The following is a 136,525-nucleotide window of genomic DNA, read 5'->3' on the forward strand; positions in this document are numbered from 1 at the left end:
AATACAATAAATATATATAAATACACAGTAGGAAGGAGGTCCCTGCCCCGTAGAGCTTACAATCTAAGGTATAATGTAATACCAGCTGGAGATCTGCGGATGTTATAAATAACGGGGCCTTACAAAGGATATTTTGCCTCAGTTCTGATAGTACTAAGTTTTGTTTGGCCTTCAGCTATAAAGGGCAACTGTTTGCACCTTGATGGCTTATCCATTGTGCTCTGTGTGTGAGTTTTCACGTGGGAGAGAAGTGGGCGGAAGAGATGGATTAGACTTCAGCTGACACTAGTCAATTCCTGTGTGTCAATTAAACTGCAAGTGAAATTGGCTGTAGGTGGGCGTTTCGTATATTGGTAGCTCTTAATCACCTTACAGTGCCAGGTACAGGTATATAAATGAGTCTGTCACATCTGCTTCACAGACAGTCATAGACTGGTCCCCTGCATATAAATGATTACCTTCTGGAGCTTATGCTAAATAGGAACGTAACTACAATACCCAGAGGGGCAATTCTCTAAGGAACCCTATCCGCTCTGTGTATTATTTGTGCCCCCACTCACTTAAAAACCAATTTATACCTATCAATATCATATTTGCTACTGTATTTCTGAATCAGAAGAAGTAGCTCACTATATAAGTTTATACAGATGCACCCATATATTAACATACAAGCAGACACCCCAACCTTACTCTTTAACCAGTTTGTCGCTCCTATTAAAGAGAAACATCAAGATCACAACCTCCGCCTGCCTCTCCATAGCTTCCTCTCAGCCTTCCTCATTCCTTCTTCTCCCTTCTCCCCTCGCCCTTCTTCTCCCCATATCCATTGTTTATTCCTCTAACACCAGTATACGCCAAATCCTCCCCCTCCCTCTGTCTGCCTCTTCAGCTATAACCTGAATGAATGAGTCTCTCCTCCATTTCTCTTCCTTGCATCCTCTCCACCCCTTTTTCTCTCCATCCATTCTCTCCCTCCCTCCTACCCTCCCTCTCCTCTGCACTGGCTCCCTTTCTAACCATCAGACCAAACACAGCCTGGACCCCCAACCCTGCACCAGCCATCAAACAGGTAACACTGCCTGAATAGCAATTGCTTTCTCGATATATGTTTCTGTATGTATGTATTTAATATATATTATTATAGTTATGCCAGTATTTCCATGTTATATTATATATACATATAGACTGTATATATAAATATATATACAAATCAATATGTTCTGTGTGTTGGCGCGTGCTGACTATACAATTATTGTGTGTGTGTTTGTGCTTTCTCTGTGTAATTACCAAACACCCACACACACAGTGTATTGCAGTATAGTTCTTATGCCATCCCCATATTAATGGGTTCAGGTATCATTTAACTCCTGTGTTTCCCTTATTGCAATAAGATGCTTGGAAAGTGAACCTTTGCATGAGGATTTACGGACATCCCTGCACTGTGCAGCGGGGTCTCTGCATGTAATGTTGTCACCGGGGCAGTAAAGCATTAAGCAGGGGAGCTGGGGTAATGCGAGGAGGTAGACTGGGCAGTAAAACAAGAGGAACTGTTTAGCAGTAAAGAAATTTTTTCCTGGAGGCAGGACTGATACAGTGCACATTTAGTGTTTATAGGCTATAACAGCAGCAATGAGATCAGAGCTGGGTTACGGCACAAGGGTATTGGTACAGCCAAGGGTTAAATATATAAACCGGCAAATAGTAGCTGGGGGGAATGATTAAAAAGGAAATGAAAGATTCACTAGGATATAAGATCTTATAGAATGAATAGGCCCACAGACACTGATTTATTAGGTTGAGATAATGTAGTAAAGGAGAAAGATTTGCATGGGAAGTGGGTTCTGAGCTGCTGCAGAAGTGCAAAAGACATGTTATATTGGCCATTATATACTAAGCATTTAGATTGGTGCAGTGACATATTACATGGATTAATGCAAGGACATGATACATAGGCCATAATGCACTAATAAGATGGATATATGCAAGGACATGCGTTTTAAACAATGAGCAGCTGGGAATGTGAGATATATAGACACTGGACATGATCCACTAAGCAGCTGGACATATGCAATGCCATGTACATAGGCAATAAGGCACATAGTGGCTGCTCAGGTGCGAGGGCTTGTACATGGGCAATAAGGCACTGAGTGGCTGCTCAGGTGCGAGGGCTTGTACATGGGCAATAAGGCACTGAGTGGCTGCTCAGGTGCGAGGGCTTGTACATGGGCAATAAGGCAATGAGTGGCTGCTCAGGTGCGAGGGCTTGTACATGGGCAATAAGGCAATGAGTGGCTGCTCAGGTGCGAGGGCTTGTACATGGGCAATAAGGCAATGAGTGGCCACTCAGGTGTAAGGGCTTGTACATGGGCAATAAGCCATTGACCAGCTGAAATGGTGCAACTGTATGTGATTGGAGTGGTGCAAAAATTGAACATGGGCAATAAGGCAAGGCCTTTACTGACTGATAAGAGTGGGGATTTGTACATGGCGATAAGGCACTGAGTGTTTGGATAATTGTATATAGTAAATAAGGCACTGGGTAGGTGGATTATTGTCAGTACTTGTACACAAGGCAATAAGCCACTGAGTGGCAGGACTGGTGAGTGGACTTGTACTGAGGCAGTAAAGCTATAAATGGCTGGATTGATGTAAGTTCTTGTACATAGGTAATAAGGCACTGATACTTGTACATAGTCAGTAAGCCACTGAGTGGTTGGATTATTGTGAGTATTTGGATATTGTCCATCATGGTGGTTGGATTAATATTGGAGTATTTATGCAGGGGCAATAACGCACTGTATAAGGCACACAGTGGCATGATTGGTGTCAGTAGAAGTTTAGAGATGTCAATAGACGATGTCAATAAGTGGCTGAAAATTGCCAATATTTGTACATAGCAATAAGTGGTTAGGCTGGAAGAAGGAGTTTTTATATGGGCTCATTTATGAAGACTGGGCAAATTTGCACCTGGGCAGTAACCTATAGCAACCAATGAAATAGTATTTGTTGTTGTATCTACATCTGGCTGAAAAAAGCTAATCACTGATTGGTTTGAGTGACTGCCCAGGTGTAGTGTTTATAAATGGCTGGGTATGTGCCAGGAGTTGATGATAATCAGATATTCACTACACAACCAGTTATAGTCTAAAGCATATCACACAGACTAAAAACCATTAATATATGACAAACCACACAGACATATAACAAATGCATTCCATCAGGGAACATCAGGAGAGGTGCCCAGGCATGTTACATAGGCAACAAGGATCTTAGGAGCCAGAATGCCTAGTGAGGAAGCAGAATTAGAAGATTAGAGAAGACAGAATCCAGATGACAGAAAGGACAATGGCAGTAAATAAAGTGTTTCCTCTCAGTTAAAAGAACTCGGTGGAAAAATGGATTAGAAATGGGAATATCACAGAGCATATATGTCACAGTGGACATGGCCTTCTGCAGGGAGCACAGGCAGATCAATAAGGCACTAGTGATGTAGGCTGCTGCTGTGAGACGTTACTGAGCGGGATTTCACATATACATTGTCGTTGGACTAGCAAATGATTTCTTCTGCACATGGTTGAATTTAGGGTTTAAGTGAACAAGGAATTTGCCGTGGCACCCTAGTATTAGATCAGATCAGAGCAGGGTGCAATGTAGATAAACATTACAAAAGGCATTTATTAGGGGAGTGATGGGAGTTGCTGGTGGGCAGTAGATATCATTGAATAATGAAAATGTTACCCACCTCGCCTATTGTCCCCCAGCCTTTATTCTAATTCCAAAACGGAATTGACATTTGTTGGGTTTTTAATCATTTTTAACCTGTGCCATCAACTGTTTCTATGCATAAGAACGGAACGTTCTGGTAATCCCTGACCCATTGTGCCTTCCATTTCCATAGTGCCTGCTGGGAGAGACCAACCCTGTTGCATTGCTGTTAATTATATAAATATATATCACAACCATTTATTTAACGTATATGTATTATCCTGTAGAACCTGTAGTAACACTTCCTGACGTGATGGTGCCTCTGTTGTACAACACTGTCTGCACCCGATGTTTATATTGCAGAATCATTATAATTCACTGTGAGTTTTAGCTGTACGTGTTGCTCGGTGCAAGCTGGGCACTCACTGGTGACATGTCTGTACGCCGCTTGTACCTCGCTGTAATTATGTGTTTGTTTAGCTCTGCTCACGTACACTTGTCTCCATAGATCGCATCTTCATGAGAGTGCTCTAGCTTATTCCCATGCTCATCTCTTTATCTAATCAATTTATATGAAATACAGCATCCGTCGCCTTCCTCAGAGCGCTGTGTGAGCATGCATATAGGCTAGTTATGGGCAAGCAAAGCAGTTTTAGTAAGTGTATGAAGAGGACTTTAAGGTTGTTATTTCATATGAGTCAAACTTCCTGACAGTGTTGGAACTGGTGCATAATTTGGGTGAAATAGCATTTTTTGCCTTTCACCCAAAAAGGGGCACTGACAAAATGTACTGTTCGCTGAGTTTAAAGAGGCAGTAACATAAAAATAAAAAGTGTTTTGTTTTTTTTTAGCAAGTAATGAAATACAGGCTTATGGGAGACAGCTCTTAGTACAAGTTGATCCAGAGACTGGTCTGATTGCTATCTGGAGTCAGGAAGGATTTTTTCCCCCTCTGAGGCAAATTAGAGAGGCTTCAGATGGGTTTTTTGCATTCCTCTGGATTAATACATGTAATGGGAAAAACTAGTGGTTGGGTGCACGATGAACAAAACAAGTGCAAACCACCATATTTTTTGTGCATTTGAACCCTGCCCTTGCAGCACGGATGCAGGTCTTTGCACTCCAGGATGGAATGCTTTTTACTTTTATATCACAAACCTGAAGCCTAGTTATTTAAATAATAAATAAAGTGATAAAGTCTGTCACCTTAATTCTAAAGTTCCACTGAGTAATTTTTAGCCTGGTGCATCTTGGAGTCTCCTATTGAAGAGCTGTGCAGGAGAGTCGGCGGCTTAGCTGTATCGTTACCTTTCCCTGCGTTAGTCTCAGTGATGGCAAGCAGGAAGCCATGGTCCCAGGCCAGGGCACATATTCCTTGCCTCTGGTCCTTAAGATCAAAGCTGGGAATGGAATTGACAAGTGCAAAGATAACCCCCACACTGCTGTACAGCTCTGCAATTAAAGGATACAGTTATGTTGGGGAAGTTGAAAGTAATGTGGTTGGGTAGGGGGAGTGGGGACTGTGCACTGAGGCTAGAACAAGAGCACTCCATTCACCTCCAAGATCCGCATAGACTGTAAATTTAATATAATTGACTCCCATGTTGCTGAAGTCTAATTGTTCATAGATTTATTGAGTTATTTCAGACGCCAAAGAGTAGAACCTAACACCTGAATGGGATGGATGTACCGTCACACCAGGTGGCAGTATGTAAGGGTATTTGTAATCAAAGGGGTCACTTACCAATTAGTACCAATTGAGAAACGGTGGGATAATCCTGAAAACATGAAACGCTGTGCTCTGGTTGTTTTCTAATAACATATTCTGATAAGATTTTTAAAATAACTCCCAGTAGAGATAACATGAATAAACTGGGTTAATATGCTAAAGCTGCCCATACACGGGCCGACTATAGCTGCCGATATCGGTCCCTTGGACTGATTCGGCAGCTAATCGGCCCGTGTATGGGCAGAACAGAGCTGCCTGGCCGAACGATATCTGGCCTGAAATTGGCCAGATCTCGATCGGCCAAGTTAGAAAATCTGGTCGGATCGGGGACCGCATCGGCTCATTGATGCGGTCCCCGAACCGACTGCCCCATAAGCTCAAATGTAATCCGATTGTTTGGCCCCAGGTTATTTTTTTTTTAAGTTTCTTGCTACCCGATATCGCCCACCCGTAGGTGGGGATATCGGGTGAAGATCCGCTCGCTTGGCGACATCGCCAAGCGAGCGGATCTTATAGTGTATGGGGACCTTAACTCTAGGCAATTCACTTGTTCAGCTTTGGTCAGACAGCTGCAAGAAGAACAAAGAAAGCAAATATTTGATCAGGTTTCATGGGCTGCTGCACTAATGCAAACTTGTCCATAGTTACTTAATGAGCGCATCTTCTGTGTCAGACTATATGACTTAATAGGAGCATTTGTTAATTAATAACTATTAGTGCACATCTTATCTATAGTGTGTAACTATTCTATTAAACCTATTAAACCAGTGATCCACAACTTGGGGACAACATGTTGCTCACCAACCCCTTGGATGTTGCTCTCAGTGCCCCCAAACCAGGTAGTTATTTTTGATTTCCTGACTTGGCTGCAAGTTTTAGTTGAACAACAACAGCAAGATTTACTAACAAATAAAGCCTCCTGTAAGCTGTGTTTAAGTGTAAAGGCTACCAAATAGCCAATTACAGTCCTTAATTGGCAACCCCATGATGTTATTTGTTGCTCCCCAAGACTTTTTACATTTGATTTTGGCTCATAAGTAATAAAGGTTGGGGATCCCTGTTTTAAATTATTTTTGTGCAATAAAGAACCGAGTGCCTTACATACAAACAAGGAGCTGAGAATTCGAATAAGTTTGCTCTGTGGTTGCCTCACATTCGAACCGTCTCCAATAGACCTATACAACCTGCCTTCCCTAGTCTAGGAACGGAGATATGCTAAGAGAAGTTGAATTAAAATTATATCATGTACAAGAGTGCTGTCCAACTGGCGGCCCGCCTGACCCCCCTCTGTGTGGCCCCCCACCTGTCTGGCTGCTTTGATGGTTTACCTTTGTGTAAATTTTAAATGGTATCAGTACTGAGATTAACTGCCCCCCCTGCATGGTTCTCACCTCAGATTCAGGCTGTAATCCCTCTGTATTGTTTAAACATGTAATCCCCTATGTTTTTCAAACCTTTTAATCTCTGCATTGTTCAACCCCTGCAGTGTTCACACCTCAGGCTCAGGCTGTAATCACCCCCATTGTTCACTTCTTCACACCTCAGACATAGGTACTGTAGGTACCTATGTAGGTACTGCCTGGACTATGCTGCCTGTGTGTATGGCACACACAGGGAGCATAAGGCAGGCAGAGTATGGCACACACAGGCAGCATAGGGCAGGCAGAGTATGGCACACACAGGCAGCATAGGGCAGGGAGGGTATGGTACACACAGGCAGGGTAGGGCAGGCAGAGTATGGCACACACAGGCAGCTAAGGGCAGGCAGAGTATGGCACACGCAGCCAGCATAGGGCAGGCAGAGTATGGCACACACAGGCAGCATAGGGCAGGGAAGGTATGGCACACACAGGAAGGGTAGGGCAGGCAGAGCACGGCACACACAGGCAGCTAAGGGCAGGTAGAGTATGGCACACACAGGCAGCATAGGGCAGGTAGAGTATGGCTCACACAGGTAGGGTAGGGCAGGCAGAGTATGGCACACACAGGCAGGGTAGGGCAGGCAGAGTGCTGCCTGTGTGTGCCATACTCTGCTTGCCCTATGCTGCTTGTGGGAGGTGAACCTGGCAGGGGTTTGTTGTGTGAGTTTGTTAGCAGTTGTAAATAGCCATTAAATGGTCCCTAAGGTGTGTAATTATGTAATGGGGGTTGCTGTGCTATCCACAGGGGAGGAGGAGGCATATGGAATTTAAGGGTATATCTTAATATGACATAATTCTTTCACATATTAATGACGGTTGATATCCCCACAGTAATGACCAAGCATTTGGGATTTTGCTGTGCTACTGTCATTGTGATAAAATAGGTGTGGTTTGAAGTGGGTGTGGTTTAAAAAGGGGGAGTGGCCAAAACTGGCTTCCATTAGCGGCCCTCCACCATGTATGCTAGAGAAATTCCGGCCCTTGGCACCGCAGAAGTTGGACAGCACTGATGTACAATAATACATAGCAATGACACTTTATTCTGATGGGCTTTGAACAAAACAGTATAGCAAATGTTCTTGGGCTCCAGATGAAGAGGTGTACGTGTAAAATGCATTGAGCTCAGCTCTTCTGGCCATGTCATGTTGCTTTAGATAAATCTGTTGTTGATCTTCTGACTACTGATGCATTTCAAAGATTTCATCCTGACAATGTGCAGGCCTCTCAGGTTTCTCCAGTCTTACAGTCTGTCAATTCTACCATGTCATATATAATTGGGACATTACACTCTACTTGTGAAGCTGCTGTACAGCTACTTATGGTAATTGCTTTATATTCATGTAGAACGCTCATCACATCTAACAAGTTGGACATATTCCTAGTTGAGACCAAAGTGGCAGCATGCCTTATCAATGTTACTCAGGTTCAAATATATGTTATAATATTTCAAACTAAAATTGTAATGAAGTCTGCAAAATTCATGGGGCCATAGGTTTATTAAGCCTACATTGTGTTACTGTAGTGCAAAGGGGTCCCAATACAATAGGCCATTAATCTTGTGAGACTATAGGGGTGATTAGCAATGACCGGGGATGTAAGTGCTTGAGCCCAAGGGGTGGCAGAGTAATTCCTGTTCTTATCATTATCCATTTCATTTTTTGAAATCACGTGTACAGCAGGAGCTTATTTATCCCCATATGGATGCCTATAGGAAATAGAATTGTACTCTGTTGTCAATAAATGGCCAATTATATATAGAAACCTATTCACAGAGCAAGTCTAGACTTAGTTGTTAGCCAAGAAGAACATAGAGATATAATTAGCACATCTGTATTATGGTAATAATAATAATAATAATATCGCTTTCATTTAATGAAATCATTTGAGCAGCAGGAGCAAATTCATCCCCATCAGTGCAGCCATAGGGAATAAGATTATACTCCTGACCAACCCTTGTGGTTAGCTATTATCTGCAATGTGACCACATTTACCTTAATATCTTATTTATATTCTACTCACTCAATAACAACCCCACTAGACGACCAGATTAATGATCTCCTCACCTATCCCTGTTTAATGTACTCTGAAATAAACTTCATCATTTTCCTATTCTTTTTATTTCCACTTTCCCACTTCCCTCTAAAGTCTTCCCCATTAATCCAAAATAACATTTAAACCACTATGGTCTTTCCATTTAATGGCACTGCAATGCTGCTTTGGATAATCAATGCTTTTTAGTCTTATAAGGACTTATTTATAGGAAGGGTGCATTTTGCATTACCATTTCCATAAAGGGATCATAATTACCGTATATACTCGAGTATAAACAGAGTTTTTCAGCACCAAAAATGTGCTGAAAAACGAACCCTCGGCTTATACTCGAGTATAAGGATTCGAGGATGGAACAAGTTTGCGCACAACAATATTTTGGGCGAGTACAAATAAAATGACAGGGAATGTGTGAGCAGAAAGGGTGTTGGGTGATAAGGAGAGAAACAAAGGAAGGGGGCACAGATAAGAAGGCAATCTGGGAACTACAACTCCCAGATTTATTAAATTATACATTACCCGATATCACTACCACCTGCTCTATGGCTGCTAGCTAAGTAAAGTCAAAAGGATAAATCACCATTGTGGTCATTTGGAGCATGTTGGGAATTGTAGATCTTTGTACAATAATATTAAGAGTGCATCACTGTATATACAGATTCTGTACATGAGCTGTTTAGATATCTGGATGTCAGCTGACCCCCTCGGATCACTGTTGTGCCCTACAGAGAGTGATCTGAATGGGCCCTGGCTGGTGTGCATTGCACTATGGGAGTGCATGGGAATTATGGGAAACAACCTTGTGCAGATATGGAAAGCTCACAGTCAGGGGGTCCCTAGTCAGGTATTCAATACCTGAAAGGCCCGGACTGGCAATCTGTGGGTTCTGGCAAATGCCAGAGGGGCTGCTGTAAGATGCCATAGACAGTCACTATTTATTGGGCTGGGGGGCTGTTTGGGCCCCTGTGTACTTGAAATGCCAGGGCCTATTTTGAATCCCAGTCCAGGCCTGCCTACCTACCTGCTACTGGTGGCCTATAATAGCTTGCTTGCCGGTGGCTAATGACAATACAATATAAGGAACAGACACGCCTTTTCCCTTTGCTAATGGAGTTCTTGAAGCTGGAAATTGAACCTTTATATTATACGCCATGGCGCAGGCTTCTCGGGGGCGGAACAAGATGGTGGAATGTATTGTTGACTTTTTAGCGGTAAATATCCAGGGTGCCTACCCCTGAGGTACTAGGGTTGGTTCACTAATGAGCATTATGTAAAGCAAAAGCAGAATCGGACTAGAGCGTTCAGGGTGTCCAGGGCCCACCTAGGCTTATACTCGAGTCAATAAGTTTTTCCAGTTTTCTTAGGTACCTCGGCTTATATTCGTATCAGCTTATACTCGAGTATATACGGTAACTGTATGTACAGAAAATTATTACTCTGGGTATCTGAATTTATCCCCAGTAGCAGGAACTGCCATATTGATTGCCTATGTAACTATGTGAGGAGTGTCCTATACACAAATATTTTTGTTCCCCTGATATTTTAACTCCATTTAGAACTTGTGTGTTTTAATTGTCAACACATCTTTTGTACAAGGCAGTCATGGTTAGGGCCACTGTGTAGAACTGATCACGGGACCCCCCATTAATTGACTGCCAAGGACAATTTCCATCAGCTTATTTCCACCATAGGGTTTCATAGCAGGATTTACAATAGGCACTGTCTATGTGTCTACGAGCTATGAGAATGGGCCCTCCATTCGGCTTCTCTGGTTAGCCCTAGTGAGGCCCAGTCTGACATTTGTGGGGGCATTTACAAACCTGCAACTCTTTCTGGAAAAAAAGTAGCGGCAAACAAAAGTCACAACGTCAAGATTTATTATGCATTTTTTTCCGCGACAATCCCGAATCCTACAATTCGCCAGTTAAAACTTATTGAGATCATCAAGCATTTCTGTTTTTGATGCTGGTTTTTGTGCGGCATTTCAAAAAAGTCATGGTTATCGTGCAACGAAAGTCGTGTGACTTTTTCCCGCACGTGCTTTTTCAGATATGGTTTCTTGATAAATGACTGACATTCGTGGAAACGAGTTTATTTGTGGTTTAGAAAATAAAATTTGATAAATTTAAACTTTAAACATGCAGGGTGGCCCCAACTGAAGCCAATGATATATTTATATTTTATTTCTCATTCAGAACCCTCTCATTAATGTGCTTTCTATTTCCTAAGAACCTAGATCTGGTATAAGGTATAAATAGTTGGCTACATAACCTGCCCTTTGACCTTAGACAAATTAAATTGCTTTTTTAAAGATTGCTAGGAGGCAAGTGGAAAAGGCTAAGTGCATCAGCTATCTCACTGGCCTCTCCTTTGTGCACCCAACGCAGAAAAAAAATCAGCTTTCTTATATCTGTGTGCTGTTAACTGTTTCTTGTATGATTTACTTAACTGAATAAACCCAAATAATGATGCGGGGACACAGGGGAATTATAGAGAGGTTTTTATTTAATATAATTGAACAAGGCATCATCTATTATTTCTAGAACTTGTGTCTTTGGGTTCCTTGCACTACTGTTTGGTTTGGCCTGCAACATTCTGTATTCCGCCAGATCTAGTGATTATAGGCAAATACATTTCCCAATTAAATACTGGATTTACCTGATATAAGGCAAATGAAAAAAAAAAAGTGCCACAAGGGTACGCAGCGCTGTACAATCAAAAACAAAACAAAATTACACACAGGGAGGACAAGTGATAATAAATAAATACAATAAATATAATGGAACAAACATGGCCTATGCTGTGACAACGGCAATCAAACTACATCATGGGAACCAAGAATTAGAAAGCTGGCAGAACTGATCCCATCATGATCAAATCCAGCTTGAAATACGTGCATGGGAGCTTGAAGGAATTCTGACTTTTGAAAACATTGTATTTTTTAATGCATCAGTAAAGAGCGCTGCTCCAGCAGAATTCTGCACTGAAATCTGAAATTTAATTTTTAAATTTGATATAGGGCTATATTCTTAGTTTCCCAGTTTTCCAAAGTCACACTTTACTGCTGCGCTGCAAATTGAAGTGATATCACCCCCCTCCCTTTCCCCCCCAGCAGCCGATCAGCAGAACAATGGGAAGGGAGCAAGATAGCAGCTCCCTGACACCTGTATTTCTAAAAATGTGCCCTAGCTAGTGGTAGATATAAAAATATCACTCAATAGTAAAAATCCAAGTCAGGCCTGGGACTCCTCCAGTTACATGGGAGTAGGAGAAACAATAGGTTACCTGAAAGCAGTTCTAATGTGTAGCAATGGCTCCTTCTGAAAGCTCAGACTCAGGCACAATGCACTGAGATGGCGCCTACACACCAATATTACAGCTAAAAAAATATATTTGTTGGTTTAAGAAAAAAATGTAAATATTTATGTAAAAAGTAAGCGATAGTAAGTGATAAGCAAATCTGTCCCATTTAATTTCGCTAACAAATTGGCAAAACTGCTGAAAAATGTGCAAAATGTGGATACTACACAATTGTTTTGACACAACTGTAGTGTTTTTATGCTACTATTTTGACACGAATGTGAGTTTTTCCTCACTCAGCAAATCAGAAAAAAAAATTATCTCAACACTAGTCTGTAGAGTGTAATTTAGAAATGAAAAATATGCCATAAAAATCATGATAAAATCCCTTTAATGTCTCTTTTCTCTTGTATGGGATTTCTAGAAGTGTATTTATCAAAGGGTAAACTCTCACTTTCATGCTCTGAGCAATATGCCCCTAAAGATCTCTTACTGTATAATTGAATACAGGGCAGTGGAATTTCCCTATGGTGATCTAGTAGTGAGCTATATTTTACCCTTTGATAAATATCCCCTTTAGGGTTAGTGTAGGACAGGGGTCTCAAACTCGCGGCCCTCGGTACAGTATTTTGTGGCCTGCACCAACGCCTTCTCAAAAGCAATGAATGGATCACAATTTTTATTGCAATTCAAGGGATAATGCAAGGCACGGCGGGCGGGAGCTGCTGATTGCGGAAATGACGTTATGCCATCATAACAGTTATTATGGGAAGACGTTCTGTGTGCACAATTAGCTGCTAAGGAGCTAATTGTGCAAACAGAACGTCTTCCCATAATAACTGTTATGATGGCATAACGTCATTTCCGCAATCAGCAGCTCCCGCCCGCTGTGCCTTGCATTATCTCTTGAAAGCCAATTTTTTGTGAAATCCCTTATGCGGCCCAGCCTCATCCTGACTTTGCCTCCTGCGGCCCCCAGGTAAATTGAGTTTGAGCCCCCTGGTGTAGGATGAATTCTTGAATCAGAATGGAGGAGGGGCAGTTGCAGTGGAAAACATTACAAATTTAGGATTCAATCCTAACCCCTGATAAATTATGGGTCTGGGCTGAGGAAGGGTGCCCAGCCTACAGGCTACTAAGAAATGACATTTGAGGGGGAAATTACTGATTTTGTGTGGAAGAAAAATGAAAAATTGACACGATTTATTATCCGACAAAACTGCACAATTCCAAATGCAAAAACATATCAGCTAAGTTATTAAGATCACGTAGAAGTCAATGACAGATGTCCTTATAACAACTGGAAGATGCTTGGACGCTGGCTTTTGTGACAATATGAAAAAAATCATGGTTTTTGTGCGACAAATTGAAAAAGTTGCTGTTTTCATGTTTTTTCCACAACTTTTTTTCATTTGTGCTTTTTGAGTTTGATTATTTTGATTCATGGGAATGAGTTTATTTGTGGTTTTAAAAAATTATAAAACCACGAAAATCCGATTTGGTCTGAATTTGTGTTCCTGTATATTCATGGAAATGCCACAGTGATAATATGTTCATACTTGAATATAAGTATATCTGCTACCTTATTAGAAGTTATTGATATTGGGAAAATATTGGATATCAAATAGATATTTAGCCCAAAACACATTTCAGGAGTACAGGTATGGGACCAGTTATCCAGAATGCTCGGGACCTGGGGTTTTCTGGATAAGGGATCTTTCTGTAATTTGGATCTCCATAACTTAAGTCTACTAAAAATAATTTAAATATTGAATAGACCCAATAGGATTGTTTTGCCTCCAGTAAGGATTAATTTTCTCAATTAGGATTAATTATCTTAGTTGGGATCAAGTACAAGGTACTGTTTTATTTGTACAGACAAAAAGGAAATCATTTAAAAAAATTACAATTATTTGCTTATAACGGGGTCTATGGGAGATGGCCTTTCCGTAATTCGGAAATTTCTGGATAATGGGTTTCCGGATAAGGGAAACCATACCTGTATATCATTTCCAGATCTAGCATCAGTCTGGATAATCCTTCATCCAATCCATGGTACAAAACATGGAGTAACATTCCAGGACAGATTGAAGTACAACCCGCACCATTGATTTAAATAAATTGCTAATTAACAGTACAGAGTTTGGTTTCTTTTAAAGGGATGAGCGAGCAGTCCACATTGCTGTAATTACTGGAATGATCTGGAGGAGTGATGTCCTACACTGACTCCTCTTATTGAGGCAAATGAACGGTTGCTTCTCTCCATGGGTTTCTATAGAATCTGCTTTGGAACAGCTGCATGACTGGCAGGAAGGAAATGAAATCGATCCTGCCCATTTCAACAAATCATAAGGGGGTGAGCGGATCCTGTGATATGTGAAAAATAACAGATAATAAAGGTATTGCCTTTAAATCAAATCTAACTGCACAGATAATGATTTCTATCCTTTATAACCCTAGGGCCTTTCTCTCTGTCAGAATCCAGTATTCTAATCAGCCAGATGAAGGGGCCCTGGGGTCCCAGCAGCAGCTTAGTTAGCCAATAAAGGAATTAATTGGAACCTCTTTTGTTATTCTTTAATATGCCATGAGAGTGTTATACCCTCACATATACAGTATGTGCCTGAGTTAGTAAATCATTGGCAAAGTAAACAAGGTTTCTATCATTGTTCTAAGTCTGCAGGTCTTGGCTTGTAATAGTAATGTCAATGTTAACATAGCGCCTTAAGGAGCTCTTTATCCCTTTTAGTGAGCTTCTCTTTGATTAGGCCTAGGATTGGCAGGAAACACAGAGAGATATAGATCTACTAAAAGAGAAACCCAGAACCAAAGAATCTACAGTGCTAGCACTATAGGACTTTATGATGGCACAGATGATGTGGCAGGGGGCCTTATAGAGTTTACACTTTTTGTAAACTCACTTAGGTTTAACCAATATTAAACCATTAGTACATGATGAGAAGGTTGGGTTTGGGTATTCCTCTGCTGGTGGTAGTCAAGTTTCAAGTTTTATTGTCATATACAAATAACAATGAAGCATCATTACTGTAATGAAATTCTTTTGACCCGTGCTCCCCCCAAGTGTGCAATATAGGTACAAGCATTTACAATAAAAATGCAATGAAGTATTTAAAATTGTGCAGTGATGATTTAAAGAATTTAAAGTGGCTTTGCTTAAAGTGACATTGTGAAGAGTCCAGTAGCTGTGGTGAGTGTGTGTTGGTGTGTGCAGAATGTCAGTAGTTTAGAAGCCTGATGGCTTGTGGGTAGAAACTGTCTCTGTATCTGCTGGTGCGGGTCTGGATGCTCCTGTACCGCCTGCCTGATGGTAGGAGCGTGAAAAGACTGTGGCTGGGGTCAGAGAGGATCCGCTGCATCTTCCTCCTACAGCGCTGTCTGTATAGGTCCTGCATGGCCGGCAGTTCAGTTCAGTTCAGTTCAGTCACCCTCTGCAGAGCTGTGCACTCCAAAGCATTACAGCTACCATACCAGGTGGTGATACAGCCGGACAGAATACTCTTGATGGTGCATCGATAGAAGTTTGTGAGTATTCTGGAGTCCATGCCGAACCTCCTCAGGCACCGCAGAAAGAAGAGCCACTGTCTTGCAACTTTTGTGATCGCACCAACGTGGTGAGACCAACTCAGATCCTCACTGATATTGATGCCAGTACCAAGTGTGCTATGAGCTTAAATCTTTTATTTGCTCAAAAGCAACTCATTTTTTAAAACTATAGTATGATTTGCATCTGCAAGTAGAACCACATGAAAAAGCAAAAACCCACACCATTCAGGGGATAATTCATGGTATTCTATCTGTGAATTTTGATCACTCACATCTAATTCTTCTGCCCTGAAACACATAGTTTTTTTTAACAATTGTTTAGTATCATTCGGAGGCTGCAGGTTGGACTGCCCTGGTATAAAGTGTTACTCACACCATCAATCCTTACAATTCTACCCTTCAGTTGCTTCCCCTCTCCCTGACACCCTCTTACACAATTCCACAACTGCAGGGCCTTCCCCTGACACCACAGGCATTATTTACAAACTGCAACATTTTTGTAAGGAGCCCCGACAACCGGCGCAGGTTCTTACATCTATGCGCGCTGAGAAAATCACCGGGGCAGCTACCTTCCCCGCAATATACTGCAAAGAATGTTATTCCATGAAAGAGATATAGAAAAATGGGAAACAAGAGCATTATTGGCAGTAGCATTCCCCATACACATTAGATGGGAGACTAATTAAAGTCTTAGCACAGTGAAGGCCACAGTTACAATTAATCACCGGCACTTACTAAGTACAATCCAGAGCAGCTGGGAATTCATTTCAAGAAAAGGAAATACTAGGAAAGAGATGTTTATGTTCCTTTGTATGAACTAGAGCAGTAACTTCAATTTGATATATATATGAGGAACGAATCAGCAGTATTGTGATTGGTAGCTGCGTATTTGACTTTGTCATTGATTGAAGGGTATTAAATAGCATTATATTATTCAGCAGTAGACGGTTAAAGTAAAAGTATGGTTTTGGATTGTTGGCCCAGGTTCCAGAGCCAACACAGACACAGAAAGGCTAAAGAGCAGGAAGACTGGGAACCCAGCAGAAAGACTTCAGTGAGCACTTAGTGTAACTAAATAAAACTAAATTATTCTGCTGTGTTCCAAGTCTCTCTGACTTTCCCTATCTTGTTGTACTGTACAACTTGGCACCCATTTGAGATTTTATTTTATATAGAAAATACCAGCTCCTTGCAGATGGTGTCCAATTTAGTAATGAACTCAGCACCCAAGAAAGCAATGCTAACCACTGAGCCAATATAGCGACTCAGAACAGTTACTGCACCTCCCCTTCAATAGCTTCTGCTTCATTTTGATGGATTGAATATCAGGTTTGAGCAACGTGCTGGAAATAGAAAACAATTAAAGCTGGCAACTCACTAATTTAATATCAAATATTCAATAAAATGAGTGAATTAATAATTAGTATTCAGCTTAGATGTATATTTCATGTCTACACAGCCTATAGCAAGCATGTAAATGAATTGCTGATACAGTCCTACACTACTGTAGTTTTAATATGTAAAAATAGTGGCTGATAAAATAGATAAGAGCATCACTTTAGCATTTCAGTAAAACAGGGAACAAATATATAACATTATTATTATTAGCCTTTATTCTGACCCCAGGGCTGGTCCAGTTAGGACCAGTCAGTTTCCAGTTTCTGGAGTCAGGAAGGGACAGGCTTGAGCACCAAAGGATCTCAGACCCTAGAAAGCCCCAGCCAAAGACTATTTTACCTAACCCTTTCTTCATTCTCCCCATACGCTTATATAAAATCCCTGTCCTACACTGAGAAGGGGGACACCTCTACTTATGAGCTAAATGTGTTGATACATTTAAAAATGTTATGAAGTTTGACAACTGTGAAACTGTTACAGCTATCCATCTGAAATAATGTTTGTCCAGTGTTTTATGAAACATGGATTTAGAACACAACTCTTTTCCACTTGGTCTCAGAAACAATGAGTTATTTCTTACTAAACATTATTATTTTATTTTTCAGTGGGCATCATCTTTAAAAAATCTAGAAGTGGAATATTTTTGCATTATCTTAGTATACGGTATGTGTCAGGCAGGACCTATAGGTCTCTTCTGCAGGATCGGACTGGGCCAGTGGGACATCAGTATAATCTGATGGCCCTGCCAACCCAGACCCTAAGTACTGTTGCTCCTCTGCTGTGTTCCCTCCCCCGATTATAGCAAAGTAAGTCTAGGTGTGGGGGGGGGGGAGTATGAGGGTGGCAGGGGCCCCTGAGCAGATGTGGGGACCCCTAAGCAGCAGTCCCAGTGGGCCTGGGACACCCAGCTCTTTTGCATCTGAAACAGCCAATTAACGTTCAAAGCTGTCTAGATACTGTGCCAGAAAATAAACTCTATTGCCCACAATTTGTCATGTAATTTACCCACAATGCAACATTTGTTTTTACTAGAATTTAAGCTTAATTGTGCCCATCAGGTTAAACATTTTGTGGGAAATACCATTTGAATCACAAGAACGGCTTGTGATATAAATGGCACAACATCAACCTAGAGACTCAACAAACAAAGTGAGTAGTTACTACCTGCTCAGGGCATTTATGTACAGTATGTACAGTACTCCTTGCACTTCACACTCTAAATAGGATGCTCTGCACAGCTCTAAATTAGCCTCCACAATCTTTTTACAGCCTTTAGAAAATGCCTTATTCAGGTTTCAGGGCAATCTCCACCCAAAAACTGTTTTTGTATTATAAATGTAAGAAAATGTACAGTACACAATACTCAAAGTATTCAAATGCCTTGCATTCTCTGTGATTGACTGACCAGTGTAGAACAGGAATAACAGCCTTGTGGCTGCTACATTAGTTCTATAGTCTGCGAGAAGCCAATAGCAAGTACATAGGAACTGTTTTCAATTACAATTCTGTCATGATTTTTATGGTATAGTTTTTATTACCATATTACACTGTTCACATAGCAAATAATTCATTCTACCATTTAACATTTTATTTTTTAACCAATAAATGTATTTATTTAGCTGTAATATTGCTGTGTAGGTGCCATCTCAGTGCATTGTGCCTGAGTCTGAGCTTTCAAAAGGAGCCAGCACTACACATTAGAACTGCTTTCAGGTAATGTATTGTTTCTCCTACTCCCATGTAGCCGGAGGAGTCCCAAGCTTGACTTGGATTTCTTACTATTGAGTGCTATTGTCATAACTACCAATAGGTGGGGCATGGAAGCATTTTAAGCAATGCAGGCGTCAGGGAGCTGCTATTTTGCTACCTTCCCATTGTTTTTGCTGATTGGGTGCTGGGGAGGAAGGAAGGGGGGTGATATCACTGTAAATTGCAGTGCAGCACTATACAGAGAAGTTTATGGGAGATAGCTCTTAGTACAAGTTGTTCCAGGGACTGGTCCGATTGCCATCTTGGAGTCAGGAAGGAATTTTTTCCCCTCTGCGGCAAATTAGAGAGGCTTCAGATGGGTTTTTTTGCCTTCCTCTGGATCAACTAGAAGTTAGGCAGGTTATATATAGGCATTATGGTTGAACGTGATGGACGTACGTCTTTTTTTCAACCCAACTTACTATGTTACTATGTTATCAAAGCACAAGTCTAGCCAATGGATTTCAGTGCAGGATTCTGTTGGAGAAACGTTTTACATTTTTTTTTCCTGTGACAGAATCCCTTTAAGTATCAGATAACTAACATCATTGCAAATCGTTAACTTGTATATATTGGGAAAACAGCTTAGATTGAATTGTTCTTCCATTATTAAAAGACAAAAAGACGGACATTTCTTTTAAACAAGCTGCAAGCACAGCAACAGAAATTGGCAGCAAGTAATAATGTTCAGGAGCATGCTGTTTGCCTGAAAAACAAACCAAAATAAGGAACACATTTTGCAGTACTCTGAATATGAACTCCCACGGCTCGCTGTTGAAATAAAGTACGCGGCATTGTTACACACCGGTTCGGTTTATATTTTGTCTCTGCCTTTATACCAAGGGTAACATTACCAGACTCTCTTTAATAATTCTGTTTGATAAATCAACTGTCTGGTGAGTTTGATGAGCTAAAGAGGACACGGAACAGTGTGAGACATGCAGTCGGGGAGATACCATAACACTGAGCTGTCACACTTGGCTTAGACACCTCACTGCATATGCAAACTGACTGTCTGTCTTGTTATAGCTATTAATAGCCATTCTGCTTCATTAGATCACAAGGAACTTCTCTTTCAGATTCTGCGTGTTAAAGCAACTTTACTTTTCCAACACAAAATAAAGACCATGGCTACAATTTAGCAAGCTGTGTGAAATCTATTCATGCCGCGCTCTCTCTCCACTTGTTCTGGTCACAAACTGTTCCTTGGCAATTTGCAGCGGTGAGAAGCAGGGACTTGCTAAGGGCTACTGTGACCTGATGTCTAACGGGCCGAGTCACTCTCTGGTTCAGGAAGGCGCTTCTGAAGCTTTTTTTTTTTTATTGGAAAACTTATAATTATATTTTATAATGTAACTTGAAAATGTGAATTAATCATTGTGACTACTGGGATTCAAAATAGGCCCTGGCATTTCAAGGACATTGAGGCCCAAACAACCGCTCACCAGCCAACTAAATATTAACTGTCTATGGCATCTTACAGCAGCCCCTCTGGCATTTGCCAGAATCCAGATTGCCAGTCCAGTCCTGTATCTGGGTCCTCTCAGAAGTATCGAAGGAAGGGTCTCCAAGATAACACATTTATTCTCACAGGGACTCATCAGGGGCTCTGCTACCATGTTGAGAAACTCGCCTCAGGAAGCAGCGCCCCCCAAAGTTACCAGGGGCTGCAAAAAGTCGCTCCTGGTAACTTTAAGAGCCGAATTTCCAGTTTTTAAAAGGGACATTTAGCGCTAGTGCAGAGAGCGCAATTGCACTCTCCACAGTAGTGATGAGGCCCCACTCTGGCGCTGTTAAGGTAAACACGGGGGCCGACACCAGAGGAGCCGCCTCAGAGACCACAAATGCCCCTGCCCCAATGTACCAGGATCTTCACAGTGTGTTCCAAGGGAGTTCACTCCACTCTGAACCCTACCAACCTGAGTCCCTACAATGTGGCGGGTATCACCAGGGGAACTACTCTACACTACAATCTCCTTGGTGGGGAACAAACTGCTCTACTATTTAGCCCAGTTTGTATTACACTTCTAGAGTGGTTTATTAAATGTTCCATACTACAGCTATCCTTACTTCATTCTTGGCGTCACTAATACCCAACTTTACTAAGGCTTGGGTTACCTACAAAGAAACATAACTATGTGCTCCCTCCCCTTATATAGACAAGGGAGCAGAAACTAATCACTACCCCTCGGCCCCTCCCCAGGGCATAGACACAATTCCTTACATTAGGGAAGGTAACACCGTCGCATGCCCAACAGTTCCAAATTAAGAGTTAAAATTGAGATAATAATTCACAATTCACTAAACATTTTTGGTCTCAGTATAGTTGTTGCAGTAATAAAACTAGTTACTTTTTTTCTTTACTTATCTTTAACAAGCATGAAAACAAAGCATTGCATGTGATAAGAAGAAGAATATGTAATACCAGGACAAACCGGGTTATATCTAGAAAATGCTGTATTAATATAGGAGACTTGTGACTTTTAAAAAATGATTTCCCACTAACCATTGAAATAATCAATTTATATGATGTTGATATCACAATTTTCATAAAATTAATTTTCAGTGTCATGTTCGTATGCAGCTACAAGCATGCTGAGGATTTAGAAGGCATTGTGGGTAGCACTAATTTGAAATTCCACCATATAAATTCCATTATAAATCTTAGCAAGCACAGAAGGGCCTGGAATCAAACTTCAACTAGTTTGTTAATACTCAGTAGAGGAAAAAATATAATTAAATTTCTCAATCACAATCTTTTTTTTATATGTGCTCATATGTGTGCTATAGCTTACAACTGCCTGTTATAATAAGACTTTAAAAAAAAATCATAGCAACAAACAGGCACATAGGACTTATAACGGGAAGAACTTACCATATTGGCTGGTTCTCGGTGTCGGTGGTCTCGTGGTTTATCAAATTCCCCCAAGCAGATCAATGCAAGTCAATATACAAATTACACACAAAAAGTATTTATTGCAGGCAAAAAGTATAACTTTGTGTAGTAAATATTGGTATGTCCACATCTGCCACCTCCAAAATGTTGTCCAGTTGCTAGGAAACAAGGCAGAATCTCACAGGGAGCAATGTTTTCTCTAAGATGTGCATTTATGTGCTTACTCATGCTATGGCACAACAGCAAACTGTGATAAAAACATATAAAAAGAACATATAATAGAAATTATGTTCCCATGGCCATATTAGAATAAAATAATTAACTGCTCTTAAACCAAGTGATTCATGGACCTAACTGAATTAACTCACCATGGTGCATCGACACATGCACACTGCACAACAAAATGTTTTTGCGTAGACCCCCCTCTCCCCACCCAATAATAATGGCAATTAGAGCAGAAGGATGCAAAACCAAATGGACATTCTGTGGCAGACAGTAAAGGCAGAAAAGGTGGGACATGAACCAGATTTCATACCAGGGCTGTTTAGAAGCTTTTAGTGAAAGTAGAAGGTAAAGTTTTTTTTACAACTTGGTAGTTAGCCCTTGTGTTGTTTTTGGTTTCCCCAGTATAATAGGGAATGTGGAACTTGTCAAGCTTGAAGCTAACTACTGAGAAAAGACAACACACTGCCATTACAGGTCAGTGTGGGGTACTTCACAGTATGTGGATACTTTAGCCTAGTGGGACCTACTGCATCATGTCAGGCTCCACAGCCTTGTATTATGACCACAATATAGGCTGGGACCTGAAGAAGCACTCTCATTTAGAATATAAGTGATAGTAATCCAAAGATCCATCTGCTAGGTGTACAGGAGACCCTCCAACCATCTCGAAGCACAAGGTGATGCTGGTGAAGCTGGTCAAATATAATTTCTTCCCAGCCCTAAATCTGCACTAGTTATAGATGTCTCTTTTGGCTATTTTTGTATGTTAATAAAAAATTCACCTTTCCCTTTGGGTGGGAACATAAACATTTAAGTTGAATGGTAGGTTTAAATTATTTACCTGACAAATAGGCCTGTCCCCCAAATGTAATTTTTGGCTTGACACTTAGAGGCAGATTTATTGAAACTTGTATAAACTTGAATAAAACATGATCATTCTTGCATTTATTAAATGTCATGATAATGTTGGTAGGATTGAACAAAAATATTGAGTTTATTGTTTGAAAATCACAATGTTTTTGAGCGAATAAGTAGTGAAATTTAAATGGCCATTCATTTCCAATGCCAAACAGGAAAAGCTTCAGCGGCCATTTTAGAAGCATTGGCGCTTATTCTTGAAAAACAATAATATGTTTAAGTTTTACTTTAAACTGGGTGAAACAGAAAACAATGATGGGATCAAACTTCCCCTTTAAACTGGGTGAAATAGAAAACAATGATGTGGTTAACTTCCCCTTGAAAACGTGTCAAGGCAGGTTGTCACTGACAACCTCTACTATTCTAAGCCTCCATAGCACTCAATAATACTCAACATATTAAATCTGCCGATTATTTTGCCAGAAAAAGTTATTTGAAAAACACACATTTTTCTGTAAAAAAATATCGGAAGAATCGCTTATTGCCAAAAAACCCATCTGAAAAATATCTACATATAAAAAAAAATTCTCCATTTGGCAATTCAGTAGGTGCGCTGGAGTTTATTTTCATTTATGATTGATGGGTCCTGTTATAATGATCTAGATGCCTATTGATCTGAGTGGAAACACCAGCACAGACTGTCAATGCTGGGGACACATTACAGGCAATCATGACTCCATTTGTGCACTGTTCAAGTATCAAACATCATCCACCTCTGGAGAGAGAAAGCTCACTTACTGCATCTGAGCTGCTACTGTACATTAGCACTGATCTGTCAAATGATCAAAATGTCTTTCTGAGTTCTTACGTGTGAAAAAGCCCCACTTTCCCCAAAGTCCCTATTCTGAAAAAAAGCAGGCATTTACCTGCAGTTAAGCAGAATTGCTGTACAGGTATAGGGCCCATTATCCAGAATGCTTGGGACTGTGGTTTTCCGGATAAGGGATCTTTCCATTATTTGGATCTCCTTCCTTAAGTCTGCTAAAAAAAATATTTAAAGTATTTAAGCCCAATAGGATTGTTTTGGCTCCAATAAGGATTCATTATATCTTAGTTGGGGTCAAGTACAAGGTTCTGTTTTATTATTACAGAGAATGTGAAATTGTGAATTATTTGATTAAAATGGAATCTATGGGAGACGGGCTTTCCGTAATTCGGAACTTTCTGGATAATGGGTTTCCGGATAAGGGGTCTGATATTTGTAATTTAATTTACTTGCAGCATTAACAATGTTAATGTTTTAATGTGGGTGACATATCTCCCTGTGTATCATTTCTCTAAATGAAGGTGCTTCTTCAGCTCACAGAACTGCTGGGAAATCACTAAATGGCGAAACAAGGTCCCACTCTAGGGTGTGAGAGTACCAGGGCCCATCTTTTCTAGTGTGGGAGAAGGCTACCTTCTCTTCAAAGTGCCTAGTTACACACCATTGGTATGAAAGGTGCTCATTTTGTATCGGACAGTCAATACAGAAACGTATGTAAAAGAATATTCCTTACAGTAAAACCAGCTGGTACTTTTTATGCAGATGCCCTATTGGTATTTGCTCATTTTTTTTTCTTAATGGCAGACATATGGCTAATTTTGCAGGATAGCCACAATATGTTTGTAAATTTTCACAGTTGGACAAACAAATTGTGGCCTCCTAGCCAGCTATTCTAGACAAACTGGTAGTACTCTAATTTGCTTAAAGAAGAAGGAAAGTTACAATCACTGGGGGGGTTGCCAAAAGGTATTGTATTGAGTATTGTATTTATATACCTGACACCCCGGCCAGTGCTCCTGTTAACAGAAAACTGCCCTGGCCCGGGGTTCTTCTCAGCAAACATCTCTGAGCTATCCTCTTCTTCCACTTCATGTACAGTGTAGTGTAGCAAAGAGCATTGTTCCATGGGGGGGGCCTAACTTTTAGTACCCCCGGGTGATTTCAGCCTTGGTGTTATATCTATACTAATTGTGTATTCTATCCCTCTGCAATTAGAAGTTGCTCTATGGAGTGTATATTGACTTTCTGATGTATTAAAATCCATTACCTTCTGCTGCCTATAGCAGCAAGGATCTTTATTGTTGCGCAGGTGAGGTTTATATTGTAATGTATGGCTATGGATATTCCTACTGTAAGTCTTCTTGTCCACTGGGGTTCATTAAGCTTAAAATATATGTGCCACTAATGACTGACAGATGTTTCTGCATGCCATAGTCTTCTGTTACAATACTATCCCCTCCTTAAATTCACCCACCATTTGATATCTTTAGTTCGCTTTCTGTGAGATGGTGTCTAAATGTCGTCCTTCCCTCAGCAGTATAAAGGAATAAGTGAAATGCTTGGAATTCATTGTTAGGGTTTATATGCAGTGTCAACCTAACAATTGTTAAAGGGACACTATCATTTTAATTTTTGTTATCACTTAATTTGCTTTATATTAATCTAGTTTCCATCTTTTTTCTATAAATATTAAGGCTACAGGGCTAATCTTGGCCTGTGGAAAAGCGCAAGCCAAGAACCAGCCTCAGTACTGACATTAGCTTTCCTTTTTGCCTGCACCCAGAATCATTGTGTTGGCCCGGATGCAGACACACACAGCAGTGGATATCCGCTCAAAGATGCCAACTTTTGCCATTTGAGCACCCATATCTGTGTGTGACTGCTCCCGGCCCAACAAAATGGTTCTGGGTGCAGGCAAAGAAAAAAGCCAATGTCTCTAGCTTAATAACTATTAAAAAGATTCTGTGATATGCCACTAGGTAGAGTATGCAGGGGCGGGCCAAGCTGACCGGGCACCCTAGGAAACCCGGTCGGCCACCCTGCCCCTGTTTGAAATGCGATGGACAAGTGGCATAATGACAAGTGGCGGGGGCAGTGACTAAAGAGAGCAGACTAGGGGTAGGCAGGAGAGGCTCCTGTTTGGCGCCCCGCAATCGTTGCGTTCTAGGCAGCTGCCTCTTCTGCCTACCCCTAGTTCCGGCCCTGAGAGTATGTATGGAAATCACTCCGCAGACAAAACTTTCTTGAACAATGGCCTTGCTGCAAGGGCTCCGGATAACTTGAATCCAGCCCTTTCATGTCATAAGTGGAGCTAAATTGCACCTTGTTTCTATTAGGCAGTGGTACATGTGGAGATAAACACCACAATAAATCTTCACTATTTCAGGCAACTAATCTACTTTAAATGCCATCCCACTGGCAAGAACGTAAATCACCGGTGGGATGGCATACAGCCAGTTTCCCGAACTCACCCGAAGTTTCCGAGGCAACTTCGGAAAAACCATTTGCCAAAACCATATGCCATTGCACTGGTGATTTAAATTGATTAAAGGATGGCCGTAACATGTACTTAAATAGCGAGATGCCCGGTGACTCTTACTGTATATAATTTTTGTACATAATTATACTGTCTCTAATACCAAAAACTTTTATTTGAGATAATAAAATTTTGATACCACTCTGCCAAAAAGATTGATGCATATAGTCAGGGCATTAGAACTGCGAAAAAGGCTACTTGGGAAGAGCGGTTGTTGAGTGACAGAAAGCTGAAGACTTTGTAACTGGAAAACATTTAATTTAGGCCCACGTGATGTAAATAGAATACCCAATGGTACAATTAAGCAAGAGGTAGTCCAGTGATTTAAGTAACACAGGGTCAAAAATAAATGTGCTTATGGTGGCATCCAGGTTTCTGTGTCTGCAGTTTGCTACTTCCAGCAGATGTTATAATGTTCAGGTCACAAAATCACATTATTAAAGGAGAAATAAAGCTGAACTAAACAAGTAGGGCAGAAATGTATATCAGTGAGTGACCCACAGGCTGTATCTGGCCCACGGCCCCCACCTGTCTGGCTGCTGTGACTGCTTAACTTTGTATAAGCTTAAAATGGTATCAGCACTGAGATTAACTGCCCCCTGCATTGTTCACTCCTCAAGCTCAGACTGTAAGCCCCACATTGTTAACACCTCAGACCGTAGGAGCATTGCCAGCATTTTGTATCACTGTATGTACTGCCTGCCCTATGCTGCCTTTGTGTGCCATACTCTGCCTGTTCTATGCTGCCTCTGTGTGCCATACTCTGCCTGCCTTTTGCTGCCTGTGCGTGCCATACTCTGCCTGCCCTATGCTGCCTGTGTGTGCCATACTTTGCCTGTCCTATGCTGCCTCTGTGTGCCATACTCTGCCTGCCCTATGCTGCCTGTGTATGCCATACTCTGCCTGCCCTATGCTGCCTGTGTGTGCCATACTCTGCCTGCCCTATGCTGCCTGTGTGTGCCATACTCTGCCTGCCCTATGCTGCCTGTGTGTGCCATACTCTGCCTGCCCTTTGCTGCCTGTGTGTGCCATACTCTGCCTGCCCTATGCTGCCTGTGTGTGCCATACTCTGCCTGCCCTATGCTGCCTGTGTGTGCCATACTCTGCCTGCCCTATGCTGCCTGTGTGTGCCATACTCTGCCTGCTCTATGCTGCCTGTATGTGCCATACTTTGCCTGCCCAATGTTTCCTGTTTGTGCCATACTTTGCCTGCCCTATGTTTCCTGTGTGTGCCACACTCTGCCTGCCCTATGCTGCCTGTGTGTGCCATACTATGCCTACCTTACACTGCCTGTGCATGCCAAACTCTGCCTGCTCTATGTTGCCTGTGGGAGATGAACCTGGCGGGGTTTGTTCTAGGAGTTTGTTAGCATTTAGAAATAGTTATTATGGGGTACCTAGGGTGTGTAATTATGTTCCGGGGGTGGCTGTGCTATCCACAGGGGAGGAGGCATATGGATTTAAGGGTATGGATTAATATGCTTAATAAACTGAATGAAGGGTGATATCCCTTCAGTGAGCACCAACCATTTGGGGTTTTGCTGCGCTACCACCATTAGTGTGAGTATGATCTTAAAAGCTCTCGTGATAACATGGGTGTCGTTTGAAGTGGGTGCAGTTTAAAAAAGTGGAGTGGTCAAAACTGGCTTCCATTAACGGCCCTTCACCATTTAGGCCAGAAAAATTCCAGCCCACTGTACCAACAGCACTGTTGTATATTATAGTTTTGGGCTTCTGTACCAGCCCAAGGCAAACACAGCCCTTTAGCAGGGAAGATCTGTGCCTCCAAAGATGCCCCAGTAGCTCCCCATCTTCTTCTTTACTGCACATATTCACTTAGTGAGCTAAGGGATCAGTTCACATTGAGCATTGAGCCTATTTTAAAAACAAAAAAAAACCAGAAGATTTGCAAAACGGTCAGAGAAAGGCACACATTCATTTTGGCATGGAGGGCTTGACAAAACTGAATTGTTAAGATTCAGAAATACGTGGCTTTTCATTTTATGAAAAGTACAGGTCACACAAGGAAAATAGCAACTGAAAATAGAAGAAAAGCAGTTTACAAGTAATTTTACAGCTGAGGAAAGTGGCAATGAGTGATTCATTGGTTCAGAAATATAAAGCAGAAAAATGATTCTCTGACAGCCTAATATGAGTGGTTACTATGAGTTACTGGATGGAGCAAATTTCCCCTTGGTAATACATAATTCCCTTAAATCCAAGCATAGTTATGGCTGTTGTTTATTTATCTAAATGTACAAGAAAAGGCAATCATTGGACTGATATAGGAATAGCTAAGTAACTGCAGAAGCAGCTAATGTGTTATGATCGCAGGAAGTCAGGACATGGACAAACCATGCAGTGCTCAGTCACGTCCCACAGCTGCGCCTTTCTGAGCGCTCTTCCCGCGAGCATGTGGAGCAATCTCCAGCTCGGTCCTTTTGACAGATGCACGGGGCAATAAAGCACATCTGCTCTCCCCAGGTCTGTCTCTAAGAGCGATAAAATGTGTATGTTACTTCAGCTGTCTGATCAGCTTGGCTAGCGAGGGCTCCAGTCTCTGCGGCACTGATCCTAAACCACTGGTGCTTTAGACTTTGTGCATGTTGTATATAAAAATGCATTTATCAGTATCTGGCTGCTATGAATATGAAAAAGCTCAGTAGGCAGTACCTACATCATCTGCATGGTCTGCAGAATACATGAATAAAGCTGTTTCCCTATTAAGTATATATTCACAGAAGACACTTCTTTTACTGAAATAAATTTTGCCTTAGTGCAGTTACCTGTGGTGACCAATTAGCTATTTTCTTCCATTATTCATAACTGCAGTAGTCTAGCCAAAGCTAAATTCTGATAACAGTGCAGTCCTGGCCATTAAATCAGATGAAAGAATAATACTGTTGTAGGAGGATAAGGAGCTTGAATTGCATATTCCTACCCCTCTTGTTACCTATAGCGCCACCCCGTGACCATGCACACTACTGCAGTTATACATAACTGTGAGTTTTTTACAGAGACTCTTTACATAAGAGTAGGCTTAATAAATTTGCCAGGGCAGCATTTTGCAGTACATGCAGTAAATGATATTAGAAGGCATATACAAGTATAGGATCCTTTATCCAGAAACCCATTATCTGGAAAGTTCCGAATTATGGAAAAGCCATCTCCCATAGACTCCATTATAAGAGAATAATTCTAATTTTTAAAATTGATTTCCTTTTTCTCTGTAACAATAAAACAGTACCTTGTACTTGATCCCAACTAAGATATAAATTATCCTTATTGGATGGGAAACAACCCCATTGGGTTTATTTAATGATTAATTGATTTTGTAGTAAACTCAAAGCATGGAGATCCAAACTACGGAAAGACCCCTTATCCAGAAGACCCCAGGTCCTGAGCATTCTGGATAACAGATCCCATACCTGTATTGGCTTTTAGTGAGTAAACAGGGGCAAGGCACGGACACAAACTGATCATCATTAGGGGGAAATCTGTCCACATTCACCAAGCTATACAGTCTCCAAGCAAAGAAAATCCTTTGTCTGGTCACTGGGTAGCAAGAATTGGATGATATAAAACTGATTTGCATTTACTGACAGGACAGCAGTGTCAGCCTGGCCAGTGCCCAGACAATAACCTTGGCAATCCCTCTTTGTCTTTGCAGTTGCTCATCTGGTGACATTTGCTATCAGCCACACTTACCTGAGGGACCTCATTAAACTCTATTTTATGTAGGATTAAATCCTCAGTGAATATACCTTATATAAGTGATGATACAACCCCTTAGTTAACAAGGGACCTATTTTAGGTCTCATCCCAGAGCTATATGGACCTAAGTCTATTTAACCTCAAAGACTTTTTAAAGAGCCCTAACTAAAGCCAATCTATAATCAACACAAAAATAAAAAGGCGTCTCTTTAAGTTAAGTAAGTACTGATTAAAGTCAGTACTGACCTACCAAGAAATAACCACCTGCTGCCATTTTCTTTCCTTACTGTATGAATAGATTTTAAAAAATCAGCATAGGTCATACAAAAATGCAACAAATGTGCAACCAGCACATATGCACCCAGCTATTAACTGTGCGGTGTAACAAAGGCCTCATGGAACTGGAATACTTTAAGCATAAAGGTGTTCCAAGGACAATGGTTGTTTTTCACCCTGGTGAGTAACTGCATAGGTTAGATGGGGTCTGTCATTCTTCTGTTTTCCTGCCTCTGTATTTCTTTGTTTTATAAATCACAGCCCACTCTTCTCTTGCCAAATTAGAAGCCTATATTGTACCAAATTACATCCATTTGAAGGAAAGAACAGCTGCTGTTCAACCAGCAAGTCAACTTGCAGAACCAGCAGAACAGCCCGCAGATCAGCCATTCTAGTGATTTGATTAACTGTCTGATTTTATGGTAGGCCAGTAGAATTTCTGATTAACCCTTTAGTGGCAATAGGGCAGTGGTTTTGTCATTTGAACGGATAGATCTGCAGAACTGCTAAATTCACTGTTCTGTTTTTTGAAACACAAGTGTAGCCCAGGCAGTAAACCTGTGTTCTGCATCATTTACCTGTAGGTTTGCTAGACACATGAAACTCTGTGACACTTAAATTCCCCCCCCCCCCCTCAATTTCCCAGTTCTTCTATACACTCAGGACAAAGTGGCAGCAAAGGAGTCAACATGAATATCTAGGAAAGCACTATTGGGGGGTCATCAATGTAGAATAAGGAAAATGTCCAAGAGTGCTTAAGGGTGCAGCATGCCCCTTAGTGCTCATTTAGATAGCACTGCATCCCTTGATCAGGCTCTGATCTGTAACTCGTGCCAGATAAAAAGAAACAAAATAAAGAGCAGATCCCAATGTCAGGGGTGCAGGCCAACCCCTGTCCTTACTGGCTCCCTTCCCCATCCTTAGCTACCTCCTTAGCGAGGTAGCTAGTATTCATGGGGGTAGCTGTATGTCTCTGTTTCAATTCTTTATTCGAGAAAGCCAGCAAAACTGCCCTCCTAATAGTATATAACCCCATTTCTGTGAGTGGTTCGGTCTGCTTTCCAGGAAAGAAAAACACAAACATACAAGATCAGGGTCCAGCCCTTACGTTTGAAAGCTGTACAGTAGCCTTGTGGATAAGTAACATTACATAGCACCCATGTATATTGAAGCTTTTGCATTCTGCCCATGTTTCACAGTCTTTATCACAAGCCATATCCCCCCACCAGCAATACATAGACAACCAGTACCCAAAGCTTATCTGGTCTCTATAAACACTTCTGTCAATAATACAGTAGCCCATTAATTGTGGCCATACATTTTAAACACATTTTTTAATTACAATAAGACAGTTAGTTGAATTACTTAGAATTAATAAACAGCCTTCCAAATATTCATTGTTAAAAACCTCACCTATAGCTGCAAGCTGCCATGAAGGTTTCCCACTCTGTCACTTTGCTTGATCAGACATCAAGGGACGTGATAACAAATAAATAGACTGTTAAACAGCCCTAGCAGGAGCACAGCAGTCATTAGAGTGTGTCAGGACAGAGGTACATCTGCTCAGGCTGTAAAGCTCTGTGACATGTTCAAGGACAAGTCTGCCATGGTATATACTGTACATTTATATTGTCCAATTTAGTTCATGGTGCACATTTTTAAAAGGAGTTATCAAGACTCAACAATGTTTTAATTTGACTATAGAAAATAGCATGAAGAATGAATAGAAAGGCAGGCCAATTGACATGGTTTATTGTTGTAATAAAATGTCTGTTACAATCGGCTTATATCTGCTGAACAACGCTATAAAAACATCAGGTCAGAAGGGCTCGGTATCTGTTGCCGGTATTGGACTAATGAAGATCTTGAGGGTTTGATTCTTGCGTTAATTTATTGTGGCCATGGACATCATTTAAAGTGATGACATTTTCCCACTAAGATAGTGATTGCATTAGCGTGGCCTAAAATATTGCTTAAGCTATAATTGTTTTCTGCTCCAGTGGCCCCATCACATAAACCCCATGCACTAGGGTAGAATTCAGCAATGTCACCATTGCAAACCAGTAGTGCTGTTTAGTAAACATTGTACAGGTATGGGATCCCTCATCAGGAAACCCATTATCCAGAAAGTTCTGAATTACAGAGACTCTTTACATAAGAGTAAGCTTAATAAATTTGCCAGGGCAGCATTTAGCAGTACATACAGTAAGTGATATCAGAAGGCATATACAGGTATAGGATCCATTATCCAGAAACCCATTATACAGAAATTTCTGAATTTCTATCTCCCATAGACTCCGTTATAAGCAAATAATTCTAATTTTTAAAAATGATTCCCTTTTCTCTGTAATAATAAAACAGTGCCTTGTACTTGATCCCAACTAAGATATATAAATAATTATTATTGGAGGCAAAACAATCCTATTGGGATTAATTCATGTTTTATTGAATTTTAGCAGACTTAAGGTAAGGAGATCCAAATTACGGAAAGACCCCTTATCCAGAAAATCCCATGTCCCGAGCATTCTGGATAACAGGTCCCATACCTGTATTAGCACAATTTGAATTCTGAAAGTACTTTCCTGTAGTGATCACATGTTACCAGCATATCAAAAGCCCTCTGCACCAGTAAATGTTTTCTGTGGATTTTATGCTGCTCTAGACCCCCAGAAAAAATACTTAACTAACAAACAGTTTAAACCATATAAAGTGACCTATTATAGTATCTTAAGAAACTGGAATATATATATATCAGTAAATATTGCCCTTTTACATCCTTTCCCTTGATCCCTAGTGATGGGCTGTGTGCCCCCTCAGAGATCACATAACCAGAAATAATGCAGCTCTGACTGTAACAGGAAGTAGTGTGGAAGCAAAAGGCAGAACTCTGACCATTCATTGGCTGATGGGGCCTAGTATGTATGTGTGCCTTGGCTTGTTTGTGTGCACTGTGAATCCTATTATCCCAGGAGGCAGCCCTTAATTTCTAAAATGGCAATTTTCTATTTAGGATTACCCAATTGTACATATATATGGGCTCTTTTTTTCCAATATATTTTATAGAGACCTACATTGTTCAGGGTATAGTTTTCCAAGCATTTCTAATTGTCCTGACCCATGGGACTTGCGCTTGTTAATCCCTTTGTGCGCTACCCTGCTGTACCCACCCTCCATTGCAGTTAACCCTGCCCTTTTTTTGTTTTGCTGCAGTAAAGCCTCTCTCTGTTCTCAAGTACATGTCTGCCTGTGTTTCCAGTTCAACTTCCTCCTGGTCCTCACTAAATTCATAGAAGGGCCAGGGGCCCCAGTGATCCATTAAGGCCAATTGTTCCTGATATTCTCTGCAGTTGCCAAAGCCCCTGGATGGCAATGTAATGTAACTAGTGATGAGCGAATTTTTTCGCCAGACATGGATTTGCAGCAAATTTCTGCTTTTTGCCATTGGCAAATTGTTTTGCGAACTTTAGCGAAAGTCCGCCATGTCAAAAAAGTCTAAAAAAGTCAAAATGGGTGCTGTCATGTCAAAATAAGTGCGGTAACAGTTAAAAAAAAGACACGCGACAAAATAATCGTGCAACAAGCACTTCGCAAATTTTCCTAGCGTTTAATGCCAGAAACTCCCACAAAATGAGCTTGTGCAACTTCTTGAATTAAGGACTGAGTTTTACTAGAACTATGTTATAGTTGTTTGGGTTTCAGTTTATTATTCTGCATCACATATCTGTTATACTTTTTTAATGCCCGTTTCTATAGCCTTTCTTCCATGCTTCGTTTTGTACTATTAACTGTATTCTTGGAAATCCACATTAAGGGACATCTGCTCATTAATATTTCTTTTAATATCCATGGATATTGCATAGTTTTTGGTTTAAGTGCATCCTATAATACTTTATGCATTATGGTCAGACAATTACATTCTCCTTAAGGCAAGCTCTGTATGAGGATATTTACTGCCGCAGACTTTCAGGCAGTTTCACTTGGATAATTTCTGAATTACTGCAGTGATTCTCTTAAGCCATTTTAAGCACAAATGAATCATATTTTACTCTTCCTCTGCAGACACTGGTATTAATGGCTTCTATTAATTTATCAAGATCTCAGCCATATTCAGAGACCATGTGTATTGCGGTTGCAGCCATCTTTCCAAAGCCGTATTGTCAACTGAGACATCAACAAACTTCCTATCCTTGTTGAGATAATGTTCCAGTCTTTGTTGTTTGGAGTTCTTAGGCAGAAAAAAGCATGCAGAGAAATGGTCAGTTCAGCAACTGTTTTCCCAGCTGGCCACACAGTCTGAGACAAACACTACCAAGTCCCAGGTTCAAATCCCATTAGAGCAAGGGAACACAATGCATATGACCTGCATTTTGTAGCCAGTGGGTCTACTCCTGTACATGGGCAGCCAATCTGCTGTATTGGTCCAAAGTGCCTGAATTGGCAGTTTAAAGTTTTGTAATATGAACATTTTAGTACAAATTAATTGCTATCAGTACAAGACTATTGCAAGGGATAAGTTCAAAGCCTGCAATCCATTTTTCTCCACCTTATTAAGAGTGGAACAGGCGTATTACCCTGTGAGAAGTCACCTATTTATTTTCCATCTATTATAGTCTTTATGGGTTTAGCCATAATCCATTGCTGCTTGGATGTATATTCCGCTGGGAACTTTAAGATGTATTGCATTTATGTTGATAAGAGGGAAATTTTAATTACGTTGCGGAAGAACAATTTATCAGCAGATCTTCAGCTTTGCATTTCTGTTTTAATTGACTTTATTTTCATGACCAGTGATATAGATGAGTTTTTATTTAATCTTTATATATCCCATGACCTTTTGATGTCTATATATTAGTTTTCTTCACATTAAAGTAGATAGATCTCAAACTGACTTTTGGGTTTCAGTGAAGTCGCCATGTTTCTTTCAAAATATGACTCTTCTCCTGCCGTTACAGACATTGCAGCTCTTTGGGCTAGGCCCCATTTACTTCTTGTAAGGAGAAGGAGGAGAGGATTTTTGTATGTAATCTGTATGTTCAATGTATATACCCATCTATTCTTCAGCATTGGTATTTATACAGCACCAACACATTTACACAGAGCTTTGCTGAGATTTTATCATACACATCAGTCCCTGTCCCAGTGGAGATTACATCTACGGCCCCTATTAAGTTCACACACAGTAGGTTCAATTTATCAGGAGTGAATTAACCTGCCTTTACATTTTTGGAAAGTGGGAGAAAACTAGTGTACTCAGAGGAAACCCACCCAGAATATAGAAAACTCCCTGGCTGGAATCAATCGCAGGACCCCAACACTACAAGGCAGCAGACCAACCCACTAAACCATAGTGTTGCCCTGATATCTGCAAAATATCCATTAGGAAGGTTTAAAAACCCTCTTGGGCAACGAGCGCATTGGCCTATCAATGAAGTCCACTCCTGCCAGGTCTGCATGGTTGATCCATGGACCCCGTGATTGGATCAGAACAATATGGCCAATTATCTAGGTGACCAAATCAGGCAAAGATCAGCTTGTTTGCTGACCTTACCAAAAGATCACATCTTTTCATGCAAGACCAACTTTAGTTTAAGACAAACCAATAAAGTTAGAGGTAAATTTCCTAAAACCTTGCCCCACTGTTACCTATTAAGAAATGGATCTAAGGTATTGGATGAAATTGTCACTTGGTTATTTTGTTGCCTGAATTATGTTGCCTCATTATGTACTCAGACTTTTAAATGTGGCTAGCAGTCTACAGCCCAGTCCAGCAGGGGTAAGAGAGAGCGGACTAGGGGTAGGCAGAAGAGGTCCCTGCTTGGTACCCCCCATTGTTGCCAATGCCACTCTTCTTTCAAACAGCTTAAAGAGATACTGAAACCAGAAATGAAACCTTTTTTTACATCTATCAATGACCTTAATAATTTTGCCATAAAAGTATTTGCCCAATGCTTTTATATTACCTATCTGATCCCCTTTGAAGGGGGCTGCCATATATGTGCAGCAGGAGTCCATTAGCATTAGAAGCTATAACTGTCAGGCTGAGAAGGGACAGTCAGGTTGGCAAAACAGTCAGGTTTAGGAACTTCAAGGAACAATTACTTACAAAACAAGCCCTATCAGTGAAAAAAAATCAATATGACCTATAGGGAACTTTTTATGTACATTCATATTTTGAAGAGTTGTTTGTTAGTGTCAGTATCACTTTAAGGCATAGTAACCATTTGCTTCTAGCTGATGGGAGAAGGTGCTACAGTTTCATATTAGGTAACTCAAGGTTTTCCATCTGTTTCTTCAATTTTATATCAGACCAGGCTAAATATAACTACATCCCTTCTGCATTATATTTATATCTATACATATTCTCAGCCCACTTAACTGAGACAATTAGTTAAAGGACTTACCCTCTATTTTCCCAGACTAATGATTATGTAACTATGCAACACCAAACAGTCTGTGCTTTTGTTTATGGTATATTTATGCTCCCTACCAGTATGTCTTTTCTTTCAGTAGGCTTATTAACAAGACATATCTCAGCTTTAACCACAATGGGAGCATTAGATGGCATTTGTGCGCTGAGAATAATAAAACAAAAGGCTGTATTTATAAAGCTTCAAAATAGTAAAAATCTGTCAAAGTTTTCAGATTTTGCCAATTTCTTCTAGTTATAAAACTTTAACAATGACAGAATTTTTCATGCCAGTACAACTTCTAGGCAGCTTTGACTATTTCTTTCTTACTTTGCCTTCTGTGTAAACAACTTCAACCTCCATTTCAGCTAAAAAATCCCTGACAGTTGTTTGCCAGTTCAGTAAATGCCATTATTTATACTTAAGCTCAAGGAGCCTCTTTTTGGGAAAATGGGAGTTACCAGTAATGTACAACTCATTGTTATTTTTATCATTGCTATTAAAATGATGGGACTTGAGAAAATGTCAGTGCTTTGGCTACAACTCCTGCCCCAGTTATTTTGAAACATGTTTCTAACATCAAATTCAACATGAACATATATTTTCCGGAAGACAATAACATTTCTCAGTTTCAACTTTTCACATGATGTCTTTGTACTATTTTCAATGAAATGTCCTCCATGATGTATTTGCCTAGTGCAGTCCCATAAAGGGTATAAGAGGCTGCATATTTTTACATCCCAGGTACATAACCTTACATTCATCCACATTAAATCTCATCTGCCACTTAATTGCCCAGATTGCCAGTTTGTCATGATCCTGCTGCAAGGATACCACATCCTGAATGAAATTAATTGGGCTGGACAGTTTGTGTCATTTGCAAACACTGACCCATTACTTAAAATACCCTCCCCTAAGTCATTAATGAACAAGTTAAATAAAAGTGGTCCCTATACAGAACCCTGACCCCACTTAGAAGTCTACTCCAAGCAGAGAATGACAACATTGACAACTACCCCTTGTACATAATTCTGTAGCCAGTCTATCTGTAAAGGACAAGTAGACCCTAAAATTAAATTGGTTAGATATGCTGTATTTTATATACTATTCAGGCCTTTAAAGTTATGCAAAGAAGCTCATCATCTTAGATTTGGTTAGGAGTGTCAGTGACCCGCACACGCTCAGTTTGCTTTGAGGCTATTGAAAAGTTATGCTTAGGGGTTGTTGCAAATCATCAAGCAGAAAGTGAGGCTCGATGCCATAGTGATGATTTTTAAATTCTGATGCAATTGCAATTGTTAATGAGCTGCATTGTAATGAAAATCTGAATTAGTTACTAATCAGCCTTGTATTGTGACATTTATATTCTGTTTATATTTTATATTGTGAGTCGGCCCCTAAGCTCAGTAAGTGACAGCAGCACAGAACATGTACAGGGAATCAGTAGAAAAGAAGATGGGGAGCTACTGGGGGAATATTCTGAGGTACCGGTTAGTGAAGGGCTATGTTGCCTTGGGCTGGTGCAGAACCCCAGACAATGAACAACTTTTTTATCCTACTTCTTTGATGACCTTTAGTTCTCATTTACCCCTGCAGTCTTGAAGGAAAGGGAAAGGTACAATCTCTTGGGGATTGCTGAAACGTTAGGCACTCCCCAGTTATTGTAATCACTTACCTGGTACCCCAGGCTGATGCTCCTGTTAGCAAAAAAACTGCCCCGGCCCAGGTGCCTGCCAGCGAGCGTTCCTCTTCTTCTGTCTGTCTTTGCGCCATTTGCACATGCATAGTAGAATGAAAAGCTGAACTTAAACTAAAAAGCCGGCTTCCCATGCTGGTGTGGTTTTCTCCTAACAGGAGCACCAACCCTGGGTATCAGGTAAGTGAATAGAATCACTGGGGGTACCTAACATTTGGAACCCCCAGTGACTGTACCTTTCCTTCTCTTTTAAGAATGCAAATGCTTCCCTGACTTGAAATAAAAATATTTACTGTAGTTCAGTTCTTTGAAACGTAATGTTAAAAGCAACCCAAACCATCATTGCATGAGGAAGTCTATGGCTCCAATCAATAAAAAAGGATTACAACCATAGATGTGAATACATCCTTCATGTTGTTCTTTGAATGGCAAATCATTTTGCCTAAATCTAAAACCATTAAAAAATTGACCGCTCATATATGAATCACATGCAAAACGCCTTGATGCTCATTGTAAATCAATTCAGATTGATCTGCGAATTTATTTGAATGTCACCAATGATGACGGCTTATACCATATTTGGATCATATTGTAAATATTTGCTCATGTCTGTCTAGCCACCCATGGATATTGAAACGGTGAGGGATAGTGTCTCTAGGGAATGCCATGGTATAGTCAGTGAGCCCAGAATGTTCATCAAAGTAGAGATGTTGGTATTTATTAATTATGATTTATCATTAACAGCCCCAGGAGAACTCTCACTTTGTGTTTCTGTATATAGATAAGTATCATTTTGCTTTATATTAGTAACTGTGCAACTATATAAGTATTATTATTATATTTTTTTTTATTCATCATATATACACATTGTACATAAAATACTATATATTTTTTGTTTAAAGGAGATGGGTTACCCTATATAGTATTCTACTTGTTTTTAAACAGAGTAGGTCGGTCTCCCATTTGGATTTGTGTTAGTCTGCCTCCTACCTGCCCTTCTGCTTGTCTCACAGACTCTGCCTGCTGCCGGCCTTCTTACTGACTCGCTCAGTATGTCTGCTATTAGTTACACAGTATGTAGGATTCTTACAACCAGTCCAACAAGTATTTCTGAAACCTTTATTTGTATTCTCTCAGCATAGACTCCTTCAGGTCAGATTTAGACCTTAGAAATTTCAAGCAGGCAATCTGCTCCAAGGTACTGTAGTTGTTTAGAAGGGAGTAACACTAACGCTAACAGGTTTTGGTGATACCTGGAGCCATTAGGACAATTATATTTTCCAAGCATTTTAGCAGAAAGTTTTTTCTGACATTAGCTTTCACCTCCTGCTCATCCTTGTGTCACTGCAGAATCTGTCACACCAAAAATGAAATTGCTTCATTTGACTTAAACAATGCAACCGCCAGGCACCCAAGGAAACCCAGCTGGCAACCTCGCCTCTACGATGTGCGCATTTGTTTGTTTATTTGTGCATATGAACAAACATGCATAAGCGTATGAGTGCAGTTACAAGGAGCAAGAGCAAGGATAGTCGACAGAAGAGATATGTGCCCCACACCATTGCGCCCTAGGCACGTGCCTCTCCTGCTTACCCCTAGTTCTGGTCCTGGACTTAAAGTACCATTTATTTCATCATGATATTAAACTGCAATTCTAAGCAAATGTTTATTTTAATTATAAGAATAACATACCAGTTTTTTAATGTATAATGTATTAACTTTGCATTCTTGGGTCCCCTCCAAATCCCATAACCACAACCCTCCAGTAAAGAGCTGCACACAGAATGGAAGGAGTCAGTTCCTTTTACTTCCTCCCATTATGTTGGCAGTTCAGCCATGTTCTTTCCTAAGTAAAGCCCATTGCACTACCAGCTGCTCTGAACATTTTTGTCCAGAATTTAATACAAGGGGCTCCAATTCAAAAACATAATTATTAAAACATACACAAACTAGTCCTGGAGTAGTGAAGAAGTTCTGTCACACACACCCATGGCCTAGATATACCCATGGGTTAAACCACTGAAACTAGTAGCATTTTTACCACTGAAGAAAATACTGGTGACTTACTCATTTACAGTATATGGGGTCTCTTTGCTGCCATATTTAATTGTATTATTAATTGTCTGCGACCATGGTCTTAAAATAGCTGTTTGTAGGGGGGGTATTTCTGAGAACTGTCTCTCAAAATCTAAAGATCCAATCAAGAAACAAGAGTATTTTACTGCATTTACCAAGAGAAACACAAGCAGCAGAATGTGTGACTATAAACACTAAAGATGAATTGGTATATAACATATCTACTAGTCCTCTGGGTCTCTTTCTCTCTGACACTTTCCAAACATGTGGAAGTGGTGGGAGTTAAAGAGAAGAAAAAAGCAATGGCAAATTTTTACAGAAGAAAGCATTTAATTAGTGCTGCAGGCAGTATATTTGAATTAGCTGTTGCTTAATGGAATGTAAAGATATATATATATTCCCTTTTTATTGTCAGTTTCTATAAAGCCCTTCACAAAAGAGAAGCCTGTGAGAAAAGGTAGCTAGAGAGAAGACTGATCTGCAGAGGCTGTGAACACAGGTCAAGGGCATATCTACTGAGAAATAATATCACCAGCTTTGCTAGTTATAAGGTTATATAATAAAAAGATGTCAAACTGTGGAATTTAATTTCTTCTCTCTTTCCTGCATTCACAGAGCAGATGAAGCTATGTATTGCCTTAATGTACAGTCACATTGGTAACAGAGGAGTTAATTCACACATCTGCCACTTTAATTAGTTCTTTAATGTCCAAGTGAGAGCCCTGAGCCCAGAGCAGATTGTCGGTTCTGCATGTGCAGCAATATAAATCGCTGGTTATTACCTGTGCATTGATTATTAATGCAATATGCCATATATAAATATACATATATATATTAACATCACAGCAGGAAAGGTTGTAAAGTGACATATACACGTCCAAGGTTCCTGTAATATCTCTAAATGCAAGTTCTGGATATAAGCCTCTAATTAGTAGGCTACACAGGTTGCAGTCTTTTAAAGGAAGGAAATGCGTTTCAGCTCTTTTTACTGGGGAAATGAGGTTGCATATGCAAGAGGCTATTGTAAGGGGACGGCTCGGCGTTACTGTGCATGCGCGATGACGCGCTGACATGCGCAGTTGCGCGCATTGAAGCTTTGGGCGCCATCTTTGTGTAGGTTTTTTTTAGTTCTTCCGGTTCTTTTTGTTTTGGCGCCAAAAGCTGCTATTTAAACCTCTTCCTTCAGTGTTTCATTGCCCAAGCTGGCTTCTGGTTATTAATCAGTACCTGCTCAAGCGTTTTGATTGTTGTTCCGGTTTTGACCTTTGCCTGTACCCCGACTACGATTCTTGCTACCTGCCTCGACCTTTGCCTGTACCCCGACTACAATTCTGCATTAGCCTTGCTGGTACCTCGTATTTTGTCTGAACTCTGAAAGTTTGCAGGACCCCAGCTTGGACCGCAGCAGAAAGTTCCAGGGCCCCAAAAGGGCGTCGGTGAAGACCGGGAAGGGCTGGGAGTTCCTGCTATAACGTAAGAGTCAGACTTTGCATCCAGTGGTCACACACTGGTTCCTACCTAACTTGAACGTTACAACTATATTGTCTGTTGGAAACAGATTGAAGGCTTTTTGCGGTTCAGTTGGTGCCAGATTTAGCCTACAGAACTTGTAGCTAGAAAGCTGCTGTGCCAGACTGGTGTTTTGCTTTTTTTATCTCCATGTTTTCATAGATATCCTTAGGATGCTGTTTTCATTATGTGCAAACTAAGGGGGGAATTCACAGTAGCACTAAGACTTATTTGGACCTACTCACATCTCTGCACAAGAGCTTGCCACAATCAATCATTTTTTTGCACTTTGCACGTTGTCTGGATGTTCACAAATTGCCACAGGCCTCTGTGCTCCGTTTTGTAATGCTCAGACATGTAGATCCCTTCACTATACGCCTCTGATTGCTTTACTTTGCATGGAATTAGTAAAGGGCAGGTGGGAGGAGGCAAGTAAGAATTCCCCCTCCCTGCACCTTGTGTAGAAGGCGGCACATCCCAAGGAGGCCTTTCCATACTGGGTGCTCAAAGGCATGCGATAAGGACAGGGCTGGAGTGCATCTTCTGGCACTGGATTTTTGATCTAGCTCTCTGTGCAAAGAGTGGCACACACCTGACTGCAAGTGCTCCATAGATGAGCACTAAGGGGTGCGCTTTTTCTTCTATACTTGCTAGATAGGTATTCAACCCTTTGTTGGAACAATCTATTGGGCCCTTTTAGCTTCCACATATTACTAGTCAGGCTAAAAAACCTCTCCAGCTGCTGAAGGTGAACCCTTTCTTCCATGCACAACAGTTATCCTCATTTAACAGCTTCCCTTTTATTCAGTACAGAAGCATAAAGTTATCCTATACTTATGGACTGATTTATTATTAATTTATTTACTGAGTAGGACTGAGTAGCAAATGTATTTATTTTCGCAATCGCAAAAGGTTTGTCAAAAATATAACTGTGTTACATGATTGGCCAGCTATATTTTTTCCTTAATGAGTAACTGTATCTGATCTGCTGGCTAAAGTATACAGCTCAGTGGAGATTTGAATTTGTGATGCAGTACCAGAGTATTATAAGAATATGTTAATAAAAGGCCTAATAACTAATTATTAATAACTAAAGTTATATTATTACTACACAGTACTAGGCAGTTCAGTAGAGGACATATAAGAAGTACTTTGAATAATCAAGTGAATGGTTCTAGAAGAACCTGCTGTAAGTACAGTATGAAGATTGCCATGCAAAAAGAGGTCACTAATGAATAAGTAAGAGGGTCCCTCTTAGGCTAAAGCGAAAAACAGTTGCCGAGAATACGCCCTGCTACTGTAGGTTTACCCTACCTTGTGCCTGCACCCAAATGAATGGAATATACTCAGTTGCAGGCACATGTAGCCGATATCCGCCAAAAAAAGCGAGACTCCACATCTTCGACGGATATCGGCTACATGTGCCTGCACCCGAGTGTATTCCATTCATTCGGGTGCAGGTACAAGGTAGGAGTGTATGGCGCTATTTTCGGCTTGCCAAAAATATACGCCATACGCTGAGGGGCATATTTATTATGCTGTGTAAAAAACAGTGAGTAAATTTGCCACACATCGCCAGGATTCGCTGTGTAAAAAACGGCGTAAAATCGGCGTGCTTTTTACGCGTTTTTCCTTCTGCCGGAAGTTAAATAACGGTATAAAATCTGGCGTTCAGAAGCGGCGAATTCGTTTTGCACAGCATAATAAATATGCCCCTTAGTGTGGCATCAGCCTTAGAGATCTAAGGGTTCATTTATGAGGGGGTAGATGCTGGCACATTAATGGAAGAAAATATGCCAAACACCTTTTGTACCTCCCCCTGCTGCAGTATAAGTGGTTTGTGCCATGTGTCAGTCATGTGCCTTTGATAGTGCATCTGGTGCAAGTTACAGAGTAAAGTACGGAACCCCTTTAGGGGGTGGGGACACAAGGAGGGGTGCTGGACACTCAGACTACCACAATGTAGGCACTAGTAGTACCTACCTGCGTGCCACTGACTTTTTTGACAGTAGCAAGCTTAAATATGGGGGTGCAAACTGTATTGGTCAAAAAACATGCTGTATTTGTTTGCACTTTGACCCCCTTTATTAAATGAGACCTCTGATCTTCACTTTCTTTGAAATAAAGTGTTTTCTCTCCTTTGTATGCCAGCAAGCAAGTTGTGTTCTTCTTGTTGGCAGAATGAGTACAAGCAGTAAATTTAATTCACAGTACCCTTTATCAAATAAATATTATGCCATTTCAGAGACAGGTAGTGTGATGATCCAGAGAAAGATTTTATTGCCCTTTTTGGAAGGAACATTTTTCATTTTTATGAAATATACACAAGCTCCTATTTGCAGTTCATAGTGGGAGTGACCAAAGATGAACAGAACACTTTTTTGTAGAGTTTTAAGTTCTTGTTTCTGCATTGCACAAGGCACATTTCATAGGATTAAAAACCAGAAAACACTGTAACTTCCACAAGTCAATGACAAGGAGAAGGGATGCCACAGATGGACTCCAAAATGCTTCCAGAAAAGGAATAAGTATACATAAAGAAGCATATTAATATGTAACCTAAAGTACATTAGTGAAAAAATGTATTTAGTAACTCAGCCCCAGACCCCCAGCAAGGGGAGCAGAAACCCACCTCAAAAAACATATAAAGCTTTATTAGCACATCTCCACTGCCCTATACGCCTTGTGCTCCACGAGCAGCTAGTCATAGGCTCACTGGGTTAGCTGTCTTTATTGTTATGCAACTGCAAGAAATATTTACTAAACATCTGTTACCAGAAAAATATCACGTCACTGTATTTATTCATTGTTTTACTACTAGAGAAATAGAGGAGCAATATTCCTAATACACTTTTTTTCTGCTTGATTGCATTATCATCACCCCAGTGCACATATATACACTTATTATACAAATATATCTGTACACTCACATATACAGTATAACTATATATACCAATACTTATACTAACTAGCAGTTTTAAAATCCCAATAGCCTTGGATATTCTGCTTGCTCAAGAACTCATCCAGGCCCCTCTTATAGGCATTAACAGAATCTGCCATTACCACATCTCTAGGAAGGGCCTTATACTGCTTCAAATAAAGTTTTAGTTCCCCAAGATGACCCAGTAAGAAAGAAATATAAGGGGGAATTTAGTTTCTACAGTAAATTTAACAAGTTAGTGGCCATACAGAGGACTAACATTTGTTCTTCTGCTTTCACATCATGTTTAAAAAAATATTATTCACCTTCACAAAAATTGCACCACAAATAATTACTTTCAATTGCTATTTTATGATTTTGTCAATCACCCTTGAAAACATGCAATCAATATTGGATGGGATCCATAAATATGTATTATTGCCCATAGGGAACAATACAAATTCCCTTTGAAACTGACAGGTACAGGCTCTGCCTATAAGTGCACACACAGAGCAAATTTTGGAGCTGAATTTGTATTTTCAGGCAGAAAATGACTCTGCCATTAGCCTAAGAGCTTTTCGAGGCAAAGAATCACAATGTTCCATATATATATCTCTATAAAGCAGGAACCTTAGAATATGATGGGTGGAAGTTTTGGTGCGTCCCCAGAGCCTCACAACATTAAAATTTAAACAGTTGTCCACCCCCCTCCTTGGTGCCCCAGTTCCAAGGACTTTGAGATAAAAGCCGTTATTTACAGCAACGTGAAGAAATATTGTGCGGAGTGCAAACAGAACAGAGGCAAAGCAGTCGGTCTGAGGAAATAAAGGCGGGCAAGTTGACAGAAAACTAGGAATTGGGAAGTTTGGTGAACATGTGTTTTCTGGATAAGAAGAGGAAAACAAACATGACTAATATTTGATTCAGAATAAGGAAAAACTACAGATGGTGGCAAAGGAAGGAAAGATTAATATAAGAGACAGATGAAGTAAAGGTTAATGAGGGCAGCAGAGGAAGAGAATATTAAAGGGGCAGGCAGAGAAAAGAAAGATTAATAAGGGCGGCAAAGGAAACAAAATGTTACAGAGAGAGGCAGAGGAAGAAAATGTTACAGAGAGAGGCAGAGGAAGAAAAGGTTGCAGAGAGAGGCAGAGAAAGAAGAGGCTAAAGAGAGGCAGAGGAAGGAAAGGCTAAAGAGGGATAGCAGAGAAAAGGCTAAAGAGAGAAGCGAAGAAAGGAAATGTTAAAGAGGGAGTCACGGGAATGAAAGGCTAAGGATGGAGGGCAAAGAAAGGAAAGGTTAAAGAGAGGCAGAGGGAGGAAAGTCTAAAGAGGGAGGTAGAGGAAGGAACAGTTAAAGAGAGAGGCAAAGGAAAGAAAGGCTAAATAGGGAGGCAGAGGAAGGCACAATTAGAGAGGCAAAGGAATGAAAGGCTAAAGAGGGAGGCAGAGGAAGGCACAATTAGAGAGGCAAAGGAATGAAAGGCTAAAGAGGGAGGCAGAGGAGGGAAATGTTAAAGAGGCATAGCAGAGGGAGGAAAGGCTAAAGTGAGAGGCAGAGGGAGGAAAGGCTAAAGTGAGAGGCAGAGGAAGGAAAGGCTAAAGAGGGATAGCAGAGGGAGGAAAGGCTAAAGTGAGAGGCAGAGGAAGGAAAGGCTAAAGAGGGATAGCAGAAGAAGGAAAGGCTAAAGAGGGAGGCAGAGAAAGAAAAGTTGTATACTGAAGTGCCAGCAATCAGGAAAAGTTGCAAGATAAAAGTAATGGTTCTCACTAGACAAAACAGCGGATCTTAAGGCAGATTAAGTCAGCAAGGTTTCTGGCAGTGCTAACAAGTTTAGCAAGCATAAAGAAAAGAGTTCATGGACACAGTATGTTTCTTGCTGTGATTTACACAATGCACATTTGAAACCAGCAGCCTTTTTTATTACATAGAGAAAAGACTATCTGTGCCATACTGAGCCATTGAATGGTGAAGCTAAGTAACTTGTAACTTACACAAGGAACAAAAACTGAATGGAAGATATGAGTGTGAGAAAAGGTGGGCGTTGTTTCTAGAAAAAAAATGTTTAGAGCAGCAATTAGATACTTGTGAATTCTAGGGTTCCTCAGGGGGATGGAACAGAATAAAATATGAAGTGGCAGGTTCAAGAACATGCACCGAAACTAAAGGGATTAAAGTATTAGTTATGGGGAAGTAAACATTTAGCACTATAGCAGTCTGCCATTGAATTTCAAGCTTAAGCAGTTGAGCCTAGGGCCAGACATGGATACAATTTAGTAGATAATTAAGGGGAAGTGTGAACAAGAGCAAGGTATAAAAGGGGCCGTATAATTTAACATGATCCATGTTAATAAAAGTTCCATTGTCTGTATTCCTTCTTTAATACAATCATATATACCCACACTGCATCGCCTACATGACAGTTCTCAGGAATCATCACCATTGACTTTCTGTGATGCTGAAGTGATATGATTTATTAAATGCTTGTTGCTTGGAATAATATTTCTTATGTATGTATGTATGTGTGTGTATATATATTTATATAGTATTGTGGGTGTGGGTGTAGTTTTACGTAGATTAATGTATAAGGATGTGATATATTTTCTTGGTTCAACCAAACAAATTGTCACAGTTTACATGTTGGGTAACTGAGTCCTTTGACCAAACACAGAGGGCAACAGGAGAGATGCATGGAATTACTGCATGTACTTATGTTGCCAATTTAGTTATAAATAAAGCTGTTGCCTGTATTTCTGAAGCACACAATCAGAACCAAAATATTTTAGCTGCTGCTAGTCCTTTCCACCTGTTGCCAAAAATCTCCTATATAATTTACTTATATATAGATGTCGATTCTCCTACCATTAAAATGACGTCATTTCCAAAGCATTGTGATTTTTGACAAAATGTTGTGCGTAAATACATAAATGTACTTATATAAATTGGAGGCAATTATGTTTCATGCTTTGCATGCTGTCTGCAGCTACGCCAGTCTTACGTTGTATGTATAAAAGCGGAGGTGGAATAATTGTGGTTGCCATATGCATTAGAAGGAACTATGGATTTCTGTCAAATCTTTCCTTCTTAGACAGTGAAATAAACCAGTTTGAAATGAAATGACTCACTTTCTAGTTCTATACATAATTTTATAGAAAGGAATTTCTAAATGTGGAAATGGTGCAAAAATCAGAGTACTTTCATACATATGCTTTGTCCTCAGTGCCTTACACTAAAGGGTTATGACGTTTGGGTTCAAGGCTACCTTTGCAGTACAAAATGTGCTCTTAGGTCGTAACAAGGATATAGATATGTTACATAATAACAACTCTGTAGTAGCCTTCTGTGGTTTGAGAAAAATCCAGAAAAATAAAGAAAAATTCGCCCCAGAGTGGCCCTGAATCTACTGATTTAAGTAAACCTAGTTTTGTATAATTTTTTGGACCATGTGTTAGGTTCTAATTATCATCCCAATAATTTATGCACAGAGCACTGGTACTTGTACTCATGGCAGCCTATGTGATGGTGGGGTGGGGTATGTTGTGCTTGTATACCCCACCCTCTCTGTGATGTTAGAGATGGGATGGGTCATGTGCAGGTGTATAAATCAGAGCGGCAGGCTGGGTCGGTTTCGGGTCAGCCCAGGTCAAAAAAAATCTTCAACTCAGTTCCAATTAATCAGTATTAGTATTAATCAGTGTATTAAGGTAATTAAAATATAATGTACTATTGCCCTGCACTGGTAAAACTTGTGATAAAACATAGCAAATAACAGATAAAACTGCATAGAATACAATGAAATTCTACAGAGTTTGTCTGTTATCTGCTATGTAACCTGTGCCTTTTTCAGATTGAACTGCTGCCCCCATGGCTATTCAGCAAGTTAATTATATAAACTATAGTAGCGTTCCTGTAGCAAACACACCAGTGTTACCAGTGCAGGGCAACAGTACATTATATTTTTATTGTTTTGAAACACTTTCATTTTTTTTAGAGTCCCTGAGGATCATCATCAACCTATAGCAACCAATCAGTGATTGGCTTTTCTCAACTAGATGCAGGTAGAACAATGAAAGCAACAATTTAATTGGTTGCCATAGTTTACTGCCCATGGGCAAATGTGCCCTGTGTTGATAAATGACCCCCACTGTTCCTTAAAATAAAAGTCTTTAGTTGTATTTGGCAGTATGACTTTTTACATTTATCAACATTCTCATTTTCATTGTTTTAGAGGTTTTTGAAACCGTGGCTAAATTTATATCAAAGATCCAAATTGAAAAAGCACAAACAAAAAAAGACACAGAAAAAAACATAAAAACAGCAACTTTTCCGTATTGTTGCACAAATACAAGTGTCAAACTAAAACCCCGAAACCTCTAAAACCACGAAGCAAAGAAAGATCTTCTAGTTGTAAAAGGGTCATCTGCCATTGACTTCTGCCTGATCTTGACAGGTTTTAGATTGCTTATTTTTGCTTTTGGATTTGTTGCTGTTTTGTGACATAATAATTCACAAAAAATCCTGTTTTTTACTGCAACAAAATTATTCTATTATTTAATTGGCCTTTCCATAGGTTCTCTAGATAATCACTTTAGACTGGCAAGCTGTGGGTTATGGAAAATGCCTGAGGGGCTGCTGTAAGATATCATAGACACTCACCATTTATTGGGCCGGTGGGGGCCTCTGTGCACTTGAAATGCCAGGGCCTATTTTGAATCCCAGTCCAGGCCTACTTTAATGCAAGTCTGAGCTTACAATTTGTGCATAATTATACTAACAAACTAAGCCATAGATGACTTTAGATTCATTAATTAGATAGAATAATTGTATTGCTGCAATAATGCCTGCTGTTGATTTATTCATTTATTTTTTAGGCTGGGATAATTTATTTTAGCATGGAACTGATTATTTTTTATTCTGCATCTGGTGGGTGTATCTAGTGGGTGTAGTGGTCAACTACACTGAGCACTAACTTAAAAATGAATATTCCTGGCCATCAAGAAGGTGTTTATTAACTGAGCAAAAAAGGCTGAACAACTGGTAGGCCTTGGATATCCCAGTTTGATCTTTCATAAATCTTTCCCAAATGTGGCACAATTACTAACACTGTGCAAGTTTACTGTAGGCTGGCATGTACAGTATATTAATGAGTCTAGTGCAGTTAGAATAAAGAAAAACATGTCTGTTTTATTGCCTCCCTTGGATGTCCAAACTTTCTTGAGTGCCACTAAATAAAGTTGCAGATATAGGAAAACATTGCTGTATTAGCCATTTATCCACAGGACAGAAAATACATTTTAACTGCAAATCCCTATCTATTTGGGCTTTTGGGTTTATCAAGGAGACATTCCCTCCAAGTAAGACCCTAACTAATCTTCAGTTTCAATCCCCCCTGCCGCTGCTCCAAGTCCCACAAAGGGGTCCAGTCCCACAATTTGGCAATTACTGCCTTAATCTGTGGATCTATAGCTGCAACTGAACTATAATTCAAATAATGCCTCTGATTAATAAGGGATGAGTCATTGACAAACGTATCTGTTCTCACAGCATTCATCCAAGAGCATCTGGCAAAGCATAACACAACCTTTTCCCTTTAAAATGAAAGTCATTCAGTGTGTCAGCCTGTTTGGGTTAAATGCATCAGTAAAGTCAGCTTCATATGTATACCATTAGAGACATGTTTATTTTAAAGTGTTATGAGATAAAGACAAATTAATATTTAATAGCACAGATACCTGCCTATTAAATTGACAGTGTTATTATGTTTTCATATTCATTTGATGGCAGCATTTGCACGACAGAGAATGTGTGCGCTAATACAAATACAACTCTGTTTATTTTAGTTACAGACTAAGGCATCCAGTACCAACTAAATGACTCTCAACTAGTCAAAGCTTGGCTGTCAGACATCCTTTGAGTTTGGGAATGGCCTGGGCTGGATTCAAAGCCCTTACGCCAAGCAACTATTCAACTGTTCTTTTGGCCGAGAGGCGAAGTGCAAGGTAAGCATAATGGCTTTTTCTAGTTTTTGTGCATGTTTGTATTGGTATATAAAATAAAAAAATATATGTTCTTCACACAGATCTCAGATCAGCCACAAAAGAGACCTGGAGAGGCACAGTCATACTGTGCAAAATTTGATACCTGGACATCAAGTATCTTGTGAGAGCAGCAGAGACGGAGCCTGATCCTAGTGTTATCCAGGTACATGTAGATGACATATATTAAAGCAGAAATTCTTGGCCTATGGTATTGACCCAAAATCGGGTTCCCAAGCTGTTTATGGTGGGTCTCCGTGATTTTAATGAGTGAAATTCCTTTCTGAAATAGGCAACTGTAATTAAAATGAGGTAAATCATTTATATTAGCCTGTGTATTTTGTAGAATTTGTAAAGGTTTGATAAAAATGTAACTAATCTGGAAAACATGAGCTGTTTTCCATTGGTTTACTGGTATCAGTATTTATTGCGCTCATAGTAATAGTCCTACCTAATGTCCTTCTGGTGCCTAATAAAAAGTATAAAGAGAATCTACAGACAGTTGACTATAACTATAACCTGGCACACAATTTCCATGCACAACACGGTGTTAGGAAGGTGCCTGTGAGTTATATGCTCATCATAGTAAGGCGTAAGCTTCTTTTAGAATACTGAATTAAAGTGGACATTCATCTTGAAGCATATAATATGTTGCAGACAAACATTTTGTAATACAGGTAAATTATTTAAACGGTAATTAAACCCAAAAGTATTGTTTTGCCTCCAATAAGGAATAATTATATTTTAGTTGAGATCAATTACAATGAACTGTTTTATTATTACTGAGGAATAGGAAACTCATTTTGAAACTCACATTTTTAAGAATGTGAATTATTTGATTAAAATTGAGTCTCTGGGAGATGGCCTTTCCGTAATTCGGAACTTTGAGATATTGGGTTTCCGGATAAGGGGTCAAATACCTGTATTTATTTTCTATAGATGGTGAATTATTAGTTTTTCTATTCTGACTTCTACTCCAGCCTAAAAGGAAAAATGCTGTCTGGTTGTCAGAAATCCAACAACTAAAATACAGTTGACTACAAAGCTTTTGTTTGATTTTTATTCTTTTTTAACTCTTATACTTCTGTTAAGACCCTTACCTACTTAGATTTCATTCTGGCTTATAATAAGCCTTAGCAACCAGTGTCACAGTGGAAATCCTAAAGAATTGTGTACTAATTATTTTAGTACACACACTTCCAAAAGCCAATTCTGAGTAACACATGTCTTTAAAAACAGACACATATTGAACCATGTTACTACTACTATATTAGTTCAATAAATCTGTGCTGTTGATTAATTACACTTTCAGGCATTAGCCAATGGTTAATACTATTAATACACTGTGACACTCATCCACAGCATCACAGTACCATCTAAAAACCTGAAGCCCAGGGGATCTCCTCTCTTTTGGTTTTAGTATCTTTAGACAAAACTGCATTCCTTCATAAATACCTAATTTATTAATAGTTCAATAATACAAACGAGAACCTTTCTTTTTTGTGATATTTTTTTTTTTATATATATTTTTTGGTTGATGATCTAAAAATGGAAAGGGATAACACTAAAAATACTAAATGCTCACTATGCATATCAGCCACACAAGTTTTATTCCTGGTTGGTCTATCTACTATATATTTAATCTATATATAATCTATCTATACATATATGTATGTTGTTACCATTTCCTTCCATTGTTCTTGCCACCATAGCAGGTAATACCTGTTTGTTGCCCCTACAAACTAGTAGCAGGAGGATGTGGTGGCTACTGGAGCCTTACTGTTACAAATTACCTATAATTGAGTAACACTAGGAATCATTTTTTATTAATGAGTCTCTGCGTCCTGGTTCCAATATCTCTGAAAGCCAAATGCTTGTGTCCTTGTTGAGTTCAGTGGTCAGACTGGCTACTGTCACACAGTGATTAATAAGGCAGTAGCCTTATAAATGAAAAAAATCCAATTAGCTTTAATGATGTAAAAAGATAAGGAGAAAAAATGGGAAGGGACAGGGTGGGCAGATGCTGGCAGAGGAAAAGCGAGAAGGTAAAAGGTGAGGGAATATAGATGAAGCTATGGGAGTAGTAGCCCCTTTACCTCAGTAGGTCATGCTTGGCTATTTTGGTGTAAGGCAGTGATCCCCAACCAGTGGTTTGGGAGCAACATGACCAATCCCTTGGATGGCAGGTGCTTATTTTTGAATTATTTGTAAAAAAGAACATTTATATTGTCAAACACAGCCTTCCTGTAAGCTGCCAGGTCATACATGGGATACCAATAGCCAATCACAACCCATATTTGGCACCCCAGGAACTTTTTGTCTGGTGTAGGGGAAGACTTTAAGGCCAGCAGCATTAAAATCTGTAAATGCAGTAAATGAACTACTGATTTCAAGTGGAAGAGATATGTTTTGACTTCATCAAATTCCAGATCAATAGATTCAAGTTCTATGTATGCAACGTATATTTATACGTCTGCACCCAGTAAGTTATGCAGCCACGTCTTGAAAATGGCATGTGAATGTTATTAATTTGACTGCAGGTTTCTGATTTATTCTGGTGTTGCTGGGTAGTATGCACTTGTGCTGTGGGAGCTGCTGATGTAATGGGCATTTGCACCCGCAGCTATACTAGCAGGACAAGAAACACTGCATCGATATCAGGCCAGAAACCATATTCATTTATCAACTGTCATCAGCCAAGCAGAACCAAAAAATACTGGAAACCTCACATATCTGCTTATTACTAGAGCTTCTGGCTACGGATCAAACACCCTTACAAATTCATGTTTACTCAAGCCTGACGTTCTCAACTTTAATTATGAATTCTTATTGTTCCATGTATTCTTGTCCCTCGTCTGTCTCGTCACAATGTTTGCCTGGGTGCAGCAATCGGCACTACCTATTAAGATGGTTGTTTTTAATCAGGGGACCAGTATATTACATATAATATATATTATTATCTAGTCCTACCCTTATCTTCTAAAAATTCCACTTATTTTTTGTCCAAGCTCCCTGACCTTTTCATTTTTACTTAACCCCATGGTGGCCGCACCTTATTAACAGAAAGGGGGGCAGTTGGCAACATTGTCTCTGTTTGCTGTATCTCTCAAAATGTTGCATCTACTCCATCTCTCCTCTTATCTGTTGATCTATTACAGCCATCATCTATGAAACAATAAAACTAACAAATTGTATGCTTCCAGCTCTTAAGTTTCCAAAAACTTATTTGGCTTTTCTTGTTGTATCGATCGACATTCCATCACTCTTCAACATCCCCACTGATCCTGCTGGAGCTCTTTCGTAACTCTTTTAATTAACCTCTTTTTTTGTGCCTTTCCCAAAGGAAATCATACCCAACACTCTAAAAATCATTTTACTTCTCTGGAACAAAGAATATCAGTTTCTCAGGCCCTGTATTTTATCAAAAATCTTCCACCCTGCCCTCTTACTAAACCCCTCCCACCCCTCCATCAACTACTTTCTCTATAGGAGATTTCTTGGGCTGAATCAATTGCAATTCTCTGTCTTACAATATTCTTTCCCATCTGTCATATGAGCTTTCTCGTTCCCTGAGTAATCTATCTTTATAATGATCTGCACTAGATAAGAAATATCTTGCATTATGCCAGTGTCCAGATAATATAGGAAACTATAAAACTACTGAATAAAGCTGGAGATAATCTGATTTTCTGCACGTTCTACTTGTCTTATCACGCTAGTGTACATTTTGGTTGTGTAAAACAGTTTCATTCTTTGGGGAAAATACATTTAGCTGATTTTAAATTAGAGATAGTTGTATAACAGCATTTTTCTATTTGAAACCAGAGTAAAATGTGATGATTTTATTGCTACAAAGTGCCTAGTGTATAATGAGTATGGTTACATTTGAGTTTAACAAACCTGCACACCAGCTGAAAACCAGCCTTATAAATAAATAATGTATTTTATGACCCCAAATGCCAGTGCTCCCTAGATTAATCAGGTACGATTGTGGTTAATTGTAATAATTCCAGCACATGTTCTTGCTAGAAAGGTATCCATCCCATTCGTTAACCTCCCCAATGAGTCATTAGTTACCTGTCTCTTGGTAGGCATTAGTGGCTTTAAAAAATGCATGTTGTTTAATTAACATCCTACTGGATGAGATCCAAATTAATCTTGTTTTTTTCTATAGCTCTCTGTGGGGTTGGATAGAAACAGTGAATTTCCAGTTCAGTCCATGATTTCTATTGCTTGTTTTGTCGAGCAGATTATACCACATGACCATGTAGAAGTCACACAAATTTATTTTTTGAAAAAAAAATACAATTTTCATCCTTTCAAATTAGCCCAATTCAAATGTTATTTTGAAAGAGAGTTTATCAATAGAGCCTGATGTGAATATTCTCCTAAGCTGAACCATTTATCGCTGAATTCAGGGAAGGCTGCTTCCTTCCCTACTGCTTTATTCTCCCTAACACTAATTGAATCTCATATCTCATTTTCACTCAGTGATTTTAATCAGTTTAATTCCCTAAGGGTAACTAGACATAAAACAGACTTTTTGGAGTAGATATACAATGACATTATATAATACCTCTCCCAACAGACTATTCAGATATCAGCTTGATATTCTACTTGCTTCAAAACGGGCAGATTTTGCTGTCAGACAGAGAAAAGTTTGAGCGGAAACATTGGGCTAAGTTGGAAGGAAATGTTTCTTGGCGGATCTAAATTGTGACCCAGATTTGTAGAGGATCAAACACTGAGCCTCAGAGCTTGACAGCAAAAAGCTTTTAAACTACTTGCTCATAAAATTCAACATTCCCCCTGAAATAAGTAAATCTATGAAAAAGTGCCTGGCTATGCTAAAATGTTATTGGTAAGACAGCAGGGCCATTTCATATCCCCTGCTCCTCATTTATTGAGGATTGGTAAATATAGTTATTCAGTTCCTTGGAAGGAATAAGACAATAGACACGTGGTTGAGTGTATGCGCACTAACTGCTTTAATTAAAGGGATCTTCATGTTTTGAAAGGTAACTATGTGACCTAGCTATAAATCTTAATAAAGTGGTGTATACATAAAGGGGCAGATTTATCAAAATGTGAGTTTAGAGCTTAATACATAAAAACTCTCCCACGTACTATTCATTCCTATGGGATATTTAGAAGTGTATTTATCAAATAGTGAAAGTTAGGGGCTCATTTACTAACCATCGATTTTGTATTTCAAACTCAAATCAGATTTTTTTACAAAAAAGTCACAGAGAAAAAACGCTAGACTATGGGCCCGATTCACTAAAGTGCGATAAAATTTATCTCATCTTTTTTTGCGTTAAATAAGTTGCGATAATTAGTGCGAGATTCACCATAGTATTATCACGTCTGATAAGTCGCCATTTTCATGCGGTATTTCTTGCGCTAGTTTTACCGCATGCGTCAATTTCCGCGCTGAAAAGAATACGATCGCATGATTCACTATAACTTAGGCGCGCTAAATATCGCATTAGTCTATGCGAAAATTAACACCTACTACAGGCAGGCGATAATTATAGAAAAGTACAGTAAATGAGCTTTTGGCAATAAAATATGGACTTTGCAGTGTTATTTATTCAAGTCTGTGTTTCCCCTAGAGTGATGCAGCCGCCATTTTGCAGCGAAATGTTCATTTTTAATACAGTAATTTTCCGCAAATATTGGCGTGTATGGCTAACATGGCGTGCGTTCATTTGCGCGACTATTTATATTTGGCTATAAGTGATGAAATGCTTCGCCAGGCATGGATTCGCAGCAAATTTTTGGACGTGCGTTGAATTTTTTCGCGGCGGATTTTTTAATGCATTTCGCAAAACAATCCGCCAATCGCAAAACGCATGAAAAAATTTGCCACACAAAAATTCACCGCACGTCCAAAAATTTAAACAAGCGTCAAAAAATAATAGTCATGGGCAACAATTTTTTTGCCCGCACAACATTTTTGCCGTTTATATATATGTGGCTAATATTTATATACACCATTTATATGCGGCGACAATTTTTATACACTATTTCTAAGCTACTATTCATATGCGGCGACTATTCGCGTGCGTTATTTAGCGCATGTACTGGCAAATACCATATTGAAATAGTCTTCGCGAGTTAAATAACGCGTGCAATATCGCGCGTAAAATAGCGCAAGTATGCTTATAGTGAATCGTGCGAAAATTTGCGAAAATTAAGATTAATTAAGATAAAATTTTTACCGTCTAAACGGCTAAAAATCCAAATCCGCCAGATTAAATTGCCGAGCTCATGTAGAAGTCCCTTTACTTGAAGTCCTTACTTTTGTCTCTAAACTTTAGAGATTTTGCTGGGTTTTATCCGAAAACTCGACTTTTTTTCGAATTCTCGATGAACCCCTGATTTTCCCAGCAACATTTCTCAATGCAACTTTTTTAGTAAATATTAGATATTCTGGGAAATATTTTTAAAAATTCCATTTACAGTTTTAGTAAATCTGCCCCTTAGAGTTCACCAACTGATTAATCCCATAGGAATAAATAGAACATGGGTGAGTTTTTATGTATTGAGTTCTAAACTCACATTTTGATAAATCTGCCCCATAAATAAATATCTCCATTTTAAACGTTATTTCTTTAGTCCTCATTTTGTGATATTCTGTGTACTCACAGATAACCTGACAGTAAGCAGATTCTAACTGTAACAGGAAGAAGTGTGAGAATAAAAGATACAACCCTGACCATTCATTGGCTGAGCATGCCCTTGGCTTGTGTGTGAGCTCAGTGCCTCATAAAAAGCCAAAGAAAGAGAAAAGTGTAAAATGCAGGATTTTGGGATAATCCAGTTTATATATATTGTTAGAATAAAAAAGTCATTTTTATGCAAACTTTTTCAAATTCAAGTTATTTTATGTGATTTATTTTTTAAAAGATCTGCAATGTTTAGGGGTATTGTTACCCTTTTCATCCTTTTTTGTATGTATTTTTCAATTAACCATTCCTAGGGGCTGATTTACTAAGACACGAATTCGAATACGAATTGGAAAAATTCCGATTGGAAAACGAACATTTTGCATCTTTTTCGTATTTTTTGCAATTTTTTCGGCGCCTTTACGACTTTTCGGGAATTGTCGCGACTTTTTCGTTACCAATATGATTTTCGCGAAAAAATGCGAGTTTTTCGAAGCCATTACGATTCGCTCGTATTTTGTCACGACTTTTTCGTATTGAGCGCTCGTAAGCGGCGGCCGAAACTTTCATACTTAGCATGATTTTGGAAGCCTCCCATAGGACTCAATGGCACCCTGCAGCTCCAACCTGGCCCAAGAAAAGTCACCATACTGAAGCTTGAATGAATCCGAACGCTACGAAAAAAATCGCAACATTTTGCGCAACTTTCGGAATGGCTACGAAAAAGGCGCGACTTTTCGCGCAAGTTTTAACGCTATGAAAAAATCGCCAGATTTTACACAACATTTGGATGGCAACGAAAAAGTCGCGATAATTTTCCGAAAAAATCACCAAATACAGATCATTACGAAAAAAACGCAATCGGACGAATTCGGCCGGTTCGTGAGTAAGTAAATGGGCATTTTTCCGGTTTATAACTATGCCCAATACTGTGTTAAAGAGAGGTACTTTGTAACATGCACCTAGATTATGCAGGGCCAGAACTAGGGGTTGGCAGAACAGGCAGGTACCACGGGCACAGTAGGGGGAAACTGGAGGGGAGCAATCAGAAAGCAGCAGGGGAAAGCAAGCGGCATGGGGAGCCATCGGGAGTGAGCGGCAGCAGCAAAGGGGCTTGGGAGTTGAGCTACAGACCAAAGGGGAGAGGAGGCAAGGCAGGGTGCTGGGCAAAGTAATATTGCCTTGGGTTCTATTACTTCTTCATGATGGGTTTCTGTATACATGGGAGTATTTGTATGTATCAAGGGTCTGTCTGTGAGGAATTGGTGTGCATATGGGTCTATGTATATGTTTGCATTTGTGGGCTCCTTGTGTGAGTGACCCCCTACCCCAAAGTCATTTTCTGGTCTAAGGAGATTATGATCTATTAATTCTAGGATCCCTTCTGAATTCAATCTATCCCTTTATATCATACCATTACATAAAATAGTTCACAACGAATTGAGGACCAGGAAAGCCATAAAGTGTTTTTTTTTTTACAGTTTGTATCTGTCCTGTTAATCTTCCTGTGTAACTAAATCCTTTGTATTCTACACAGCTTTTCTGTTATCTGCCATGTAAATGCATAGCCTCATTTTAACTGAAATGGCTGGCCTGTGGATACACAGCAGCTATTTATAGAAACTATAGCGGCCAAAACAAATCATTTGAGTTCCATTAATGTATAGTTGGAAAAGAGGATAGCAAAACAGCACAATAAAAATATTCCCCGTCATTTATTAAATATCCATCAGCAGCACCCAAGAACTCCACAAGGGCCACGAAAATAGAAGCAAAACAACTTTATTTATAGCTACATTAAAATCGTCGGCATCTCCATTTGCCCTATGTGTTTTGTGCTTCCTTTGCTTTAAAGTCATTAAATATCATCATGTTTCTTCTCTCTGTGTAGTCATGTGATGCGGAGGTGTGCTATGGAATGTGGTCAGCTGACCTCTCAGTCAGTACGTCAAGTCACCATAATACGACGCCCCGGAGCTGGCTTTGGATTTGTGGCTGGTAGTGCACGGCCAGTTGTGGTTCGATCAGTCATTGCAGGTGATACTGAAAGACCCATAAGTGTCCACTTAATTCAATTCCAGGATATCAACTTTATATTATTTATTTATTCATTTGTGTCCCTTAGGCCAGATCCAACCAGGCAACTTTTCATCCTCTGCCAAATATACCTAAACAGTCTGAATGGTATCTTGTGTATGAAGTCAATTTAAGTCAGGGGTGGCCAGACTTTTCCATTCCGCGGTTGACTTATAACCACGGAATGCGGAAGTGCGGCGTGACTGCGTACACACACATACACGCAGCACTTCCGCATCCCCAGCTTCATCGCGGTCCACCAATGATCCACGGGAGATCGACTGGTGGACTGCAATCCACGTATTGGCCAACCTTGATTTAAGTTGAAGACAAAATTTGCACTAAATCTGCTTCTGTTCTCTATCAATCAAGAAACACGTTCCATATTAGCTCATTTGTATCCCGTACTACTTTAAGATGGTTTTTCATACAATAACAGTATACAGAGGAGAAAGGAAAGTGTTCGAAATAGTAGACAGGGGACAGAGCAGAAGTCAAATTGACTTAATGGGAATTTAATCTTTTTATTTTAGTTCGGTCACACGTGTTTGGTCACGTATAGATGGCCACATTGCCCTGATCTGGGAGTTTGCCCAGTTGTATCACTTCATGTCTCACCAGTTTCTGTCTTTCAGATAATAAGTTATTGATTTTTCTTGTGACTTTTGCTCTGTTATAGACAGTTTGTCATTAAACTTTTCCTTTACACCGAAGGAAATAGATATAGCTAAATAACAACCAGAAAATACACTTCTCCATGCCAGTAGAACGGATCATTATTACACTGGTCATTTTAGGGATTTGTTAACTCAGTTACCATAGCTAGCAAACACAGCAAATTAATAGCAGCTAATCAGACATTGCTTTCATAACTTTATCTTCCAAAAACCAAACAGACACCACAACACAGCGATATTTATATATCTATGGCCTAAACCAGGGATCAAAATTACGGCCCATGGGCCAGATCCGGCCCCCCAAGGTAATTTGCCCGGCCCCCGCTGTGTCCTCACCCCTGGCAGCTGGGAGTGGTAGAGCTGGAAGAGAGAGGACAGCGCGGGGAGTGGGAAGACACAGCAGGGAGTGGGAGGACACAGGGGGGAGTGGGAGGACGCAGCAGGGAACGGCAGAGCAGGGAGAGGCAGGACGCAGGAGCGGGCCTTAGTTTGACCCCGCAGTAGGGAGCGGAAAGCAGGCAGCGAGAGTGGGCTGTAGTTTGAGGACGCAGGTGGGGGGGCGTAGTTTGAGCACTATAGTCCAGCCCCCCAACAGTCTGAGGGACCATGAACTAGCTCCCTGTTTAAAAAGTATGTATATATGTTTTAGAAGTATATTTTGCTTTCCTTTTAACTGTTGATGAAATAGGCCCACTATCTGGCAAATACAGGTATACACATTATTAAGGGCTTATTTATCATTTTTCAAGTTGGTAAATTTTAGTTCCACATAATTTGTGTTTACAAACAAAACTTGAAATCTCAAATTGAAAAATGCCTTGAGTTTTGCCTAGGACAACTCCCATTGACTGCTACATAAACCCCCAAGCCTTTACATTCTGAAGTTTTACAATCATGTTTTCTGATTTTTTGTACTTAATAAATATCGGTTTTTGAACCATAATTAGAATATTGTGAGTTTTAGCACAAAAAAATTTGAATCGTAGAAAAAATCAAAAGTTTAAACGTTGATAATCCTCCCCTATGTATATAAATATGTAACAGTGACTGCCTATGTTCAGCACATATATCTTTCTGTTCTAGTTATTTAATGTAGTGGGCAAAATGATTGATGCAGACGTTGCTGGAAGATCCAGGACTTTAGGAGCCCAGTAGACATCCTGATTAAGGACACATAAAGCTTTTCAAATATTTGCAGCTCTATAATTCCCCAGTCAGACGACTGCTATAACTAGCCTATAACGCCATCAGGCTACGGCTGCATTTAGGATTGCTCTCACACTTTCACTCACTCTATAACTTTTACAGAGATGGATTATTTCACTTTTTTCAACCCACTATCCATGCCATTCAATGGCCATTTCTACTTTGCATTGTTCTGTCTATTTCAGGAGGTCCCTCAGAAAATAAACTACTCGCTGGTGATCAGATCTTGGCCATTAATCAAGAAGATGTGAGTGAGGCTTCCCGGGAGAGATTCATAGAACTGGTCAGGTAAAGTCCCTGATTAATACATATTCCTAGATTATAGTGGAACAATACAAAATCAATTTTAAAAACTAGGTCTTTTGGTTTTACACTCTATATGTATTCACTAATCAAAAAAGGGATGTATCGTTACAATAATATGGTCCAGAGTGTCCCGTGTCACATGAGTTCACACTGCCCAGTGTAGTATTTGCACTGCTATGGGTTAGGAGAGTAGAGAAAGACTTGCCAAAACCTGTTTTGCAACAGAAGATGCTATACTTTGGTTACAGAATGTGCTCTCCTTATGTTTAATGTGCTGTATGTGGCTTTCCATTCGTTAATCTCTTTGGAGTGCAGTTTGGCTGCTGTTGTTGCAATAAAAGCATAAAAGCAAGGCTTCAGGTGATTCACCCCAACTGTAGCAGTATTTTTATAAAAAGAGAATGAAAACGTATAAAGACTTTATTTAAAAATGCTATATTTTATATACTGAACGCTTGTAGAAGCGACAGAAAAAAATTGCATAAATCAATCTACTGTACCTGGTGTCAGTTTGGGACTTGTAGACTACAAAGAACTACAACTTTATTAATAATTCTCTCAAAAGGCATTTTCAAAGTCATAGTCTTTTGTTTGATTTAACAAGTTAATTCTTTGACCCCTCCAATGAAAAGGGCCCTGTTGCTATGATATTACATGATCTGTAATGTGATGTGGATGTGGAATGTGATGTGAATCTGGTTTGGGCAGCTGATGATGTGTGGAGATACATCAAAGTCTTAAATCCACTCTGCATTCACTGTTTTCTATTCAAAAATGTTCATAGACAATTAGAATATATATATATATACATACATCTTACATAAAGAGCAGACAAACATAAGCACAGTCAAAAGCACATGAAACGATTAAATAAATAAATAAAAACAAAAAAGTCCACTTTAGTATATAGATATTTAAGAACTATGTCATGTCATTTTGAAGGCCAAGGGAAGAAAACCCAAGTAAAAACTAAAATGAAGTGAAGCAACCCTGACCATTTAATGGCACAATATAGCAGAATGACTGATTTTACATAGGTCACAGAACACCAAGGCGATTTTTACAATTTTACGTTTAACAGTTTAGGGTACAATATTTTTCCAATTCATAAGGTCTTCTGATTTAAGGATGTGCTACAGTTATTGTCTGCTCTGCATAAGGTGGAATGATTAAAAAATATTAGAGGGGGAAATCCAAAACCACTGACTTTTTACAGAGATCCCAGAGTATTTAAGAGGAACCTGTATGTAGAGGATATGGGTGACAGTTGGGATATTGAGATAGAACTGACCGTTTTAAAGTTGTCCACGATATTACATGTAGTGGGCCAATTATATCTCTTACAGTATGTTGGAGGATTCAAATGATGATGCCATTTAGTGAAGTCTGTGGAGCCTCTAAGCAAACTACGGGCCATAAAAATCCACTATTTGCAGCCCGTGGGCCTCCATTTGGACAGTCCTGGTTTAGACAATGACCCTTTAAAGGGACAGTAACACCAAAAAATGAAAGAGTATAAAAGTAATTACTATATAATGTAATGCTGCCCTGTACTGGTACAACTGGTGTGTTTTCCTTAGAAAGACTACTATAGTTTATATAATAAAGCTTCTGTGTAGCCATGGGGGCAGCCATTTACAGGAGAAAAGGCACAGGTTACTTAGCAGATAACAGATAAAACCCCATTATATTCTACAAAGCTTATCTGTTATCTGCTATGTGCCTGTGCCTTTTCTCCTTTTTCCCAGCTTCAATGGCTGCCCCCGTGTTGACATAGCAGCTCATTTATATAAACCATAGTAGCATTTCTGTTGCAAACTTACCAGTTTTACCAGCGCAGGGCAATTGTGCATTATATTTTAATTACTTTAAAACACTTTCATTTTTTGGTGTTACTGTTCCTTTAAGCTATGAAATATACTGTTATATTTGTCATATATATCGGCCACTGCATATCCACACGACATTGCTAGGTAGCAATACAATAGCAAGAGCAATATTCAGTTGCCATTTTGGGGTGGACTAGTTTTTCTGTATTTTGCTTTGTTCAGCCAACATACAGTATATGATCATTTCAGTTCTGCTATAAACATAAAAAAATCTACTGCCTATAAGATTGACATGTTGTGTAAAACAATGAAATGGAATTTATTTTTGTTAAACATGTTACATTACCCAGAAATGATGTATAATCTGTAATATATATCCCTATAACTAGTACTTCATTGGTTATATTTGGTGATTATTGATCCCACTGGGCATGACTCATTGAAACTGGTGTATTACAAGTGAGAAATTACCTTCTACATTAAAATATAATAAGTGTTATAAAATCACTTGTCCTTCAGCCTTGTGCCCAATCTTTTTTGCCCAATCTTTTTGGCCAAAGCGTTCGGCCCCAACTTGAATGTTAATGCTAGTCCTGGATACTAGTTAACAGTATAGACTAGGGTAGCTGTTATTATGATGTATTTATATTTCATATTAGCTTTTATTAGCTATCTGGTGTCTGACCAAATCTGTACTGTAAAGTGGGGCTTGGACCCAAAAAGTCTTATACCTGTTTGGTCAAGCAGCTCCTCTCTGACTTGTAATATCGGTATATTTTACAGTATATATATTGGCACACACTCATACATAGTTATGCAACAGTGTGACATATAGAAAGCAGCTCTGACAAAGGATGTGTCCTTCCCCTCACAGGATGGCACAGTGAGAGGCAAGGGAAGCTGTAGGAGATGGAGTGTGTCCCTCTCTCTGCAGAATGTGACAAAAGAAGTTATCTATGGGACAGTCTGTCCTCAACACCATGGGGTGACACAGTAGCAGGAAGAAGAAAAGTATAGGACATGTTGGCTGCCCAACACCTGGAGCAGGGTGACACTGTAACCCAGAGAGGAGGGAAATATGGAACATGGAGTCTGTTTCACCGCTTAACAGGGTGACACAGACAGAATGGAACTATGGGACACAGAATCAACCTCTCTCCCTGGAGGAGGACACAGTGGCACATTCAGAAGGGAACTGTAGGACACTAAGGGGGTATGTATTAAAAAAAGGCACAGCATTAAATATATGATTTAACTGTGCCTTTTTTTGATTTGCACTTGCACCTGTGTAGGTTGGGATGGCCCACGTCTACTTAAATGCACAACAAAAAAATTGAAAGTGCTGTCCCTATTTAGCAGTTAGAGGAAACTGCCCTTCTTATCTTTGATATTCCCATTGCACGTCATAAGCACCCCCTGGCACCTATCTGATGCATGCTCCCTTTGCACAGCTTGATATCTTCCTGGCATGGCGGCTGCGCAAAGTGCGCAGATGTACCATGTTCTGTTGCAAAGTGATTGAAAATGTGGTGGAAATTTCACCAAAACAACGACAGAGATAGGGTTTAATATTACTACTTTCATACGTTCATGAAGAACCTGTTCCCCGCGTTGAGAAATATATAACAAAACACATTTGCATGTACTTTGCTGTGTGACCTTAGTTTTATTAACATTAAAGATAATGGTTTTTATGGTGGTTGAAAAAATCTTGGGCTCACTACAGTCTGACATTTCTGCATGTTTCTGCTCTGTAGTGTGTCAGACAGGTGGAAATTCTCCTTTGGTGCCCAGACAGTTGTTTGGGCTCGGTTCTAACGGTACTTGTCAAAGCTCAAAGTATATACTCATGTCACAGTGCAGTGCAGAAAGCACACTGTGCATGGAGAGCATCAAATCTTTAATAAAGAATGTGTCAGTGTAAGAGCCAGGCACTATAATACAAATGCATGTTAATGCAAGCTGCCCCTGCATGGACTAGTTACTTACCCAGGAATAATAGGCATTTAAACATAGTATCTTGATCTCACCACATCATAGAGGTGGGGTCACATTTTTCATGAAAATGTAGAGCTGTATCTGAGTATAAACAAACAGTAACAAGAGATGCTTTGTTCAATGGTATAGCCATTCCAAACCTGCAGAATCAATAAGACTTCATATAGTTCAGTCACCACCATACCGTAAAACCGTCATGAAGCTTCCCTCCAATAAATAATCAATCTATCATTCAGTCATTTGATCTGAAATAACTTTTGAACAAAACATGTCACATAAATTAACTACACTAAATGATGGTGATACAATTTTAAACAGGGCAAATAAAAATTTGGGAATTAGCCAGTTACTCTAGGGTAAAAGAGAAAGATAAAGGAATTTATGCAACATACAGTAGATACCAGTCCATAAAGGGTGAAGTTGTATCACAAACAGAGGGAGCTTATATTGTATGTGGGTCATTCTGTGCATAATACATCAGTATTCTCCAACTTTTTGTCTCCCGTTGCTGCAGGAATGCCAAAGAATCCATCACTCTGACAGTGCTTCACCCTCATCAGGTAACAGTCCCAAAAGTGAATAAACTAAGTCTTATCATTTGCTTCTCTTTCCCTTGTCCCCCCAGTGTTTAACATAGAGCCTAGGCCCCCTCCTTGCTGCCTAATAACTCCCACCCCTTGCCACCAGTTACTTAACCCCACACAATTAAACCTCTTTGCCATTCACACTGATTTTTTTATTTTTGGTTTTAAATAATTGTCAGTTCCACTGGAAACATCAGCAGGGGGCAAAAAGGTTTTCATATTTACACTGCAACATGGTTGACAGCTTGGCACCACTAAGACTAATGCCACACGAGGCTGTTCTCCACCTGCATAGGGAGGTTGCAAGGGTTACAGACCTTAATAGAACATAGCAAATATTTAATTTTAGGTAGCACTGTTCTGTTGCACAGCAGTTCAGTACCATTAGAGAATAATGAACCACATGAACCAGCATGGAATCATTGTAGGACTCTATTTGCAATATCCTACCCATTAACTCGTGGGATTCAGAGTAATGATCTCAAATGCTATTTCACATAGTGAATAGAGTTTCATGCATTAGACAGTCTAGGTCTACTTGCTCATGCTAGTCCTGTGATCAAAGTACTGAGAACAAAACCATAAAAGAACAATTCTATCCAATATGTCCTCAGTTTAAGGAGAATAAAAAGGGAGAAGGAGCAAATAGAGCTTGAAACAAACACATTCTAATCGAAACTGTTTCCCAAGTGATTATCTTAATGTGCGAAACAGAGTAAAGCGACAGTTCGCCAAACCATGTAAGCATATATCTTTAAACAAAAAGACCTTTACCCTTATCTGTAACCCAGCCAGCATAGCGGGGCATCTATGCCAGTCAAGTAAATACAGACAAAGAAAATTTCAATTCTACAATTCTCCTAGGCAGCATTATATATGTAATGTCCAACTAACAATGTTCACATTCAGTCAATAGATCTCTTTTCCCCATTAATGCACACTTTTTCTTTCATTCCTCTCTTCCCCTCATAGTCTAGTCTCTTTCAATTTGTCTTTTTCAATCTGTATTAGAATTTGAATTATTATTTTCTTAAACCTTTCTGTTCTGTATCTCCTGACTCTGCTCTTACCTAAATCACATTCTTCTTCTTGTTTGTGTATCTGTCAGTTCATATCTCTCCCCTATTAATATATTATTTGAATTCTTCAAATGTAAATTCATTTCTTATCATTGATACTGTTTTCTATCTTTGTATGACCAATACAGTTTCTCCTCATATAGTCCTTACACTTCCTTTCTCACTCTTTACCCTTCAGTCTCCCAAATCAGCATTTATCAGCGCAGCCAAGAAAGAGAAACTCCGTTCAAACCCGGGCAGGGTTCGATTCTCTGAGCTGGTCACTGTAGGGGAGGCAGAAGCAGTAAGTGTCTTTCATTGAATTGAAAAAAAATGGTCAATTCTTCAGCATTCTGTTGCAAGACAAGTAGATACACTGTTCCTTTGTTATACACCCCTCCTTTTATAATGCAATGTGGAAATAATTGTATTTTAGATTGTTTTGGGGGTGAAAGTTTTCCCTCTGCATAAAGCATCTAAAAAGGTTCAGCAGAAAGTACATAGATGTTGATTTCAGAATCAAAATAACAGAAACAGAACATTTTTACTGAAATCCCATTACCTATATACTTTTTTTTCAATCTCCCTTGCAGCATTTTCAGCATCAGGTTTTTTTTTATTAATTTGTCAAAAACACAACTGTTCACTTCCCAAAGGCAATACAGCCTTTTTCAGGTCAGAGAACCAGTCATAAAGTCTGTCAACAATCTACTGGAAGGGCAATATTCTGGTTTAGTATCATAATTCATTTATAAATCGTGGCAGCAACGTACACGTCTCTTTAAAGGGGTATAATTCAGTTACAAAATGACACATTAGAATTAGCTATGGCACTTGTCCAATGCAATGCTTGTGCCAAAAGTTACATGGGAATTTGTGCCAAAAGTTTATACAGGTATGGGACCTGTTATCCAGAATGCTTAGGGGATTTTCAGATAAGGGGTCTTTCCATAATTTCTATCATCATACCTTAAGTCTGCTAAAAAATAATTTAAATATTGACTAAACCCAATAGGATTATTTTGCCTCCAATAAAGGGTAATTAAATATTAGTTGAGATCAAGTACAGGTATGGGACCCATTATCCAGAATGCTCGGGACCTGGGGTTTTCCGGTTAAAAAATTATTTAAACAGTAATTAAACCCAATAGGATGGTTTTGGCTCTAATAAGGATTAATTATATCTTAGTTGGGATCAAGTACAAGATACTGTTTTATTATTACAGAGAAAAGGGAATCATTTAACCATTAAATAAACCCAATAGGGCTGTTCTGCCCCCAATAAGGGGTAATTATATCTTAGTTGGGATCAAGTACAAGATACTGTTTTATTATTACAGAGAAAAAGGGAATTATTTGTTTATAATGGAGTCTATGGGAGATGGCCTTTCCGTAATTCAGAAGTTTCTGGATAAGGGGTCCAATACTTGTACAAAGTACTGTTTTATTATTACAGAAACATTTGAAATATTTGATTACGACGGAGTCTATGTTTTTCAGGGGTCCAGAAAAAAATGGTGTAATATCTAGAAATGTGAAATCATGGAAATGTGTCATGCAGTGCAAAAGTGATGGACCACAATAAAAAACACAGGAAAAATTAAAATTCAGGGATGTAAAATTGAGGTTTTATTGTAGATGTTTTCATATTGCTGCTACTGCCCCTTTATTCACTTGGATACAAAAGCACAAAATATGGGGCCCAGTCAGGGTGCAGTAAATCCTGTTTGCCCACAAATACATAGCTATGTATGTACTAGCACTCTCGTAATGATGGCAGATTAATAACACAGGTACTGAAACCATTACACAAGGGCTGGAGTGGCATTAGCTCAGAATGTGACCCCTATCTCTGTAACATGATTGCTTTTCAAGCTCTCGAGGTGCTGTGGTCATGTAAACGTTATGATTGTAATGCCAAATAAGATTAAAGAGCATGTACTAAAGGGCAAATAAAATAAAAAAAGGACTAAATTTGCCCAGGGGTAGTAATTCATATCAACCAATCAGCAGGTAGAATTTTTCTGGTCTCCTGTTTAAAAGCAAACATCTTATCAGTTGCTTGGGGTTACTGCTACTGGGCAAACTTAGTGCCGTTTATTACATATGGGGGGAAGAAATTTCAGAATCTACCATGTAACAACCCATGGTCCCTAAGAAAATAAAGAAACCAATAGGGAAAGGGTTGATGTGAATGATAAAATATCTCTGTAAAGTTCTGTGTAAATGTCTATGTGCTATATAAAGGATAATTATAAAAATAATAATAAAAACACTTTATTAGGATATCATTTCTTTTAATCATAAAACCAGAACACAGTGCTTGAAGCTGGATGGAAGAAGAGAGTTGTGGAATGTGTACAAAGTGAAGCGTATCAGGGCATGTTCATAAGCTGCCAGTCAGAGGCACTACATACCCATTAAACTAATTACAACACATCTGTTAACGTGATTAACCAAGCCCTTCCCTTAGAGCTGGCTGATGGCATTGTAAATTCAGATGCCTGCAGAGCTTTGGGTCCTCTAGCAGATATAAATGTCTGGGATATTAAATGCGAGTTAAATGAAAGCTATAGCTAAAGGACATGTGTTCAGTCAAGCGTGCTTCTTGCTCACAGAGGACTGCAGCAGGTTATAAGACAATAAAATGATGCTTAATATTCTTTGCAACCTAATGCTGTATTGTAATGGTTGCACTATACACAGTGCGTCAGCATTGTGACCCACAAACATTTTAGACGGCGCACTTTTTTTGTGATGGCATGATTGTGAATTAGTGGTGTATTACTGCTTAACCTATATTATACAGTACGGGATCTGTTATCTGGAAACCTGTTATTCAGAAAGCTCTGAATTATGGGAAGGCCATCTCCCAAAAATGATTTCCTTTCTGTAATAATAAAACAGTACCTTGCACTTGATCCCAAATGAGAAATAATTCTTATTGAAGAGAAAAGAATCCTATTGGGTTTATTTAATGTTTACATTATTTTTATCTGGAAAACCCAAGCTCCTGAGCATTCTGGATAATAGGTCTCATATCTGTACTAGATTCATTCCCATGGCACAGGGTACATGTCTAGCTGAGCGACTGGTGAGTGGGAACACGATGGCATATGGTTTCCATTCTTTTCAGTTAATACTTGCGGTCTTTGGCTTGCCATTGTCTTCCATTAGCAGTCAGTCTCAGAGCTGCACACTCTTTAGCCATTCCCGCTACTTTGTTAACAATTAAAACTTAATAAAGAGTTTTGCTGTATTAGCTAAATGCATTATAAGCCAGTTTGGTTTGAATATCTACCACTGGGTAATTGCACACTAGGGGGCAGATTTATCAAAATGTGAGAGTAGAGCATACGACAGAAAAATTGTGATTTTAGGAAGGGAATTTATCAATGGGTAAATGTTAGATTTTACCATTTCATAAATATTCTTCTAAAAATCCCATAGGAATAAATAGAAAGTGGGTGAATTTTTCTGGGGTGAAGTTTAGTCTCACAATTTGATAAATCTGCCCCTAGGTGATTGCTAGTGTTTTGTGTATCTATGGGGGAAGAAAAAAAAAAACTAGAGCATTGGTTCCCAAACGTTTTGACCCATGAGTCATATTCAAATGTAAAAAGAGCTGGGGAGCAACATAAGCATAAAAAAATCCATGGGTGACAAATAAAGGCTGTGATTGGCTATTTGGTAGCCCCTTTGTGGACTGGCAGCCTACAGAAGGCTCTGTTTGGCAGTACAACTGTTTTTTATGCAACCAAAACTTGCCTCCAAGCCAAGAATATAAAATTAAGGCCCTGATCTGAGGCCACTGGGAACATTAAGAGGGCGGGGAGAAACATGTTGCTTGGGAGCCATTGCTTGGGGACCACTGGGCTAGTTATTGCCCCATTCAGAGTCACTGGGAACTGCCGTTTGCTGTAGGGCCTGCTTATCGACACATTTATATAGTTGGAAAATGAAGCACCACACATTTAAAACAGAAAAAGTTTTGCCCAAAAGTATTAAATCTAAACATTAAAAAATCATAAAGATTAAAACATCTAAAACTGCATCACAGGACTGATATAGCAGTAGGAAAAATGAAGAAGTTATTAATGTGGAAAGTATTATACATGCCAAAACAATTATAGCATCATTAATGAGCAAAACCCAAAAGACTATGAATTCTACCTATTCTGTTATTTCATGTGATAAATGTCCAGTAAAATTACTAACCTGAAGCACTTAAGGCTCTAAAGATCATTAGGCAGTTATTTTACATGCCAGACTTAGAACATAATTAATCCTTTCCTGTATCAGCAACTCTGAATGAAGTATCGGCTGAATAGATTAGAATGCAGACACTCCTAACCCTTAGGGCTCTGGCACACGGGGGAGATTAGTCGCCCGCGATTAACTCCCTGTTTGCGGGCGACTAATCTCCCCGAGTTGCCTACCCCTGGCATCCCACCGGCGAACATGTAAGTCGCCGGCGGGATGGCAGACGCGGCGGCGCGATTTCGCGCAAATCGCCCCGCCGCATCTGCCATCGCCGGTGGGATGGCAGGGGTAGGCAACTCGGGGAGATTAGTCGCCCACGAACAGGGAGTTTTATCGCGGGCGACTAATCTCCCCCGTGTGCCAGAGCCCTTATGTTAGCCATTCGTTCATCTTTTAAGCCCTTAGATACACCTTTTCCTGTGCCACTGTTACTGCCATCTCCAAACCCAAATCCTGGAAAACAAGAACTATTAAAATAACCATTTTCAGACTGTGAAATGATCTTCCCTGACTGGTGCTTTGTAAGAGTAATCTTATTGCGGGATCTCATTTTACAAAACTGGGTCAATTTTTATATTTCTTTATATACTCAGCACCTGAAGGGTCTTATCCTGTTGTTTTATGTGGTGCTGAGTCCACTAATATAATCAAGCCCTGACACTACAACATGCAGCACAAATCTGAGTTGGTAGAAGGGGTTGCAATGACTAAAGGTCCCCATACACGGGCCGATTGTAGCTGCCGATATCGGTCCCTTGGACCAATTCGGCAGCTTATTGGGCCGTGTAGAGGCAGGAACGAGGGGCATGCCCGACCGATATCTGGCCTTAAATTTTAGTTGGATCGGGGACGGTTCCCGAACCAACTGCCCCATTGCCGCCATTATAATTAGCCTACATGTTCACCGATATCGAACCCCCGTAGGTGGGGATATCGGATAAAGATCCGCTCGCTTGGCGACCTCACCAAGCAAACGGATCTTCACGTGTATGGGCACCTTAAAACATATACATTATACATATTGTGCTTTGTATCACTTTAGTCCCTTATAAAGTTATTATCCTCTGTATAGTACATATAAATATAGAGTACAGAGTATATTCCTCAGAGACATTACATCAATCTCATCAGTCCCTGCCCCAGTGGAGCTTACAATCTAACATCCTTTCAAAACATATTCAAAAACAGTAGTGTCCATCTTTAGGAGCCAATTTACCTGCCTATATTTTTCATTGTAATTTAGGTGACTGAGTCTACTAAATCTATCCAACATATGTACATTGCCCTTAAATCTATATCCAAAAAAACCTCTTGTATGATACTGTGTGTGCTGCTATTATACATGTTTCCTGCTGCTATTAGAAATGGGGCTCTACAGAGGTGATTATTTTGCCTGGCTATCACCCACTATGTTTTTCCTATAATAAATGCTTATTATACAACTTAACAAACTTGCTAATTACAGCTTTCCAACCAATGACACACTGTATTTGGAATGAATTCCTTCTCTTGCTGGCTTGCTAACTGAATTGGAAAGCAGTCAAAACCAATAAAGCCAAAAGTGCAGTGAGCAAGTTTTTCCCCCATAATGCAGTGTGTTTTCCCATAATGTTGGCATTATTGCCATCATTCCCCTGCGATAAAAGGAGCAGCAGTGCACAATCTAGAATGGAAGGACTGAGCAGCGTCAACTGCAACTATGCAAAAGTTCAAGGAGTGCATTTTGTCGTACCTTTAATCATTATAGAAACATTAACAAACTGACCAGATAATCTGTTCTAATCCTTTTAATCATGCCTGTAAGTGAGCATATAGCTCAGCCAGATCCAATTCTATGGCTATTGCTAGATCTGTATGTAGCTAAATATTCCTGACTTGTTGCCCATTTGTTACAGTTCCTTGGATAATGGAACTTCCCACCCTACTTTGGCACAGGATAGGGGAAACTGAAACTGCTTATCTAATGAGCTGCAAGTGGTTCTTGCTCTGTTCTGGAAGCACCATTAGTTCATATAATGAAGAGCTATATTCAGTTGCATCTAAATATTATGGAAAGGAGACATAACATAGTAATTTAGGCACATGTCCATTAAATTCAAAATTGATGTCTATATTAAAACTGTCCTAACTGCTAGTTTATCCAGAGTGTTATAAAAAATAGAGAATACTTTCAAGGAGCCACAAACACACACACACACCATATTTTATGCAGCTTATCCCTTTAATTGTGACATCAACATTTCGGGGGGTGCAACTCTCCCTTGTGTGTAAAGTATTGTGGGAGGTGTGACAACAACCCATTCTCAGACTGGCAATCTGTTGATTCTGGCAAATGCCAGAGGGGCTGCTGTAAGATGCCATAAACAGGCCCGGTCACCAGGCCCGGATTTGTGGCTAGAATAACTTCTAATATATAGAAATGCATATAGAGATTGTGGGGGTATGTCAATGCTATCAGTGATAAGTGAAAGTACTTTGTATTTTGATTTCTAATACCCACTCTAATGTTTATCAGTAAAGTTTGCTTATTAACAATAATGGAGGGCCAAATGCTCGGAACCTAGGGTTTTCTGGATGAGGGATCTTTCTGTAATTTGGATGTCCATTCCTTAAGTCTAACAAAAAAAAAACATTTAAACTCAAACCCATAAGGATTGTTTTGCCTCCAATAAGGATTAATTATATGTTGGGATCAAGTACAAGGTACTGTTTTGTTAATTACGGAAAAAAGAAATCCCTTTGAAAAAATAGAATTATTTGCTTATAATGGAGTTTATGGGAGATGGCTCCCGTAATTTAAAACTTTCTGGATAAAAGGCTTTCGGATAATAGATTTCATACCTGTATTCTATTAAGCACATTATCCCTGGTACAATAGCAATACTATTCAATAATAGTCTGTTCATTTTGCCCCCATACAGGACAGTAAAAAGCTTTATGAATATTTTAGTAGAAATGGCATTAATACATTGCAATAAATATGTACTGATAATTAAATCTGTCCAAGTTAATGGCAGATGTCCCTTTAACAACTGGAAGATCTCTCTTTGCTTCATGGTTTTAGAGGTTTTCAGGCTTTTTGATGCTGGCTTTTGTGCGACAATACAGAAAAGTCATGGTTATCTGTCGACAAGTTCGTTGTTTTTTAATGTTTCATCGTTTGTGCTTTTTCAATTCAGATTTTTTAGCAAATGACTGCCATTCGTGGAAATACGTTTAGTCATGGTTTTCAAAAAAGATAAATCCATGTCAAAGCAGTGAATTATTTTGCTCTGGCTGGGCAGATGGGATTACCATTAGCCAGGATTCAAAGCACTGGCAATGGGATAAACCTCTCAGTTTGGCTGTTGATCTACATGAAGTTGTTTAATTGCCTTTATAGGATTATTCAGCAGCGCTCTAACATTCCTTTGTTTGTTTTCTCCCTTGAATCTGTACATATCTGATCAGTGGTGCCTCTTGCTATCGTTATGAATTTGTACAGATGGGCCCTGAACAGGCTGGAAATGATTCTGTGAGAGGACACAGCTTTGAACTCCTTCTGTTCTAAACTGCTTTTTAAGCAGGCTCTGTGTTGCATCAATTACTATACTGTCTTAAATTATTATACAATTACTGTACTAAATACTATCATGTAGCCAGTCATTTCCCTGAAGTTCTTTATCGTGCTGTTGTGTCAGCTTCACATCAGGGAGCCAGTTATTATTCATTTCTGAGATGGACTCTGTGGCAGGTCTTTGTCTGTTTCTTATTCTGTAGCAAAAGATTGACATGTTTCATCCACACTGAAAATGATGCTTTCTTTTTCTTGAATCTTTGAAAATATTCCATTTTGGCATACATGTGACAAGTTCTGATCACCTTTGTTTAGCAGCCTACTGCCAGTTTGCAAAGGATTATACACATCTATCACTGTAGCAGAATTCTTGTTTGTGGAAAAGCTGTTTAAAAGGTTTAACAGTTCTTTTCCAATTAGTTGTTTATTTCTCATACCAATATTCATTGCTTGTGATAAACTTTTAGCACTAGTGAAAAAGGCAACTTTTGTCTTAGTTAATTATATTGGTATCTTCTATTGCGCACTTCTTTGTACCCCTATTCAAGGGTTCCCTATTGGAACTGTCCCATTTAGTATAAAACGAATATAGATCCAGAGCAGATGCTTAATGCAGTCAGGTGACTCATACCAGGACCAAATGAGAACAGAAACTTTTAGCCGAGACAGAACGGGTGATTTATGACAGTAATTTCAGATGCAATTTACTATGTATTTTATCCACAATGGCAAAAAAATTTCCCACAATGCCGCCATCACTGTGATTAAGTGCAGCATTACATGTATGTTTTATTGCATGTATTATGTTACTGCATTTGGGTCCAGTGCATAAGAAGAAAATTAAAAATGAATTAATTGTGGGTGGGAATTTGATGGATCGGATATAGTTGCATTCAGTGGGGATTGTGCCATTTACAGCCTTCACCATTAATATGATGTTTGCCTGCTGTATTATGCATCAAAATATCTCAGAAGTCTTCAGTGGCTATTGGCGCAGCCTGTAGACAGATGGACCAGGGTTAAAAAACTTTTTTTTTACCTGTGAGTAACATTTAAATATAGAAAAAAGTTGGGGCGCAACAGAAACATGGAAAATGGTCACCTAAGGGGTGACCAATAAGGGCTGTGATTGGTCATTTGGTAGCCCATTGTAGACTGGAAAAACTACAGGGTGCTCTGTGTTGCAGTACCCATGGTCTTTTTACCTCAAAACCTTGATTATAAGTCAGAAATTCCAATATGAGCTGCTAATTTGAGGCCACTGCTACCAACATCAAAGGGGTGAAGAGCAACATGTTGCTCACAAAGCAGTGGTTGGGGATCACCGCAGAGGGCTATTCTCATTAACAAGTCAAAGGCAATATTTGATACTACATTTCAATTCAGTTTAAGCAATTAAAAACATTCTAAAATCCCCACCACAAAAAAAAAAAATCAACCACTGCAAACCAAACCTTAAACTGGCCATACATGGGCAGATCCGCTTGCTTGGCGACACCCGATATCCCCACCTACGGGTGGCGATATCGGGGAGGCATGTAGGAGGCAAGGGACCGATATCGGCAGCTTCTATCGGCCCGTGTATGGGGGCCTTTAGGGCCATAACACACGGGAAGATTTGTCGCCCTCGGTTAATCTCTGCTACCATGGGCAAGTAATCTCCCCAAAATGCCTTCTGGCAACAAAGTGAATCTGTTTTCCATTCTTTTAAATAGTAAGTACTTAAAAGCAGGTCCCTCTGACCCTCCTGTTTTGTTCTGCATGCGATTCTTAATATTAGGTGAGACCGTTGCACTGTCGCCAAGTGCAACTATAATGGAATGCAAAATGCGTCTTTGGGCACAAGTACCTTTAATGAATTATGTCAATAGGAGTTAAGGTCCCCATACACGGTAAGATCCGCTCGTTTGGCAAGATCGCCAAGCGAGCGGATCTTCCCCCGATATCCCCACCTACGGGTGGGCGATATCGGGGAGCTTGAAGTTAAAAAAAAAATAATCCAATCGTTTGGCCCTGGGGCCAAACGACCGGATTATGTAGGCGGCAATGGGGCAGTCGGTTCGGGGACCGCATCAAGCCGATGCGCCCCCCGATCCGACTGAATCTTTTTACCTGGCCGATCGATATCTGGCCAATTTCAGGCCAGATATCGGTCGGCCAGCCCGCTCGTTTCTGCCCCTACACGGGGAGATAAGCTGTCGGTCCAAGGGACCGATATCGGCAGCTTCTATCGGCCCGTGTATGGGGACCTTTATAGTTCACCAACAGCTAGAAGCTCACATGTTCAAGATGTCTGTATATCAGATTAGTTATTTTATTATAACAGTTTATGCTAAATACCCTGGGCAAGCTGCTTAATCTCCGGGTGTCTCCAGGTTTATGTTAATCACCTATGGAACAACAGCACTCTATGAATAATAGCCTTTCTGTTTTTTTTCTTCAAACATTAACTAAATCTTGAGGTTGTAATGAACACAATGAACTGGGAACACATTCTAAACACGTAATAAGAACAGAATGCACCATCTAGTGGCTGCACCTTCTGGATTAAAAATATTATGCAAAAAGTTATACTCTTTTTCTTGATTATATGAGGATAAAACATAATTGCTGTATTATTTTATAGGAGCTTACATTAGACACAGTATAGCCATACTCTCAGACTGACCCGTTTCTAAAAACACTTACACAGAAGTGCCCAGATATACTAAGGGCTGGTGTTATTAGCGAAGAAGCTATGGCATCTACATCTACCACTTCAGCAGCACTGCCAGAATGTGCTTTTAGAGACATATAAAATATTACTTACCCTGCAGGAATTCCTCCCATATAGTTAGAGAGAGACAATGTAATACACTGGGGGAAAGGATCACATTGTATAAATGTATAATGGGAGGTCATATAATGAACTCTATTATTAAATATTATTCATGAGTATGTCTTCCCAGATGACATAAAGATATATAATGACATTAGTAAACAGGGCCAAAACATTGTTTTATTCTAAGAACAGTGAAGTTGCAGAGCACTTTTCCTAATAGGATTTTTTTTTTAATACTTTTAGGGGAATATTTATCACAGTTCTCCAGTTTGACAGACAATAACTCATACGTATACAAATAGGAAGCTAAGCCCTCCTGTTAAGGCCTTTCTGTATATAGGACCCCTTGAGGTTAGGAAGAGCTGCCATTGACAGCAGAGGCTTTTGCCCTAAAGGGTTACTTTGAAGCTTGCAAGGTTATGGAATAGTAAAGGTTAATTGTATTAGGAGGCCCTAAAGCATCTTATGCCTTAGATATTGTTTGAGCTTCAGCAGTGAAGTAAGCAACAATCATTTCATGTATCTATTACCTTATCAGCAGGGAGAGCCCTGACCAAATATTGGAACAAAAAAGACCGAGGGGCTTTGAACCAAAAATATCAGAAAACCAGTTACATATAAGGATGGAGTAGACTTTATTAATGTTCTTGGGTCACAAGGGCTATTCATTTTATTAGGAGAACCAGCACAACTATGCCTTGAATACTTGGAAATGGAGTGAAAATAACATGCGAGTGCTAAAGCTTAATGTAATTTTTATTGCAACAAGCTTCTAAACCTCTCTGGAAAATGCAGCTAAACACAATCAGTAACTTCTGGCAGGCGCTAAGAATCCCATGAATGTGCATAGTAAAATAACTGTAGAGTTTTATTGAAATACAAGTAGGGCACGATTAGCTAACATGTTTCATGAGTGCCTCTGCCCCTAAACTCTAATGGCTTTTGTATATACCTGTAGGTGCCCTAAACTGGGCCGTCTAGGTGGGGTCCCACCAAAAATCTATAAAAATTCTGCTAAAACAATTAAATTAAACATTACTGAATGTCATTAAAAAGTGCAATTGCTGTGATTTGGCTTGCTACAAAAGGTTAATAAAGGAAAAGTTATTTTTGTTTTTTTTTATAAATTGTAGTTGCTGCATGGCATGGAGCCTTGATGCTCATCTACCAGCACCCATAGTTCCCTTTCATCTCTGATTTTGCAGCTATGGGAACTGCTCGCCGTTTTTTTTTAAATTTTCACCTAAACATCTAAACGAATATTATAATATGGTAATGTTTGTGAAACATCTATTTTGCAAACTAATAAGAATTTACACATGGCAAACCACTGTAATTTACTTTCCAAATCTGTTATTTGTTCTATTCAGCTTCTACATATTTTATTTATTTTATTCCTCCTAAAAAGTCTATTGGATCATTATACTAATTGTGATCAGTCATTTAATTAAAAGAGGACGGTTAAATCGCTGAAGTGTGCCAAGCTGCTAGGCACCCCCAGTAATTCTCGTCTCTGTACCCGCTGTTCCCCCTCCTCTCTAAATAGCACACCAGCCAAGGCTTTTTGCTGAATGCCACACCAGCACCCTGTTCCAGTATTTCAGGCATGGGTAAAGACATGCTCAATACACAATTTTTTCTGTACTGCATATGCAACCTCCTGAAACTGGCACAGGGGAGACCTGGCAGAATGGTGGCTCAGTACCCTAAGATAGTATGTTTTTGATGAGCGGAGAAGCCCAGGGGAACTAGAATCAATGTGACGGTACCTAACAGCTTGGCAACTCCCAGCAATCTTTCTTTTTCCTTTAAAGTATGTACAGAATCTGCTCATTACCCATAAAATTTTTCAACATCATTCAACTCAACAATATTTGCTATTTCACTCTTCAAACCAACTTTATAGTCATTAAAATATTCCCTCATTTTAATAACTGTTCACTTCATAGAAACTTGACTTTGTTTAGCTCAAAAAGGGCCCAACTTTATCACAGCCTCTCCTCTTATACTCACATTTGATGGCCCTGATAACCTCTTGCTCTATTGAGTATCACTCTGATTTATGTACCCCCTTATGCATAACTTAAATAGTCTTAGTGCACAGATTTACACTTACAATACACATCATTTTCCTGTACATATGACACACCTATTAACCAAACATGTTGGGCTTCAGATTTCCTGAGACATACAAATAGAATGCTGGAAGCCAATTTTCACTTTTTACCATGACATATGTGCAGGTAGAATTGTATACAGCCACCATATATTATATAAATATAATAACAATAATGTATCTTTTTTCCTACAATGTTTCACTCTCACTTAGGACATGCTTAAGATGAAGGACTCGCCTCCTCTTCTCCTTATTCCAAATGTTCTGAAGGTCTTTCTGGAGAATGGACAGATTAAATCATTCACTTTTGATGGCCGCACTACAGTCAAGGTGAGATAGCTTTCCCAGTCTTCCACATCAATCCTAATAAATTATTATGGCAGCTGTGTAAATAAAAATACATAATAATAATAGTTTCAGCAGGTACATGACAAGAGCAAGGACACACTTATAGCCAAAACATAGGCCCTAATTTTCTTTGACAGGCAGGAAAACTGTCAGTATTTAAACTGGCTCTTTTGGAGCTGAACCCAAAGGAGCCTTTTGGTTTAAAAGCCCATATTTGCCGACATTATCTGCTCTTGTTCATCTTGCTTTTGACTTTAGAACGTGCTGTAAGTGTTGTTTGTACAAACACAGAGATGCCGAAATATTTACACTGATTAGTATTTTTCTTTCTACAATGGAGAGCTAATTAACTTCCACAATTAAAGAAACGGCATAGAGTGCTTGATGAAGGATAAGCAATTTTAAGTAGCAATTGGCAGAAAACCAAATAATTTCAATTAGTGATACTTCATGTTGCTAATAGTTCATCTCTTTAAAAACAAATTATTGTTTTTAATCTCACACATGCAATTATGGTAATAGGAGTTCTTTTTACCAGGAGCTACGTATTGTGGATGACCTTGGCTTTTCAGGGGTTTGAGCAGCGTAAAATTAGCAATCAAAATATGCTATGTAAATCATTACACATTTATAAGGAGGTAAATGGTTCATGGTTGAATTTTATACCCATTTCATATACAAAACCTATTATATTGCAGGCTTGCCAACTGTGGGATCCACAACCAAACAACCAGGCTGTCCAGGTTCCTTCTCACTGTGTCCCGTTCTGGCACTTAACACTGATTAAAACATATAAAGTAAGGAAGCTGGAACCAAGTAGAATAACTGTCAGTGCTTTTATTCACACAACACATGAAAAAGGGTTCCGGATAAACCAAAACATGTTCTGGAAATAAAAGCAAGGACTAAGTTATTTTGCTTCATTCCAGCTTCCTTTCTTTATAGACAGGTATGGGATCCATTATCCAGAAACATGTTATTCAGAAAGGCTGTCTCCCATAGACCCAAATATAAGCCAATTCCAATTTCCTTTTTCTCTGTAATAATAAAACAGTTTCTTATATTTGATCCAAACTAAGATATAATGAATCCTTTTTGGAGGCAAGCAATCCTATTAGGATCAAATTATTTTTTAGTAGACTTATCCGGAAAAAAACAGTGCATTCTGGGTAACAGGTCCCATACTTGTTTTTTAACCGATTATATTGCAGGCGTCCGTGTCCATTCACTGAGATGGTGGAATATTTTGTACACCTTTTGCTTTTGGTATATTTTTTGTTTTGCACCTGTTTTTTTGCACTTTGCACCTTTTTTGTAAATGAGTATATTCCACTTCCTATGAAAAAACTAATTATCCATTTAATATATGGAAACAGTCCATAAAAATAGCTGTTTATGCCTTTGCCCTTTGCTGACATGGCAAGAAATGCTGCAGAATAGATCAGTGAAATGTCTATGTGATAAATGTTTCACAGCTTGAAAAAACATATATACATGCATTTATGGTCTTCTGGTCCCTGCAAAAGGGCAAACAGTAAAAAAAAAATGTAGGATACGTAATAAATGTATTTTTTTGAACTGATTAGACTTGTTAAATGTTGTATGCTGTTATATACATAAATGCCATATTATATACAATTGCGCTTATAAAGCAGCCAAATTGGCCCCTCCAGATTGAGTTGACACCTATTTGGTTAGTTTATGGGGTCCCTACAAAAGGTCTGCCCATCCAATATCTGTTCCAATATTGGAGAAAAGATACAGCATAAACAATTGCCAGCCTTCCAAACCAGGGGATATTAAAATGTATGGCCAGCTTAAAGCGATAATGACATGGTACCATAAAAATGCCATAGGAATGTGTCATTACTACTAAGAATTTCAAGCACTAAAATAGTTCTGACCAAAAGACCCCCAAAGCCACCCTCAGCCTCAGTGGGCCACAGTCGACATGGCTAAAGGCTCCTCTGCAGTTGTGTCAGTCAGACTGGGCAGAAAGTGGCGCAATCCTTTCATAGGCTTGAATTCTGTTTTAATTGTTCAGCAGTTCTCCAGTTTTAAATTTCAGACATTATCTAGTTGTACGTTCCAATTTACCTTAGCATGGGCCTAAATACAAAGATAAATATAATAAGTAAGAATAGAATTGCAGCATCATAGAGCACTGCCAGGTTCAGTCAGCCAAAGATGGAAAGAAGCAGAAGAGAAATGCAAATAATTCATAAATGATAAATAAAAAGACCAATTGAAAATTTATTAAGAATAGGACATTCTATAACATACTAAAAGTTAATGTAAAAGTAAAGATGAACTGGCTCTTTAAGATAAATGGTTCCCAATGCCCCCCAACCCTGGATGGGCTTTAACAGTACTGGGTGGGCTAAACCTGAAGATCATTTAGGGTAAGAATTGGGGACTATGCCTATTTGCTCTTCCAGATACACCTGAAAGCACAGCTTAAATGTAAATTAAGTGAGGTTTTGGGGTGAAAATGTATTTACTGGTATTCTTGAAACTATGGCTGAATGATGTTTACTTGTATCTGTAACCTTGTTTTGCCCTAAGGGCTAAGGCACATAATGATTTCCAGCCACTGTTTTTCTTTTCTTGCTGAAAATATCTTCCAATTGCTGTCGTTAGGAATTATGTCAAATTACCAGCATGGGTGAGTTTTAGATGATTCCTGCCAGAAAAGGTGTTTTCAGCAGGGTAAAAAAAAGTGGACAAAACTGATGCTGAATGTGCCAAAGTACTTAGCTGCTCAGGCATTGCCCTAACTTGTTTTGTGTTATTTGTACAGGATGTTATGGTCACTCTTCAGGACAGACTATCTCTTCGCCATCGTGATCACTTCTCCCTTGTTCTGGAGTATTCTGCAACAGAACAGTTCCGCAAATTTCTGCTCTTACAGGACAAACTGCCTCTGGCTCATGTGAGAAAATGGGGGTGGAACAGAGTAATGTTAAAAAAGTAGGAAAATGGAAAGACAATAAAAGAATAAGTCAGGTTTACATAAATTGTATAATGACAATGAAGATTCTCATTCATCCAGGTCATGATATACAGTATCTATTAGAATTAAGTCTAAAACAACTGGACTTTTCTGAGTTTTTATTGAAAACGTTTCACCACTCATCCGAGTGGCTTCTTTACACCTCTTTCAAATCATCTGTCCTCTCGGTCCAAGATACCCTGTCAGCTTCAGCTAACACCTAACTGAACAAGTTCAATGGAACCATTGTGATTGGATGTCTGTGACTGTACTACCATCAAGTGTTTAAATACCGGGGAATTCCCTACCAGTCATTTGAACTGAAGAAGCCACTCGGATGAGTGGTGAAACGTTTTCAAGAAAAACTCAGAAAAGTCCAGTTGTTTTAGACTTAATTCTACTAGATACTGCATAATGACCTAAAATGTAATAATTCTTGATGTAATTCTCTTCCAGTTATTTCCATGAAGTAGGCCAGATTATTCAAAATGATGATGCCATACATACCTGTCTTTAGAGCCCATACGCGTGAAGGTTCAGTAAATTCAATTGAGTTCAAGCTGTGCCAAAGGGTATTGCCAATATATGTATACCCACATACTTGCACATATATAGGCTGAAATACTGATACTGGCCAGGAGAGAACAATGTAACTGTTTGTAAAAGCTGCATGAACTCTAAGGGGCACATTTACTTACTCACAAACGGGCCGAATGTGTCCGATTGCGTTTTTTCGTAATGATCGGTATTTTGCGATTTTTCGCAAAATTGTCGCGACTTTTTCGTAGCCATTCCGAAAGTTGTGCAAAATCTGGCGATTTTTTCGTAGCATTAAAACTTGCGCGAAAAGTCGCGACTTTTTCGCAGCTTTCGCACCGAGTACGAAACATTCGGATTCATTCAAGCTTCAGTATGGTGACTTTTCTTGGGCCAGGTTGGAGCTGCAGGGTGCCATTGAGTCCTATGGGAGGCTTCCAAAATCATGCTAAGTCTGAAAGTTTCGCCCGCCGCTTACGAGCGCACAATACGAAAAAGTCGCGACAAGATACGAGCGAATCGTAATGGCTACGAAAAACTTGCGTTTTTTCGCGCAAATCGTATTGGTAACGAAAAAGTTGCGACAATTTCCGAAAAGTCGGAAAGGCGCCCAAAAAATCGCAAAAAATACGAAAAAGTCGCAAAATGTTCGCTTTCCAATCGGAATTTTTCCAATTCGGATTCGTGGGTTAGTAAATGTGCCCCTAAGTGAAAGTTCTCATTTCCCCTATTTATCCCGTAACCAATATCCCCCAAATGTGTAATATTTATTTAGTAAGAAAAATATTTTATATTTTACTGTGGCAACGTTTGACACTGATCTTAACAATCCTAATGCTTGTATCTCAGATGAATCTCCAACAGAACCATTTAAGAGAATGGTCACTTCTTTACTTCCGCTCACAAATGCTTTGTCACCATTTCCATTTATCTGCTTCCAAATTAGCCCACTGATTTAATCTTGAACTGGTTAAATCATCATAACACATTTTGCCTGGTTCTACCATAAAAGAAGAAAGTAGTTGTCTTCTGCTGAATTTGGTCGAAGACCTAGAGCTATAACTGCATAGTTCTGTGACCCATCAGTCACGAGGCTGAAAGTTATGGGTCTGATGTCCCTACAAAGTCACGTTTCCCCAACAAAATTCCTCCACAACATGTATTTCTTTTCTTTATTCTACCCAAATTCCCATTGATTCTTATATGATGAAGTATTACCTTAATATGGCTGATAAGTAGCATAATCAAACTGGAGCTTCAGCAAGTCCTGAGCAGTATTACTACAGGCTTTAGACTGAGTATAGTAAATCTTAGCATGTTGGGTTTGCTGAAATGCACTGAATACATTGATAGTTTATGGAACTTGTTTATCTCCAGACAATTAGTGTGGAATTTTTTATTATTTTTTACAGGTTGTACACCGAACGCATTACCAAGGTATGAGATGCCTGTTTCGAGTTTGTTTCTTCCCAAAAGATCCTGTTGAAATTTTGCACACTGACCCAGCTGCATTTGAATATTTGTACATACAGGTATAATTGCATTTTTTTACAAATAGAAAAGTTAAATAGGAATTATGTCCCTGCTAGCTGTTAGCTACTATATGGACAGCAGGGAAGTTTCATCTGGACTCTGCTATTCTGATTTCAGAGCCGGAATGATGTAATCAGGGATCGACTGGGGACCGAGTTGAAGCCTGAACTTCTCTTAGTTCTCACTGCCCTCCATATATATATAAGTGTCAGCTCTTCTCGGCCAGGACAGAAGATTTCCCTGCGGGCAGTCGAGTAAGAAATAACTCTATTCATTCCTAACCTTTTACTCTTTTTCTGCAGTCCCGTTGCACATACTTGTCAGATGTAGCAAACATGCCCCTAAAGGTTTAATAATTAGTCTTAATAATTATCTCCAGATACCATGCTAACTCTAACATTTGCAACATATACATCTACATTTCCACTACAATCCATGTAACTAACACTTGTGGCTTACCTAGTAAGCATCTGTTTATATATCTATTTCTTCCATTTCTATGTATATCTATTTCTTCATACTACAATTCTTAAATTAGTCACCGTGATTATGCAGGTCAAAATATGAAACCACCCACTAATGGCAGTTCTACCTCCTTGCAAACTATCAACTAAGCCCTAAGACAGTGATCCCCAACCAGTGGCTCGGGGGCAACATGTTGCTCTTCAACCTCTTAGATGTTGCTCTCAGTGCCCCCAAAGTTATTCTTGAATTCCTGACTTGGGGGCAAGTTTTGGCTGAATAAAAACAAGATTTCCTACCAAATAAAGCCCCCTGTAAGCTGATAGTGTGCATAGAGGCTGCCTAATAGCCAATCTTAGCCCTTATTTGGCACCTCCATGAACTTTTATGGTGCTTGTGTTGCTCTCCGAGTCTTTTTACATTTGACTGTGGCTCACGAGTAAGAAAGGTTGGGGATCCCTGCCCTAAGATAATAGCTGTGTCGCCATGTTTGCCATTATGAGCTTAATCTCCATTACTGATTACTCCTAAACTAACCGCAGTACTTCCCACTTGCTTTTCTTAATAACCCTGCCACTCAGCGTAGTGTTTGTTATTGCCAACCCTAATACACCTCTTTTCCTTAAATTCTCTGTCAGTTCATGTGGCTATAGGGGGCATTTACTACTGCTCCACGTTGCACTTGCCCATAGTCACTTTTTCTAAAAAAATATCCCATTAACCAAAGGCACTTGCATCAACATGTGTACCATGCATTTCATACAGCTGCATGTAGTTGACGAAGGTTACTATGGGAACCCAAAACCTACCACCCGCTCCAAACCAAGCAGTAGCTACAGAGAACCCACAGCTTCCTGTGTCAATTGCCACAGCATGGTTGCTCCAAAAGAATTGGGCCTACATGTCAATTTTACACCAGAAATGATGCCAACTGCACTTGATAAGTAGCCTAATTGTCACAAATGGAAGTGCAAAAGCAACCGGTTGTCATTTCTAAGCATCAGCCGCGATTTTGCCGGGTACAACTCCCCTTGGCAACTGCAGTAACACTGAACATAGGGCAAAAAACTGCAATGTGGTATGTAAATAACCCCTTTTGTGTGTCGTTTGTCTTATTTCCAGCTGTTGCCTTCCTTCTTTTTTTGTTTATGAGTTTTGTCTCTAGTTTATTGTTGGCCATGTGTACAAATACTTTTTGTGGGCACTTTTAAAAATCCCTCTACATAGCCCGGTGGTCAGAATTGTAATCTAGTACATTCATTCTTTGACGTGATTCATTATTAATACCTATACTGCAGGAGTGGGGGAGCTTAGAAGAAACCCACCACAGAGGAACGCAGAGCTAAATGCTTTATGTGTAAGAGCCCTTAGAATGGCAACGCTCAAAACCTTTCATACCTCCATCTACTTAATGTTCCCATCCAACAAAAGTATTACCACCAAGGGTGTCCAGTATATATAGAATGGCACTATGTATTAACAATTATGTCAGCAAAAAAGTGAAAAGAACCTAATCCATAAAGACTACTGGGATTAGGTTTGATCACTATTAAGAAAAAATACTCCTTTTTAGTGTTATAACCAACTTGTATATATATACTATTATTTTAAAGGCGTTGATATATACACTCACCTAAAGGATTATTAGGAACACCATACTAATAACCTTCTCTGACCTCTAGCATCAACAAGGCATTTTCGCCCACAGGACTGCCGCATACTGGATGTTTTTCCCTTTTCACACCATTCTTTGTAAACCCTAGAAATGGTTGTGCGTGAAAATCCCAGTAACTGAGCAGATTGTGAAATACTCAGACCGGCCCGTCTGGCACCAACAACCATGCCACACTCAAAATTGCTTAAATCACCTTTCTTTCCCATTCTGACATTCAGTTTGGAGTTCAGGAGATTGTCTTGACCAGGACCACACCCCTAAATGCATTGAAGCAACTGCCATGTGATTGGTTGATTAGATAATTGCATTAATGAGAAATTGAACAGGTGTTCCTAATAATCCTTTAGGTGAGTGTATATAGGTTGACTAATAATTATTGAGAGTGTCAGGCCCTCCTTTAAATGTTTTTATGGGATAGGGTTTTTTTTCTTTGCTGGCAGAACGGTTAATAAATGTTGCCTTTTATTTATATTTATGATCAGTAATGATCACTTTACTACCACCTAGGGGTTTAGCTCCTTGTTGATGTTGTTGCCTACACTCAAAACCACAATGAGCCAATAACCTAAGGGTGAGAAATGGGAAGCAGCAGCTGTCGATCTTTAGGCCTAACTACAGTAATTTGGTTTGCCACTGGTTTTTACAGCTAGCATCATCTAGGTAACTTGCTACCCCTATAAAGTATGTTTTAGCGAGCTGTTTCCTACACTTTAGGCCAGTGATCCCAAACCAGTGGCTCGGGGGCAACATGTTGCTCACTACCCCATTTGATGTTTCTTCCAGTGGCCGCGTATTAGATTTTGAATTTTAGGTATTGGAAGAACAAAGACATAGCTTTACTCCAAGCAGAGCCTCCCGCAGGCCACCCGTCCACATAGGGCTACCAAATAGCCAATCACTGTCCTTATTTGGCATCCCCCAAAGACCTTCTTTCATGCTTGTGTGGCTCACGAGTAAATAATGTTGGGGTTCCCTGCCCTAGGCAGTCAAACCAGTCTACATCATGTCCATCATCCAAGAACCTTCTCTACTTTGCTGCAGTTTATTGGCATTTTCCTACAAAACCTTCTCACGTGGGTTATTGTTTGGTACAGCTATATTCAACAAGAAGAGAAACTAAACAATAAAAACTAAAATGTATTTTAAAATGGTACTTTTTGCAAGAATCTACTAACAAGATTACTTATTTTAGCTATTCTAGTTAGATAATTATTTATAATTACAATGATATCTTTAATAAAGGGGTGTGATCTCATGTTGAAGTTCTTTCTTGGATGTGTCTATTTTTTGTACCCCTTGTACTTGTATTTGCCCTACATTTCTTCTGTTCACCCACTTAACTGTATCCCCCCTTTATCACCTTCCCTTGCCCTGTCTTTTCCCAAATCTCCCTCTAGAAAAGAGTGGGGTTTGGATCCCTTTCTCCCTCCCGCCCTGTTACAGGGTTACAAAGAGAAGTCCCTCCGGAAGGCACTGGCTCAGAACCTTAAAATTCACCAAAACCAGCTCTCTGGCAGCAAGGTAAAACATGACATAAACAGATCACATAAATACATATCAGGCCACTCTCTAATTCCCTCTTTATCTGTGCAGGCATCTGTGTTACAAGCAAAACTTCGTTACCTACGGATTCTTAATGAGGTGCCAACCTTCGCCGGTGTCCTGTTCAACACTGTGGCCATGGTAATATTAAAACTACATAGTTAAACAGTATATACACTGCTCAACTAATAAAGACAAAAGTAATCTAGTAAAGTAGATCATAGATGGTGCAGTTTGTGTAAACCCTCAGTCAGGAGTAAAAAAAAAAATGAATAGTTCAAAGGCAAAACAGACCATCAATAATCATCAAGATAGTGGAGTAAAATTCAAATAATCACTTATTAGGACAAAAGAGAGAGTAGCCTAACGCGTTTCGTGCCTTGTACTCATAGGCTGATATGGTAATGGTAATATTAACATGCAGTATACTGTGCAGTTCTGTTTCTAGAAGCAAAAACTGTAACCACAGTTCTGCTCTCTACAGAGAAACTGTGTAGTCATTATATTGTCACTAAGCAACAGTATTAGCCTACAGTGAGGAACCCCCTAATAGTAAGTACTGTAGCGTGAGATGGGTATTTTATTTTGTTTTAAATATTAAAATAGAAAAGGTGGAAACTCCTAAATTGTAAGTTTGGGTTATTTTTAAATTCAGACTAGTATCAAACACTGAAAAATAACATTTAATTGTTAATAATCTGGGTTGAAATCAGATTTGATTGACAGATATAACTGTACTGTGTGCACGGTCTGATATTATGTAAGATACAAAACTGCAAAAAAAAAAAACATATGGGCCAAGGAGGCCTTTTGTAAAAACATCAGACTTAAAATAAAATTTTACGCTTTTCCACTTTGATGACTTTAGAACTGTTTTACCTACTTATTATACTCATTTTCTTTAATGTAAATATATCTTTTAAGATCTTTCTTTTAAAACCATTTTGATATGAAAGGAAATGAAGTCAGCAGTGACAAAAGCATTGGAAACACTCAATAACTGGCTGTACTCCTGGAGGTTTAGAAGCTATGAGTCTTCTTATAAACTTACCTAGTGTAGGCTTTTCTTATATGTGGATCCAATTCTAGGCCCATCATAAAGGCAGTCAGGTATAGTACAAAGTTCTTCCGTTTCTCTGTCTTACCATGGGCTCTCGTTAGCTCTCTATGTGAATTTAGTGGGCCGTTTACTAACAGTCAGATTTTTTTATTGATTCAGATCTTTTAGCGTTACAAGTCTCCGAAAAGTTACAACTCTTCCGACAAATACTATGCAACAAAACTGCTCAAATTACGAATTCGAAATACTCCAGCTAAAACTTGTCGAGATGTCAAGTCAATGGCAGATACCTGTTCCCTTTCCTAGAAGAGTTTTTTGGATTTTTGACACTGGTTTTTTTGCAACAATTCAAAAAAGTAGAAGTTTTTGTGTGGCAATTCGAAAAAGTCACAGTTTTGCAACAGGGTTTAGGTTTCTTCTCTGTATGTTGCTGGAGTGCAATATTTCCTTTTTGATTCCTGCATATGAAGGTCACATTATATCAGTTATCATTTAGAAGAAAAGCATTTTTTACTATTACTTTCTACAAGACTGCAGTAGGAGCAGTGACTGTGATAGTTGGCTAGCCTGCCTGAGTTCAGTTATGGTGGGAAGAACCAATTATATTTGCTGCCTCTTTTCTTTTTTACTCACAGGATGAGAAGACTCAAGCAACTACTCTTCTAGTTGGCCCTCGCCATGGAATTAGTCACGTCATTGATCTGAGAACCAATCTCACTACAGTTCTTTTTGAGTTCACTCAGGTCTCAAAGGTTCAACTTTTTCGTGAATCACAAGGGGTTGCACGAGTGGAGATTAGTGTTACTGACACCAAGGTATTGAAAAAGTTATATTGTTGCCCTTATATGTTATATTGATATTATATTGTCTCTGCTGACAGTAAATAGAAATACTATAAAGTTAAATATACTGGTGCTTATGGGTAATTATATTACCCTTGCGCACAACTATCTTTCTGACAAGAATAGCTAGGCAGCCTGCACAGGATATTAGAATCCCTTCATTCCTAGCACCCTAAAAAGCAATATTCAGTATTGATCTGTAAATATTCAGGTAGGAGGAAATATTGAACTTGTATATAGCTACAGCTGACCCTTATATTATGGATGATTAATGCCCACACACCATGATTTTAGGATTTAATAAGAACAGGAAGAAAACCAGTAAATGGTTTTAGAGATAGAGAAGGGACAGTTAGTAAGTTTGCAAGAGAACCAAGATACAGCCTGATTATGGATTCAGAGGAAATGAAAGATTTGCTCTAGAATGGAGCAGTCAGTGGTATACAATGTGGGTTAAAGTCCTGTGAAGATTAGAACAGATAAATGAACTTTGACTTCTGCAACTATGAGGAGAACAATACATCCCAGGATTTTAGAAGTGGTAGTAGGGTATTTGTTATTGTTTTTGAGAGTACATCTTGCTTGGTGACAGGAGAAATAACAAAAGTATTCCCCCCCACACTCACGCAGATCATGTACAAGAGCCTAAAAGTTGTGTGTATAAATTCAGTCAATAACATTACATCCAATGAGTAAAATATTAAAGGGCTCATTGGCGCAGTGCAATTGCAGTTGTACAATGTTTGCCAGTCGTTTTGCATTCATTCATTAAAATGACTAAAGCCGCTCCTTGCACTTGTTATTTTTTGTATGAAGCACCATCTGGACACAAAGCAATGAAAATAATATCCTGACAACAAAGATTTTTAGCACAATGGCATCTAATAGACATCAAAGTGCACATTTTTAAGTATCGGCCACAACTGTGGAATGCACATTGCCACCTTGTGGCCACTTTATTAAGCTGGAATTATGGGAAAATGCTGTGCTGTCTGAAATTAACATGACAATTTGTAGATAAAATGCACACTACTTGCACTCATAAATGAGCTCTTAAATGTTTAATGATTTAGGATTAAATCCACCTCAGATTAGACTAATTTAATGTCAGGAGATGGTATACACAAATACCTTAACCTTTACCTGTTATTTTCTTCTGCGAAAGGCCCTTGTATTGCTTATGGAATGGCCCGAAGCTACTACGTTTTCCTGTCTGGTTGCTGGATATTATCGACTCTTGGTAGACTCCAAGAAAGGGATCTTCTACCGAGCAGCAGGTCACTTACCTCCTCAGATTATCAAGGCAGGTATGGTTCTCGTCACACTATTCCCCCTCCTTAACCTTAAATTACATCTCTATTCAAACAGTAGCACAGTCCTCTAGGATGCTCCTTTAATCATTTGCTACTGACTCTCAAACATTGACATTAGGTTAAAGAATAAATCAAGTAGGCTTTTACCGTTTTAAGGTCCAAGTATGAAAGTATTGTACAATTTAACATGGCATCATTTATAATGCTATTAGTGATAGTAATAATGAAGGGTTTAGATCAAGTTCATGCAAATACATAAAAACATATTTTCTTCACTGTAAGAAGTCCATTTTAGCCTTTCTATGCAAACATTTGCTCTCTCAATGCCACTTAAGGATTACCTTAAAGGAGAAGGAAAGTCAACCATCACTGGAGGTTGCCAAAAGTTAGGTTGCACCAGCCTGGGGTTAATTAATCGAGCACCACAAAGCAATCCTCTTCCTGGATTCCTCTCTCCTCGTGGGTACACAAGCGCAGTAGAGTGAAACAAGGCCAGCCCCTTCACTCTCCCGTGCGTGCGTTGGCCCCAGGATTTTGAAGACATAAGTAGCGGGAGAACAGGATCACTCCGTAGTGCTCGCTATAAAGAACATCAGGCCGGGCAGTTTTCTGCTAACAGGAGAACTGGCCCAGGGTATCAGCAAGGAACCAACCTGATGGAACTGCATTCAGCTGCAAGTCCCCTAGACAATGATAGGAGAGTGCCACCACTCTGGCTGTACAAATTACAGCTTTTGGAAGGATTCCTAGAGATTAGACTCCAGTTTAAATGGCCCTACAATTTAATTTAACACATTTTGGCTTCCTGAGATGCTATACAAACTGTCATTTTCAAAGGTCCTACTCAAATATGACACCTTTTATTCTTGGAAAGACAGGAAGATTTGAATTGTGATTAACTTTCATGTTTTCCTGCACCCTATTCAGATCGCCTCAGTTTGCCCACAGTGTCACGCATGCCCTCCTCAATCAAGGCCCCTCCATCTTCCAGCACCTCCTCAGAACGCCCCCATTCGAAGGGACCCACATCAACTTCCTCTGTCCCACTGGAGGACTCGGAGCCTGTCAGTCTGTGCTACCTCAACTTGCGTGTCAAGGAGGGAAGAGATGTCAACCAGAATCTTGTCACAGAGGAGGGTCGGCCCAGAACAAAATCTGACCCAACCCCTAAGGTGTCATCCAGCCAGCCTGTCATGGAGGAGCACAGGGAACCGTCCGAGGTCAGCAGGTCCCGTTCCTTCACAATGGACACACAGGTGAAAGGGGAGAGCTCTCAATTCTACTGTGATTCATGTAAGGCCAAGATGAAGAGCCGGCTGGGGGGAGGCGGTGGGGGTGTGAAGTGTGCAAACACATGTGGATCCAGCAACTGCAGGGACAACACAGTTGACCTCATGTCCTTACCGCCTCCTGAACTTGAAAAAGGGGAAGAAGAGCAGGAAGAGAAAGAAGGCAAGGGAAGTGCAACAGAGATGGAGGTGGCAAGCACAACTGCCCTTCTCCCGGCTGCAGCCCCTCCTCCTCCGGGGTTTGGGGATAATAGTTCAGATGAAGATGAGCCCAAGCAAAAGATAGGAAAAGTGCAGGAGAAAATCAAGGGCCCGGAGAAGAGTAGAGATGCTCTGCAACCTGGATATGAGGATCTCCCAGTGACCTTAATAGACAGTGTCCAGACGAGAACTGTCAGGGACCATGCAAGAGAACTGGATGATGCACTGGTATCTACTCTGCAAGCGCTGGAGGCTCTTGCTGCCTCTGAGGACTTCCCCACCCCAGCACCCCAGCCAACAACAGGTAATCTGTGGATCATCTCAAATTATCTATAGTATTTTTGTATCTACAGTTACTTTTAACATTTATCAGTTATTCCATGAGTCGGAATATAGAGTATACTTCATAATTCATTCAGGCAGGAAAAACATTCACTTATTTAAGTTTAATTAGTATAATTAGTTAAATTCTGTAGCCTTTTACTGACCTAACATCATGCCTGTATATCATAATTCCTCTAACTGTAATTACATTACAATGTGTTTTTCATTTTTTTTTTTTTTAGGACTAATTGTTTTAGCTGCCATCACCCCTGAGTCTTCCCTGGACTCTGGTCATGAAACCAACTCTTCAGAGCTCACTGATGTTTCAGAGATGGTGACAGCAATGAAGCAACATCATAATACTACATACATCTTGGCCCATCATCTTAACAAAGAAAGTCTCCTTTCCAGAAAGGATCTACCATTTCGCATTCAGACATGCGCTGCCCAGGCTGTCCTTGCCTCTCCTTATACCCTAGGTTGTCAGGAGACCAGCCCTCTTGTTAAGTCCACAATTCTTCAGCAGAGTATTGCAACAACTGTATCCAAACAGGAGCCCACTGCTAGATCACCCAGTCCATTAACTAATCTAAATGATGATATATCCAAACTGGCATCTCCTGTCAAACCTAAGGAAGACACTTGTGGCACTGTTTTAATTGAAACACCAAAGTCATCACAATCCCCAGGAAAGAAAAGTCCCAGACCTATCCGAGTGTCTACTGAAGGCTCTCCTTTTTTATCTTCCTCTAACCCCAAGATGTCCAGCAATGGAAATTTACAGTGCAAGGAGAAAGATGTTGCAGAAAATACAAAGCCTACCGATAGTCCATGTCACTGTCGTCTTCCTCAAGGAGAGCAACCATTCATTACATTAGAGGAGGCTAGGAATGGAGGACATGATGTCTTGCATTTGTCTCCTACAGATGATGAGAGACTTCATGCCAAAGCTTGCTCTGCTAGGAATTTAGATGAGCAATGTGAAAGCCTTAAGACTGTTGAAAAACAAGAGATTGTAAAAGTTCAGATGGTGCCAGCTGCCTCACCCAACTTTAAGCATCAGAAGGATGTTACTGAGAAGAGTTTCAAAGCAGAACAGAAGTTACCTTTGCCTGATAAGAGTGTCAAAGTAGAACAGAAGTTACCTTTGCCTGATAAGAGTGTCAAAGTAGAACAGAAGTTACCCTTGCCTGATAAGAGTGTCAAAGTAGAACAAATGTCCACTGTGCCTGGTAGCATCCTGCTTGCAGCAGAAAGTGCTAAGATGAATGTAAAACCAGACACACAAACAAACACAGCACCAAAAAACTCTGAAAGGGTTCTTACTCCAATTGCATTAGATGAGTGTGATGCACCAGCCAAGCCAAGAGCCCGGGCACCATTTAGGCTAAGAAAACTTTTCTCTGCCACATTCCCTACTCGCATGAGAAGAGAAACCGATGAGCGTCAGGCCCAACTACGCAAAGTCAAACAGTATGAGATGGAGTTCCTGGAAGAACTGCTAAAGCCCCATGGCAAAATAGGCAACCAGCGCAAAGAAATCCAACATGCCTTGGTGCCTGGTCGATGCTCCTGCCAACTACGCAGCAGTCCTTTACAGAAAGTGCCAGGTATGTCACGTGAGCAGCGACGTAGCTGTGACTGTAAACGCATCATAAGAGGTATTAGGATACCACCTAACACTTCTTTGGATCAGGAGACCAGAAACAGGCCAAAAGTACATGATTCAGATCCCCCAAGACTTCGCCTTGTTCGTTCCTCCAGTCTTGAGTCCTGCAGTACTGAAAAAATGGCATCATGTCTGAACACATGTACAACGCGTACAGATGACAGTATTAGATATAAAAAGCTACCACCAAAATTGGGAACTGGTGAAGTGGAAAAGAATGAAATATACACTAGCACTGTCAGCAAGGTGCATAAAAAAGAAAATGAATCTAATATAAAGACCAAAACACAAGATGTACCAGATGTTAGGGAGGAGAGGAAGATTTCAGCCGTCCCCCCACGACAAGAAGAACTGTTTTCTGTCCAGACTAAATTACCTGAAGAAGAGGGGGCAGTACTGGGAGATAAGTGTTGTTCTATTCGACACTGTTTCAATTGTCGAAGGTGTTCATCCACAGAGGATGGCAGTGAGAGGGATGAATTATCCTATTCGATCCCCATGCAGATCCTACCAGGGATGAGAATGAATGCAGAGACAACCCCTGTGGTAAGTCAGACCCTTCAGGTACTGGATGCTACTGTTTGCAGTGGTCCTGCAGAAAGTCAGACTCAGGAGATTGATCTTCGAACAGCAACCTTTGAAGGTAGCCTGGCAAAAGTCAGTGCCTTACGTGGCCGTTCCTATTCCCTCCCTGATGGTTTCACATCCGTCCAACTTGACACTAGTGAGCTGCTGACTGTTTTACGCCAGTGCCTGGTCAGCAGTGAAGCCGGAGACCCCAAACCCGACACAGTGAATTTAAGCCAGCGGAAACTGGAGTTGACTGTGCGCTTTAAAGAATTTCGGGCATCGTGCAGGAGAGTGGCTGGTGTTGACAAGAGCCCAGATCATATGCTAACTGCAATAACCAGCAGTTTTCAAGTTCTATGTGGCCTGATTGAAACATTTGTGAAACTGGTGTTTGTTGTCAGGTCAGAAGAACAGCGACAGGAATTACTTGGAAAGGTGGAGGAAGTTGTCAGAAACTATACTTTCCTCATTAGGGCAGCAGAAGAGTCCAGTGCAAGGACTGTTGGACAAAGCCGGACTGTGGTTGGTCAGCTAGCCAAGCAGTCAGCTACTGTAGCCACAGCAGTCAGCACTTTCTCCCGTTCCATAAAGACTTTAATGAGCAAATAGAGAAACTGAGTGATGTGTGTTAACCCTAAGAGATGCACTTTTACAGCTGTGAGAAGCAAGTCTGATTTGAATGGTGCTGCACAGATTGAACTCTGCATTCATCAGAGAGAACATAAATAATAAGATATTTTAAAGAATTTATTAAAAATGAAAGTGCATATCTATAAGTGTATTAAAAATATGGCAGCACTGTGCACACAAACTATTGCAGGGCTCTTTTGCTTTAAAAGAACACAATGTATATATATATGTAGGTGGGAAGGAACTGAGAAGACAAGAAACTTCAGCATTAGGGTAATCCTTGTACATAGCTACCAATTCCACTGTGATAATAGATGCTCTTTACCTACCCCTGCCTCACGGATGAGGGGTTATGTACCACAGACATTTCCACAAATGCAAGGTGAGAGCATGGCGAAGTAAACAGGATTTCCCTGGCTGGCAGAGGATAATGTGAAGTGCTATGTTTCTGCAGAGCCCCTAGCTCTATGGCAGGCAAAGGAAAACAGCAAAGTTGCAATAGAATATCTTAAAGTCAGAACTATATTTTACCTCGCAGACCTGCGATTTGTTTGTGCCTAATTTGCCCATTATGTGCCAAGTCAATGACATTAACACAATGCTCACAATAAACATATGGAAGGATAGATAGATGATGATAGATAGATAGATAAATGATAGCATAGAAGATTATTATGAATAATTGATTGGGTAAAACCTCAAGATTAATGAGGTGATACACACATTTGTTCCTGCAGCCCACCCAAAAGAAAATGTAATTACCCCAAAAGAAAATAGAATTCAAAGCCACTTTCCAATATATATTGATTGAAACATGTCAGTGAACTGTTATTTATAAATGATGTTCAGTAGACTGTCCTATGCTGTTGCCTTCTCAGATGGCCAAATTACAGAGACAATGTATCAGAAATGAACTCGTCTCCTGTTCCCAAAAGGCCTTGTACACATGTGGTATTCTCCTACTGGAAAATGTATTGGAAGGTGGATATTGTCAAATTTGCCAATCAATTTAGAAGGCCAAACAACATTTACAGTGAAACCCCAATTTTACATACAATTTTTCCTTCATTTTACACCATTTTGTGTGGTCTCACCAATATACAGGTATACTGCACAGTGCATTTCCCTGATTTTATATTTTCCAGGATTTTACACTATTTTTTCTGGTCTTCTGAAAAATGTAAAATGAGGGTTCTACTGTATCTTCTACAGAAGGCACAGGGCAAATCTATGATCTCTAAAGATAGATCATCTGGGTTCCAATGGGACTGTGGGAAGGTTTGCTGACTTGGCCTCCAGAAGGCCCCGCACATACAGTAGGGCAGTAAAATGCATAAAATATTTTCTTTATTACATGAAATCATGTATAGTCGGTGTCACAAATAAACAATGCTGTAGAATTGTCAGCTAAAGTGACCAAGTTATATCAGTCTCTGGTATGGCGGCATTGAAACTGCTATTTGGGATTGAGCATCTGTGTAGCATTTATTAGACAACCCAGCACCACTTGTTTTCTCTCTCTCATTCCTGTGCCTCAGTATATTAACCAGCAGAAAAAAATACATTTTTTTAAATTTCTTTCTTAAATGTGCTCAACAAGCCTATGTTCATATTAATGCTCAATATGGACCTTTATAATCAAAGTAGACATGTATTAAGGAAACCTATAAGTAAAGTTCTCACATATACAGTATTTTACCTTAAACAGACATATTCAAGTATAAAAGATTAAGAAAGCAATAAGAGCTGTTAATCTGTCTTCATATGTCTCTAGTCAGGATTTGGCAATGTCTGCTGAATGATTGAACAAGACTGAGAAAGGGAACACATCTCCTACTTGTATCCCTTCATCCCTCAATCTAAGCCTCCTGACATATTTCTCCTGACATTGTTAAAAACTCATTGGCAGACATGGATGGGTATTTTGCTCAGAAAAGCCTTGTGTAAAGGAAAACTATTTGCAGGTTTCTTTTTAATCATGTCATACATTGCTAAGTAAAATCTGTGTGGCACAAAACAAATGGGTGTCCATAATCAAAAAAGCTAAAGAACAAATAAACATTCACTCCTATTCACCAACAGATAATCCTATAGACTGTTCACATTGTCAAAATAAAAGTGGGTTTTTTCTTGACCAGGCTTCTAATTGTAAAATGGGTGCTGAATAATGGGTCACTCTTCAGTCTATACATATGGGGCAGACTTAATAATGTTTGTGATTTTCCTTTTTCTCTGTAATAATAAAACAGTACCTTGTAATTGATCCCAACTAAGATATAATTAATCCTTATTGGAGGCAAAACAATCCTATTGGGTTTGATTAGTGTTTTATTGATTTTTTAGTAGACTTAGGGCAGGGTTAAAGGGGGAGATTAGTTGCATCTAATCTCCCCGCAATGCCATCCCACCGGCTAGAATGTGGGATGGCATATGTGGCGCCACGATTTGCCGAAGTCGCCGAAGTTGCCTTGAGAGGAAACTTCGGCGAATTTGGCAAATTGTGCGCCGACTAATCTCCCCATGTGTTACTGCCCTTAAGGTATGGAGACCCAAATTACAAAATACCCTTGGTCCCAAACATTCTGGATAATAGGAACTATACCTGTACAAATTATTTTGTCCTAGAGGTTTATTAACATTCCTATTTCCCCCTTTATTTTCTTATGGATTAATCCACTTTCTTAAGAGATTATAAATATTCCAGCTTGAAAGAAAAATAATGGAAAAGTGAAAAATACATCTGATGTGATTTCAGAAAGTAAAACAGCATTCAGTTTGCAGAGAAGCATTTATCATTAATGAGCCGCTACTGATATCCCAGCAGTAAGGCTTCCTGTAGTAAAGTATCACAGTGCATCCTATTTACACTCTAGTTAATATCCTAAGCAAAGCTACTCAGCACCCCAGTGTCCCCCCATTAACAAGGAGTGTAACTGGGGGAGTGCAATTCCTTTTTGTCAGTGTACCACCATTTTTTGTTTTAAGCTGGGACATATCATTTTACTTCAAAGGTGGGGCTTGATAGACTTTTGTTAAACCATATATGAAAGGCAAGTCCTCTGTATTAACCAACACTTACAAAACTCTCTGCTACCCAAAAGAGTACATTTTATAACAGACTTAAAGTCTGTTATCCGCTACCTATATACATGTCCGGGGCAGACTTTCTTGTAAATTGTATAGATCGACAGATATATAAATATTAAAAGATATATATACATATACAGATTATATACATATATATTTCACTTATATAGAGATACTTTATTTCTTGTTCTGCTGAAAGGATAAATTATTAAAATGTGCCAAACTGTTGTTATCCACAAACTATTGTATACTGTGGTTATTGTGTGTGCCTTCTGTTAAAATGTACATCTACAGGATCAATGTTATTGCGTGTGTGCATATTCTGTTCATGTACTCTAGAACAACTCAGGTGAAGGTTCTTCAAGATGTAAAAAGGAGTGTAGAACAGTTCATTCCTTCTTGGAGTACTGTTATTCCAATTAGAACTTACTGTACTAGAAACATCTTGGACTATTTCTGAAGAAAGACCTTTAGTATTTGAGATATGGAGACAGAGGTCTCCAGAACATCCCATGACGGTTCAGTAAAGTTCACAACTGAGAGATGGGTCGGTCAGGGAGAGTCGGACTTAAAGACGGAACAAAGGACCTTCTGAAAAATCCAGTGTTTAAATGACTGGATGTCTCTGGTAGCCTGGCTTTGGTGACTATAATTGTACCACAGAGCATAACAATTAGAATATTTTGGGTAAAAAGTCAAATATAATTTAAAATATAATTCTTTGTTCCACTACTGAAATGCTCAGGTTTTGCCTCTTAGCATGACTACAATATGGCAGCCATACCAAAAATTTCAGCTCTGTAAAGGCCTGTGGAGTCTGTACATACAGTAAATCAGTGATCCCCAACCAGTGGCTCAGGGCCAACATTTGCTCACCAACCCCTTTGGATGTTGCTCTCAGTGCCCCCAAACCAGGTAGTTATTTTTGAATTCCTGACTTGGGGGCAAGTTTTGGTTGAATAAAAACAAGATTTACTACCAAATAAAGCCCCCTGTAAGCTGATAGTGTGCATAGAGGCTGCCTAATAGCCAATCTTAGCCCTTATTTGGCACCTCCATGAACTTTTATGCTGCTTGTGTTGCTCCCCAAGCCTTTTTACATTTAACTGGGAATCACAAGTAAGAAGGGTTGGGGACCCCTGACATAAATCCTTAACCCCTAAACTCGACTTTGAACTCGTCAGTTTATGGTACCTTCCGACACCGAGTACCCAAAATTGCTTCTGGTTCCACTACAAGTTATAAGTCTAAAAGTTATTGTAAAACATTCTGTTCAAAATGTGTTTCATTGGATGATCACAAATAACATGAAGGCTAATACCAGTGGAAACTAATCAGAATCAATCGAGATATCTTAGCCCTTATTTGGCCCCTCCATGAACTTTTTTTTCTACTTGTTTTAGGTTTAGTAGCCCTTATACTAAGAAACGGGCAATTATAATAAAATTACTTCAAAATGTAACTACCCCAACACTATGTACATTACAATACATGTCAGTAGACACAAAAAACACAATTTTTGTGCACTATTTGCACATCGCAGTGCAACCCTTGCCAAGACTGTTGCCCTTACAACAATTATTAGTCTGTATTAGACTGTATAAACCTTTGCCAAGATTGTGATTAATTTCATTTTCACAAGGGATGCATTGGTATCTATACCCTTTTCTGCCATGACCATGCAGTGTGAATTGTTATCCAGTCCAATGTACAATGAGGTGAAAAAACACTATTTAGTACATTCGCCTTCCCAGTATTTTCAGGAATCAATATATTTCTTAGTTTGAAAATCAGCTAACTATTTTGTAACTCAACTGACACCACTATGTTGCCATCTTTGTACTTCTATTTGCTTTATAACCTTTAAACCAGGTGTCAGGAACCTATGGCTTGCAAGCCAGATGTGACTTTTTTGATGGCTGCATCTGACTCGCTGCCAAATCTTTAATTAAAAACATAACGGGGAGTGTGGCCTGTGCTCGGCGGATAGAAGACGTGTTCTAAGCCTTAGAACACGTCTTCTATCCGCCGAGCGCAGGCTACACCCTCCTCCACATCGCATCCGGCATCCTTACTGGGTTGCACTTGAACCAGGGCCCAGGGAACTGAGAGGGACATTGGAGCAGAAACCTGTGACAGTTCACGCTTGAATTGAAAATAAAATGTGGCCAATATGTCTCTGTCGGGGCTACAAAGAGAAGCCAACTGTGCACTGTGCTAGGTAGCCCTCTAGTTATACCACTAACAAGCCATATTGAACCGCTAAAGATGACACCCACCCTACCTTGCCCCGCAGCATCCACGGGCCTGAAACCACATCGTCCTCCACAGGCAGCCGCAAATCGAGGCCCCGGCTTCGGCCTAGCTCCCGTCGGCCATTGTACGGCTCTCACGGAATTACATTTTAAAATATGTGGTGTTTATGGCTCTCAGCCAAAAAGGTTCCCGACCCCTGCTTTAAACTAGATTACTTTTTATTTTGACAGTATCCGTAAAAAGGCTAATACAGTTGTGTTGCCACTATAATGGATTTCTGCTAGCTTAGCTAAAACGAAGTAGAAGGTTATGCCAGAGAACCCGGTTAAAATCCCAGTGGAAACTCATTGTCGCCCTGGACAAGTTTCTAAATCTCCTGGTGCCCATATTACATGTGACCATGATGGCTGCCTTGATTGATGTGAAATCCCTGTAAAGTGCTTTGAATCTCATGGGATAAAAGTGCTATAGCAATAATTCCTTTCCACTTTGTCTTCATTTTTTTCTTCAAACAGCTTAAGCTGGCAGTGACAGTTGTGCAGTAAAGCACAAAAGAAAGTGTTGTGATTATTATTAGGTAGGGATTAGAATTTCCCCATCCCTCAAATATATATATATATATATATATATATAGAATCATATACAGCATGGCCATGTCAAAATACACACAAAAATGTAACTAATATCTTTATATTAGTTACTGCTGTCCTATTAATGCTACCCCAACAGCCATTCCATATTAGTGCCTGCCAGAATGGTTATTGACACCAACATCTGCCAATAATGAAACCACATATATAATACGGGTACACTAAGGGGGCCATTTACTAACCTTCAGTACTGATGAGCGAATCTGTCCTGTTTCACTGCACCAGAAAATTTGCAAAACTTTCAAAAAATACGCAAAACAGTAAAAAATCTGTGAAATGCGTTTATCACGTGTCTTTTTTGTTGCGTGCTAATTTTTCAGCCGCAAATTTTCGCGAAACAATTTGCCAATGATGAAATGCGGAAATTCACTCTAAATCCATGCCTGGGGAAAAAATTTGCTCATCGCTAACCTTCAGATCTTTTACGAAATTTACTATGCATCAAAACACCAAGCCAAAACTTGCCAAGATCATGTAGAAGACAATGGCATATTCCCTTCCCTTTAGAGGTTTTGGATTTTTAACTTTTCCCGCAGTAACTTTTTCATTTAAGATTTTTTTAATAACAGCCAGACATTCGTGGAAATGAGTTGCTTTGAATTTTGAAAAGTTGGCATTTTAGTAAGTCTGCCCTAAGAGATCGCAAAATGCTTGCATCAGTGCTTCTTGACTTAATTATGGAAGGAGCCATGTCTGTTTCTTACCCGTACTCAAGCATTTTGGACAGAATTGATGCACTTGAGATGCACTTCATATTTTTAATCTTTTGGTAGTGACTTGTTTTCTCCACCATCAGGATTATCTAACTGACCCCTGCTTTCCACCACAAGTATACACCACATGTATGCAAACCCTATGGAAAAATTTATCCATGCGTCAAATTATTTTTTGACGCGTCTTTTTCTCTGTTTCGCAAGTGTTTTGCCGTTTCACTAATTTTTTCAGTTTTGCTAATTTTTCGCCAAAGCAAAACGATACAGATTCGCTCATCAATAGTCATATATAAACCTTTATATTGGTGCAACCTGTATGCACTTGTTATTTGAGTTTCTAGAATTAAAGATTCGGCTATGGGATACATTAACTCATATCCAGAAAGCTCCAAATTACGGGAAGGCCATCTCCCATTTGAATCAAATCATTTATATTTTAAAAAATTATTTCCTTTATCTCTGTAATAATAAATCAGGGTCATATACTTGATTCTTATATATATAATTTTTACTGGAGCCAAAACAATCCTATTGGGTTTAATTAATGTTTTAATGATTTTTTAGTAGACAGACTATCCAAATAACAGAAAGACCCCCTTACCTGAAAAACCTCCCAAGGACTCTGGTTAACTGGTCATATAACTGTATTTGAGATTTCTGGTTTTGTGCCAAGATGCTCTAGAATTTTGCTTAAGACAGGGGCATATGCACCCTGGTAATGTCACTGTAAAGACTATTCCTGTGTCAAATCCTCCTTCTTCAGATGTTTCTTATTTAGTGAGTTTATTTTGTATATTTATCAAGGGTTTTTAGAAACCCTATCCTAAATGATACTTCAGGATATATTTAATATTATTTATATGGTGCTGGGCTTAATTTTGTGTAATTCTTATGGAGGTAAAGCCAGGGAGTGCGCATGATGCGGATTTTAGAGCATGAGAGTAAAAGTACATGATTTCTTGACTAGTATTTTGTCATGAGAGAATGCCACTTAGGTTTCATATCTTTCTAATGTGTGCTCCTTCAGTGTCAGCCACTTTGCTCCTTTCTTCCCAACTCTGGCCCTGGGCAAGGAGCACATGCCCTGCTACAAGCCAATGGCTTGCACAATGATACTAACACATCATTTCTTTTTTTTTTGTAACTTACATTTTTATTGGTATTTTGTGCAAGTCATAACAGGCATTCTACAGGTCTATAGTAAAAACATAATAATACAATTGAGTAGTTTAACCAAGTTGACCATAGCTCAAGGTTAATCATTAATCTGATTGACTAGATTTTCTTGGGTTAACAGTAACTCTTAAGATTAAAAGTTGCAGTTACCAATAGTAGGGAAAAAAAGGAAAGCTTGAGTCCCTTGGGGAGAGATGATGTGTCATAGTTATAGGTCAGATGAAGAGTTGATCTTGTGTAAGGTATATTTATTCTATGTCCTAATATTAGCTATATAGTAGTCCCATCTAGACCAGACCTTCTCCCATTGTTTGCAGCGGTCATGGATGTTGGCCGTCATGTACTCCACCTCCCTCATATCTCTCACCCTTGAAAGTATATCCGCAAGTTTAGGAGATAGAGGATTCCTCCACTTTTTAGCAATTGCAACTCTGGTAGCTGTTAGAATAAAGTTTGTGGGTGTCTGCTCTGCAGCTGTATTGTCTAGAATTGGCCTACCCAGTAGAGCGGTGCAGATATCCAGCTGAATGTCTTTGAACATAATAGCATGTCTTCTATTTCCTTCCATAGTGATGAGATCATGGGGCAGTGCCACATTATATGCTGGAGTCCCCCTTTGGCCACAGTTTCTCCAGCATGGTGGGGAGCTGCCTGGGAATATACGGCTAAGTTTTCCAACACATGATTTCTAACCTTATAGCCCAATGCCTCAACTCACATGTGCTTCAGCAAAAGGATGTGACAGAAACGCAAACCAGATGGAGGCTGAGTAGAAATCTGATACATCAGCACCTTAATTTTATCATCTTAATGGAAATAAATGTAGCAATTTAAGACACCATCAGGTGACTGATCTATAGACACGTCAGTGTGACATTGGCTCTCCTTTAAGGCACTCCTCAGTGAGATCTAATAGCATTTCAAATTACAGTAAGTACATTATCCTACATATATATTAGTGGAAGCAAATGATACAGTATGCATCATTATAATGACAAATAATTATTAGGCAATGCAAATGAAACAGTAGCTCATGGACAGGAGGTACCAATTGTTAAAAAACACTTATTTTTTAAATGATCTTGAGGCATAAGTCTCCAGATGAAAAATTATACATGGTGGTGTCTCCTGTTCCTCTAGGACACTAGAGCTGAACTGAAAAGCAGAAGGCTGACTCTTAACCTAGTAGACTGTGAAGACTTGGACTAGTAAACCTGATCGCTACCATGTGAGGTGGGAAATGCAGGATCATTATATTATATGGGACCTATTATCCAGAATGCTCGGGACCTGGGGTTTTCCAGATAAGGGATCTTTCCATAATTTGGATCTCCATGACATGTCTGCTAAAAATCATTTAAATATTGAATAAACCCAATAGGCTTGTTTTGGCTCCAGTAAGGAGTAATTATATCTTAGTTGGGATCAAGTACAAGGTACCGTTTTATTATTACAGAGAAAAAGAAACCATTTTTAAAAATTAGAATTATTTGCTTATAATGGAGTCTATGGGAGGTTGGCTTTCCGTAATTTGGAACTTTCTGGATAATGGGTTTCCGGATAAGGGATCCCATACCTGTATATCTGATTCCAGTAATGTCACTATAAGAAATACAGTGATAGCTCAAGTTTACATCCCCTGATTTTAAGTTTTCCCTTATTTAACACCATTTTTTATGGTTCCACCAATAAATAATGCATAATAAATTTTCCCGATTTTACATTTCGCATTTTTTTCTGGTCCTCTGTATAATGAAAAATGCGGGTTCTGTTATAATTCCAAATTCTTTTCTATCGAGCTAGAAAAGAAATATAAACTTTACTTAGACTATATAAATAATTTAAATGTTTCCTTCAGTCTTGGAATTCACTATCACTGTAAGTAAGCAGGCACTATTTTGTACGCACTGTTATTAAGGAAAGCTTTGCATCATCCCAAAATACTGTGTATGCACCAGAATGGAGGACCCAATGCCCAGGTACTGGCTACACAATTATGGACAGTGAATAAAAAGGGGAAATGTGAGGAGCGCGGTGACATCTTGGAATAACCGAGTGTAAAGGCACAGGCGTAGGGAAATCGATATATGGTTGACAGCTGTACCAGGTACGGATGCTTTCATAATAGAATTCATTTTGGTTTAATTTGGAAAGAACTTTTATTATAAGGCTTTTTTATGCCTGGCTGACAGGTTCCCTTTTTATTTTTTTGTTAAAGTAATATTAGAGTACTGCTTGTTGCAGAAACTAGGCTTTCCTTATCTCTCTATCCCTCTTGATTATTTTAATTATCAGAAATCAGAAGTAACAATAGTACAATATATTTGTGCCAACTAATACTGGCTGTAGAGTATGAGAATACGCTCCTGAGTGATCTTAGCCTAACAGTTCGGTGGCTGCCATACACAGTGTTTTCACTTTATCTATGCAGCAGATGGAAACAGGGAAGGATGTTTTTACAAATACAGGTATAGGACCCATTATCCAGAATGCTCGGGACCAAGGGTATTCCGGATAAGGGATCTTTCTGTAATTTGGATCTCCATACCTTAAGTCTGCTACAAAATCAATAAAATATTAATTAACCCCAGTAGGATTGTTTTGCATCCAATAAGGATTATTTATATCTTAGTTGGGATCAATTACAATGTTCTGTTTTATTATTACAGAGAAAAAGGAAATCAGTTTAAAAATTCTGAATTATTTAATTAAAATGGAGTCTATGGGAGACAGGCTTTCCGTAATTCGGAGCTTTCTGGATAACGGGTTTCCGGATAAGGGGTCCCATACCTGTACCAATCTCTATGAGACCAAACTAGCATGGGATTTTTGGAAGTGTCAAATGGTGAACCCCCTACAAGCTGGATTTTCATTTAACACAGAGGCAAGAGTTAATATACTCATAAAAGCAAAACTATATTTTCATCCCTTGAGTTTTAATGTATAAACTATAGCAAAAAAGGGAAAGTTGTGCTTACCACTAAATTGTTTACCATTAGGCGGGGTTTGCAATGAGGCTGTGACCACAAAATTCATAAACAGTATCAAGAGATTCTCTGCACTCAACCATTATCATATATAACATATATATATAGGACATTAAGACATTCAGTGCATTAGGCTACCAAGAAATGCCCTCCCCTCTAAGCAAAACAGGGATTGTTTGTCCATATATTGAAATAATAAAATCAAATGCCCTACATATATTAACAATGGGTGAGAACAGCCCATTGAGCTGCCCTGAGTTTCAATGCCCTTTTCTATGCAAGACAAAATTTAATTTGATTTAGTAACCACTGACTTCACTGAACTTTTTCAATGAAGTTGCCAACATCGAGTTTATTAATAAAATCACAAATAAAAAAACAGAGGGCCAGGAACAGATTGTTGTGGTACTCCACTAACAACCACAGAAAATGTCACATTTACCACCACTCTACCATTTTGAAATTTACCAGCATGTTCTCTATCCAAGTCCAAATTTTACTTTCCAGGCCAATTTCCTTAATCACAACATTCACTTCATCTTTTGTGTTGTACTGTATAAAAAGATTTAGTAAAATCTAAGTAGATCACATCCACCACAACTACAACCCTACTGTATAGGTTTCAACTTTCCTCATCATGGGCAATTAAATATATCTCGCAAGATCTATTGGCACAAACTCATAGTAGTGTGATTTAAATTGTATTCCAGTATCTTATTGTTTATTATCATCTCTAAAAGCTTATCTACCACCATTGCCAAACTAACAGGCCTATAGTTTCAAGGCTGAGAACAGGATCCCTTTATGAATAGTGGCCACACTAACATTTCGACGATCTTTCTGCAACATGCCAGACATCAAAAATCAGTAAAGATGTTTTTAGTAGTCACAGATCTGAATTCTTTTAGTACCCTGGAAAGAATACCATCCAGTCCTGGACCTTTCACATGTCCTTGTCTCTTTTGAAATACCTCCTAAGTCAACCAACTATCACTGGTTAAATTATTATAACTGGGTCTCAAAAGGAAACCTTCATTGGATATTTAATTCAGTTTGGCAAACAGACAGAAAACAGTTTCAAATCTCATTTTCCCTGGTTTCATCAATCAATTTGCCTCTCTTTGATACTAATGATCTAAACATTAATGGCCTCTTTCTAAAATTTTCAGTTGTCCAATATAACCTGAATGCCTTAAATGTGTGTTTATTCTTACCAACCACAATGCTGACCTTTCAATTAAATTACATATTTCTTGTTTACAAGTGAAACATACAGACAGGTAAACCCGTTAAGCAGCATTTTAAAGGCATTTCATTTTCTTTGTGTTAAACCCTGTGAAAAATCATTGCCAGTAAATACTGTATGTTGCCGAGATGCCCGTACACTGCCATGGCCTAAACCTAAGTTACCTTATTATACAGTTGTCTCTACAACATAATCTCAAAAAGACCACGTTATGATCATTGTTCCCTAAATGCTCACAGCACTGCTGCAGATTGATTCAATATCATTAGTTGTAAAATTTAAAAAATCATCTTTCCTAGTATGTTCCTGAAATGAATAAATAAAAACTTCACAACCCTATAACCTGCAACCGGCTACAATATGTGCTTCCACAAAATAAATTTAATACAACACCAAACCAGAAATGTGCATTTAACAATCCATTTATATCTGTTGTGTCATGATTTCTGACAACCCCTAACCTCAGCTTCTCAAAAGCTGCCTAAAGCTGACAGTGACACTCAAAAAATAGCCTAAGATCCAAGATGGCAAGCTTCTGTGGGCAACTAAACCTTTCTGTTAATACAGAAGGATTAGTACATAACACTTAGGGGCACATTTACTAACCCACGAACGGGCCGAATGCGTCCGATTGCGTTTTTTTCGTAATGATCGGTATTTTGCGTTTTTTTCAGAAATTATCGCGACTTTTTCGTTACCAATACGATTTGCGCGAAAAAACGCGAGTTTTTCATAGCCATTCCGAAAGTTGCGCAAAATCTGGCGATTTTTTCGTAGCGTTAAAACTTGCGCGAAAAGTCGCGATTTTTTCGTAGAGTTAAAACTTGCGCGAAACGTCACGCCTTTTCAGTTTTAAGGCGCGACTTTTCGCACAAGTTTTAACGCTACGAAAAAATCACCAGATTTTGCGCAACTTTCGGAATGGCTACGAAAAACTCGCGTTTTTTCGCGCAAATCGTATTGATTCCCAGATTCCCCCTTCAGACTGCTTGGTGGTTAAGTGCAATTTACCATTCAAGTTAACATGTTTCCACTGGTTTCCAATGGGAGTGACATTTAACCCCAACCAGACCATGCATGGTATTGTGCATAGGGCAGGATTCTAACCTTGCATTTATCTGCAGGCTGAAAATCTACCGCGTATGTCAGTAGCATGATGGTACTAATGATAATGCTTGATGGAGATAGACCTGGTGCTACTTGTGGATAATAAACTGTAGCAACAATGTCAGTCAGCAGCAGGAAAGACCATTGTATTGTACTGCACAAGACCATGGTACTGTAATAAACAGGGTTTAGATTAATTGGAGGAGATGGTTATTCTTTTCTTTTACAAGCACTGGTACCGTTTGTTGTCTCTAAAGTTTAATTGAGATATTACTGAATAAATGAAGTCCAGAGTAATATGGTAATGGTACAGGAGGTCTCAGTTATGAAACCTAGAGATTCATCAGTTTCTTGGACCTTAAAAACTATAGTTGTTACTTTATACTCAAAGATTATGCAATAAGAAATACAAATAAAAGTATAGAAAAGTTATTTAATCAGTGCTGAATAGCAGTGAAGTGGGTGTGGTTGTGAGGTTAAAAGGAGCCAATGTATTTTTGTTTTTAACTCACTGTTACTGAAATGTGTTTTCAAACATAAAACAGCCCAAATATTAATTAGTAACATAGGGTTGGACCTGTGTCCATCAAGTTCAACCCTTCCAAGTAAACCCAGCACACCCAAACGTATACTGACCTATCTATACACTCACATATATAAATTATATATGCAAACATCAATGCTAACTGTAGATTTTAGTATCACAATAGCCTTGAATACTATGGTTGTTCAAGAACTCATCAAGGCCCCTTTTATAGGCATTAACAGAATCTGCCATTACCACATCACTAGGAAGGAACCTCACTGCCCTCACCGTGAAAAACCCCCTACGCTGCTTCAAATGGAAGCTCCGTTCCTCTAATCTAAAGGGGTGGCCTCTGGTGCGCTGATTGTTTTTATGGGAAAAAAGAACATCCCCCATCTGCCTATAATCCCCTCTAAAGTACTTGTACAGAGTAATCATGTGCCCTCGCAAGTGCCTTATTTCCGGAGAAAACAACCCCAACCTCAACAGTCTAACCTCATAGTTTAACTCTAACATCCCCTTTACCAGTTTAGTTGCAGTCTCTGCACTCTCTCCAGCTCATAAATATCTTTAAGGACTGGAGCCCAAAACTGCACTGCATACTCAAGGTGAGGCCTTTCCAGAGATCTATTAAGAGGCAAAATTATGTTTTCATCCCTTGAGTCAATGCCCTTTTTTATACAAGAGAGCACTTTATTTGCTTTAGTAGCCACAGAATGACACTGCCCGGAATTAGACAACTTGTTATCTACAAAAACCCCCAGATCCTTCTCCATTAAGGATTCCCCCAACACACTACCATTTAGTAGATAGCTTGCATTTATATTATTTCTACCAAAGTGCATAACTTTGCACTTACCGTATATACTCGAGTATAAGCCGAGTTTTTGAGCACTAAAAATGTGCTCAAAAAGTAAGCCTCGGCTTATACTCGCGCATATACTAGAATATATACGGTAAATCGATGACATGCGTGCTTGAATATGTCACTTGAATATACCGCGGCAGAGGGACTGCTACGCTACGCTAGGAACATGCAGGCACCCCAGAATCAGTTGGTACTTTTCCTCCACTTTAATCTACCGCTGCACTACAGCGAGAGGCAGAGGGACCTAGACGCTACCGGAAAGGAACATGCACCCTAGCTGCCGCCTTCCACTCCATAGTATGTAGCTCGCTGACAGCAAGGGGCCCGGTAATCCAAGTAAGTGAAGCACAGCCGGGCCCTCCATAACGCCCAAAACTCACTGGGCCCGGGAAGGCTATTGCCCCCTTACCAAATGGCGGCCCTGCCCAGTATTTGCTACAGGCAACGGGGGTGTGAATGTTCGTTTAAGCAGAGTAGGGGGAGGGGGTTTGATGCGCTATGGTAACCCTGGTTCTCTGTCAGTCCCCGCAATCTAGCGTTACCATGCACCCCCAGGGAAGCTCCCCTTTATTTTCCCCAGGCCACCAGCGTTCCTGTTACTGTAACCCCCAGTCACAGGCGAGGTGAGTTAATGGCATTCCCAGTGTCTTCCTCTCTGTATTTTTGTGCCAGGAACCCCTCTGCCCTAACAATCATGCCGGGGGCATTGTGTAGCTCTGTACAGTGGGAGCAGCAAGTCTGAGCATTCAGTCCCCTGTATGGAAAGGCAATAATACACAAACTGAAGGGGGGGGGGGTAGGCTTTATACATAAATGCTAGTGACTCCCAGCACCCTTGGACTGCTGTTAGTGTGGGGATGTGGGAGTAGTAGTTCATTCTCTCACATATAGGTGTGTAGGCACCATCTCAGTGCCTTGTGCCTGAGTCTGAGCTTTCAGCCAGCGCTACACATTAGAACTGCTTTCAGCTAACCTATTGTTTCTCCTACTCCCATGTAACTGGAGGAGTCCCAAGCCGGACTTGGATTTCTTACTATTGAGTGCTATTCTGATACCTACTGGGAGCTGCTATCTTGCTCCATTCCCATTGTTCTGCTGATCGGCTGCTGGGGGTGAGGGGGGGATATCACTCCAACTTGCAGCGCAGCAGTAAAGTGTGCCTGAGTCTGAGCTTTCAGCCAGCGCTACACATTAGAACTGCTTTCAGCTAACCTATTGTTTCTCCTACTCCCATGTAACTGGGGGAGTCGGCTTATACTCGAGTCAATAAGTTTTTCCAGTTTTCTTAGGTAAAATTAGGTACCTCGGCTTATATTCGGATCGGCTTATACTCGAGTATATACGGTATCAACATTGAACCTCATTTTCCATTTTGCTGTCCAGTTTTTCAATTTTTTTTTCAAACCGCTCTGCAAAGTGGCAGCATCCTGCATGGAACTTATAGGCACAATTTAGTGTTGTCAGCAAAAATAGAAACAGTACTCTCTATGCCCACCTCCAGGTCGTTAATAAACAAATTAAAAAGCAAAGGACCAAGGACTGACCCCTGCGGTACTCCACTAACAACACTGGTCCAATTAGAAAATGTTCCATTTACCACCACTCTTTGTGATCTATCCTTTAGCCAATTCTCTATCCAATTACAGATATTATGTTCTAGGCCAATATTCCTCAATTTTATCATTAACCTTCTGTGAGGTACTGTATCAAACGCTTTAGCAAAGTCCAAGTAGATGACATCCACTGCCATTCCATCGAGGTTCCTGCTCACCTCCTCATAAAAGGCGACCAAATTAGTCTGGCAAGATCTGTTACGCATAAAACCATGCTGGCACAAACCTATAGTATTGTGATTTGCAATGTATTTAAGTACCCTATCCCTTATTACCCCTTCCAAAAGCTTTTCTACTACTGATGTCAGACTAACAGGCCTATAGTTTTCAGGCTGAGAATGGGATCCCTTTTTAAATAACGGCACTACATTAGCAATCCGCTAGTCTCTCTAGCATAATGCCAGACCTCAATGAATCCTGAAAAATTAGGTTAAGAGATTGGGCAATCACAGCACTAAGCTCGTTTAATACCCTAGGATGAATACCATCCGGTCCTGGACCTTTGTTTACCTTTACATGTTCAAGTCTCTTTTGAATTTCCTCCTGAGTGACCCATGCGTCAGTAAGTAAATTACTAGCACTGGGTATATTAAAAGGGAAGCCTTCATTAGCTGGCTCCTCAGATGTATAGACAGATGAAAAATAAGAGTTCAAAATTTCTGCTTTTTCCCTGTTCTTATCAAGGCACCTGTGATAATAAGGTTCCCACCCCTTCTTGTTTCTTGGATTTTTTTACTTCAAAAACCAGTTCTGACTATGAGAACCAGGTTTTAACTAACTCGTCGCTACTTTATACTCAAAAAGGTAAGCTCAAGGACAAATAAATATCAGAGCTGAAAAGCAGTAAAATTTTTAAAGGACACCGGTTGATTCCTTTTGTGATAGAAAGTATATTCAGCGCTCTGGCTCACCATGTGGCATGGCATTTATTAAAGATGCTCCGATGATCATTGGTTTTCAGAGCTTACTAACACCAAGGACAGGGTGAAGAACCTTCTGATGCCCATTGCTTCCCATTTGTTGCACAATAGTGGCAAGTTAACGGTTTGGGACTTGTTACCCAGGATGCTTGGCTCTCCATACTTTGTCTGCTAAAAATCATTAAACGATTAAATAAACCCAATAGGATTGTTTTGCCCCCAATAAGGATTCATTATATCTTAGTTGGGATCAAGCACAAGGTACTATTTTGTTTTGAATTATTTAATTAAAATGGAGTCTATGGAAAATTACCTTCCCATAAGTCAGAGCTTTCTAGATAATGGGTCGGATCACATAACTGTAGATAATTTATAACTATACAAACTGATTTAACTATCTACAAATCCGGTTTGAAACCTGGCACTTGAGCATTTTTATGTTTCCGGTGGCCGAAGCTCAAGCCAGAACAGCTGATTGAGAGTTTTTTCTTAACAAATAAATTCATTTAAAAATAAAAACTGCTGTGGAATGTTTCATACATATTCTCCCTACACATCAAAAGGGTAAGCAGAAGTACATTGGAGCCCATAAATTAAACTTCCTGCACAGTGGTTGGATCCCTTTTTTTGTACATGTAAACAATAAAAATATGAATTCATGAAAACATGCAGGATGAAGAGATCCCCATCCTGTAAAGCTTACAGACCTGTCTATCACAGTTAACTCTGCTATAACCCCCTCCCCTTAGGCCCAGAGCCTTGGAATTACCCTTGATTATGACCTGTCTTATGACCAGCAATTTTTACTCGTGACTTTTTTACACGCGTGACATATCATTTTCATCCATATCATTAAAGTCAATGGGCGTTTTCTCTCTGCAAAATTTTGCCCTCAAATCCATGCCTGGGGAATAAATTTGCTCATCACTAGTTGTCAGAAATCATGAAGCAGTATATAAAGAGATTGTGATTCCTTGTTAAGTGGCCTTTCTCTCGAGAGTCTATAAACTTTCCAGTCCATAGGCGCATACAATTTTTTTTCCAACTCCTCTCTACCTTTAAACATAGTAAAATTTTAAGTTATAATGAAAAAAGATACATCCATCAAGTTCAACCTTATATGTTTATATGAAACCTGCCTGCTAGTTGATCCACAGCAAGGCAAAAAGGCCTTCTGAAACTTCTACAATTTGCTTTAGAAGCAGAAAAAAATCCTTACTAACCAGTCCCTGGATCAACTTGTACTAAGAGTTATTCTCAATAACCCCGTCTTCCCGCACTTGCTAATAAGTCATCCAACCCCTTACAACACATCACTACGACTGATTAAAGAAGAAAATTCCACAACTTCAGTTTCACTGTTAAGAAAAAAACCCCTTCAGAATATTAAGACAGAACATTCTTCTAATTGAAATGGATGCCCTTGCATCTTCTGGAAAGGCCTACTGGTAAATAAAGCATTAGAGAAATTATTATATGATCCCCTTATATATATTTATACCTAGTTATCCTATTACTCCTCATGCACCTCTTCTCCAGTGTAAACAAACCTATCATGGCCAGTCTTTCTTCACAACTGATATTCCATGCCATTTACCAGCTTAGTTCCCCTTCTTTGGACCTTCTCTAACTCAATCATGTCCCCTTGGGTCTTACCAGCACTCTGTAAAGTGGAAGTCTGACACACTCCTCACGTGAATCTATGGCCCTTATAATACAGCTCAAAATCTTGTTTGCCCTTGCAATGCTGCCTGTCCTTGTTTGCTACTGCCAAGTTTTTTTATCCAAGGACTCCAAGGTCTATTATGGTTTTGCCTAGTGTAGCTTGCATATATTTACATCCCAAGTCCATGACCTTACATTTATCAACACTGAATCTCATAGGCCACTTAGCTGCCCAGATTATCAGATCCTGCTGCAAGGATGCCACATGCTGAACGGGATTGTTTGGGCTGTAAAGGTTTGTGTCATATGCAAACACTGATACATTACTTACAATACCCTCCCGTAATTCATTCCTGAAATTGGACCTACAACAGGACCCTGCTAAGAACCTTACTCCAAGTAGAATGTAAACAACCACCCTCCATACCTTATCCTGCAGCCAGTTCCCTACCCAACATAAACATCTTTATTAAGCCCATCTGGCCCTAGTGCCTCAGACATTATCTCTTAAAACATATTTCTTTAGAGAAGCTTACCCTCATCTAGCCCACCATTGTTTCAGAATACACCATGCCCTCCTAATACTTGAAATACTCAAAGCCACATCTCTCACTTGTCCGTGGGTTTTGGGCAGGGCCACCTTTCCCTCTTGTACTGGTAACGGCTCGTATTTTTGCACATTATCTGTACTTTCAGTGTACACACCCATTTACTGCATTGCACAATATGCTGATTTATAAATACATTATTAACAGTAATACAATCTTTGTGATCTAGGGACTGACCCCATTGCCCATACTGAAGGTACTTTCCCCCTTCAAAGATAACTGGAGAACGGAAATAAATGTGGATTATTCCTTCTCTCTGATCCCCTATCACTCATGTTACAGAATAACTGGACGGTGGCCTTTCTACAACATGAAAACATGTTACTGTGAATAATTCACACAGCTAATACAGGATGAGTTGAAGTGCATGTTACACCAAAAACTAAAAATACTTTTATTTTTATGAAATAATTCGGTCAGCACCTGACAAGTAACTACTGGCAGTAAAAATCCTTGTAAAAGGAAGGTTCCCTGGGGTGTGTATACAACCACTTACAACATCAAGACAGTCGCTACAGAAAATATTCATTATGTGTTAATGTGAGGCCTTGTTATGGGTTACTTGGCTTTCCAAGAGCTCGGCCACAGAAAGGAAATTCTAGCTTTTATAACATCCCAACTATGCCTCTTGCAGTAAGCCAAGATGAAAACCCAATTGCTCTAATAATAATTCTATTACAGACACCTCTTTTGGGTCTGTTTATGACAATTTCCAGGAATTTGAAGACGTTCTAAAGGATACTGCCATGATAAATGTATTTATTTTGTGAAGCAGAGCAATAGAAATATGTATTGGTTCCCTGCCTGCTGCACCCCCTTTCCCAACCAGTTGCACCCACACCTACACTTGGCTTCCCAGTATCTTTATAGTTGCGCCCATGTGGGGCCGGGTCCCTAAGCCCATTACAGCTATGGCAGGGCGCTTACATATATGATACAGCAATTGAGCATTTGGTCGCTAAAAATAAAAAACGTCGCCAATATATTAGTGTTTAGCCGCCTTAGACTTAATCTTTTTTGGATTGTGGAGGACGAGCGCTGCTATCGGCGAGCAGTCTCTCAGCCTCTGTGCAATATATTCCCCTCCCTAAACTAAAGACGCGGCATTACAGGAGCCATTACGTTGCGCATCTCCCTGGAGAGCTGATTATCGTGCTCACTAACAGGAAGCCAATGATAATGACACCCATGCTATCGGTTCAACCAAACCGAGCAAGCATCCCTCACGCCTATACCCCCAGCCTCTGCTACTATGAGAACCGCGCCAATCCCAAAACCAAGCGCTCTCCGTCCCTTAGTAATGGTGACGCAACCTGAGGGGCGTGGTCAAGATGCTCCCCTATTGGACCAAGAGCCATCACGGGCAGGAAGGAGGGGACTCGCTCTCCGTTAACTAACAAAACACCCTGCGCTCTGTCCCCTGGCCCCTCAGCCGCCTGACTGACTGACGCGTCTCCCAACACCACAGGGAAACGATGCCCAACATCAAGATTTTCAGCGGCAGCTCCCATCAAGATTTGTCTCAAAAGATCGCAGACCGGCTCGGGCTTGAGTTGGGCCGCGTTGTCACTAAGAAGTTCAGCAACCAGGAGACGTGGTAAGGGCCACTGCCGGAAGGAACAGGGGCAAATAGAAGTAAATATTGCAAGTCCCCCCCCTTATTCTGCCGGCATTGCTACATTCTATCCGTGACTTATCATCGGGCGCCAGAAGTATAGTCGAACGGGGTTCTGGGATTTGTAGTTTCCAAGCAGTTGCAGTTTGTGGCAGTAGGGGAGGCTTGGGACTACACTTCCCGACATGCCCCACCCGGCTCTTCTGTGAAGCGGAGGGCAATATAACCACGTGGGTTAGGTTATGGACAGCCATGTGGGAAGCGACATTAAGTGATAAGCGGCCAATTACAAAATGGGGTAATGGTGATACTTGTTGCGCAGTTAGTGTACAGACTATTCATATTCAAGGACAGGGGGCTGTGAAGCGTATTTTATTTATATTAAATAATTCAAACCCAACTCTGGGATGTGCAGTATGGCTGATTTCGTTCTGTGGCGACTCTGGCTTGTTTGCTTATTTGGAAGCTCCAGAGTTAGGTATATGTTAAACCTGGGTAGGAGATGTGCAAATACCCCCACCCCCTTGTGTGAGGGCAGGAGGCCTTTAAAGGGAAACTGAATGTTTAAAAATAACTTCTGTGTTTAAAGAGGCACATACACAAACATTGGAAGCCGCATTGATCTGCCTGGGAAGTTATTAATACACATGGGTGACACATGGGTTACTGATGGGCATATTCCAGCCTGGGGCTGAAATACATGCGCTGCCTGAGCGTTTCCTCCTTAAGCGCCTGATGCTTATTCTTACAAAACACAGACTTTGGGTGTTCGTATATTTGGGGTACAATCAGTAAAAATTAGTCTTTTCTTAGCAAAAGCTCTAATCGTACAAGAGCGTACGGTGTGGGCAAGTGGGGTGATTTGCAGAGGTATATTTCTTTAGGCACTGTGTTATCAAGCAGTAATTGCCTGCACCAGGAATTGTTGGGGCACTGTAAATACAAAGTTAATAAAGGGGTAATTTGAAGGGCTTTGTAATCTGCCCCCCAGAACTACAAAATGCTCCAAAACACCTTGTGTGCAATTAGCACTTTGTGTCCGGTCTGAGATTCACAATAGGCCCAGTTATTTCAATTATACAGAGGCCCAAACAGCCACCTACAGGCCCAATAGTCACTGTGTATGACATATTACAGCAACCCCTCTGGCATTTGCCAGAATCTAGAGATTGCCAGTCTGGGCCTTCTGCTGTTTATTTAGACTACAGTGTAGCCATGGGGGCAGCTACTCAAGGTGAAGTTGTGCTATAAGGCCTACATTTAGGGCTCTGGCACACGGGGAGATTAGTCGCCGGAAAAGGCTCACAAGGCAACTTCGGCGATTTGCCAAGATTGCGCCGCCGTGTGTGCCATCCCACTGGCGACTTACACGTTCGCCGGTGGGATGGCAGGTGATGGCAACTCGGGGAGATTAGTCGCCCGCGAACAGGGAGATTTGTCGCGGGCAACTAATCTCCCCATGTGCCAGAGCCCTTACATAGGTAATAAGTTGTAATACAGTAGTATTTACACAGGAAGATAAATAGGTCAAACACCATTGTTTTGATGGGACTACATCAGTGATCCCCAACCAGGGGCTCAGGGGCAACATGTTGCTCACCAACCCCTTGGATGTTGCTCTCAGTGCCCCAAACTAGGTAGTTATTTTTGAATTCCTGACTTGGAGGCAAGTTTTGGTTGAATAAAAACAAGATTTACTACCAAATAAATCCCCCTGTAAGCTGATAGTGTCTATAGAGGCCCATAATAGCCAATCTTAGCCCTTATTTGGCACCTCCATGAACTTTTATGATGCTTGTGTTGCTCCCCAAGTCTTTTTACATTTGACTGTATCTCACAATAAGGAAGGTTGGGGATCTCTGCCCTTGGATGTTGCTCCCAGTGGCCTCAAGGCAGGTGCTTATTTTTGAATTTCTTGTAAGGAGGCAAGTTTTGGTTGCATAAAGGCCAGGTGTACCGACAAGCAGAGCCTTCTGTAGGCTGCCTGTTCACATAGGGGCTATTAAGTAGCCAATTATAGCTCTTATTGGCACCCCCTGGAACCTTTTTGTTTTGCTTGTGTTGCTCCCCTTTCTTTAAATGTGGCTCATGGGTATAAAAGGTTGATAATCCCTGGACTACAGGATTAAAATCCTTAATCTTTAACGTTTTGTAAATTCTGGATAAAGAATGATAGTAAACCTTTTAAAGAGTACATATTGTATTTATAAAAGTGCCAGTGCATAATACGCCTCTAAATATGGAAGAAATGTTTTGTTTGTTTTTTGAACAAAGTATTTGTTAGGCAAGCGGATAGTCCCAGAGAAATTTTCTTGCATTCATTTATAAAAGTTTATCATTTTTTTGTATTTTTTATATAAAATAAATTAGGTTTTGGTCATTACAGATATGTACTTCCTAATAGCATAGCATAGCAAGAAGCATTCAGAACATACATAAATGATACACAGCAAATTTGCACATCCATTTCTCTTATTTAGATAAGCGTACCAATTAAACACTTTTGGTCTTGTACGTAGGCCTATTATATTTTGCAGGTTCTATACAGTGTTTGTTAATACTTGGGAGAGAAGGGGTCTAACTGCCAAGAGCAAGGCAGCGGCTCCCACACCGCCTTGGTCTCCAAAAATTGATATTAGGTTAAAAATACATGGGAAGATTTTCTTGTTTTGCAGCAAACAGATGGAACTTTGCCCAATTTGGCCACCCATGCACTGAGAGAAATTATCTAGTTTGTTTTGTCAATGCTTTGTAGAGTGAAGTGAATTTTATCATCAAACTCAATTGGTTTGATTCCAGGTTGAGAAAGTCTGTTTGTTTTGGCACAAGACACATAAAAGTGCACCTCATTTACCCAAATCCACGCATGCTTGCCTGTGTGCCCGACTGTGGCTAATTCAATGTATAGGGTATTATTATTATTAACATTTATTTATAAAGCGCCAACATATTCCGCAGCACTGTACAATAAGTGGGTTTCATACATTGGACATACAGAGTAACATATAAAGCAATCAATAACCGATACAAGAGGTGAAGAGGGCCCTGTCCAAAAGAGCTTACAATCTACAAGATTTCAGTTAGAGGTAGACTCTGGACACTCTTGAGTTTAGTTCATGCTACTTAATGAATTATATGGTACCTTTGTATAAATATTGACAGGACCTTACCTTCAACAGAGTACAGAAGGGCATTTTGAGATTAGAAGAAAGGCTTTGCCATGGGACCTTTTTGTCACTGAATATTTTTTCCTTTCTGTTGGTATCATTTTGGATTGTTAATTGCGCATTGTTTTATTTATTATTTTTGTTAAATTTAAAAAGGAGAACTAAATCTGTGAGGGTGCCCTCTCCCCAACCACTTTGTTGTCCCCATGTAAAAGTTCAGCCCCCTGACACTGGCTCTCTTTCTCTGGAAAGTGTGGTCATTTGGCACCATCTATGGCCATGTTAGACTTAATTTACCTGTGCCTGTCACTGCACAAACACACAGGGGATGGTAGGCAGTGGGGCTGCATTTCTCAGCAGTAGTATACAACAATGAAGAATACGAGCTGTGTGCCATTAGCCCAAGGTAGTTCATTTCTAAAGCTGGCCATACACCTAGAGATCCACTAGGCAAGGTCAAGGCTAAAAAAATGGATCACAAAACAATTCAGGTTTAGGGTGGACAGTCCTGTGATTATATTGTATAATTACCTGACACTTCAGTCCTCTAACAAGTGTCTTGCTTAGGGCTGTCTAGTTAACTAGTCACTTGTGGGCAGTATGTTGTCATGTTAAAATAGGCTGCATAGTAGGGTCACCCTGTTTCATCTGTGGGACTTGCAAATATGAATGGAACTGAAGTGCAGAAAACGTTTAGAACATTAGCTTTAAAATACATAGAATTATTTTATAGGAGATTGTCCCGTTTCTTTTGATGTACTTTTAATTGGATCACTAGATTATCTGTGAACCCTGTATACTAAGATCCAAAATTAACGGCGTTCTAATCCTTGGGTAACAAGCTTCTTCTACTTTGCAGTGTGGAAATTGGGGAGAGCGTACGAGGTGAGGATGTGTACATTGTGCAGAGTGGCTGTGGGGAGATAAATGACAACCTGATGGAACTTCTTATCATGATAAATGCTTGCAAGATAGCTTCAGCCTGCCGTGTCACTGCAGTAATACCTTGCTTTCCATACGCACGTCAGGACAAGAAGGATAAGGTAACATTGATTTTTCTTCTCCTACCTTAAGTCACTTCTTGATATTGTGGGCAAGCAATTGGCTTCTGTGCAAGTTGACTGTACTTGCTGGAGGCCAAATTAAGTTGAAAATCTATTCTATACCCCTCTAACAATGCATTTACGTACACAATGTTTCTTATTTCAAGTGCTTTATATAAAATTACCATTAAAATAGTTTTCTTCCTGTTCTCAAAAAAAGGCAATAGGGTGACTTCAACTGTACCAGACCTTACGTGCTCCCTCCACAGCAGCTCCCGACATCACCTCCTCAAACCAGAAGTCAGTTACTGCAGCTTTACGATGGATTTTCTAGCCCCTTGTAAGCTTTCCGTTTCTTCTTTAACATTCCTGCAAATGATATTCTGGGGGTGCACGTTGACAGCGTTACTTCCTTATTGCTGTAAGCAGGTGAAGGAATGCATGGACTGACTTTGTGGATTTATGGCTGACCTGGGTGCTGCTTTCCCTGCTCGCAGCCCTTACAGCAATAAATCATACTGAGTTAAAACACACCAGGGGCTAGAAAATTCTTTGTAGCACTTTAGCAACTGGCTTCCGGATTGAGGTGGTGATGTCGGGAGCTGCTGTGCAGCGCACATGTAGGGTCTCACACAGCTGAAGCCACCCTGTCTCCTTTTTTTGAGAACAGGAAGAGAACTTTTTTTTTTTATTTGCTTTAATTTTGCATAAAGCACTCGAAATAAGAAACATTATGAAGGGTAGATGTATTGCGAGAGGGGTATAGAATGGATTTAGAACTAATCAGTTTTAGGTACAGTCCAAAATAAACTGCTTTTGTTCAATCAGCTTTGTGGGGTGAATTTGTAGGCCTGTTATGTGATACTGTATAACCTTTTTCTCTTCTTCTCCTAGTCTCGTGCTCCAATCTCTGCTAAACTTGTTGCCAACATGCTGTCAGTAGCTGGCGCTGATCACATCATTACTATGGATCTCCACGCTTCCCAAATCCAGGTTATTATTTCTTGGAATTAGACACTTTAGTCCATTAATGAAATTGAAGTGCTGACTGATTTTCCCATAATTCTGTTGCAACTGATTAGGGAATGGCCAGCCAAGCAGACATCTGTTCATTGGAAGGGAATCTGGCTGCATGGAAATAAACAGGGCAGATTTGTAGGGCAACAGCCTTCAAACTAATGTTGGTAAATTGGCAGTCAAAAAGCTTCTTGTACAAAGCTGTTCGACTTATTTCATGTAATGGGCCAGTTATTTTTCTTTCCTATGTTTCATAGGTTGGATCACGTTAAACTGATATAAATGTTTTATAGGTGTCCTGAAGAGGCCGGGGCCATGAACACTAAAGGGGGTTTTAGAAATTGTGCAGCAGGACAGGGAGACAGAAAACTGGCACAAGAATAGACAAAAACAAACAGTGAAGAATAAAATAATTAGCAAAATCAGGGAAGAATAAAATAATTGCCAATATTAATACTTTTATTCTGGATTTTTTTTTGTTTCTACATGAACTTTGTCTTAATCGAACTGATCTTTCTGTATTTTGGCCAGATTGTACTCTGTATTCTATACTGTATGTTTAGGGTTAGAAGTTGCAAAGCCATAAATTTGTGCCCTATTTGGCACGTTTCAGAGAGTGAGAGAGAAAAGTGACATCTGGCATGGCTGTTGGGTGCTATTTATAATCTCCACTTTAAAAACACAGGAACAAGTGGTAAACATTAGAAGTTAGAGGCAACTGCGTTAATGGGTTTGTACACAAGGTTAGACATTATCTGATAAAACAGACAGCGTGGTCTCTCCCAGGGGAGAAAGGCTGAGAGGTTTTAGTACAGCCACCTGTGAATGATAGATGATCTTTTCTCTAATACACATTTTAAAAGAGAAAAGAGAGCATCAGCATATTGAACTACAACAAGCATATATCTAAAAAATACATATCTGTATTAGGTGTTGCAGAGACATAAAAGACCCAAATGTTCTCCTTTTAGCAATAGTTAATATATATTGGATACACTTTTTATTGCATTAGTTCTGTAAAATTATTAATAACACTTATTTAGAAAGCACCAACATATTCTATGTGATTATCCATGAATGAGTTAAAAAGTTTAAGATGGCCATGTCAGATCCACACTCACGCTGCAGACTACTAAACTAATGAGCAATATTATTTCGCAAGAAAACTTCAGGCAACTTGGCTCATATGCCATTAACCGGACACTCCCCTCTAATATATTGTTTTGTCATTTTAAGAGAAAATTCCTTACTTTATTTTACATATGACATTTAGGCTTTTGAAGATTGTTCTTATATTGAGTTATTTGACTTTAATTTGCTTGTTTCAGGGCTTTTTTGACATCCCTGTGGATAACCTGTATGCTGAACCTGCAGTTCTAAAGTGGATTCGGGAGAACATTCCAGAGTGGAAGACATGCACAATAGTGTCACCGGATGCTGGTGGAGCAAAGAGGCAAGGAATTTATCATTTCTGTTCTTACATGAACCTTGCTTCCTCTGACATATACTCCACCCATCTTGTCTATCTGCCTCCTCTGTCTCGACCTCTTTAGGCTAATGCCACACGAGGCGTAGGGCTGAAATTTTCGGCAAGCGGATAAACGCTTGCCGAAAATTCAGCCCTACGCCTCCTGCTTGTGCCTGCACCCGAATGAATGGGATACGCTCGGGTGCAGGCACATGTAGCTGATATACGCATGAAAACACGAGACTTTGCATTCTCTCGCGTTTTCATGCGTATATCGGCTACATGTGCCTGCACCCGAGCGTATCCCATTCATTCGGGTGCAGGCACAAGTAGCAGGCGTAGGGCTGATTTTTCGGCAAGCGTTTTTCCGCTTGCCGAAAAAATCAGCCCTACGCCGCGTGTGGCATCAGCCTTACATTTCTTGTAGTCTCATATTGAGTGTTTTTTTTCACCCAACTCTTCAATTAGTCTGCCCTTTTGTCAACCCCTGATAATTTTGTCAGGTCTAATTTGCATTGTCTATGTTAGATGTGTGTGCACCTGAATTTTTATTAAAATTGGGTTGGACCCACATATGGTCTTGTGAACTAAATAGAATAAGTGCTACAAGATGGAGAAACATTGAAAAATTTGCTGCACTCTGGAGGGATGATAAATGCATATAGAAAGCTAAAAATAACATTTGCTTTGGTACTTAGTGCTTACTTTATAAATGGGGTATACAATCTTTTTTTGTTTTGTACTGGGTGTTTTCAGGTTCACTTTATTTTGTGTTTAGCCAAAGAAACAACTTCTGAAACCCACCCGTGGTATTTTTAGATAGAGCAATAGCTTTGGCTGCCTCTAGTGTTTCTGTATTTAAGGATTTTTTCAGTTCTAAGCATTTCTTTCGGTTCTTCTAGAGATTATATCAGAATGAAGATGTCATACACAGTCTGTGGAGTCCAAGGGGCCATAAATATAAGAACAAACATTTAGGTTCATTGTAAATATTAAAAATCTTTTTAGCCCTATTAATGTCACCCACTCTTGCACCTACAGCACAGAGCATCATAAAAGCTTTTCGTGATGCTCTTTTGATAAATCCACAGCACATGTTTCTTGTGTTTTTGAAAGATCAAAACATCCCAGCACTCACTGGGTTTAAGGCTTGCCCAAATAAAATATGGCCAATAGCTCTTTCAGCTAATTAAAACAAGGGGGCATATGCATTAATAAACGCATTTGCTGAATATCTATTGAAATAAAATAGATTTATTGATCTTGTGATTTGTACTGTAACATTTTGTTTTGTGGAACTGCAGTGAACCTGTGCTTCATACAAGATGCTGATGGTTTGAAAATGATTTAACATTAGTTTCCTTTTTCTTTGTTTCTCACCTGTGCTTTTACCAAATATTTCAGTGACCAATGTACCTACGTGTTCCTCCTCCTTCCCTTTTATCACATATGCTCCTCCCCTTTTGTCTCTCTCAGGGTGACCTCCATCGCCGACCGATTAAATGTTGACTTTGCTTTAATCCACAAGGAGAGAAAAAAAGCCAATGAAGTGGATCGTATGGTGCTTGTGGGAGATGTAAAAGACAAAGTAGCTATTCTTGTGGATGACATGGCAGATACGTGTGGCACCATCTGTCATGCTGCAGACAAGTACGTTTTACAATGGGGGTATTTAGGTTCTTTGATACTAGGAAATGTAATGCTGGTGCCCAGATTTCTTGCTTTTGCATATACTTTATAAGAGTCCATTTCTTTTAAACCCTTCAAATATACAGACTCCATGTAAGCTTTTACTTCCCACTCTCTTCTAGACTTCTGTCTGCTGGAGCTACCAAGGTATATGCTATTCTGACACATGGTATATTCTCGGGCCCTGCCATCTCCCGGATTAATAATGCTTGTTTTGAAGCAGTAGTGGTGACCAACACAATCCCTCAGGAGGAGAAGATCAGACATTGCTCAAAAATACAGGTATGTGTGTATGGATGGGGGCTCAATTTAATCTTTTTCTTCACTTTGATGCAAGAGTAATACTGTCCCTTTTCATTACTTCCAAGATCTCTTTAATATACACCTGCCCTTAAGCATTTTCCATTATGTGCACTGAGTATTTCCAATAACAAATGTTGCATGCCACTGACAATAGGGCTTAAATATCTACAGTGCAAACAACCAATGTACACACAGTTTTTCTGCTGGTACAATGCTGAAAGCAAATATCTGCTTGCTATGAGGAAATTAAATTTATAAGCTATATTGCAAATAATCATTTAAAGGAGAAGGAAAGGCTACCAAAGAGTTAATCTCAAGCTGCTGGATTCCCATAATGCCTCGCTCCTGCACTGACTTGGTGACCAGGACTGTTGGTGGCGCATGCACACATGTCCCTCTTCAGCAGCACAAGCAGGCACCATCCCCTTCCGGTGTAGACCGGCAAGCGTCCGGTTGCCATGGCGACGCGCTATATAAATAGCGTGTACAGCAGCGAGCTGGGAAATTTGAGGTGGGGGAGGCAAACGCAAACTTTTCACTAAATTTAATCTTGTCAGCCTGAGATATGGCAACACATTTGTATTTTTACCAGGAAGCAGGCGGGGGTGCTGGTGGCGGCTCTGCAGCAGGACAGGCGAGTGCTGGTGGGGGGAGGGGGAGCGGGCAGCGCAAACGTTTCGGACGGGGGGGGGGTGCTGGTGGCTCTGCACACTGGTGGGTGGGTGCCCACAGGTGCGGGGAGCGGGGGCTTGTGAGCTGGTCAAAGTCGCAGGATGTTGGGGACGCATGCGCAGTAGAGACGGTGAGGGAAAGGGTATGGGCATCCCTTTTTAAAGATGGCGGCGCCGTTCACTGAAACAAATATGTAGTTTGTAGCAAGTGTATGTCTGTAAATCTTTCATTAGGCAAGCCAGATTTATAGTGTTTTTACACAGCAATAGTAGTACTATTTAAAAGTGTGCTTAATAGATTTTGACTTTCCTTGTCCTTTAAACTGCTGTGTGAATGCCATGTTTCCTAACTCTAGCAACCAGATAACATTTTAGATTTTTATCTTAAATTATGGCAGAAAGACATTTCAGAAGGTGCAAACACTATAAAATGAAGATTACGTCCAACCATAACTTACCAATATCTATTGTGTTAAATGTGAATATTACCACTAATATTGAGAGCAGATTTGGGCATTTATTAGCTGAAGTAGCACTTTTATTTTTACTGAACTCACCCCCCCTTCCTTCCTATAAACAGATAAACAAACTGCTGAAATCAAAAGCAGCTCATTATACAGAGATCATATTTGTGAACTGAAATTTGTTAAGTTGACCACTCCACTTTTTTTTTTTTTTTTAATGAAATGCTCCATTTTACTATATTTCATATTTAATAAAAATTCACTTTTACACACCTTACCAAGTTGCGGACTGGGTGGAACCGTCTGCTCTCCACAGGCTGCAGGGGTGGGGCCTCTGTCTATAACAAAATGCTGCCACAGACATCCTTGGGAGCTGTTTCTTTCCTTTCATGGCCATTTGCAGCTGTGTTGTCATGTTTGATGCTACACAGCACTCTGTGCACAGCTCTGGGCAGTCTTGCAAGAGGTAAATAAATTCTAGTGGGAAGGGAGGACTGTGCTCACAGCTGTAGAACTAACATAAGGTTTGGGAATGATCAGCTTTTTTTATACTCTGCAGTATGTTAAAGCAAGACATTTTATTAGGGACACCCATGAGAACAGGTATTTTTTTTTTATATAAGTGCTGCTCAGCATTTTGTAATGCATAGAAACCCAAGCACTCCAAAATGATTTATCAGCTTCATGAGCTTTGGCTACCATGATAGAATATAGGCCCTGCCCCTTTACCGGGCAAAAAGTCTTCACCTGTGGTATGGGGTTTCACTGCATTGATATACTTTGCAGTGCAAGCATGCCACAGAGATGTGGCCACTTCCTGTGCAAGTGTCTGTTACAGATGTAGCTACGCCCTGAAGGGCTGTGATGGCTGAAATAGTGCTTGTATGGCCCCCAAAATTAGTGCAAGGAAACTGTTAATAACTGGTAAAATGCAACGGTGTGCACTTTTATGCGGATAAAGGTAGGGTGGGTGTAAATCATGGCATTGATAATGCTGATAAGCACACTCTGTCTACTGTTTATTTGCTTGTAGTTTCCTTTAACAATATGTTTTTTTTACCAGGTCATCGATATATCCATGATCTTGGCTGAAGCAATTCGTCGGACACACAACGGAGAGTCTGTTTCTTACCTCTTCAGCCACGTTCCACTATAACACCACCTAATATAAAAGAGGACACCTCTTCTTTTGCTCCGTCTGTATCCCTTATATACATCCTAATCCAGTAGGGATGCTAAGGGATCAGGGCTGGTCCCTCCATCTTAATCTCCCCTCTGTGTGCTGAGGGGCTCATTTCTTGCCCCAATCGGAAATATTTATGTGCTAGTGTTTCCCTAATCCCCGGCTAGCGGTTTCCTAGCAAGAATGTTAACATCCGTCCATTTCATTTTGTGTTCTACATTTTTATGAACTGAGGAAAAAAAAAATGACTGCACTAATGGAAAAGAGGAGTGAAAGACAAAACTGCTGTGTTTGTGTTTTTTTAATTATTATTTTTAAATAAAGCTTCAACTTGCCCCTTCTCAGTGGCAATACAAGCCATGGGATTTCTTTGGCACTGTGCTAGGCATTGTGCATTACCAAATTCATTTATTATTGGCCCAATTTCTAGCATAAGGATTCATATTTAAAAGCAACATGCTTCATATAAAGGGACAGTAAGTGTTTTTACCTGTTATATATGGCCCCCTTGGAGACTTATGCAATACATCTGATATTTTCATGCTTTTAATGTTTGTGTTGTAGTGAGGTAAAAACAAGCAAACGTTGTACCAATACCCATGTGTAGTTGGACACTAGAGAATATGGACATTTTTCCATTTATATTTCCTTTAGTACACGCAAAGTTTTTTGTTTTAATGACTCTTTACAAAGCAAATAGGGAATGGAAGGTCCAGCACTCCTGTGCCAATTAGAAAGACTGAAAACAGAATGAAAGACATTTTTTTGCCTGTGGAATTATCAGAGCCTGTTGTAGGGAGGGCTTAAAGGCTACTTAAGGTATAACAGGTGAAGGAATGAAAACATTGCAAAAGTACTTAAAGCAGCACGTCAGAATATTTGCCTTTAATATGCATTTATAGTACAGGTATGTCACTTAATATCCAGAAAGCTCCATACAGGTGACAAAACAGTACTGTTGGTTTTAGTAGCCTTAAGCCATGGTGGTCTATTTTAGGGCCATGGCCCACAAAGCGTATGCCTTCCTACCGGCGATGCACTTTATTGCCAGTGAAACGACATATTGGGGAGATTATATACCCACGGCAGCAAAGATTTAATTGCAGCAACCAATCTCACCGTAGGCCTTGATTATCTGAAACAACACAGGTCCCTAGTACTTAAAAAAAATTATCCCGCACCTATATAGCAAAGCCAGAACATTTTTTGCCATAGTAATGAGCAGAGCTGCTGTACAGCTTACCTCGCCTTTATCTTTTCAATTCATTATAGATTACAATAGACTTTGTTTTACGGTCCCTTTTAAAGGGTGACATTAGACATTACATGTATATGTGGTTACTTGTTGACCAAAGGCTTTTATTTGTGTTCTGCCTTTGGGCTTTGACTCACCTTAGCACTGTATTCATTCAGCAACTTAAATGTCTTTGCTACTTACATGTACCCAGGCTTCATCACGCTCCCAAAAGCTGTTGGCCTTGGCATTATTTGGTATCCTTTGCCCTTAATTACTCCATTTTCTCCCCATCCAGCAAAAGTAAGGCCAGTGACACACAAGGAGATTAGTTGCCCCATGATTAATCTGAATGCATTCTTACTGGCAGGAATATGTATCGCTGGCAGGAAAACATATGTGTCACTTTGTGTTTTTTTCTTTGGAAAGCTGAAGTGACACATATCGTTTCCTAGCAGCAATTTTTATTGTCATGTTTATTACATCTTCATTTTGTCCTTCTCAACAAGACAAGGTCAAAGGAGATCTGTTATCAATTCTGATAAAAATCTCCAGCTGGCTGTTTGGAGCCTCTCCAGACTTCATTCATCTAAAGCAGGCCTGCCCCCCCCCCTCCTGTATTTATCACTTCCATTTAGAGGATAGAGCCCCTTTCAAGTACAGCTACTTTTGTAACCTTTATTTTTTTGAATATTATGTTGGAGTGTTTGAATTATTTATATCAAGAGCCATTGCAATCTGCTGCATAAACCAGGCAGTTGTAATGATTAAGCATTGCACCAAACACATATCTTGTGTATTTTTATTTTATTACAGACCCACTGTATAATAAGCCACAGTGTCTTTGTGTTTTGTGCATGTATTTCTGTAAGTAAAACACATGCACCACCCCATGCTGAAGGTTAAGAAAGCAGAAGTGCAATACACCTGATTAAAGATGCAGCTTTTTTCTAGAAAAATTGAATTTTGCGTGTTTCATTGGCATTGCACTGTGTTTTAATTGTATTTGCTTTTTGTTAAGTTGATAGTTTAATGGAAAATAAAGTGCCAGTTATTCTCAAAATATAAAAATGACCCCCTTTAGTTAAATAGGTAGTTTGCCTTTTATGAAATGCCCTATTTCTGAGCTATTTTTCATTTGGTCTTCATTTTTTATTATTTATAGGTTATAAAGTTATTTGCCTTCTACTTATGTCCAGATTTTAAAATGGAGGCACTGACCCAAGCAGCCAAAAAATATTCTGTTAGGTTACATTCTCATTGTTAATGTTACTTTTATTATGTAATTTTATACAGTCATAGGATCTGATATACGGAAACCCATAATCCAAAAAGCTCTGAATTTTAGAAAGGCCATTTCCCATAGACTTTATTTTAATCAAATAATTCACATTTTTAAAAACGATTCCCTCTTTTTCTGTAATAATAAAACAGCAGCTTGTGCTTGATCCCAAATAAGATATAATGAATCCTTATTGGAGGCAAAACAATCTTATTGGCTTTATTTAAAATTATTTATCAGGTATGGTGATCCAAATTACGGCCTCTTATTCCTAAAGCCCCAGGTCCTGAGTATTCTGGATAACAGGTCCCAGACTGTTCTCTATCACAGTCTAAACTAAAAGGTTCTTTAAAGGTAAACTAACCCTCTAACAAAAAACAAGGGGTTGTCTGAATGCATACAAATTTTACAAACATATGAGTTACTCCCATGTTCCGTCTGCTCTGTTTATTATTAGACGCACTGGATGCCAACTATGGCCCCAACAAGCTTCTTGCTGGTGGCCCAGTTTACACCCTATGGGAACTCAGTGGTTATACCATTATCTAGACCAGTGTTGTCCAACTTCTGTGGTGCCGAGGGCCGGAACTTCTCTAGCATACATAGCGGAGGGCCGCTAATGAAAGCTGGTTTTGACCACTCCCCCTTTTGAACCACACCCACTTCAAACCACACCCATGTTATTACAAGAGCTTTTAAGACCATGCCCACATTAATAGTGGTAGCACAGCAAAAACCCAAATGGTTGGTGCTCACTGCAGGGATATCAGACTTCATTCAAACGTGAAAGAATTATATTATGTCATATTAAGACACAACCTTAAATCCATATGCCTCCACCTCCCCTGTGGATAGCACACCAACCCCCAGTACATAATTACACACCTTAGGGACCATTTAATGGCTATATCCAACTGCTAACAAACTCCCAGAACAAACCCCTGCCAGGTTCACCTCCCACAGGCAGCATAGGGCAGGCAGAGAATGACACGCACAGGTAGTATAGGGCACGCAGAGTATGGCACACATAGACAGCATAGGGCAGGAAGAGTATGGCACACACAGGCAGCATAGGGCAGGCAGAGAATGACACGCACAGGTAGTGTAGGGCAGGCAGAGTATGGCACACATAGACAGCATAGGGCAGGAAGAGTATGGCACACACAGGCAGTACTCTGCCTGCCCTATGTTGCCTGTTTGTGCCATACTCTGCCTGCCCTATGCTTCCTATGTGCCATACTCTGCCTGCCCTACCCTGCCTGTGTGTCATACGGCAGGTAAGGGCTCTGGCACACGGGGGAGATTAGTCGCCCGCGATTAACTCCCTGTTCGCGGGCGACTAATCTCCCCGAGTTGCCTACCCCTGCCATCCCACCGGCGAACATGTAAGTCGCCGGCGGGATGGCAGACGCGGCGGCGCGATTTCCGGAAGTCGCCGAAAAAGACTCGCAAGTCTTTTTCGGCGATTTGCGCGAAATCGCGCCGCCGCGTCTGCCATCCCGCCGGCGACTTACATGTTCGCCGGTGGGATGGCAGGGGTAGGCAACTCGGGGAGATTAGTCGCCCGCGAACAGGGAGTTAATCGCGGGCGACTAATCTCCCCCGTGTGCCAGAGCCCTTACCTGCCGTATGACACACAGAGTATGGCGACTTACATGTTCGCCGGTGGGATGGCAGGGGGAAGGCAACTCGGGGAGATTAGTCGCCCGCGAGCAGGGAGTTTTGCCGCGGGCGACTAATCTCCCCGTGTACCAGAGCCCTAATACATACAGTGACACAATGCTGGCACTGCTCCTACAGTCTGTCTGAGGTGTGAACAGGTAAACACTGTGGGTGATTACAGCCTGAGCCTGAGGTGTGAACAACACAGGGGGATTACAGCCTGAATATGAGGTGTGACCATGCAGGGGGTCAGTACTGATACCATGCTGCAGTGCAGTGGGAGGAGGGTGAAGTATTTGACCTGGCAGGCAGCCATGCTACTGTCAGATTCATGGACATATTTATTATTAAGATTGCATGCTCTTAGAAGCTGATTGCCTGGAATCCCAGTGGTTGTCACTCACATGTTGCAGGGATACATGTTCACATGTACAATAGGGTTACACTGTATTATACAGGAAAGAACCATCACATTAAAATGTGATGGCTGAACAGGATATAAGGCATATGAGAGATGTCTATGTTCCTATTCTAGCATCTTAGAATAAGACACAATGCATAGAAGAGAAGTGTAATTCTGTGAGAAAGTGAGTTGGGTGTGGGCATGACTGCTCATCATAGTAAGAGTATTACATATAAATACCCCTCTAATACTGTAAGCTCTTTCTAGCAAGCCCCCCCCCCTACTGTGTTTATGGGGCAGATTTAGAAAAAATGACGAGGAAAGACTGGGTGTGCGAGAAGTGTGAATAGCGGTGATTGTGGCTTGGGGTGTGCATGGGGTATGCATTCCCTACATCAGTTGGTGCAAGGAGCATGTCTGGACCTTTAATGAGTGATGGTAGTTCACTTATATATTACTAATAATTCACACACACACAATATGCCAAGTTTTTACTCTTTACACCCTGTCTTCCATGCAAGATGATTTCTGCAGCCGCTGCCATGAATACAGAGTTGCCTGCATATGTCAGCACTATATTCATGGGAGGGGGAGAACACAGGCATCCCACCTCTACCCTTTCTCTAACTCCACTATAACAGGGAGTAAAAACAGGGCTGGCCAAACTATGGACAAAAGTTTCCTCAACTTGAGCACTAAGGACTGCCGTCCTGCACCCCTAAGCGCTTCTCCAGGGTGCTAGTAAATCACCCCTATAGTCTTCTGGTGTAAAAGGGCATAAATGCATGCAGCATTCAGTCATCTGCAATGTAATGTAACCAGTTGTCGCACTGGGCACCAATGGCCTACCACCTGGAGCCCTAAAATGTGTTCTTCTTTCTGAAAAAAACACTGGTATCCCCATGTTTGAGAGATTTGTTAATCAAATGCACTGCTTTTTAACAATTTGCCCACTAGATGTCAGTTTACTGTAGCCTAATGGAAATATTTTACACCTAGGGATATCACACCAACTAGTCAGGCATCATCCAAAGCAGGGCCGAAACTAGGTGTACGCTGAAGAGGCACACACCTAGGGAGAGTGATTGGAGGAACCTTTCCTGCCTACCTCTAGTCCATGCTCCATTGTCATTGCCCCCACCAGTTGTCATTACAAGGTGGGGGCAATGACCCCCCCCCCCCACGCACTTGATAGGCGCCCCTGATCCAAAAAGACACATTCAGGACTAATTCTAAATGGGCAGTTGTGCTCTTGTGTGTGTTCTGTTTGTTGCATTATTGCTGTACAAGCTGTGTAAGAGCACAGAGCAATACAGTGGGACAGACTGCTGTGAAAGTTCTTCCTGTGCTCTCATAGATAGCACAGATGAAGATACTTGCAGCTCTTCATACACCCACACAGAAGCACAGACAGGCACACGAACCATTGCTGGTCGCAACAACTACTTCAAACTAATAACTATGTTCAAAGTCTGCCGTAGGCTATTTTCATAAGTCACAAATAAAGGGGCACTGATAATATGGTTGTTTTGAGAAAACTATTAGCTATTACTCTTCCATTTACACTGTGAAAACTCTGTGAGAAACCTCTCCTGCTGGACCTATATAAGGAAAAAGCATTGGTAATTTAAAACAGGTTTATGTACTGTCATCTGGGGAGTTAATATACCCTCCCTAGAGAGAAGGATTCAAGGGGCATCTGCTTAGTGCCCACAAGGATAGGGGGCCCATTATCAGACATTTCATCTGCTATAATGTTTTACTAAAGCATCCCCCTAAAATAGCAGACCCCTTGTTTTAATCCACTGGGAGACCATACCAGTTTTACAATCTCTAAAGTCTGAATTGTTCGGTTTTTATTTTTTCTCCCATTTTGTAACAATGGTTTACACACTCCCATGACTGTTAGTTTAGGGACCTGGACCTCAGTTCTGCTTTGGTAAACACAGGCCATCTATTGCCCACCTTATTATGTCCTAGTTCACAGCCCATCACAAATGTAATTGGACAGTCATAGGGGGCCCAACAATGATGTCTTTGCCCTGAGCCCACTGGCACGAAGATGTGTAAGAGGGGGTGCAAGTGGATGGATACTGCTCTGTTGCTAAGATTAAGCCTAATTAATTGAATGTCATCCTATATCCATACGAAAACATTACTGAGTCTCCTATAGGGAGAGCATTCACAGTCACAGTTGGACAACACTAGCCTCAGAGAATCTCAGCATTGTCTACCAGTCATTGTCAGAGAATTTACTGTGAAGCCAGGACTAGAAATCTGTTTATTATAGGAAATGCCATACAGGCTGCTGTAAGATAGATAGATAGATAGATAGATAGATAGATAGATAGATAGATAGATGCTAGATGCTAGATAGATAGATAGATGCTAGATAGATAGATAGATAGATAGACAGATAGGTCTGTGAGATTTGGCCCCAGTGAAGAGTGTGATTACAAATGCCTGTATTACTTAGCCCTAGGACCTATGTTACAAGAGGCAATTTGATCACAGCTATGTAATGCATAGGCAATCCCAAATGTCTCTCTTGACCCAAAGGTGTATGGGGCATGGGTGTTATGTTAAAGGAAACAAAATCTGTTATCTGTATAGGCTTTATGTAAGTTGCAGTGGTGAATTATGTATGTTTGGTAAAAATGCTGTGCCTATTCAAGTTTTAGACAGCGATAGCTTTAAATCAAAATTTTTATGGGAATATTTATTGTAGCGTATAAGCCAATATCAACGGTGATGTTGCCCATAGCAACCAATCCAATCTTTGCTTTTGCTTTCTAATTTGAAGGTGACCTTTCAAATCTAATTGCTGGTTGGTTGCTATGGGCAACATCACCCCATGCCGCCAA

General features: G+C 39.9%; 2 protein-coding genes across 5 annotated transcripts; both read left to right on the plus strand.

The window, feature by feature from the left end:
* Positions 1–991: 991 nt before the first annotated feature.
* Positions 992–99,301, plus strand: frmpd3 (FERM and PDZ domain containing 3). Of its 3 annotated transcripts, XM_031890635.1 has the most exons (18): positions 992–1,069; positions 50,696–50,854; positions 50,935–51,056; positions 59,453–59,598; positions 61,706–61,808; positions 64,530–64,868; positions 66,168–66,213; positions 67,495–67,599; positions 80,265–80,381; positions 83,200–83,331; positions 85,341–85,460; positions 85,579–85,715; positions 88,996–89,119; positions 89,192–89,281; positions 90,836–91,015; positions 92,208–92,349; positions 93,283–94,149; positions 94,412–99,301. In XM_031890635.1, exons 6-18 carry the CDS (start codon positions 64,741–64,743, stop codon positions 97,015–97,017), a joined length of 4,794 nt encoding a protein of 1,597 aa, XP_031746495.1. In that variant the 5' UTR covers positions 992–1,069; positions 50,696–50,854; positions 50,935–51,056; positions 59,453–59,598; positions 61,706–61,808; positions 64,530–64,740; the 3' UTR covers positions 97,018–99,301. The 3 variants fall into 3 exon arrangements, with proteins under 3 accessions (XP_031746495.1, XP_002940454.2, XP_031746496.1); XM_002940408.4 differs by lacking the exon at positions 64,530–64,868; XM_031890636.1 differs by lacking the exon at positions 59,453–59,598.
* An 18,587-nt stretch (positions 99,302–117,888) lies between these two features.
* prps1 (phosphoribosyl pyrophosphate synthetase 1) lies at positions 117,889–131,273 on the plus strand. 2 transcript variants are annotated; one of them, NM_203809.1, is given in 7 exon segments: positions 117,889–118,057; positions 122,102–122,285; positions 123,180–123,278; positions 124,631–124,755; positions 126,247–126,420; positions 126,582–126,741; positions 128,961–131,273. In NM_203809.1, coding segments are annotated over 7 exon segments (957 nt in total). In that variant the 5' UTR covers positions 117,889–117,935; the 3' UTR covers positions 129,054–131,273.
* Positions 131,274–136,525: the final 5,252 nt, after the last annotated feature.

This window comes from Xenopus tropicalis, chromosome 8 (assembly GCF_000004195.4).
Source record: "Xenopus tropicalis strain Nigerian chromosome 8, UCB_Xtro_10.0, whole genome shotgun sequence".
Taxonomy (NCBI): Eukaryota; Metazoa; Chordata; class Amphibia; order Anura; family Pipidae; genus Xenopus; species Xenopus tropicalis.

Bases quoted from the DNA above. Each gene is read 5' to 3' on its own strand.
- prps1 (XM_031890283.1), top strand. From the start codon at position 123,216: ATGCTGTCAGTAGCTGGCGCTGATCACATCATTACTATGGATCTCCAC. The intron at 123,279-124,630 runs GTTATTATTTCT...TGCTTGTTTCAG, and splicing joins TCCACGCTTCCCAAATCCAG to GGCTTTTTTGACATCCCTGT. The intron at 126,742-128,960 runs GTATGTGTGTAT...TTTTTTTACCAG, and splicing joins GACATTGCTCAAAAATACAG to GTCATCGATATATCCATGAT.
- frmpd3 (XM_002940408.4), top strand. From the start codon at position 59,460: ATGCGGAGGTGTGCTATGGAATGTGGTCAGCTGACCTCTCAGTCAGTA. The intron at 59,599-61,705 runs GTGATACTGAAA...TGTCTATTTCAG, and splicing joins GGTTCGATCAGTCATTGCAG to GAGGTCCCTCAGAAAATAAA. The intron at 89,282-90,835 runs GTAATATTAAAA...TTTTACTCACAG, and splicing joins TGTTCAACACTGTGGCCATG to GATGAGAAGACTCAAGCAAC.